Raw genomic sequence first — 144,179 nt, 5'->3', positions numbered from 1 at the left:
GAAGCTCAAACCTCTGATGAAGAGCTTCCGCAGCTGCTCAGGCTCTTTGGGAGACTCTGACTTAGACATGATGGCTGTGGGAGGGGAGATTTTAATGTTGCTTACTCGGCGGTGCCCAGGGGCAGAAAGGAGTAATATAACAAATGTATCTTATCTCTACTTTTAAATTTGATCATTTCTGGTATAGGACTCCTCTCCTTTACCCCTGTAGGATTTAATTCTGTATTTTCATTAACCACTTGGAACACAAGTACATAAATACATAATGAACAAGCACACAATTTAACAAATGTGTGAGGATCCTGGCAGTTTATGCTGAAGGCCTGAAGCAGGGATGAACCCAGAAGTGACTTCGTAGCCTATTCACCCTGGGAGAATGAAATTGGGACTTGCGTATGAGAAAGTTTGCATGCAAATTGAATTTTTACCCATTAACAGGAAATATAAATTGAATTTCTCTTAGAACCTGAGATGTGTGTTTCTCTTTTTGAGTGTTAGAATATATTTTTTCCCTTTTTTGGAAGCTTTCCTAAGAATTTTGAAAAGACTTGTAAGAAGGGATTTTGGTACCTACATTCACTGAAACCTATTTTTCTTATTTCTGTGCTGAGAATTTTATAGAAAATAATTCTCAGTTGGAAAAAAAATCACTAAAATATGTATTGTGAACATGATCATTTTTTAAAATCAGTTAGTGCCTCTCATAGCCTGTGTTTTTATGAGAATGTAGCCAGATGACTTATCTTGTGAGTTTCCCCAGAAACTAGCCTGTTTGTCAAAAAGTAGCAGGAGGGCAGGAATTAAATTTTTATTAGTGCTATTGTACAAGTTTATATGAGAAACATATACAAAATACATGTGTATTGATTTATTTTGCTTAAATTTAAAGCAAAATGTAAAAATGTTAAGGGAGATGCAGAATTTTAGTTTAGTGTTATAGTTCTCTTATTTGAATTTTTAATTGTATATTACAGAACTAGACATTTAAAATTAAAGAAATGATGGCATTTTATTCTACTGATACTGTTTAGATAAAATGGAGTTTTGATGGAAGAAATATTAATATCTGAGATATGTTTTGATAGTTAAAAGCTTTAGCTAAGCTTATGACTAATTTCAGGCTATTTAAAGGGTTCTATAATTCAAGTATGTATTTGTGATAATGATTTAGTATGAACATTTAGTATTATCAATTATACTTATATTATTAAAACTGCAAAACAGATAAAATGACTCAACTTGGAGGAATTAAAGACAACAATATATTTTTAGTTAAACTGTTAAACACATGATTTTTTTTTTTCTGGATAATTTCTTCTGACACCATTATTTTACTTGATGCCTATCTCTATTTCCATTTTCTGTGCTGTTTTCTTTGATCCAACAAATTTATGGAACACTCTTGCTTCAAATGGGATAAGTTAAGTCTATAGGGTAACCTTACAGAGTCAGAGAACTGAGAAGTTGAGTTCTAGAGAAATATAAGGATAAGCAAAACTGTGTGAGAGATGAAACTCTCCAGTGGTGCTCAAATAAAGCAGATGTACAATCAGCTGAACCTTGAATAAACTCTAAGGAGTTTATGTTCAGTGTTATTGAAATTAAACCTTAGATTATTGATTCTTACTGAAGCATTCAATATTTTATACATTTTTATTGAGAGTTTTCTCTGTGCTAGACACTGCATTATGCATTTGTAGGATTCAAAAACTAAAGCGTACATTGTTTCATAAAATTTTGTTAGTGATTAATCTAGTGGAGAATCCACAGTGGGGTACTACCTAGGACACATCACATGTATGATACATGATGGGGTTAGAGACACTATGAGTTAATAGTGATTGCATTGTAGTAATTACTGGATTACTGAGTTATAGATAATTTCTGAATCCAAAAGACATTTTATACTCATGTTTTTATTTTTTTTATTTTTTTAGTGATTTGCAGAAAATGTCTCTTCTTTAGGATTTTTGAAGTTGGGTACCAAGGTTAGTTGTTTTTATGTGTTCCCCACAGTGGCTAAAACTCTAAACAGATACTGGTCACCTGATTTTCCATAACATACAGAAAGTTCATGTGTAGAAAGAAAGGAAAATGAAATGGAGCTACAGAAAAATATAGAGATCACAAATAGATAGAAAACCCCTAAACCCAACAAATTCTGTAGCCCTAATTATAATTATCAAATTCCCAGTAAGTTTGCTCAACCAGACACTTTTTGCTCACCTCTCTTTCACATTTCATGAAGTACCCTCATGTCCCAACCATAAATCTCCCTTACTCCTACTTCCTTCCCCCCCTTTTTTTGTTTTGCATTAAGATTGATTTCAGTCATTTGCCATCAAAGTAGTACTTATCAATAGAGGACATAATATTTTTTTATACTAAAAAGAAATATTTTCTAAAAACAGAATGTCATAGTCTTATCCAGAGGAATCCTATCACTCAATTCCAATTTCTGCTCAGTTTTTGTATACATGTGCCATTTTTCTCAAAATAAAGATTCAAATAAATACATTATAACTGAAAAGATAGTGGAATGCATTCAAATAATTTAAACAAAATAGCCTCCTAAAAGAAAAGGCTTGATTCTTGCATGCTTCATTTATTTTTGTGATAGAAAAAAGTATAAGTGACAAAGACAAAAATCTTGAGAATTATCCTTTAAATGTGTCATAGGTTTTTAATTTCTCTTAGGGTGACTTGTGTATTTATTAATAATATAGTTATAATACTACTATGAATAATTATTTTGAGTCATTTTATTTTTACATTGTTATAATAGACTCCAAATCCCATTTGCTTCATGCTTTCGATTTTGATGGGAATATTAATATTTTACTTATTGTTTTGCTTTGCTTTTTTTCAGATTTATTTATTTATTTGATAGAGAGCAAAAGAGACTTCACATGAGCAGGGGGAGCTGTAGGGGGAGAGGGAGACAAGCAGACTCTGCATCAAGCCGGAGGTGGGGGAGTACACACAGGGCTTAATCTTACAACCAGGAGGTCATGATCTGAGCCAAAATTATCAGAGTCTTAACTGACTGAGCCACCCAGGTGCCTTTTTTTTCTTTTAATAAGAAAAAATCAAATTGTCCAGCCTAGAATCTTATGCCGTCTCACAGGATGCAATCACTTTCTCTGTCTCTTTCTCAGGAATAACCCAGTTCTCTTTTTGTGTGATGATAAATCATCTTCTGAAGATCTCATTGTCAGTTTCAAATGGCTTAACAAAATATTTCTTCCCAGTATATGCAATGATCTCATCAAGAGAAATTCTAATGAATAAAAAATATCCTTGCCCTATTAAAATATTTATCAGATGATAATATGCAAGAACCACTTTGAGTCTTGTGGGGTATTGTAGTCAATACCACTCAGGGTTACTGGTTACATGCTTTAGAATTCAACTCTAGCTGAAAGAAACAAAAAGTAGAATTATTTTAAAGGTATGAGAATGTGGATGGGTCACTAATAGGCTGGAGAAATCAGTTTTAAGTAGGGCTTCCTCTAGCACAAACTGTGGAAGTTAATAAATTAAGGAGTCAGTTAATGCATTTCACCCACTTTTGTGTATCAGCACTGCCAATGGGTGTAGCTGTCCTTGCTAAATATCTCTGAGTACTACACTTTACTCACTCTTTCCAAATGAGTCACTCAATCAGGAACCTAAGTTGTTGGCAGGAGAGGCTAGACTAACTATCAATGTCTTGTCTGGCAAAAAAAAAAAGGGGGGGGGGATAATATCCAAAGGGAATAATAGAAAATTCCCAAAACTTGTGAGAATATTAAAATGCCCTATGGGCAAGAAGTGACAAATTTTGGGCCCATATTTACTCCACAAATTAAAGACATGGATAGCTAGTGATAATAGAGAATAAAATATGAAGCAGGAAGAATCTTACGGTATTTTTGCTCAAGTATTTGTAATTAAGTTTGTTTAAAACCCATCTGATTTGTTTCAATTAAAGAGCACATTAAATCAATTTGAGATGCACTTTTATTCACAAAATGTACAGCAATTATAAATAGCAGTATTAGTATTCAGGAGTACGAAAGAAAATAGTTACATTGCACTGTTCAGGAATGCATAAACTATGAAACTACCTATTTTGATAATAGGAAAATATATAAAATGTACATATCTTTTGACGGAGCACTTCATTTTCAAGGCCTTATAATTAAATGAGTAGAGATTGCAGTATGCTTACTAATAAATGTGATCTCCTGATTGTCTTTTCTAATGCTTTCCTACCATGGTCACTCCTGACACTCTCCTGCAATCTTAAGTTATTCATAACCAGCCTGCCAGCAATTCATATTTCCTCATGCTCCAGAATTTGAACACAATGCATGATTCCCACTGCGGACTCCCCAGTAGAAGTCCATCATTTTTAGCCTTGAGCATTGAAGCAACCTCCTAACTAATCTCATTGCTTCTCTGTTTGTCCAGGTATTACTCTATCCTTAACTAGATAGCCAAAATAACACGTTATTTAGATCATGCTACTAGTTTGTATTTTTAAGAAATCCCCCAATGCATTATTATTTCTTTCCCAATAAAAGGTAATTGCTAACTATGACCCCCAACATTCAGCATGACCTGACCCTCTGCTACCTCCTGATGTCACCCTCAAATGGTTTTTCACGTCTACTTCAATGTAGCACTTTGGCTTCATCCCCTTGGTATGCTGCCACTTTGGGACTTTGTACTTGCTGTTCTCTCTTTCTGGAATGCTCTGCCAGATATTCTTGTGACTGGTTTCTGATTCATGTCTTCATCAAAATACTTTCTCAGAGAAATTTTTCCTGATCACTCTATTATTTCACACAGCAAACCCTGATAATCCGTATCTGCCTTTCTCAGTATTTAGCACAATACAAAACACTACATCTATACTATTCTGTTATTTGTGTTGGTTTTCACCAAGATTGCAAGTTCTATAAGGGTAAAGATTTTTGTTTATTTTTATCACTATTATATCCTAATAACAAAGCATAGGAATAGAAAATTGGAAAAAAATCTCTAAAAGATAGATAACTGATTAAATTGGTTTTGATATATAAATCATGAAGTCACTAACATTCTTTTGGAAAGTGGTTTACTAAATAATTTTGTGTTACGTTGGTTACACATTCTTTATAAAATGTTATTAAAGCATAAATAGTTTCATATATTAAACTGTTAGCAGTGATTATTTTTTGGAGATTGATTGATAAAGATTTTATTTTTTTATTCATGAGAGACATAGAGAGATAGGCAGAGACATAGGCAGAGGAAGAAGCAGGCTCCATGCAGGGAGCGCAACGTGGGACTCCACCCTGGACTCTGGAATCATGCCTTGAGCTAAAGGCAGACACTCAACCACTGAGCCACCCAGGTGTCCCTGGAGTCATATTTAAAGGCATTTTTTGTACTTTCCATAAACTAAAAAATGTACTACAATGAACCTTAATCTTAACTGAATCTAAAAAACAAACAAACATGATTTTCAAAGAAAGTTAATTTAAGGTTAGTATTTGATGAGAAAATGACCAAGACTTATACAAAATGGAATGATACCAATTCTCTCAATTTGTTAGCCTAGTTGAATTCCAAGAATGGTCAATAAGAAGACATCCACATCCGACTAATATTCGATAAAGGAGGAAAGACTATCCACTTATCTACTGGAAGAAAGACAGTCTCTTCAATGAATGGTGCTGGGAAAATTGGACATCCGCATGCAGAAGAATGAAACTAGACCAGTCTCTTTCACCATACACAAAAATACACTCAAAATGGATAAAAGATCTAAATGTGAGACAAGATTCCATCAAAATCCTAGAGGAGAACACAGGCAACACCCTTTTTGAACTTGGCCACAGTATCTTCTTGCAAGATACATCCATGAAAGCAAAAGAAACAAAATAAAAAATGAACTATTGGGACTTCATCAAGATAAGAAGCTTTTGCACAGCAAAGGATACAGTCAACAAAACTCAAAGACAACCTACAGAATGGGAGAAGATATTTGCAAATGACGTATCAGATAAAGGGCTAGTATCCAAAATCTACAAAGCACTTATTAAACTCAACAGCAAAGAAACAAACAATCCAATCATGAAATGGGCAAAAGACATGAAGAGAAATCTCACAGAGGAAGACATGGACATGGCCAACAAGCACATGAGAAAATGCTCCGCATCACTGGCCGTCAGGGAAATACAAATCAAAAGCACAATGAGATCCCACCTCACCCCAGTGAGAAAGGGGAAAATTAACAAGGCAGGAAGCCACAAATGTTGGAGAGGATGTGGAGAAAAGGGAACCCTCTTGCACTGTTGGTGGGAATGTGAACTGGTGCAGCCACTCTGGAAAACTGTGTGGAGGTTCCTCAAAGAACTAAAAATAGACCTGCCCTACGACCCAGCAATTGCACTGTTGGGGACTTACCCCAAAGATACAGATGCAGTGAAACACTGGGAAACCTGCACCTCGATGTTTCTAGCAGCAATGTCCACAATAGCCAAACTGTGGAAGGAGCCTCGGTGTCCATTGAAAGAAGAATGGATAAGGAAGATGTGGTTTATGTATACAATGGAATATTACTCAGCCATTAGAAATGACAAATACCCACCATTTGCTTCAACGTGGATGGGACTGGAGGGTATTATGCTGAGTGAAATGAATCAATCGGAGAAGGACAAACATTATATGGTCTCATTCATTTGGGGAATATAAATAATAGTGAAAGGGAATAGAAGGGAAGGGAGAAGAAACGTGTGGGAAATATCATAAAGGGAGACAGAACATAAAGACTCCTAACTCTGGGAAACCAACTAGGGGTGGGGGAAGGGGAGGAGAGTGGGGGGATGGGGTGACTGGGTGAAGGGCACTGAGGGGGGCACTTGACAGGATGAGCACTGAGTGTTATTCTATATGTTGGCAAATTGAACACCAATAAAAAATAAGTTTACTATTAAAAAATAAAGAAGACATCCACATCCAGATATATTTAAGGGACCAAAGATAAAGAAAGGATCTTTAGTTTTACATTTCCCTGATAACTAGTGATGTTGAGCATCTTTTCATGTCTGTTGGCCATTTGTCTTTCTTTTTTTGGAAAAAAAAAAATGTCTACTCAAATTGCTGCCCACTTTTTAATTAGATCATTTGGGTCTTTTAGTTTTGAATTGTATAAGTTATTTATATATTTCTAATATTAACCCCTTATTGGATATATCATTTACAAATATTTTTTCCCATTCAGTAGATTGGCTTTTTTTTATGATGGTTTCTTTTACTTATAAAAAAGCTTTTTATTTAGATGGAATCCCAATAGTTTATTTTTGCTTTTGTTTCCCTTGTCTGAGGAGACATATTTAAGAAATATTGCTATTATTGATGTCAGAGAAATTATTATCTGTATTTTCTTTTAGGATTTTTATGGCTTCAGATCTCACACTTAGGTCTTTAATCCATTTCGAGTTTATTTTTGTGTGTGGTGTTAGGAATTGGTCCAGTTTCATTCTTTTCCATGTAGCTGTCCAATTTTCCCAGTGCCATTTATTGAAGCAACTGTTTTCTCCTTGTATATTCTTGTCTCTATGGTGTAGCTTAATTGACCATATGAGCATGGATTTCTATCCAGGCTCTGTGTTCTGTTCCATTGATCTATGTCTATTTTTTTGTGCCACCACTATCCTGTTTTGATTAATAAGGCTTTGTAGTATATCTTGAAATCTGGAATTATGATACCTCCAGCTTTTTTTTATCTCTCAAAATTGCTTTGGCTTTGGGGTCTTTTGAGGTTCTTTATAAATGTTGGGGTTATTTCTTCTATTTCTGTGAAGATTGTGTTTATATTTTGATAGGGGTTGCATTGAATATGAAAATTGCAATCTCTGGATCTAATTTTAATTTTGATACAGATTAACAAACTGTTAGCAAAAAAAGATGTTCATGGGGAATTTGGGGGAAATTTTATACCCTGACTAGCTTTTCTGATGTTAGTAAGGAATTATTGTGGAATTAAGGAGTGTTATTAAAGAATTACTGTGATTTTTAAAAAGATTTTATTTATTTATTCATGGGAGACACAGAGAAAGAGGTAGGGACACAGGGGGAGAAGAAGGCTCCATGCAGGGAGCCCATTGTGGACTCTATCCTGGGGCTCCAGGATCACGCCCTGGACCAAAGGCAGATGCTCAACTGCTGAGCCACCCTGGTGTCCCTATTGTGAAATTTTTAGATGGCAAAGGTATTTTTAAAATATTTCTGAAGATTATTTAGCTTTTGACATGGATATAAAATATTTATGTGAAAATATTTGAGATTAACTGAAAAATAATCAGAAGATGAAAGGGACATGGATGAGGATAGCGGATTGGAAGTGGATAGAGATGACACAAGATGGCTAAATCAATAAATATCAAATCCAAGTGATAAGTGCATGTAGATGTTGCTTTTTTATACATTTTAAACTTTTTCTAATAAAATGGTTTCTTAAAAAATATTTTCTAGACAGGAGGGTCTTTAGAGCATCCTGGAAAAAAGGAAAAAAAAGAAAAAGAAAAAAGGGGGTAATAGATTACTTAGAGAAAAATGAAAGTAGACTGTTAAAACCTTAACAGTAACAATGGAAGCATAAACAACAAAATAATATATCCAATAACTGAATACTGATTGTACAGTTAATTAAAAAAGGGAAAATATTTCCAGATGTACAGTAGCTTATTACTTTTGTTCCAGCAAAGTATCTCTGTAGGAAATTGAAAACTGAATTTAAGAAGTAGAGAAAATTCATCCATGAAATCTGAGAAAAAAATCATGATCAAAGGAAACAGAAAGTGTTTGAAAAATCTAAACAATTAAAAAAATCTAAACAATTTAAAAGACTACTGACTAATACTAATAATTGTAGCATGAATAAATCAATATAAAATAAACGTATTAGAGAACAAAGTATGAATATTAAGAAATTAATCAGACAAAATAATCTAAAGTTCATTATATTGCTTCGGACTGAGAACACCTATCAAATAGCATTCACATTTTAAGTTTAATATGAGTGTTAAATTTTTAATTTACTAATGAATATAAGTAAGTGTGAAATTCCCAAAGAAAAAGGAATAAGGAGAAAGAAAATAGTGTAAGAAAAAACAGAGGATGCAATACAAACCAATTCAAGAAAGTGGTTAAAGACAGAATAAGAGAGAAAATCATAAAATAATGGAAATTAATCCATATTAATCATTTCAATATATGAGAAATATGTGATAAATGTAAATGATCTAAATTATCCAGTTCTAGAAAAATATTATCAGAGTTGAGTTTTTAAAATTCAGATTTGAGACTTGTTCAAAATAAGATAGTATAATCAGTGACAGGCTAATTATTACACTGAGAATAATCAGGAAAATAATTTAAAATATAAAAACCATTCATTTTTAAGGCATAAGGTATTTGCAAAAGGAATATGAGGAAGAGAAGGCATACATTTTCAATGATTGTAGAAACTCTTGGAGTTTAGCTGGTGGCTTTTAGTTGTTGTTTTTTTTTTTTTTTTTTTTTCATGGAGGTTTGTCTGAATCTTACCTTGGCCAAGAATTTAAAACGTTGATTTAGGTACAGGCAGAGGACTACTGCCAATAGGAAAAATAACCTAACAGAACTTTTGGTGGTCTCATGGAACTGCAGGGACAAATATGGATTCTTGAGAGTATTTGGACCCCAAATCCTGAACAACTAATGGGTCAAAGAAGATATCAAAAGAGAAATTCAAAATATATATTGAGACAAATAGTAAAACACATCAAAACTAATGGAAAACAACAAAAGCAGTTCTGAGTATCTATAACAGTAAATGTCTATGGAACAAAACAATACAAAACCCCAAAGATCTCCAATAGACAACCTTCCTTTATATATCAAAGAACTGAAAAATGAGAGCAGACTAAAACCAAAGGTAAAGCAGAAACCAATGAAATAGAGACTAAAAAGATAATAGATCAACAAAAACTAGGAGTTGGTTTTTGAAAAGATAAACAAAATTGACAAGTCTTTAGCTAGACTAAGAAAAAAAGAGAAAATTCAAATAAAATCAGAAACGAAAGAAGAAACTTTTCAACTTATACTACAGAAATCTCTTTAGAAGAAGAGAAGGAGAGGTTATTATGAACCATCATACACCAACAAATTAAATAACCTAGAAGAAAGGGACAAATTTTAGAAACATACAACCTACCAACACTGGACCATGAAGAAATAGAAAATGTGTATAGATCAAAAACAAATCAAGAGAATAAAGCAATACTAAAAAGTTTCCCAACAAAGAAAATCCAGGACCAGATGGTGAATTCTACTAAATTTTCTATTTTCTAATAAAAAAAAAAAGATTCTATTTATTTATTCATGAGAGACACAGAAAGAGACAGAGACAAAGGCAGAGGGAGAAGCAAGCTCCATGTAGGAAGCCCGATGTGGGACTCGATCCTGAGACTCTGGGATCACTCCTTGGAGCCAGAGGCAGATGCTCAACTGCTGAGCCACCCAGGTGTCCCTCTACTAAATCTTTTAAGAAGGAGTTAATGCTAATTCTCCTCAAACTCTTCCAAAGAATTGAGTAGGAAGGAACATTTCCAAACTTAATTTACAAAGCCAGCATTATTCTGACACCAAAGCCAGGTAAAGATATTACAAGAAAAGAAAACTGCAGGCCAACATCCCTGATGAGTATAGATGCAAAATCCCTCAGTCTGGTATGGGATTCTGGTGCTTCTAGAATCTTTGTTCTTTTCCAAATCCTAACCTTTGTTCTTAGTGGTCCCCAGGAGACCATGGCTTACCAAGTGCAGTCAGTGCCCCGAAGAGGGAAATTCCTGCAAGCTCATTAGACCTCCAGGGGACCACTAATTGCCTGCCCGGTCAGCTCCTAGATAGGAGCTAATTGGAAGCCTTTCTGGCAGCAGTTGTGAGATGTCGGATACACAGCCTACTTCCTTTCAGGGAGAAACCAGGAGCTGGGTGTTTTTCCTACTGGCCCTGTGCTGAGCCAGGGGGGATAGCCACTTGTGCATTCATATAAAATCACCTTTTTGTGCAGTGTATCCTGTGGGACCCAAAAATAAAGAGCTCCATCAGCTCCCAGAAGCTATTGATGTTGAGAGCTCTCCCCTGGGCGACAGTCTCCTTCTTACGAGAAGCTGGCGACTCTTTTATTATTGGAGTGAGCTGGAAGGAGAAGATGGCAGACAAAGTAACTATAAACCCATTCAGGCTCCTGGAGGATCCCAGTGAGCTCCCAGATGCAGACTTATTAGGAGCCTGACTCTCAGACAGCCTCTGGGAGAGCATAGAGTCAAACCCCATCCAAGGCAGACACTGGGAGCCTTGACATTTTGCTTGCTTCTTCTTCCCTGGTGCTGCTGGAGGATTCTGTTTAACACTGTCTCTGTTTACCATTATCTGCAGGAGACTTGCAAACACAAAGCCTGATCCGCTCCCAGAGCCAGGTGAACTGGTAACCAGTCCCTTGACTGGCAGCCATGAAAGGTAGGGTGCTAACTGTGCAGTCCAAATGCTTTGCTCTGTCAGAGGAACTTGGGGGTTGAGGTTTCCCTCTCAATTATAAGGCTCTGTACCCAAGGATGGGGTTTAAGGTAGAAGTGTGTCTCAGCTTTTCCAACCCATTTGAATGTGAGCACTTTTTCAGTCACGCCTTGTGTAGGAAACACTCAACTAGTTTTTGGATTTCTCTCAGGTGGAATTGATTCATGTGTAGCTGTTTACTCAGGGTGTCTGTGAGAAGAGGGGAAGTCAGGAGCTTCCTACTCCACCTTCCTGCTGATGTCTTCCTCATCATTTCTTTTTAAAAATGAGTTACAGGGGTGCCTGCGTGGCTCAGTGGGTTAGGCCTCTAACTCTTGATTTCAGCTCAGGTCATGATAACAGGATTGTGGGATCAATCCCTGTGTTGGGCTCTGTGCTCAGAGCAGGGTCTGCTTGTTCCCCTCCCTCTATACATAGGTTTTAATCGTTTTATCTTTGAAATATGTTATAAATTCAAAATACCTCATATGACATACTTTAAAGTTCAAAATGTATCAATAAAGCAAAAAACCCAAGTTTCATGATGTGGCACTAAAAAATAATATTTAAAGTTTTCTTTGTGATCTCAAAAGCATCTTGCTGTCTCCTTCAAATTCCCCTGCATTTTGGATTATTTACCTCTAAGTAATATATTCTGTTGGGTTTCAGAAACCACTTTTCAATTGCTTTTCTTTGTTTTTCAAGATTTATTTATTTGTTTGAGAGAGAGAGAGAATGAGAAGGGATGGGAGGCAGAGGAAGAAAGAAATCCAAGCCGACTCTACATTGAACACAGAGCCAAATGCCAGGCTCCATCTCACTAGCCTGAGATCACCACCTGAGCCAAAATCAAGAGCTGTCCCCTTAACCGTCTGTATCACCCAGGTGCCTCTGTTTGTGATTTGACACTGAATATTTGTATTACATACTTGTCATAGCTTGGGGATTTTGTTTTCAATTATTTTCTTTGACAGTTTTGCCAAAGAATTTTGCAACAAAAATCCACGTACATCACAATTGGTACACACAGGAAAATATCTCAGTATGTGTGTAACACCCGGGAGTACAATACTGTGCCATAAATGCAGGCATGTTCAGTTGTGCTGAAAAATGAAATCGTTTTCCAAAGTTATTGCATAAATTTAAACATTCAGCAGAAGTCTCTGAATTTTCCATTGCTCCACAACCTTTTCTGCTTTTGATATTGTCAAATCAATTGTGTGTGGTTTCTACCTAGTATCTGAATTTTCATTTCCAATAGTTTTCATGAGATTGAGGATGTTTTCATATATTTTTTGATGATACGCTTTTCCTTTTTTGTCAAAATCACCTCAAGATTTTTGTTTATGTTTTATATTGAACTGTTTATTCCTTTAAGTGATTTGCAGAGATTCTTCAAAGTTTTGGTATTTAAATCTTGTATTGATTATGTATATTGTTAATATATTGACCAGACTTTTTACTTGTCAAATCTCATTCTTAGTTTCTTAATTTTGCAGTTGCCTAATTTATCAGTTTTTTTCTTTGCCTAATTGCTTTTGGACCTTTAAAGCTTTTCATTTGCTGAACTAATAAATCTTGTCTTCTATATTTTATTCATAAGTTTTCAATTTTTGCCTTCTAAATATATCATTGTAATTCAATAAGAATTGATTATTATGTTATAATGAGTGTCCCATTTTTCTCCACGTGTAATAAATGGATCCAACACCATATACTTAATAATCCACTATTGCCCTGATAATCTGCAGTGCCGGCTGTATATGTACAAATTTTTCATATAAGTACTGATCTGATTCTGTGGATAGGTAAGTTGTCCATTCCTGCACCATTGTAATAGTATTTGTTTTACTATAATGTTATAAGTAGCTATGATATAAACTGGACAATCCTCTCATTTGGTTGTTCTGCTGGAGTATCTTGTATATGTTTGGTTTCTTTCTATTTTATATTAATTTTTGAATTATGCTTTAAGTTCCTTGAGAAGCTTGATTGTGATTAAAATTTGGAGAAAATAGCATTCGTATTCATTTTAATAATTTCCCATCCCACCATACCTACAGAAACATGCATAAACTCAAATTGGAGCCTATTAGGGTTCAATACTTAACACTCAGCTTCCATTACACATAAGCACTTTCATTTTGCTTATACATATTTTCATTTTTTGTCTTCTACCTAAAAAAATCTTTGGTTGAATTACAGGTGGTCATTACATTTTCCTCAAAAGACCTGGGGTCAAGCCCAGTTGTGCCCTCTAGAACCCTTGTCAAATTGCCTAACTAACCTGTTTCATAGCATCAAATTCTATTTAATGAAGATAAAACTTATGACACATGACTGTTTTTGAGTAACAAGATTATTGGTAAGTATATGAAATGGCATTACAAAAAATGGGCAACTTTACTTGCTGTTTGTTTTCCAACATCAGGGTACTTCAGAACATGTATACATATCTATATGCATTTTGAATTTGTGTTGACATAATTTGAAACAAGAAAAGAGCTATTTCCTTCCTTCTATATTAAAAGCAAGCATTATCTCATAGCATATGACTTAGTCATTTGCTAAATTAACGATGACACAATCAAAATAACGCAATGTGCTGGAAGGTTTTCCACACAATGGAACTTTCAAAGTGCAATGTGACCTACCACAGACAGTTAATGATAGCCCAAGCATTTATTAAAAACATCAATTTATTTGTTGCAGGTTGGTATTAGATATTCAACTAATGTATGTAATTATCAAGTATTTAATTATTTTTAAAGTGTATAATTATTAAGAGAATTATAAAAAAACTATGCATTTATTTTTTTAAAAATATATACAGTAGAATATACAATGCACATTTGAAGATACAGTTGAATATGAGGATTAAACAGTATTTTTCAAGTAAACCTAGTTTTTTTTTTCTTTTTTTCTTTTCTTTTTTTTAATTTTTTATTTATTCATGATAGACAGGGAGAGAGAGAGAGAGGAAGAGACACAGGCAGAGGGAGAAGCAGGCTCCATGCAGGGAGCCTGATGTGGGACTTGATCCCGGGACTCCAGAATAGTGCCTTGGGCCAAAGGCAGGCGCTAAACCACTGAGCTACCCAGGGATTCCCCTAGTTTTTTTTCTTAATCAAATTTTAGCCAGCAGAACAACATCCTAAGACATGGATATAGCCTTCCTGAATTCCCTTCAAACATAGAATTTGTGAAGCTAGGAAAAGCAATATAAATGGATATTATCTGCTCTACTAATCTAAATAGAATATCTTTTAAAAATTAGCCAGACTTTATAAAGTTGAAGTAAGTAGTGTAGAATGAAGATGTGATTCTGAACAGCCTGTGTATGTGATGAATATGTTGTTTTACTGATGTAAAACTTTGACAATTTATGTAAAATACTAGTATATACCATAAAACAGAGGTCAGCATTTAAGGGAAAGTAATTTTAGAGAGAAAATTCCAGATCTCAGCCTTCTGTACTAAGTTTTAACCCTCAAAATATATTGTCACCCTGCAGAATGTAAATAAACTTTATTTTAGTGCTAGGGGAATAGTTGCATGAGCCATGTGTTTCTTACTATATCAGATAGAATATTTATTTTCAATTCTGTATCAAATCTATATTTTTCATGTCAACATTCTTTTTAATATTATTCTTTACTGGAGTAACCGGATTAGTAGATCATTTAGTTTTGTCAATTCAATAAGCATCAACACAGGGAATATGAAATACTAAGAAATAACAGAAGTTGATTTTCATAAACAAAAAATGAATGCTTAGAAATTTGATGAAAGTACTGTGATATAATTATGAAGTGGTTGGGGGGGGAAGCTGCCAGTATAGTGCATTAAGTAAAATACACATAATTTAGTTAAAAGAACCATTTCATAATTACTTAAAAACTTTTTTTAAAGAATTGTGACATTTAAGCATTTTTTTTTTTAAATTTAAGTTGTTGCTGAATGTATCAGGTAGTCAGTATTTGTCTCTGTTCTCAAAACTGAGATGGTTTGCATCCATGCTTTTTTTTATGGAAACTCAAGATACCTCTTTAGACTGACAGCCAAGGAATATTAGTTCTTCTCTATTATTCTCTTGCATAATATAGTCTGCCTGAGAAAACAAGAAAAAAAAATCCTAGAAACTTATTTTTCTTCTTTTGAAACCAAGAGAAAGAGAGAATGCATGTACCTGTGCATGAAGGTGAGGGGCATAGGGAGAGAGAGAAAAATCTTAAGCAGTCTCCAGACCCAGCATGGAGCCCCACGGGAGGCTCGATTATCATTTTGAGATCAAGCCAAAATCAAGAGTTGGTTGCCTAACCTACTGAACTACCAGACACTCCTCCTAGAAACTTTTGAGAAGAGTCAGAGGTATGAAGGAAATAATTTCTGGTCTATGTTTTTTTCTCTACATCAAGAAAAACACACACACACACACACACACATATATATATATATATATATTTATATATGTATATATAAGCATATATATAAACATATGTATATATATAAACATATATATCTATATACTTAGATTCTGATAGCTATCAAACAACTATATCTTAAGACTACTTTAAACTACAATAATCTATAGCACATTTAAATTGCTTGCCACACATTTAATTTGTTCAGTATGCATTCAATAAATATTTCTAATAAACTTTCTACTATGTTGCTGACAATTATTCTTGGTAAAAGACACAATGTTAAAGAAAATAAACTAATTCCTACTCTACAGAGCTTATATTCTAGTGGAGATAAAAAAAAGGATAAAAATACAAAGAATTGCATACTTGATGGGTCAAATGGTGATGTGTACTCAGAAAAAAATAAAGGTGGGTAAGGACCCAGACTTGTGGCCAATAGAGATGGAGTGATTAGGAATGTCCTCTTTGAAATGGTGATATTTAAGTAGAGACCTGGAAAAAAAAAAAAAAAAAAAAGCTTTTAAGTACTCTTGCAAATATCTCCTACAATTAAGAGAAAAACAATGCTTATTTTTATGGCATTTTTTCCATAGTTCCTGGTATCTGGTATAAGGTAGTTGGTGCACTGTGAATTTATAGTAATTTTATGGTAATTACACATTTCTATAATTTATTGAGTGTTCGTTATGTGCGGACTGCACTAAAATGTAAATGATGTAATGTCATAACAGTGAAAGTCATTGCAATGAAGAAAGAAGCAAAAGCCAAAGAAGCATAGCCAAAGAAGCAAACTACTAACATATTTGCCAGGAGGTTAAGGATTTCAACATGTCATGGATTTCTGGACAATTCCACATTGGTATTATCTTTTTGTATCAAATCTCATTGCAAATGAGCAATACATTTTAAATTAAACATTGGTACCCTAATATCTTTCATCTCTTTTGAGATTATATATATATATATATATATATCATAACCTCTTCATTTGTAACAAAAATACTTATTTTTAAATAGCTACAAGCTTTAAAATTAGTAACAATAACAATAGAAAGAACATCTATAACCCAGATAACATTTTTTTTAAATTTGTAGGTGTATACTATATTTTCCTAAACTATTTGAAAGTTAATCTCAAATGTCACGGTCTTTTCCTCTAAATAATTCAACATTTATTTCCTAAGTACACTCCTTTTATAGCTATGATAAAATGATCTAACTTAGCACATTAAATCTTTACCCAGTAATATTATTTAATATATAACTCATTATTTCTTCAATTATCTCAAATTCATCCTTTTTTTTTTTTTTTGAAGTATCATTGATATAATATCCTGTTAGTTTCAGGGATGCATCATAGTGATTCCATATTTTTATTTTATTTATTTATTTATTTTTTAAAAATTTTTATTTATTTATGATAGTCACACACACAGAGAGAGAGAGAGAGAGGCAGAGACAGAGGCAGAGGGAGAAGCAGGCTCCATGCACCGGGAGCCCGACGTGGGATTCGATCCCGGGTCTCCAGGATCGCGCCCTGGGCCAAAGGCAGGCGCCAAACCGCTGCGCCACCCAGGGATCCCGATTCCATATTTTTATACATTATGAAATGACTCCCATGATCATTCTAGTTGACCTCTGTCACCATACAAAGTTGTCACAATATTATTGACTAATTCCCTATGTTTTTGTGGATACGTTACATCTCCATGACTTACTTATTGTAGAGCTGAAGCTTTTGCCTGATCCTGCCCCTATTTGAGAATAAAATATTAATTATTGATCATGTTTCTTGAGTCTTTCCTTCATTTGGAGGATTTATTTACTCATTGCCTTATGTTGTAACTTTTGAAGAATGTAGCCCAGATGTCTTACTTATTGTTATCTGATGTTTTCTTATGATTAGAGGAAGCAATTGTGTTTGGGAGGATATTACAGAACCAATATGTTCTTCTTAGGACTTTGCATCAGGGGATACAAGATAACAATTTATTGCATTTTTGTTTGTGTTGCAATAGATCACTTATGGCAATGACTACCAAGTTTCTTCAATGAAGCATTGCACTTTCCTTCCATACTTAGTTGTGACTTTATGGGGAGACATTCAGAATTATCTACTATCCTGTTTCACTGTCCATTGAAACTGTTTGCCTGAAAAATTATGATGGTAGAAAAGTGGTATCTTTGTGATTCTATTATTCCTTATTGGTTGGTATTCACCTGCAATGAATTGCCATTGTTCACTATTTATGTGATTATGTAGACCACTAGAAGATACACAAGCCTGGATTTTGTGTCTTCCTGGTAAGTGATTTCTCTTAATTCATCCAGTGTCACTCCATTCCACCAGTGGAGACGACAGCAGAGTTTAAATATGTCTGCTTTTGTCTGGATCTTTCTTTCTGAACAAAGCAAAGGAAGATTCTGGCCCAGGTACATCCTAGCCCAGCAATGATATTGACTGTACTTATTAACATAAAGCTATGTTTTATCCATCTTTTTGATGCTGTCTTAAGCATACTTTTAATTCCATTTATTAATGTATTCATTAAAATGGTTTGAATGTCTGTCATTTTTACACACTAGGTACTATGTTTATTATTTCAAAAATAGATTAAGATAAATTCTGAAACTTTAAAATAATGCAATTCTTTCATAAAAATGCATAATATGCCAAATCAGAAGACAAAACAAAATGACTACTCAGCACAGTGCAGTTTAATTCTCTTATATAGCAAACATAATGACCCCTTACTGATCTACTTCAGTCCTTAAGAAATTTGTGTAACTCTAGGTATCATTATGGCTCAAGTAAATCCCAGAATAGCTGTGATGTAAGAATGGCAGGAAAAGTGACTCATGGGGTAAACTTAGAGTGAATAAAAGCCACAGGAGTGTGAGCCTATGTATTTGTCAGGGGACATTATGTTTGTTATTTCATTAAGGGTAAACTCCCCAAAGAACACCACCAATTGCTCTAAGCCATCATACATACACACACACATGCATTTGTATGGACAAACAAACTCACACATAGATGCTATTGTTATGTGAAAGATCCATACGTATTGAAAGTGTGTCATTGAAAAATGTGTGTGTGTGTCTACCATTTTGCAGTCACAATTATATTTTAAGCATTAAATGTGAAGATAATAGGCCTTTCATACATACATGCTCAGCTCTGTGTATGTATGTGTGTGGCCATGAAAAGTGAGGCTGGGAAGTGATCAGGAACTTACCTGGTTTGTGACCACTTTTTGACTATGGTTTGGTCAAGTTACTTAAATTCTATGTGTTTCAGTTTCTGCATCTGGAATACATGCCACCCTATACAGTTGCTATATGCATGAGCATGGCGTACACTGCCTGGACCATAATAAGCCTGACCTGAGCATGGGCTGTTATCCTGTTAATATCAAATACTCTAGCATAGACATATTTCTTCTTTTTCTAAGTAGGTTTAAATTAAACTATGAAAATCTTGTTGTATAAGATATACCAAAATGAAAATAATATGACAATGCCAGAGAATCGTAAAACAAGATACTTCAGATATTGATAGTCAATCACTCTGCTTCCAGCTGAAAATGCACTTCAAATACCTCAGGTCATATTACTTACATTTATTTAAATGTGCATTGAAAACACCTTAATAAAAATATCACTGATTTTTAAATTATGAGGATGAATAATACCCTCCTTCCATTTTTACTGCTTCATTATTAGTTCTCTGATGTATCTTAAGTTTCCTTGAAGATCTATGAAGCCAAAGCAATTCACCTGCTTCGATCCTCTCACCGGAATGAAAAAATCAGGTACATGTAATAAAAAATCAAGAAACTGAGTTCTTGATTCTCAGACTAAACCTTAAATTTTTGTTTGACCGTGATTTCCCCAAACTTACCAAAATGGCGGGGGTGGGGGGACCTGCATAAGAAGTGTTCAATTTTCTTTCTTTCTTTCTTTCTTTCTTTCTTTCTTTCTTTCTTTCTTTCTTTCTTTCTTTCTTTCTTTCTTTTTCTTTCTTTCTTTCTTTCTTTCTTTCTTTCTTTCTTCTTTCTTTCTTTCTCTTTCTTTTTTTCTTTCTTTCTTTTTCTTTCTTTCTTTCTTTCTTTCTTTCTTTCTTTCTTCTTTCTTTCTTTCTTTCTTTCTTTCTTTCTTTCTTTCTTTCTTTCCTTTTTTTTTTCAGGCTCTTTTTTGAACTTTGTTAAGGAAGCTCTATAGTCCACACCAATCCTGACAACAAATCCCTGAAAGAAGGATGAGAAATAGGCTTGGCCTAAGCTCCCAAAATAAAGGGTTGCTTGTGCCAACACACATCAGCGAACAACTGCAATCTTAAGACAGGCTCTGGGGAAGGGCAGGCCTGAATGATCTGGAAATTCTCCAGGAATGATTCAAAGAATGCAAGAGAGGGCATAGCCAACTGCCCTAATAAAAGCGTAGTATGCAATTAAGGGAAATGAAGCAGGCACTGAATTAGAGACTGAGATTGTTTGTGATGAGTTTATAATCCATAAAAATGATTTAAAGGAAACATTTTAGTAAATATTCAAATTAAAATTAAAAGAACAAACACAATCAAGAGAAACAGAAATCCATGGTCAGCTTGAAACTGTGAAATTAAGTTCTGTCCTTTCCTTTTCCTTTTCCACTTCCATGGAAATTTTAATTTTACAAAAAACAAACAAAAAAAACAAACAAAAAAACAAAAAAAAAACCCCAACTTGGTTAGACACATAAAATGAGATTATATTGTACTCAATTTTCTTTAAAAAAAAGATTAAATCTCAGTCCAATGGGTATGCCTTTCAATAAACCATTAAATTCATTGTAATCTTGGTGAAGAACAGATATTTAAAATCCAGTCTGATTTATTAATAATAATGTCACAGATTTTAGAGTACATTTTTACAAACATTACTTAAATCTCAATGTCCTTGTGAGCGAAGGACTATTATGCAGATTTTATTTCTCCTTCTTTGTTATGGTTGATTTATTTTATTTTATTATTATTATTATTATTTTGTTATGGCTGATTTTAAAGAGGAAACAAACTTAAATACTTGGATACAATGTAGTATTAGTTTCAAGTGTAAAATTTAGTGATTCATCGCTTATATATTGGAAATTTAAATAAAAAACTTTAAAAAAGATGAATAAATAAATAAAATATTACTTGGAAATCGCAGTTACAGGGGTCATTTGAGATCATGTTGAGAATGTACTCATTTCATGAATGTTATAACTGCTATTCAGAGAGGTTACCTAGTTTGTCCAATATCAAACAGCACATGGTGGCAGAATTAGAATATTCTAAGAATCTGTATTTCTTTCTTTAATACCTGAGCTCTTTCCTCTAGGTTTCAGCTACACTGTCTTTTGAATAGAGCAACTATGATTTACCTGTAATGTGAACTGATGCATTTGCCATTATTTTTTAATTGATAATTGGTTCAGATCAATTATCCTACTCTGTTAATCAAAAATGTAAAATGGAGACTTCTTCATAATAAGAACATCTGTTTTTCTCTTCTGTCCCTTTACTTCTGTTAAGAGTGATTTATTTTATGTGACCAAAATAGTTTTTCAGTTACTATGGATATGTTTTTCAATTATTAGGTATTAATTGAAATGTTAACATCAGTGATTTTAATCACTTAATAGTTTCAGGACTTTCAGAAGCTTGTATAATAGATTAGGATATAAAATATTATTTTGGGAAAATTCATATCCTCTGAGGACTCAGAAAATAATTTATTTTTTTTATTACTAAGGTCTTTCCTATCTGCTTTAGCCTGCTGATTCAGAGCCCATTTCATAGTTCATTGGTATCACTAACATTGGGAAAAATGGAGAAAAAAAAAGGACCATATAAACTTCACAGGGGAAGAGGATAATTCACTTGTGGATATTTTGGGGAGTCAACATAACTAAGTTAGAACACTGCTTGTAACTGTGGTTATTATGAATAAGTTTCACTTTCCTGTAAACTAGTATTATAAGTATTCAGGTTTAGAAAGGTAGAGAACAGAAATAATTTGAATGCTTGTGTAGGGTGATGGAGTGAAGGAAGGCATAGATCTGATTTGGAGAGACATAAATCTGACTTTGGAGACCAACAATGAGAAAGTTACAAGTATAAATTGGGAGTGCCTGGCTGGCTCAGTCAGTAGAGTTTGAGACTCTTGTAAGTACATATCGAATGCCTTCTAATTTTCAGAAACTTCTCTATGTACTCCATATACATTGTCCTATTCAGTTTTATGAAAATTTCATGAAATTTATAATATGATCAAAGTGTGAAGATGATGGAAAGGTTGAGATCTCACAGCTATTTAATTACAAGTAACTTCTTGAGCTCATACTATTTCCACTAAACAATGTTATTTTCTAGACACATGTTGCTTGCTTATGTATTTGCCTAGGTTCAAGAATAGCATATCTTGATGTATAATTTGATATTCTGCTCATGTTAACTTCTTAAACTCCAATTCTTTGTAACTAATATATAAGGTTTTCCCATAAGCCTTGACAAAAAAAAAAAAAAAATCCAGGAGAAGTGGCTTGTCTTTTGCTTCTTATATTTTTCTTTTTTACCCACCTAATCTCAGATTTAGTGTCTTCCAGAAGTTACTCAAATGACATACAGCACTGAATAAAAGCATAGTTTATCATGAAGGCCTTCCTACCAACAAAGATGTTCATAAACTCCAGTCACCACTTTACTGTGATATTAGTCATTAATATCCCAGTTTAGAGGGAAAAATTCAATTATATGATGATTTGCTTATTCAACAAACATCAAGTACTCACTATATGCCATGAATTATACTACGCCTTATCGGTAGAGTGATGGACAAAACCACATCTGATCTCTGCTTCATGTATCTTAGGCGGGTGACACAGTTCTTGGTAAACGTCACAAACCTGGGACACCTGAGTGGCTAAGTGGTTAAGTGTCTGCCTTCACCTATAGTCCTGGGATTGAGTCCCTCATCGGGCACCCCAAAGAGCCTGCCTCTCTTTCTGCCTATGTCTCTGCCTCTCTCTCTGTGTCTCTCAGGAATAAATAAATAAAATCTTCAAAAAAATGTCACAAATATGTATAGATGACTATAATTTCCATTGTTTGACTAGTCTATTGACAACAAATGTTAAATATAGAGAATTGAACTACTCTCTAGAGGAAGGGCCAACAATTATTTATCCGCTGCTGGGCATAAGATCCCTTTCTTTTTTTGCATTTTTTATCAGTGATTCAGAGCAAAGGTATATTAGTTTTGCAAATATCCAATCCTATGACGTTATGAGAAAAATTCATTGTTAACACACAAGTATTCAAATTTGACAGAGTGTGATTTAGAAAATATACAATGCAATTTTGGAAACAAATGGAGTATTCATGATAAAAACTGAACCAAGACACAGAAAAGCTCTCACAATACTGAAGAACAAACTTGGATGACTGACACTACTCAATATCAAGACTTACTATAAAACTACGCAAATAAAAGATAAATGTGACGTTGGCAAAAGAATAGATAGATCAGTGGGACAGAATAGAGACTCAGAAATAGATCTACACAAATATAACCTACCAATCATAGGCAAATCAATGGAGAAGAAGTAGTCTATCCAGCATTTGCTACTAGTACAACTATACACTCATGGCTAAGCAAAAATAAAATGAATCTATACATAGACTTTAAATCTTTCACATAATTATGCTAAGTGACAGAAGTCAGAGAAAGACAAATAGCATATGCTTTCACTCATCTGTAGAATTTAAGAAACAAAACAGATGAACATAGGGGAAGGGGAAGAAAAAGGGAAGCAAACTGTAAGAGACTCTTAACTACAGAACAAACTGATGGTTGATGGAGGGAGATGAGAGGGAGATGGGATACATGGGTGATGGGTATTAAGTAGGGTACTTGTGATGAGCACTGGGTATTTCACGTAAGTGATGAATCACTAAATTCTACTCTTGAAACCAATATTATACTGTATGTTAGCTAAAATTGTAAAAAAATTGAATAAGAAGTTAACAGTTGAAATAAATTAAGTTTACTGTCAAAGGAAATTTCTTTTCACATAAATTAACACAGAATAAATCACAGACCTAATTGTAAAGTGCAAAACTATACAGTTTCTGGGATAATATGGGAGAAAATCTAGATTATCTTTGATTTGGTGATGCCTTTTTCAATAATACCAAAAGCATGATCCATGAACAACAACAAAAAAGATAAATTGGGCTTCACTGAAAATAAAATATTTTGCTCTGCAAAAGATAATATTAAGAGAACGGGAAGACAAGCCACATACTGGAAAAAGATATTTGGAAAAACATATATGCTAATGGACTTCTATCTAAATTCTACAAAGAACTCTTAAAACTCAACAATAAAAAAAAATACAAAATGAACAAAGATGAAAAGATACCTCATCTGGGAAGACATACAAATAAGCATAAGAAAAGATGCTCCTAAAAATGTTTCACATCATATTCCACTAGAGAATTGCATCTTAAACCAATGAGATACCATGTCACACCTAGCAGGATGGCCAAAAATCCAGAACACTGATCACACCAAATTCTGATAGGGATGCGGAGCAAGAGGAACTCCCATTTATTGCTGGTGGGGATGCAAAATGGTACAACTACTTTGGAAGACAGTCTGGGGCAGCCCCGGTGGCGCAGCAGTTTGGCGCTGCCTGCAGCCTGGGGTGTGATCCTGGAGACCTGGGATCGAGTCCCACATCGGGCTCCCTGCATTGAGCCTGCTTCTCCCTCTGCCTGTGTCTCTGCCTCTCTCTCTGTGTCTATGAATAAATAAATAAAGTCTTAAAAAAAAAAAAAGAAGACAGTCTGATAGTTTCTTAAATAGGCTTACCATCCAATCCAGCAATCACTCCTAGCTATTACCCTAATTATTTGAAAATTATATTCACACAAAAACCTGAACATGAATGTTTATAATAGCAACCAAGATACTCTTCGATGAATGAATGAATATACAAACTGTGGTATATCCTTACACTAAGGTATTATTTACACACACAATATGCATGACAGAGAGAGAAATCTCAAATTATGAAAAAGCATGGAGGAAACTTAAAAGCATACTGCTAAATGAAAGGTACCCTCTGAAAATATCATATATTATATGATTTCAACTAATAATACAGTAGAAAAGTGAAACTTTGAAGACAGAAAATAGATCATTAATTGCCAGGAGTTTGGATTAGGGGAACAGTGGGGAAGTTGTAACACAGGACATTTTCAGGTCAGTGAAACTATTCTGTGTGATACCATCAAGGTGGGTACATGACTTTATACATTTGTCAAAACTCAGAGAACTATAAAACACAAAGACTAAAGTCTAAAACAAACTATGGACTTTGATTAATAAATATCTATCAATATTAGTTCAGTTTTAACAAAAAATCCACACTAATGCAAGATATTAATTGAAGGTTTGGATCATAGGGGAGGAAGGGAGTATAAGGGAATGCTGTATATTCAATCATGTATTTTTTTTCTATAAACTAGAATTGCTTTTAAAAATAAATCTGTTAATTATTTAAAATAACCTCAGAAGAAATGGAAAATGAACTGAAATGGATAACTTCTGTCAAAAATAAATGAAAATTATGAGAGTAAAGAACAATAATATCTTGGGGTTCCTGGGTGGCTCAGTTGGTTAAGTGTCTGCCTTAAGTTCAGGTCATGATCCAGGGTCCTGGGATCCAGCCCTGCATCAGGATTCCTGCTCAGCTAGGAATCTGTTTCTCCTTCTTCCTTTCTCCACTCCCTTGTGCTTGCTCTCTCCCTTTCTCAAATCAATAAATAAAAAATCTTAAAAAAAAAAAAAAGAATAATATCTTAACCACCCTCTTTCACACTTTATTATAAATAAATGCAATTAGAAATAAGATTCCTATTTGACACTCAATCTTTTTGTAAAATTTTTGTATTTAAAATACATTTTGAATTGCAATCTATTTTACCAAGGCATATCCCAGGTCTACTATTAAACAAATATTAATTAAGGGTGTTATTTTCATTACGATCCATTTAGAAATAATCTTATAAGAATACCTTAGCAGGGACACCTGGATGGTTCAATAATTGAGTGTCTGCCTTTGGCTCAGGGTATGATCCTAGGGTACTGGGATCAAGTCTTGCATCAGGCACCCCATAGGGACCCTGCTTCTCCCTCTGCCTATGTCTCTGCCTCTCTCTCTGTGTCTCTCATGAATAAATGAATAAAATATATTTTTAAAGGGCACCTTGGCAAATATAAAACATTTTATTTTATTTTTTTTAAAGATTTATTTATTTATTTATTTATTTATTTATTTATTTATTTATTTATGATAGAGATAGAGAGAGAGAGGCAGAGACACAGGAGGAGGGAGAAGCAGGCTCCATGCAAGGAGTCCGACGTGGGACTCAATCCCGGGACTCCAGGATCGCGCCCTAGGCTAAAGTCAGGCACTAAACCACTGAGCCACCCAGGGATCCCCAAACATTTTATTTTTTAAAACTACTTCAAAAATACAAAATGTAGTATGGAATAATATAATATCTTAGGCGATTTTTATTCTCTTCCCAATTTTTAACTTGAGTGATTGGCACAGATGAAAACCTGAGTTTCTTTCCTCTTTAAACTGTCTTTCATATCCATTTTTTCCTCTTTCTCCATTCCTTATTTTATGTGTTGGTATGAGTGTGTGTTTATTTTATGCTTTGCATTTTGGAAGAGTTCTACAAAAACAACGAAAAGGAGATCCAGACGGGTTTTTTGCTGTACTTTTTACCTGGCTTCCCCCAGTTTTAACATCATGTATAACCATGGTATGTTTATCAAAATTCAGAAATTAGCACTGGCACAATACTATTAATTGAACTACAAATATTTTTCTCTTATCACTGTTTTTTTCCGCTAACTCCTTTTTCTGTTCCAGGAAACAATCTAGACACCATTGCCTTTTTTAGTCATGTTATCATATAATCTCTTTTCATCTGTCACAGTTTCTTAGTTTTTCCTTATTTTCAAATTTTGAGTTTTGAAGAGTATTAAGTATGTCTCTCAATTTATATTTTCTCATGGTTAGACTGAAGAAGTGAATTTTGGAAAAATACCGCAGAGGTAAAGTGTCTTCATTTCGTGATACAGTGGGTACACAATAGCAACATGAGTTTTCAGGCTGATATTCAACTTGGTTTAAATGCTGTCTTCCTGCCAGTTTAGTCCTCCATAAATTGTCCATCTTCCTTTCCATTCATTATTTTTTGTAAGCGTGTCACTATGTGAAAACCACACTCAGGAAGAGAGTATGCTTATATACTATTTGGAATTCCTGTATAAAGAAAATTCATTCCTTATCCCATTTATTTATTATTTATAAAATCATTTATTCTTAACAGTACGGACTCATGGATATTTATATTGTTCTTTGAGTTAGAATCCATTTCTATCAGTATTTATTTTCTTATTTAAAATATTCCAGCTCTTTCAGTTTGGCTCCTGTGTCCTTTACTTTTTTTTTTTTTTTTTTTAAGATTTTATTTATTTACTCATGAGAGACACAGAAAGAGAGAGGCAGAGACACAGGCAGAGTGAGCCGGACATGGGACTCGATCTGGGGTCTCCGGGATCACATCCTGGGCTGAAGGCAGCACTAAACCGCTGAGCCACCCGGACTGCCCGAGACTATTCCTTTTTTAAAACAGAAACTATATTTGAAGAGACATATAGGTTAGCATTTATGTCATTTTAGTGGAAGACAACAGTTCACCTGAGCATTCTATTAGCATCACACCATTCTGCCTACACCTTCAAGATACATTTACTGATTATTTATTTATAATAATAAATATATATATTCACTCTATATAATATATTAATTATATATAAATAATATAATATATAAATTATATATATATATATATATTCACTCTAGAGAGTTTAAGGAATGAGATCAGAGGTATAACAAGGTGCTGATGATGCAGACTTTGCAGACCTTTGCAAAGAACTTTAGCTTTTTTATTCCATAAGATGGGAAGCCTCTGCAGTGTGCTGAGCAGATTGTTAGATTCTTCGCTTTAGCATAGACTCTGATCACTCTAGCTGAGGTATTAAAATACCAGATTGGCCAGTGTTGGCACAGGAAGACTAGTTTAGAAAAGCAATACAATTCAGATTGATGCTTTGAAGGTAGCATAGGATGGTGACAAGACTGTTCTTGATTTCTGATGGATTAGAACTGAAGTGTGGGAAAAAGGGAGAAGTTATGATGATTCCAAGTTTGGAGTCCTGTACAACTAAGGTGATAAAATTGCACAACACGTGTGTGTGTGTGTTTATAAATACATGCACATGCAAATGCACACACAGACATATATATCCTTGTCTTCTATATTTTCAAAATATTAAATATTAAGTACAATGGTTGTCTAGAGTACGAAAATGATAACTGAACAATGTGTAAGTGGATCTCTTTTGCATAATGTTTCGTCAAATTTAAAAACCAATACATTATTTTATTATAAAAATAAATTTAGCCTCATAGAGATACATAGATTCATCTCTTTATGATTATTATTATTATTTTAAGGGAGCCCCACATCCAGTGGGGTTTGAACTCATGACCCCGTGATCAAGACCTGAGCCACGCACTCAAGAGTCTGTCGCTTAATGGACTGAGCCACTCAGGTGTCCCACATGCCTCTATAATTTTAATCATTTTCCTTTTCATGTCATCATTAAAACTAACATTTCAGAATATTTTCCTGTGATATCCCTTTACATCAGTTACAATATGTTTTGGGTATTTTTCAGTTGTTTCTTTACCAGATATACCAGTTATTCGAGTACTTGGGATTCTTTTCCACAAACCTCCTTTCTCAGGTTAACATTTTTCTTTGTTCTTCTTGAGATTATTTCAATCTGCCATAGTTTAGTGTTGTGGTAAATGTGGTGTTTAGCACTGACTTTCTATAGAAATTCAAAGGTTTTCCAGCAGTTTATAATATACAGAAATGTTGAAAGGAGATTTGCTTCTTTTTCCTCTAGTTATAAAATTGCTTTCTACATATTCTAATCTCATAGATGATTTGCCATCTCTCTATTCCCTGTACAAAGTGAAGAATTCATCCATTTGTATCATATATATAGCACATTTGTATATATAGTATACAATATTTGTATTGGATTATAATATGTACCATGTTTAACATTTATATTTACTTACATTTATTGTATATTATTTAATAATATTTACATTTGTTTATATCTATATTTGAAATATGCACAAGTCTTTATCTTGACAGCATTTATAAAAATTTTCTTATGTAATAATGCCCTAGGTGTTTTTAAATGTATCTCTAGGATAGCCCTAAACGATTTTAAACACATTTAAATGGGAACCTGTGAAAAATAATATGTGTGTTTGGAGATTAGTGTATACAGAATTCAGAGATAATAAAAATTCTTTCTACTCTTTCTCTCTCTCTCTCTCTCTTTTTTTTTTTTTTTTTTGCTTTGGAATTTCAGATACTAGTGACCATATTAAGAAGCAGAGATAAAAGGAGAAAGCAAGAAATAATTGGAAGGCTGGTAAAGTAATCCTCTTCGCTGCCACAATTTACAATAGCCTGTTATATATAGAAATAGATCAGTCATTGTTTTCAAGCCTGCTAAATAAAACTGAACTCTTGGAATGGCATGGCACTTGACCTTTCCCGGTTTCACCAGCAGTATTTAAACTGGTGCAAAGGCAATGCTCTTGCAAGTGTCTTCTGTTGACATGACAGATTCTCTTGCTGGTTCACACCATGTTCAGGAGGCACAAGTCCCTGGCTTCGGATCGCAGGAGAGAAGTATTTTCTCGAGGGGCTGCACGGTCCATGTTGAAGAATGACTTGAGAAACTTTCAGTGTTTGTCTCAACTTGTGCTCTCAGCGGGCCCTCTGAAATCAATTCCAGTAGTTAAACATTCAAAAACTGTGCACTTTGAGATTGAAATACTTGATGCTCAAACCAGAAAGCAGATATGCATTGTGGATAAGGTAAGTTCTATTTGCTCATTAAATTTTTCTTATCTGTCCCAAAGATTTTTACTTTTCGATTTAATGCTGACAAGTCTGTCTCAAAATATATTCCTTGCTTTGAATGTTAGGTTTATGCATGGTAGGATAGATAGTTTGTATATGATTTCAGGGGAAGATACTTACTGCATCTTTCATAGTTTAAATGGTAGCTAATAATTATTAGGTTCTGTTTTTCTTGCTAACAGTCACCATTGTCCAGGGGTAAAATTTCCTTTGCTCACCTTCTTAAGCCTACATCACAAAATTTCTCTAGGTTTTTCTCTCCATGCACTTCATTACTTATTCAAATTATCATAGTTTTATAGTGTTCCTAGAAAATAGCAAGCAAAAGGCATTAAATTTACTGAAGTAAATGCTATTTAGCATATATGGTAAAGTCTAATCATTTAAAATTTATTTAGAGTTAATTATCTGAAAAAGGAACATTTCACTTTTTACAAAGCCTTTACTTATTTCAAAGTTACAGTATTTAAGTTCCTAAAGTCTTGCTTAATACATTACACTTTTATTTTCATATCATAGACGTTTCTCTCAGGCATGATAGGCACTTCCTGGGTTAGAAAATTAACACATAAATAATAAATAAATAAATAAATAAACAAACAAACAAACACATTGTGGATATACATATGTGAATACAGTATTTCAAAATTATTCAGTTTTTAAGTTTGAAAAGTCACTAGTAATTTAATTTTTTGAGAAAGATTGATATTTTAAAGACGATGTATTTTCACTTATTTTGCTACAAAGACATTATAAAACAGTTTTTGCTGTTGTTCTTAAAATAAAATTCAACCACTGATTTCCTTTAACTATACTCTAGCTGTTTCCAGATAAAAGGGACAGAGACAAAATGTTTACTGCTTCTAATTGTAGATGATACATAATTTCTTACTTAATAATAATAATTCTAACACTGTACCAACCTATTAGTTGAGAAATATTAACAGATGGAAATAAAAGATAAAGAACTTTTACAAGTTCACACAGGACATAAGTGGAATGCAAGAGATTTAGAACTATTTCTGTGCAATTCTAAATCACATTCTTTTTCTGTTTCCACTAGTCATATATAAATGAGAAATATATAATACTAATAATAGAATTTTAACTTAATAATTTCATGCAGGTTATAACTTACTTCTATTTCATATCTTAATAAAGTTTTTTTTATTTTTTAAATATCATACAGGAATAAGACAAAAAAAATCATCCAGAATTTGCTGACACTTGCATTATCTCACTCTTAAAAATTCAAAACTTAGAAGAAAAATATAATTAAATTAAAGGAAATAAGGTACTGAATGGAGTGGATATTAAACTGATCAAGGATTTCCATACACCAAGATTCTAGACTGCGACTGGTTTTTGTGTCCTTTCTGATTTGATGCGAGATACAACTTAAAGTAATGAGAAATTGCTAACGGGCTGCTAATTATTTTCCCCCTACATTCAAATTTTTATATTGAGATTATCCTTGAAAGTAAAACATGGAGGTTTACATTTCCAGTTACTACTTAAGTTGCAAAAAAAAAAATTAAGCATGCAGAAAGCCAGCATTCTTTAGAGATAAGGATTTGGCTCAGGAATTTTGACTTAGAAATTTTGTTTACATTTGAATAGTCCTGGTTTAAAAAAAAAAAAAGAAGAATCCTGGTAATTGGATTTCCAGTGGCAAACCTTTGGGAAAACTCGCTAGGCCAACTAGGGGATTACTTCTGGATTCCACACTGGCCTTTATTGCACAATGAACACCATATGATGTACAACTTGCAACATAGGGGTGTTTGACTTGTCAGAAATGGATTTTGTTTTGCCTCATTTTAGTTTTGTCATTTGATTAATTATCTCAACAATGAAAGACATTTAAAAGAAAAAAAAAACTGAATTAATTTACATTTTTTTGTTCCATGACTCCTACAAGTTCGAATTTGTAAACATGAGAAAGATTGATTTTGTTTGTTGTTTGAGATACTGGTTTTCTTAGACAAAGTAACAGCTATATTGACAGTAAGGTCATGTGAAATGTCTTTCATTGTACTTGGCTCTACTCAGTATACTAAATAAGTGTTGCTTATGACTTAGTCCCTGTCTTTCAGTAAGTATTGTGCTATGAAGCAGTAAAAGTTAAAGGTCATGTACTTTGGAACTAAGTATATCTGGACCAAATCCCAGCTGCATCAATCATATTTATCAAGGCTCAGGCAAGTGAATGAATTGCTGATCAACAGGACCTTTATTTAGAAAATAGGTTAATAAAATCTATTTTGTAAGCTTAGAGTGAAGAGTAGGAATACTATGTGTAACCTGCTTAGCATAGTGCCTTGAACACAACAGGGACAAGGTATATATTTTTAGTTTTAATAATCATTTGGAGTAATAAAATTAATGTGCATAAATATTCAAGAGAAAATTAAGTGATGAGTTTTGTAATACCAGCACAGAGTTTAAATTTTATTTCTTGATAATTGTCCATTGACATGATTGTCATAATGCTTTGGTCATATATAAATACTCAAATACCTTGAGTGGAATGTACGTATTTTAGTAATAGTAGAAATTTAGTTTGCATCCAGATCCTATAACTTAAATTTCAAATGGACAAGATATCTACTGAAGATAGTCATGAAACAGAAACATTCATAGAATTCATGGGGTTAAAGAAGATATACTGAATCATGTTCTTTTATTTAGTATTACACACACACACACACACACACACACAGACACACACCTCAAAGAAACAAACCCAAACCTCTTGCCTTCACTACCTTCAGCTTCTGTCCCATTTCTCTAATAACTTTCATCCTGTTCATATTCCCTATCCACATTTCTCTCTTCTCATTCTATCCTAAACCTACTCCATTCGGGCATTTTCCTTTGTAAACTGTCGGAGTTTGAACTGGCCAAGATCACCAGGGAGGCAATGTTAGATTTCCTTGCTGAACCCAAAGGTCAATACTTTAGTGTATCAGCAACATTTGCCACTGATAAGCATGCCCTCCTCTTTAAAACACTTTTGTTATGTGAGTTTTGGAACAATAGATGCGTATTTTAAAAACTCACTTCATTGCTTCTCCCTTTCCTTTTGCTGCTGCTTCATCGTCTGACTTAACTGGGTGTGGACAGTCACTAACTCAGTTATCAGAACTTCTCCCCATCTTTATTCATTCACCTTATTGAGTCTGATAGCTTTAAATATTATCTATTGATGACTTATAAATATGTAACTACAGCTTCTCCTTTTCTCCTGAGCTGCAAATCCACTTGTCTAAATATGTATACATCTATGTATTTACTTACCTATGTGTCTATGTATCTATTTATATCCTACCCATCCATCTATCTTGATGTTTACTAGGCATCTCAAACCTACTATATCTAAAACCGAGCACTTGGTCTTACCCTCAAATTTTATCACAGAGTTTCCCAAGTCAATAAGTGGCAACTACATCCTTCAAATACCTCAAGCCAAACACTTAGAGGCGTCATAACTCATATCTTAATCTCACACCGCACATACAATCCATCTTCTCAGTGATATTTTCAAATATATCCAAACTGACATATTTTCACCACCTCTACTGCTAGCACTCTTAAATCTTTCCTCTACTTCTGTTCTTGGCATCCTCCATATATTCCTTATGTAGCCACCAGGACTAGCCTGCTAAACCGTGTCAGAGAATATCATTTCCTACATAAAGTTATTCAGTGTCTTCTTTAGTTCTGCTTAATTGTCACTTTTACTTTGGGGGCTTTTGCTAACTACTTTTTTAAGACTGTAAAATCTACCAATATTCTCTGTTACCCATTCCTGTTCTATTGCTTTACTACTACTAATTACCATCTAACATACTGTTTATTTTCCCTTTTACCTTTTGTTTATAATTTGGCCTATCTTTGGTGTGCCAGCTTCACAAAATCTGGGTTCTAGTGGTTTTTTTTTTTTCTTCCTATCTCTCCAACGTCCAGAACAGTAGTTGACACAATGAAAATGTCTAACAACAGCAACACCACCAAAAAAAGTGTTCCACCAATATGTACTGAATAAATGATACCTGTTCAAGAAATGTGGGATTTAACAATGCACTCATGGTTAGCAGTGATAGTTTTGAGATGAAGGAGGAGGATTTGAAAGTACTTTTTACTGTTCTCTAAATCACATTATTATTGAAATAAATAGAAATATATTCACAGAACAAGACATTTGATCAAATGGTTTCACTAAATGCCGGAATTCTTCCTAGGTTGCTCCCAGCCGAGATGTGTAGGATTTAACTCTGTATTAGTGTATAATTTACTGACAGTCATGTTCTGATTATAAAAAGTGAACAAGTTTTTCATAAGACAGACAATGCAGAGAGGGGTATTTATTTAACTAGGTTAGTTATATCCCATATGTGATTAAAATAATATGACTAATCAAGGGTGATAAGATGAAGAGCTGATTTAAAATGTAAATATCATTCTTGTTTTGATTGGAACATAAAACATGTATGGAAAGCAATTTTTAAAACTTTAACAATGAGTTATTTTCAGTTGCTCACTATCTTTGTCTCACTTCTATTTTGTAAAATGTCAGAAGCTTATCTAGTGATATATTGATGATTCAAGAGCACAGCAAGAACTCGAAAAGCTAGGATTGATAAATGTTTCCAATATCTTCCCATTCTTTTTTCTTTAATCTTTTCTCCAAGGAACTTGACCTCAAGAGCCCTCTCTCTCCTATTATTTTATTTGCTCTATGTCAAAACTCTAAAAAGCATTTTAAAGACTACTTAGAGGAATGCACTTGTGATGAGCACTGGGTGATGCATGGAATTGTTGAATCACTATATTGTATACCTGAAACTAATAAAACACTGTGTGTTAAAAAAAAAGGCTACTTATAAATAAAAGAAACCACTCAGTAATTCTCCAACCCTTCTAATGGTAAAATATCAGTTTTTAAAATAGGAGAGAGAATTATAAGGTAGTCAGACTGAATAAAAAATGTGCTTTTAATACTTGAGTTAAAAATTTTGAGAATTCTTAATTTCTAATATTGTCACTTTTAATATTTTACCTTGGGCGGCATGCAACTAAGCATATATATGCCTCAATTTGTTCATTTGTAAAATGAGAATGGCATCTGCCTTAAAACATCCTCATGAAAAAAAAAAAAAAACATCCTCACGGAAGTTTTCAGTATTTCATGTGTATACAATGACAGTATCTCATTTTTCTTCCATTCCTCTCCTTCTTCCCCCTCCTTCTCTTCTTTTTTCTTGTTCCCCTCTCCTTCTCTATCATTCACCTTTTTCTACCATCCCTGTCCCCTTTCTCCTTCCTTCTACTTCAGTCCTCTTCCTCCTATTTCTCATTGTGAGCATGATATAATTGAAGCTTATGAGCTTTGAATTCACATAGAAAGAATTTTAATATGAATCTGATTGCTTTTACTTTCTCTTTAGACGTAATCCAGTATCTCTGCACTTTATTATCATTTTCTGTAAAAAAAAGATTAGAGTATTATTACTCATTCATTTATAAAGGAAGAACAGTGGCACAGAGACTTAAAATGAAGGACTTATTGTATCTTAGAATCAAGCTTTGAACTGATCAATATATGTCCTGGTCTTTGCTCTTTACTATACACTACCACTTGACACATACTAATAGCTTCCATTAGTCCAAATTCTCACGTTCTCTTTAATTTCATAATTGGGACAGGGCATCCAACTTCTGATACAAACAATGTGTTTCAGAACAGAGATGCTATTTCCTTTTTTATTGCATCTTCCATCACCATCTTCTTTTCTTTTTTTTCTCTTTTTTTCAACATTTCAAGCTTTTATTTAAATTTATTTAGTTAACACATAGTGTAATATTAGTTTCAGGAGTAGAATTTGTGATTCATCACTTACACATAACACCCAGAGCTTATTACAAGTGCCTTCCGTAATATCCATCACCCATTTAGCCCATCCCTCATCAATCTCCTCTCCAGCAATCCTCAGTTTGTTCTCTACAGTTAAGAGTCTCATTTGCGGTTTGCCTCCCTCTTTTTTTTTTTTATTTTTTTCTTTCCCCTATGTTCATCTGTTTTATTAAAGGGGCTATTTTGAAGGATATCTACCTCCCTTCCATTTGATATAAAAAAGTTCCAAAACATTTTTTCTATTTTTTATATACAGACATAAGAGAGCATATTCAAACCTAGAAATTAAAAATATCTTTGAAGTATTTTTAATAATAAATTAAGCAACAAATTTGTTCAAAATGTTTATATCATTAAAAATTATAAAATTGAGATGAGCAATTCCTCCCCCAAAGGGGTAATTAATAATCATTTTTATGAGCCTAGAGGAGCCTCAATGCCCACTCCTTTTTTTGGATATACTTGGGAATTCCATAATACAGCATGCAATTCTAATTTCAAAAGAATCAGTGTACTTTGGTCTTAATATATTTTAGTATCATCTGCCCTGACTTAGATTTCCCTCAGCAAAATTGGACTTACTATATTTAACAAATAGATAATGCCATGGGGGGCAATGTGATGCAGTAGTTTATGCATAGAAGTCAGGCATTTGTGTCTGAATTTGAGCTTTGCAAATTATTAATGATTTATCATCTTAACATGTTACTTAACTACTCAGATTTTTGCTTTTCCAGGTAGGGTAAATATCAAATCAAAGTACACTAAATATCTATCTTTCAGGAGTAGACTTTTTATGTTAGTGTAAATGTGAAAAATATAGCACCGTGTCCGCCACATGATGGTTTTCTGTAAATGAATGCTGTATTTTAGATAGTGGCAGTATATCAGTAATATTATTATTCCACTGATGTGGAAAAATAATTAATACTTTTCTTTTTTTAATTTTTATTTTATTTTATTTTTTTTTTGTTTTTAATTAATACTTTTCTGTCAGATTTTAGTCATTTTTAATGACAGTCCTTATGGTTCCTTTCTGAAAAGGTTAAGAAGCATTAGAATTTGAAAGTATGGTCACCATCTTTGTATTATCAGTTTCTGGCATCCTATATCCAACTCTCATACTCCAGGTGATATGCACTGGGTACTTATACCATGATATACCATGAATGATACCAATGGCTATATAAGCATTGCACATCAACATATAGTAGAGAAAAATGAGTATACTCTAGAAAACTATTCATGAATAACATTTACAAAACAAGTATAAACTATTATGTGTATTCTATTAAATTATGTCTGGAGTCACCTGAACAAATACCATCTTTTAGTAGAAATTTCCATGAGGAAATGCCTATGGCCCATTGCCTTGAATTAAATAGAATGTTGCTAACAAATTCAAATCTACAAACGTAATAATAATATAAAAATGTTCACATCATTTAAATATATTAAAAACTATAAAATGAAGGAAGGTTTAACAAAGTTTTCACACTGTATTAAAAGTATTGAAGTTAATTTTTTCTTCTTTCTGTATGTGTGTATTACCCATATTTGGGGAGTAAGTAAAAAAAAACAGTTTAATCAAATATAAATCATTGGGCACATCTTTAGGACACACTTGAACCTTAAAGTAATAAGCACATACCCATATATTTCTAACAATCTTTATTGGACAACACAGATTATGTAACAAAACAAAATAATTATGTAATAAATATACTGTAGTTTCTATCAAATGTGGTTACAATCTACATGGGTTAGACAAGATGTATATAACTGAGTACAACAAAATATAATGTGGTATTATAGGTCAAAGGAATATGATATTCCATTGCCATTTTATTTCAGTTAGGTTTAATTTAACAGGGATTTTGCTGTTTGAACTTGTGATGAATCAAGGCAATCTTCTTTTCATAAACCTATTATGAATCTGTCAAATGAACACATGTTAAGTGAAACGCAGGGTGCCAGATGGTGAGCCAAGGTTCTACAACAGACCACAAGAGAAATGAAGATAGAGAAGTTTATTAATAATTCACAGGTTCTGGAGGAAGTATCCAGCAGGCTTCAGAGAGCTCCAGTGGGAGGTGAGAGAAGACGGGGTACAGATATAGATAGACAGGACCTGGGGCACATGCCTTTATTAGGGTTTGTGATTGGAGCACTAGGGGATCCTGCATTAAGGCTCAGTTAGTCAATCCAAACCAAAAGAGGAGGTTTTGGTAAGCCCCAAGGAAGTCTTATCCTAGGGGCACATAAAGAAAAGTTGTCGGCAAACAGGGGAGATTGTTGGTCCCAAGGGCTGTTGAAAAAGTCATATCGGAATGTACATTTACTTGTGACTCTGACGGCTGCTATCTTGGGCATGTTCTTGTCAGAGGTCTCGTGTCAGGTGGAGGTCACTGCAGGCTGCTTGGTCAAACAAAACAGATGCCAAAGCAGCAATAGCTTAGTCCAGCTAAACTCTTGACAAAATCTGATGAGCAGAGTGTAGAAGTTATCAGGAAGTTCATGATGGAGGAATTCTTAGTTCTTTCATGATCTAACAGTTCAAACAAAAGAGGATTAAAGCCTGCACTTACATACATATTTCAGGGACATAGTTTTGTTTTGGTATTTTTATGTTTTCTTTGATTCTTGTTTTTAAAGAAATTAAAAGAAATTATATTTTAGGCGTGTACCTTGTCCAGATTAGCATTATACTGCTACTTTTGGGTAGCCTGATAAAGAACTATCAAAATCATTACTGAACATGTTGCTGTGACCCTAACATTACTTAAATGCAACACACTTTTTTTTAATTGTTCCTTTTATAGACCTTTAGTGCTCGCAATGTTCTAGTAACAGCTTTCTTTCCTGTACTATAACTCATAACATTAGTATTTAACCAATGGGGAGTAATTTAAGGCTATATTAAGAAATAAACATTCCTTTTTTTTTTTTTATCTCAAGGCTTCAGGGCAAGAGGTCTGAAGGTACAGGATCGCAGAAAGTGGAAACTAATGTTGATATCATTTAAACCTTTTAATAGCCTCACAATACATGTCTGTGCTTCTTAACAACATAGACTATAGCAGTGACAAAATTTATATTTTTGTTAGAATTTGTGTAATGATAGAATCTAAGTTCCATGCGGTCCCAATTTATACATAAATGTGAGTGATCTTAGATTTATGTATGCTTACATTGCATTTTACCATTTGCTGTGAAAGCTGTGGTATTTGCATGGCTACATGATAAGATCTCCAAGGTCTGGAGCCAATAATTGTTTAAAGGTGATAGTATCCTTAAAAGTTTGTTCAATTGATCAAGTTCCTACAAGAATATCTCACAAGGGCAGAATCCTAGAACATCACCTTTCTCTTCCCTTCCTCCCTCCTTCCTTATTTCCTTCCTTCTTGTTTTTCTTTCTTCTTTTCACATACATTGGAGAATACCGATCTTCCACTGTAACAGACCCTGGGAACACCAGCATGAAAATCAAACCAAACCCCCCCAAATATGTTCTGTCCTCTTCAGACATTCTCTGTATTTTGATGGATAATCACACGTAAATAGTCCAACAGAAGATTATATGCCATGAGTCAAAATAGAGGCATGAGCAAGATGCTGAGTCCAAGTGGATGATTTTCTTTTTTACTGCAGAAATTGAGAGAGGCTTTAGAAACCTCCTCCAGTTATAAACAGTCCCAGCACACTGACGGATCATCCAGAGGATATCTCTTAACAGTAAAGGGCAATATCCTAAAGTAGAAATTATCTCCTCTAAATGCTTTATATCCTCAGCTTTTCAGGCTTTAACTGAAGGCAGAGATACCTCTGGAGAATTTAGGAAGCAAGGCCAAGATGAATTCTCTACCCACTTAAGAGTTTCAAATGTGCAAACTTTTTGGGCTCTGTAACATTAGTATGTTATATTTTATTAGTGGATTTTTAAACTGACAGTCATCAAATAATTTTCAATCCCTGTTGATCTACTGGGATTCAACTAAGTAACCCGAGCCCACCAGTCTGTCACCACATGAAGCCTATGAATGTCACACTCATTTATTTTCCTATGAGAAGTTAGTTCTCTTTTTAGAGAGATGTATTGTGAACTGCCTACTACCTCAACAAATTGGATATTTTATTTGAGAATTGATCTTACTCTTAAGAATGCTGTACCTCTGCCTTCTTATAAACTCATCATTTTAATATCATTTTGTGAAAAGCGTGTATTAATTATCATTTGTCTTTTTTTTCTTATTGCAGTTTAAATTTCCTTATTACACATTTTCACTGCCTCCAAAATAAACGTTTAATATTACTTCACATTTAGGCATTTCTGACTTTTCAATTATTGGTTATTTGATTTCTTAAAAATAAAAATGTAATATAATTGTAATTTATTTTAGCAAAACATTTGTTGAATGGCTGCATAACTGAGTCCTTCATTTGTCAATACTGGTCTGTGTGCCATTGAATATGTATTTATTATCTATTTCTCATTACCTTCATTTAATAAGATCCATTCATAATCTGAATTTAATTTAATAAGGACTTTAATAGAGAATCTTGAGACATTCAGAAGATATGCTACTTCGCCTCACAGGAAAATTTCAAAGAGCTTTCGCACTAAAATTCCTGAGAAACTACTTTTGCCGTAAGAGATATTTTGTGTGGAATCCTTTTAACTCAACGTTATAAGAAGAACATAAACAGCAAGAACAACCACAAACCCTGAGCTGTTGATTGCTAAAATAAAATCTGCTTCATTTCAAATAGGAAGGAAAAAAAATTCAATGTTCTTTTCTGTAACTATAAAAAAATAGATTCAGAAAAGTACTGAATTGCTTTAACTTTTAATCAGCGTTTCTGGCATCCCATACCTATAATGTCTCCTTTTTAAAAATAATTTTTAAAAAAAATTCAGTTTAGGGATCCCAGGGTGGCGCAGCGGTTTGGCGCCTGCCTTTGGCCCAGGGCGCGATCCTGGAGACCCGGGATTGAATCCCACATCGGGCTCCCGGTGCATGGAGCCTGCTTCTCCCTCTGCCTGTGTCTCTGCCTCTCTCTCTCTCTCTCTCTCTGTGACTATCATAAATAAATAAAAATTAAAAAAATAAAAGACTTTAAAAAATTCAGTTTAGTTAACATATACTGTATTAGTTTCAGGGGAACATAATGTCTTCTTAGACTAACTTTGCTAATAATAGAATTCTTCTAACTTAAATTAATGGTCCATATATCTCATGATTTAAATATGTAAGTACAATTTCAATAAAATACTTAATTTTCAAGCTATTTCTTCTTGGGGATCTACTGTCATATAAGAGAAAAAAATCTGGATTTTCAGCTTAGCTTTACTTCTGTACACAATAACACCATATCCTCTCTGCCAGATTATATCTCTTCTCAATACTCATGTCATCCAACGCCACATCCATCCTAAAAGAAGGGACTAACCTCTGGAGTACTATAATACATAATGCATGTGTGATGGAATGTGTTGTTTTTTTTTTTTTTTTCAGATGGGCCCCTGTTCTTGGCTCATGATTATTCATTTGGGAGTGTTGAAGACACCAACACTCAGCAAGTGATTACAAGATAATCAACATATCTCCATCAGTGGAGAATCCATGGAGCTAATTCTTTAATGAACTGAAAACTTAGTTTATCAATCTGCTTTAACTCTCTAGAATTTCTCCCTGTCTGTACTACATTCAATCAGTAAACCCTTTTATTCTATACACAGTATGTCTCCTCACTGAACTTTACCATCCTATTTCAAACCCTTATCACTTCTAATGTAAAGATTGGTCTACGTGGGTCTTCACTAACCACCCACTGTGTATGTAGCAAAATAGTAAATATACTATACTTCAGGTCAGCTGTATTTATAGTTCATACATGTTCCACAGTATCACCAAGTATCAATAGAAATTGGAATTTGTTATTATAGTTGAAATCATTTATTATTGAATTATCATTTTAATTGTTACTGAGAGTCTGTTTATCTTACAGGAGCCAGATTGATTCTTTTAAAACTTGAGTTATATCATGTCACTGCTCTGATGATAACCCTCCAACAAGTACATATACAACTCAGAAGAAAATCCAAATTACTCTCCCATATTCTAGAAGGTTACTCATTACATACCGCCCTTGTCTCTTTGGTCATGTATTTGACCATGCTGTGGTTACTCACTCTGCTCCAGTCATATGGGCCTGCTTGCTATTTTTCAAGTACTCTGGATGTGATGATCCGTCAGGGTCTCTGTCCTTGATTTACCTCTATCTGGAAGAATCTTCTTCAAGCAGATACATACCTGGCTTTCTATCTAGGCTTTTGCTCATATATCTTTTACTTTCAGAATCATATTTCTTCTTCCCATCATTCTGATCTCTTATCTCCTTTATGTTTTCTTCTTAGAACTTATCATACTCAGATATATTACATATGCATTTCTTTATTCTCTGTCTCGTTTCTTAAATATTAGATATAATTGAATATTAGTTCAATGTGTGCCATTGTGTCATAGTTAGAAAGTGCTTTCAGGTATAGGACTGAAAGTGTATATAACCCAGTTCTGCTTCTTACTGGCTATGTGACAGCACACAGATCTCAAAATCTAAGTGCATCAGTCTCTGCTCTGTTAACTGGGGAAAATAGTACCTAACTCTTGATTGTTACAAGTTCACATGAATAACTGTTTAGAAAAGTACCTGGTACACATAAGACACTATGTAAGTGCTGATTGTTATTTTAAAATAGAATGAGAGAGAGAGAGACAGAGAGGCAGAGACACAGGCAGAGGGAGAAGCAGGCTCCATGCAGGGAACCCAACGTGGGACTCGATCCTGGGTCCCCAGGATCAAGCCCTGGGCAGAAGGTGGTGCTAAACTGCTGAGCCACCCAGGCTGCCCTCAGTTAATATTCTTGAATGAAACAAAACAAACCCCACACATATGTACCATATCATATTTGTTGTCAGTTTGAATCCTTTATTGCATTTTGTATTTTATCTTAATGAAAGATAAATTTGTATACTCGATAATGATTGATTTTTTAATTAACAATAATAAATATCTAAAATATAATTCTTGGAATAAATACTAATGAATAGTAAGACACAACATTGAACAGTTTCTCAAGTGTGTGTGTGTGTGTGTGTGTGTGTGTGTGTGTTTTTAACCATATTAGTCAATTTACTGGTTGTGTAACTTCAGGAAGACATTCATATTTCATGACCATAATTTCTTCATCTTTTAACAAGTCTCACTGTCATTTACCTCATAAGGTTGCTTATGATGATCAAGTGCCTATCTGGATAGGCCATAAAGCAGTACTTACAATGATAAATAATATATTTTCCTCCATCTTCTACCTTCACCTTTTCCACCCCCTCCACTATATGGTGCACCATGGTGAAGAATAAGTTTTGAACCTGGCTATTTGCATTCAAAGTCCATTCTTGTTGCTCGTTAGCTGTGTCATCCAGATAAATTACTTAATCACTCTGAGGCAGTTTCCTTGTATGTAAAATGAAGATAATAATGTTATATCTAAAGTCATAAAGATGGTGTGTGAATTAAATTACTTAATAAAGGGAAAGGTCTTGGAATTGTGCCAGACTCATCAAGCATTCAGTGATGTACTTATGAGTGCTAGCAGTATTCTTAATGGTCTTCAATGCTATTTCTCCATTATATATTAATTTAAAACAAAAATGAGATAAGTAATTTAATTACAACATAATACTAGATAGCAAACACTTCAGTGATGAAACCTAGTAATCTATATCAAAATAATGGATGATAGAAGAGCAAATAGTATATATCACACATTTGAAAGTGATCAAAGTTCTAGGTTTCAATAACATTCAGATTCTTTAAAGTCCATAGTAGCTGTTTAGGACAGTTAATGTCCAGAAGAGAAGTGATAGAACTCCTTACCTGGATCATGCTTTTTATCCCAGTTTCCTGGTGCATATAATGGTAACATTTTGTTTACACTTAAAATTGTCTTCATTGGAATTATAGAGTACATGGTCGCCTTTTCTACATTTAAGCCTGTGAGAAAAGTGCACTCTAGAAGCCTATGTCCTGCTAAACTACTTTTGTAAGAAATTGATAAAAGTGGGCAGCCCGGGTGGCTCAGTGGTTTAGCACCGTCTTCAGCCCAGGGTGTGACCCTGGAGACCCGGGATCGAGTCCCACGTCGGGCTCCCTGTGTGGAGACTGCTTCTCCCTCTGCCTGTGTCTCTGTGCCTCTCTCTCTGTGTCTCTCATGAATAAATAAATAAAATATTAAAAAAAGAAATTGATAAAAGTTATTGTTAAAGAAATTCTAGCTGTACAACAATGGGGAAAATGATGCTGTTATGCCTCATAGTTGCCACTTTTGTACCATGAGGAACAGTGGCTAAGAGCCTGTTATATTCAGTGAAAACAATTTTTTGATTATTTGCAGTCATGATTTTATGGACACTATACCCAGCATGATAGGTTTATGATAGAGGCAATTTTATAATTGATGTAAAAAAATAGTAGATCTTTATGGAATTACCGAATCACTATATTGAAGCTAATGTAGCACTGTATGTTAATATAGTTAATATAGCACTGTAAGTTGACTACCTGGAATTAGAATAAAAAACAACAAGAAGGAAATAATAAAAAATAAACTGGAGAAAACAAATAGTTGATTTTATATTTATTTAACATTTGATGATCTGACTATTCTTATTTCTGTCATATACCTAAGAAACTAATGTCTTGGTCAAGGATAGAAATCATACACCTTATGTGAAGGAGGGAAACTGAATTATTTTTCATATCCTATCCCCTCCCCACACACGCTAACGGACCCAGTATTTTCCAAAACTAATGTTTGAAATACATAATATGTAACCTATCTATATATCTATATCTATCCATCAAGAGGATAGATACATAGATGAGGACATGGTGTGTGTATTTTGAAATGTAAGGTATAGAAAACCAAGTATTTGATGATCAGAAGGATAAACTCTGGTAAACATTAGTGCTGTTTATTAACAATTTTTGGTGGATTCTCACACAGAAAATTGGTAAAATTGAACTTGCCTACTTCTTCAAAGTAAATTGTTTTGTGCTGTGAAATGAGGGTGAGAAGCAGGCATTTATTTCCTGAGGGAAGCTTTCAGAACCTAATCTTTTTTTTTTTTTTTTTCCAGAACCTAATCTAATTTCACCTCCTTTTCTTTTTTAACTTCTGCCTTGGAAATAAGCAGTGTTCCATATGATGTCTGCTTCATCAGTGTAGATCCTAGAGTGAGGAAAATGCACAGTAGATCCATCAGCTAGTCTGTGATATACATGTAGTATGTGTGAAAAATAAGCATGTGTTTTTTTGAATCATTTTTTGTGGTGCAACCTATTTTGAGAAGTACACTCAATGAAACATGAATCAAAATGATTAAATCATTTTAGAGAGATAATTTGAAAATAAAAATCATTTCATGATTTTGTCAGTTCATTATTAAAGATCCTTCTATCATTAGAAAAACTTACAACAAAGAGAAAGGGAGAGAGAAGTTTTATATATAATTGTCATTTTTATTTTCTTCCACTTAAAGCTGTAATTCAGGACTACATCAAAGTTAAAAAAAAAAAAATATCTGCTTAGCAAAGGAAATCATCCACAAGTGAAAAAACAACTTCTAGAATGGGAGAAAATATATGCAAACCAGATATCTAATAAGAGGTTTATTTAAAGAATATAAAAGTAACTCATACCACTCAAAGCAAAAGAACAAATAACTCAATTTAAAAATGAGCAAAGGAGTTAAAACAGTATTTTTTTTTTCAAAGAAAACATACACGTGGTCAATGGACATGAAAAAATGCTCATTGTCACTAATTATCAGGGAAATGCAAATTAAAACCACAATGAGATATCACCTTGGAACTGTTATGATCGCTATTTTTAAAAAGACAACAGATATCAGGTGTTGGCAGGATGTGGAGTAAAAAGAACCTTGTACACTGCTGGTCAGAGTGTAAATCCGTACAGCCATTGTGAAGACAGTATGGAGGTTCCTCAAGGAATTAAAAATAGAATTATCATAGGGCAGCCCTGATGGCCCAGTGGCTTGGCACCGCCTTCAGTCTGGGGTATGATCCTGGGGACCTGAGATTGAGTCCCATGTCGGGCTCCCTGCATGGAGCCTGCTTCTCCCTCTGCCTGTGTCTCTGCCTCTCTCTCTCTCAGTCTCTTTCTCTCTCTCTGTGTCTGTCATGAATAAATAAAAAAAATTATTTAAAAAAATAGAATGATCATAAAAACAAGAGGGATGTCTGGGTGGCTCCGTCAGTTAAGCGCCTTACTCTTGATTTCAGCTCAGGTCATGATCTCAGGGTTCTGAGACTGAGCCCCACCTCAGACTAGGTGGGTGAAGACTCCTTAAGATCCCCTCTCTCTCCCTCTTCGTCTGTCCCTCCCCACCTACTGTTGTGCTCTATCTCTCTCTCAAAAAAATTTAAATAAATAAATAAACAAATAAACAAATAAATAAATAATAGAACTATCATATATGATCATTCATCCAGTTTTAAGATATATATCCAAAAGAAGTAAACTCATCATCTCAAAGAGATAGCTGTACTGCCATGTTTAGTGCAGCATTGTTTACAGAAGCCAAAGTATGGAAACTGTCTAAGTGTCTATCAACAGTTAAATAAAGGTGTTGGTTGTATGTTTGCATAATGTGAAATACTAATCAGCAGCCAGGAAAAAAGGAGATTTTGTGATTTACAGTAATGTATAAAGCTGGAGGGCATTATGCTAAATTAAATAACTCAGAGTGGGAAAGACAGATACTACATGATATCACTTATATATGGAATTAAAAAAAATGAACTCCTAGAAACAGTAGAAAAGTGGTTGTCAGGGGCTAGGGGATGGGGGAAATAAGGAGAGGTTGGTAAAATGATACAAAATTTCAGGTATAAGATGAATAAAATCAGAGAATCTACTGTATAACCTGATGACTTTAGGTAATAACACTATTGTATGATTGGAATTCGCTGGGAGAGTAGAACTTCAATGTCCTCACCATAAACAAACGAACAAAAAAGTGAGATGATAGATGGGTTAATTAACTCAATGGGGAGAAATGCTTTAACCTTGTAAATCTGTTTATATCAAATCCTCACACGGCACATTTTAAGTATCTTAACATTTAATTTGTCAATTATACCTCAGTAAAGCTGAAAAATATATAATAAAAATATTTTAGTGATGGTCTGAAGATTTCTTATTAGTAAAATAATATTTCATTATTCAAAGAACTCTTTATCCATTCTGAGTAAAATATATGCAGTATATGCAAGCCCATATTCTATTTGGTATTGTAAAACCTCCAAATGGAAATTCTTAAAGGAATATATATATATATATATATATATATATATACACACATATATATATATTTATTTTCCTGAATTAATCAATCTTAAAATATGATTGTCCAGGCTACTACTCTTCCTTGGGTCTCAAAAACTAGGAGCAAAAAGCTCATGCCAGTTAACAAAACTGCACTAGATGTTTTGTATATGTGCGTGTATTTTTGCGCCTCTCTATCCATTTCTATTCAATTCATCTTTTATTCTGTTTTTCTGTGTCTTTACTGTTGGACACATTTCTTTTCTAACCAAAGTTTACTGACAATTTTTTGGTTTGTGCATTGCAATTACTGTCAAATGAATTTCAAAGAGTTTGTTGTTTTTCCTTATCCCTTAATTTTCATTTCTTTAAGCAGGATAAGCAGTATTCTGTAGACATCTGTTCATTTCAAGGAGTTTCTGAGAAAGTAGCTAAAAATTTAGTTCTAAAAAGTAGCAATAGTACAAAGAGTTCTTTTGTGAAATTTTGCAGTATCTTCATAGGGGACAAATTCAAGCAAATCCTAGATTTCACTTGAATGTGAAAAGCTTTTTCTAAGTCTATTGATTTAAATAATTGGATACAGTAATAATGACCCCAAACTGAATGATGATCAGTTGAAATTAGGAGTACATTTTTTATTCAACTAACAAACACCATTTACCTTTTCTATTTAACATTTTAAGATTAATTTCTTCTAATGAGAAAGAAACATTAATGAAGAGAATTTCAAGATTTCAGATGTTAGAATACTTATGTCTCCCATCTGCACAATTAATTGTGATTTATATGAGTGAATACATTATTGTGATGATAGTTTGTCCTTTTTAAGAGGTATTAAAACTGGCTAAAAAGTAGACATTATTATGAATAAACTTCCTGATGAAGCTACAGAGACATCTATTTTAGTAATCAGAAAGTCTTACATACTCTGTTAATTATCATCTTTGTGCTCTAAGTACAACTGAAGAACTGGAGGAGTTGATCAAGCATAGTCTTGTGACTAATTGAGCAATGCCATCTGAATCATTTAAGAGTTAATTATCTTTTTTTCTTCTGTATTTAACAAAAATGGCTCCAGATAGGGCAGTTCTCAAAGATTTATTCAAAATCAGCACTTTCCTAACATGTGAAAGTCAAATATAATATTTAAAAGGTAAATTAAAAACTTTGTTAAGAGCTTGGCAATAACAACCCATTTCCAATGTAGGTTTCTTTCAGGAGAATATAATTTTAGTTCTGAAAGTTTGTAAATTCAGAGAAAAAATGCATATATCAAATTAGAAGATTTTCATTAAAAATATCCTAGTAAAGCACATACCTTTTCCACAAAAATCTACCTGGGAAAGACTTTTCATGCCAGATTTTAAAACTTGTTTTCACATGACTTTGCAGTCACAGATCTATTTTTTATTTCAACAGAAGTGACTTTAACATTATGACATGCTATTTGGTACACTAGATGTTGAAGTGCAGACTACAATGACTCCAGGTCGTTGTCCTCAAGGACTTTATAGACAGTTGGTACAACCACTATGTAAACACAATATAATGCATTCATCAAGTGATAGCTAAGCAACAGCAAACTCTGAGGAGTTATTGATTATGAAAATTATCTGTTTTCCCAAATTAGATGGCCCTTGAATGAGTGGTAAATAGTTGATACTCTAGAAAATTGTATGTGGATTTTAGGTGTCCTTATCAGAGGAAGCAACATATAAAATTGTTTTGTGACACAGTAACATTAAGATAAAACAATAAACAATGTTAAAACAAAGCACCATGCTTTAAAAAAATGCAATTCAAATATAAAAGTTAAATTATCAATACTAAAATGAAATATATGTTTAAGTATTTAAATATATATTGCCTTCTCTAAAAAGTGTTTTACAAATGTTTTCTAACATCTTCCAAACAAGAGCAATGTTATAAAATATTTGAGATTTTCATACCAATTCTTTAAGCTCCTTTTGTTATTTACTGCACTACTCACATGGGAATTGATATCATCATTCAGTGCTTAAGTCTTAGAACTTTCTTACTTAGTAAACTATATCCATAGAAGAAATCAGAAAAAAAATATGAATAGTGAAGCATATCCTATTATAGATCTACTAATCAGAGTGGAATATGGTAAAATAAATGCATTCATTGTTATACTTTTAATATTTAATTAAATATTTAATATAATAATGTTAATACGAACTGCTTGGGGTATTATTATGTGCCGTCCAGAACACACTTTTATTTTTCACTTCACTCTCCCAAAATAGCTATAAGATTTTAGTGTATCAACACAATAAATCATGAACATAATATTCTATATGTGTTTAGAGAAAATAAATATATTTGTATGGGAATGAATATGTCCTTTTCTATAGATTTTGAAGTATTGTCAGTTTTTTCATAAGCCAATGAAAGGCAACACAGTGGGGAAAAATTTCAGTTTGCAAGTTTGATATGATCAAAGGCAGAAAGTTTTAAAAAAATGTGATGGTTTGAAGTATTTAAATAAAACTCTTTAAATAAAACTCTTATCCTCATACGTCTTGCAATTCTAATGAAACCATGTATCGAACATGAATGAATAGTAATAATAAAATATCCAATTATTTATTTAATACATCTAACTTGAATTTTGATTGACCTATAGCATTTTTGGATGACAGTTTTAATAACATAATTAAGGAGAAGTTGGATAGGCTATTTTTTTCTGATGATATTTTGAAGTAAATATTACCCTCTTTTGTTTGCCCATGTAAATCAATTTCATATACTGAAGCTCCTCTACTATAAACTCTTTTACCTTCTGTTTATCTTGTATATTTAGTCATATTTTAATTGATAGTCTCATCATTGAATATAATGGGAAAAGAACATTCAAAAATATATTTTAGAGATGAACATTTAGATAAACTCATATAACACCATTACTGCTACAAACAAAAATGAAATTTTAAAGAAAAGATATTGATGCAATACTTCAAGGTTGTCAAAGCAGTAATGATTAAATAGACAAAACACAGTGGCTAAATCACAATAATTTTATACTTTTTAAAACTATATTTTCTTTTTAGATATATAGCAAACAAATACTTTTTAAAATAATTCTCTCTATATGTTTTCTTTTCTTTCTTAGGTGGTGCAAACATCTACTATTCATGATGTTAAACAAAAATTCCATAAAGCATGTAAGTTTTATATATAATTTAGAATTTATGTTATAGTTTTCTCAAACTGATTCATTTTTTTCTGTAAGAATAAGTTCAATATAATGAGGGAAAGAGTGTATGGAAATCGTATTTTTACAAGAAACTCAGAAATAATATGGTATACCCCTCTTGACTGTGAATATTTTCATATCTAACTCTCTCACCCAAAATAATCTTAGTTTCTTCACAAAATTATTTTCTCCTTCATTTTTGGACATTTTTATTATAATAGGAAACGTTTTATTTATGAGGAATTAATTGGTACAAAGTATTCCTAAGTAAGCAAAATACTAAGCAAAAGTTTTACTCCATGTATTTATACTAGTCAAATTTCTTTCACAGGAATTCTTTACATAGTAAATTAAAACTGTACTATTTAATTTTATTAATAGCTAAATTTATCTCATTAAAAGGTTTCATTATTACTAACTTACAAATATTTATATGAGGTCTGTTTAAATTAGATTTTTATTTTTACAACTTTCCAATAAAGTTTATTCATAACTTAAACATGGTGAAAATGTTTATAATTACTATAATAACATTTTTTGTAGACTTTAATTTTAAAGCAGTTTTACATTGATAGGAAAACTAAGCAGAAAGTACACAGAGTTTTTACATTCTGCCCTCACACATGCACAGAATCTTTCACCAACATTTGACATCATAGTACACTTGTTACAGTCCATGAACCTATATTGATGAATCATTATTTTTCAGGATCCCTAGTTTACTTTAGAGTTCATTCTTGGTGTTGTTATAATGTATGGTTTTTGCTAGTTAGAGTTTTCAATCTCTTGTATTTAGTTGAACAATATTTTTTCTGAAAAATCTTCTCACAATTTAGTGTATCAAACTGTTTAAAAATACCTTAAAATAGGTAGAGTTTCTAATGGTATATACAATACGGGGTAGAATTATTTAAAATATGCTTAACCTGTTAAAAATTCTTCAAAAGGTAAGTTCTAATATTTCCCACAAAGACATGTAGGTTTGGATATGCAGAAATGAATCAGAAAGGGATTATGGTAAGGAAAAAGAGAACAAAACAAGCATAGAGATCTGTCATGAAATTTGTTCTCTAAGTTCTGGCATGAAAATAAAATTCCCTGCATATTTATGCCAGTCTTTCTAAGTTACGGAAAATTTTTTCAAGCGCAAAATTTGTGCCTCATCACATTACCTATGTGATAACCACGTTATCCTGATTATTTACATAAGTATTTCCAGTATATTTGCATACTAATGCATTTGTTTTGAGTTATTCCTATCTTTGCATAAAATATGGATCTCAAACTAATAATTGAGTTGTCATCTTTGGAAAGGCTTGGTTTAAACTTATGTAATGAGGTGGTTTCAGAAAGTGTAGATTGTAGTAATAAGTGAGAAGACATATGAAAACAATATTTTAACTAGAGAGTAGAAAGTTGAAAGAAAATGATTGTCTTTAAATTAATAATGACAACATAATAAATATATGATTTTTATTATTGTCTGGAAATGAAGAAAAGAATCAAAGGCTAATGCATGTATAGAAAAAATGTGTAATTATCTTGATGTGTAAGTTTATGACTGCTTTTATGATGGTTTGTAATATATAGAGACATACATAACAAGAAATCTTAAAATTTTTAGAGCCAGAAGTTCTGTATTTATGTAGTCTAGAGTCTATTCTAGTAATAAGTGAAATTAAGAAGCTTACAGAAAATATTAGAAGTGCCCAGTTTCTGAACTGGATAATTAAAAGTACAACTGGGGCACCTGGGTGGCTCAGTTGGTTGAACATTGGACTGTTGGTTTCTGCTCAGGTCATGATCTCAGGGTTGTAGAATTCAGCCCCAATTTGGGTTCCTTGCTTAATGTGGATCTTGAGTTTCTCTCTCTCCCTCTCCTTCTGCCCCTTATGCTCTATAGACAAACAAACAAATAAATAAAATCCTTTAAAAATATTTTACAATAATATGATTAGTTTTAAAAGCTATATCAAGACTTAAGGATTTCTTTTTTTTTAGACTTAATAATTTCTTGATGATTATCATTTTATTCGTTTTCCTAAGCACAGTTCTAATCTTTAACAACTTTATGTAAGTTATGACATTTGCACTTTTTAAAAATCAGTGCTAATATCCCATTACTTATAAAATAATATTCAGGTATTTCTGTAATTATTATACCACATTTTATGTGCCTAACACAAAAAAATGCTCAACATCACTAATTATGAAGGAAATGAAAATTAATACAATAAGAAATCACCTCACGTCTTTCAGAATGGCTATTCTCAAAAAGACAAGAAATAAAAAATGCTGATGAGGATGTGGGGAAAAGGGAATCCTTGTGCACTGTTGGTAGGAACGTAAATTGGTTCAGCCACTGTGGAAAACAGCATGGAAGATCTGTAAATTATAAAAATAGAACTACCATATGATCCAACAATTCCTCTTGTGGGTAATTAATCAAATGAAATAAAAACACTAATTCAGAAAGATAAATGCACCCCTATGTTCATCAGAGCATTTTTAAAAATTTTTTATTGGAGTTCAACTTGCCAACATCTAGCATAACACCCAGTGCTCATCCCGTCAAGTGCCACCCTCAGTTCCCGTCACCCAGTCACCCCATCCCCCCGCCCAACTCCCCTTCCCCTACCCTTTGTTCGTTTCCCAGAGTTAGGTGTTTCTCATGTTCTGTCACCTTCACTGATATTTCCCACTCATTTCTCTCTCTTTTCTGCTTTATTCCCTTTCACTAATTTTATATTCCCAAAGGAATGAGACCATATAATGTTTGTGCTTCTCCGATTGACTTACTTCACTCAGCATAATACCCTCCAGTTCCATCCACATTGAAGCAAATGGTGGGTATTTGTCATTTCTAATGGCTGAGGAATATTCCATTGTATACATAGACCACATCTGCTTTATCCATCATCTTTCGATGAACACCGAGGCTCCTTTCACAATCTGGCTATTGTGGACATTGCTGCTATAAGCATAGGGGTGCAGGTGTCCTGCCGTTTCACTGCATCTGTATTTTGAGGTAAATCCCCAACAGTGCAATTGCTGGGTCGTAGGGCAGATCTATTTTTAACTCTTTGAGGAACCTCCACACAGTTTTCCAGAGTGGCTGCACCAGTTCACATTCCCACCAACAGTGCAAGAGGGTTCCCTTTTCTCCACATCCTCTCCAACATTTGTGGTTTCCTGCCTTGTTAATTTTCCCCATTCTCACTGGTGTGAGGTGGGATCTCATTGTGGTTTTGATTTGTATTTCGCTGATGGCAAGTGATGGGGAAGATTTTCTCATGTGCTTGTTGGCCATGTCCATGTCTTCCTCCGTGAAATTTCTGTTCGTGTCTTTTGCCCATTTCATGATTGGATTGTTTGTTTCTTTGGTGTTGAGTTGAATAAGTTCTTTATAGATCTTGGAAACTAGCCCTTTATCTGATAGGTCATTTGCAAATATCTTCTCCCATTCTGTAGGTTGTCTTTTAGTTCTGTTCACTGTTTCTTTTGCTGTGCGGAAGCTTTTATCTTGATTAAGTCCCAGTAATTCATTTTTGCTTTTGTTTCCCTTGCCTTCGTGGATGTATCTTGCAAGAAGTTGCTGTGGCTGAGTTCAAAAAGGGTGTTGCCTGTGTTCTTCTCTAGGATTTTGATGGAATCTTGTCTCACATTTAGATCTTTCATCCATTTTGAGTTTATCTTTGTGTATGGTGAAAGAGAGTGGTCCAGTTTCATTCTTCTGCATGTGGATGTCCAATTTTCCCAGCACCATTTATTGAAGAGACTGTCCTTTTGCCAGGGGGTAGTCTTTCCTGCTTTGCTGAATATTAGTTGACCATAGAGTTGAGGTGCCACTTCTGGGTTCTCTATTTTGTTCCATTGATCTATGTGTCTGTTTTTGTGCCAGTACCATATTGTCTTGATGATCACAGCTGTGTAGGACAGCTGATTTATGAGCATTAATTTTGTATCCTGCCACACTGCCAAATTGCTGGATGAGTTCTAGCAATCTTGGGATGGAGTCTTTTGGGTTTTCTACATACAGTATCATGTCATCTGCAAAGACGGAGAGTTTGACTTCTTCTTTGCCAATTTGGATGCCTTTTATTTCTTCTTGTTGCCTGATTGCTGAGGTTAGGAATTCTAGTACTATATTGAATAGCAGTGGTGAGAGTGGACATCCCTGTCGTGCTCCTGATCTTAAGGGAAAGGCTCCCAATGTTTCCCCATTGAGAATGATATTTGTTGTGGGCTCTTTGTAGATGGCTTTTAAGATGCTGAGGAATGTTCCCTCTATCCCTACACTCTGAAAAGTTGTGATCAGGAATGGATGCTGCATTTTGTCAAATGTGTTCTTTGCATCTATTGAGAGGATCATAAGTTTCTGGTTTTTTCTCTTGTTGATATGATCTATCACATTGATTGCTTTATAAGTGTTGAACCAGCCTTGCATCCTGGGGATAAATCCTACTTGGTTATGGTGAATAATCTACTTAATGTACTCTTGGATCCTTTGGCTAGTATCTTCTTGAGAATTTTTGCATCTGTGTTCATCAGAGATATTGGTCTATAATTCTCCTTTTTGGTGAGGTCTTTGTCTAGTTTTGGAATTAAGGTGATGCTGGCCTCATAGAACGAGTTTGGAAGTATTCCATCCCTTTCTATCTTTTGGAACAGCTTTAGTAGAATAGGTATTGTTTTTTTCTTTAAACAGTTGATAGAATTCCCCTGAGAAACCATCTGGCCCTGGACTTTTGTGTCTTGGGAGGTTTTGGATGATGGCTTCAATTTCCTCCTTGGTTATTGGCCTGTTCAAGTTTTCACCTTCTTTCTGTTCCAATTTTGGTAGTTTGTGGTTTTCCAGAAATGTGTCCATTTCTTCTAGTTGCTTAATTTATTGGCATATAGCTGCTCATATTATGTTTTTAAAATCGTTTGTATTTCCTTGGTATTGGTTGTGATCTCTCCTTTTTCATTCGTGATTTTATTAATTTGAGTCTTTTCTCTCTTTTTTTGTTTTTTTTTTTACTAAGGCTGGCTAATGGTTTATCTATCTTATTCTTTCAAATATCCAAATCCTGTTTTTATTTTTTAATATGTTCTACAGTTCTTCTGGTCTCTATTTCATTAGTTCTGCTCGAATCTTCATTAACTCTCTTCTGCTGCTGTTTTATTTGCTGTTCTTTCTCTAGTTCCTTTAGGTGCAAGGTTAGCTTGTGTATATGAGTTTTTTTTTCCAGTTTTTGAGGGATGCTTGTATTGTGATGTATTTCTCTCTCAGGACTGCTTTTGCTGTATCCCGAAGATTTTGAACTGTTGTATCTTTATTTTCATTAGTTTCCATGATTTTTTTTTAATTCTTCTCTAATTTCCTGGTTGACCCTTTCATATTTCAGCAGGATGCTCTTTAACCTCCACATGTTTGAGTTTCTTCCAAATTTCTTCCTCTGATTGAGTTCTACTTTCAAAGCATTGTGGTCTGAAAATATGCAGGGGACAATCCCAATCTTTTGGTATCAGTTGAAACCTGATTGTGACCCAGTATGTGGTCTATTCTGGAGAAAGTTCCATGTGGCCTTGAGAAGAATGTATATTCAGGCGCAATAGGATGGAAAGTTCTGTATATATCTTTGAAATCCATCTGGTCCAGTGTATCATTTAAAGCCCTTGTTTCTCTGGAGATGTTGTGCTTAGAAATCTGTCATTCGCAGAAAGTGCCATGTTGAAGTCTCCCTGTATTAGTGTATTATTATCTAAGTATGTCTTTACTTTGGTTATTAATTGATATACTTGGCAACTCCCACAGTAGGGGCATAAATATTGATAATTGTTAGGTCTTCTTGTTGGATAGATCCTTTAAGTATGATATAGTCTCCCTCTTCATCTCTTACACAGTCTTTGGGATAAACTGTAATTTATCTGATATGAGGATTGCTACCCCAGCTTTCTTTTAAGGACCGTTTGATTGCCAGAGGGTAGGGGGAGTAGGGAGATGAAGAAAATAGGTGAAAGAGATTAAGCGTAGGCCTCCGTTTATGAAATAAACACATGAGGATATGGTGTAAAGCATAGGAAATACAGTCAATGATATAAAAATGTTGTATTGTGACACATGGTAAATTTACATATAGTGGTGATATTTCATAATATATATAGGTACTGAGTCACTATGTTGCACACCTGAAAATAATATATTATGTGTCAATTATACTTCAATAAAAAAGAAGTATAATATCAAGGCAATTCAAATTCATTATACATTATTTCAAAAACTTACTGATCTTCAAGCTTTTCAAAGCACAAAAACATGTTTTGCTGTATCAAGTTACAGATAATTACCAGTAAGTCAATTAAATTGGAGATTATGTTGAATGTATCTATCAAATAATAAAGACAAGCAAAAATTATTGTTAACACTAATTATTTTACAATGTTAAAATGAAACAAAATAAAGTTATGTGTTGATTACCTTAAAAATTTATATTTAGCATATTTAAAACCCAATAATATTGAATTCTTTATTGAATTTCATAAATATACTCAAATAATAATAATCATATATATAACTATACTTGTTAGATTTTTACAAACTTACTTCTTTATTTTCTGAGACAGAATAAATTTTTTATTAGGACACTTCTGACACTGTTTATTTTCAGGCCCTGCAGTTATAATAAGAATTGTTAATCCTGTAAAGAAAGAAACAAAGTCATCAGAGGACTGGATTTACTGGGGGAGAGTTCTCTTTATATGTCTTTTATCTCTATTCTTTGTTCTCTTAGGTGTTGTGATTGATCTTGATTTCTGGTCTCCCTATTTTCCTGACTTTGCGTCAGCTTTGCATTTTTCATAGTTCCATTTTAAAGCTTATTTACTGTGATTTTTCTGGCCCTGTAAAATAGTTTTCTTATCCTTTTCCAGGGTTTATAATTTTTTAGTTCTGCTCTGTTATGAATCATCTTTTAGATTGTGCTGGTGATACCATGACACTCAGACTGGTGAAGAAATGGAATGGAAAGGAAATCACAATTAAAATATTAGCTGTTAAGATAAGAGGGAAAGAACAATGGTTTCATGAAAAAGATTCTAATAAAACTTTATATATATATATATATGCACACACATATACTTTCGTCTCTTTTTCTTCTCATTTAATGGACCAAGATTTTCTGAAATGCTTCAGCTGCAATACTCCCCTGATCTTTCCAGACCTCCACACACATCTTTATTCACACTTGTGATGACCGCTCCTGTTTGTATCCTAAAGCCTCTCTTAGAGAGTCTCAGTGACCATCCTGCTCACATCTCTATAGGTCATGCTCTATATACTCCCATTTTCTCACAAAGGTTGTGCAGAAGAAGGAAATCTTGTTGTTAAAGCTGAGCCAAAAAATTAAGACTCATACGAGTCCAGGTGACACTCTGACTAAAACTATGTGAATGAGTTCTAAGAGTTCAAGGAATTAAAAAGAAAAAAAAAAGAAACCCTCCATGTTCAACAACTCTTATATATTTAAGCTGAGTAGCATTATTTCACACTACTCAATTCAACAACTATTCCATGATTTATTTAAAATTTAATTTATTTCCATCTTTGGGTACTATATGACTTTATTAGAATAGTTCCTAATAGTTTTAGAACATAATAGAACTTATAAAAAGCCACAGCCAACTGTATATACTAATTTAAATTTGTAATGTTCTATTCTATTTTGTGGATTTAATCATTCAACAATCAAAATGTTTGCCAGAATAACAAGTAAATTACAGTGGAAAAATTTTGCCTGAATGTTATTTTGTTATGCTTTATCATACCCAAATATATTTAAGTTCCTATAGTCTAGATCTCCTTAGAAACTGGATAAAATAGAAGATATATTTATAAAAAGAATTGAAATATTTTTTTAAAGGAAAGCTCAGTGGATATATTCTTTCAAAACTGTGCTGTTATTTAGGAAACTGTGCTGTTATAGGAAAGAAGCCAGGGAATCTAAAGCTGAGATTAGACAATACTATTGCTGTTTAAAGTTGTATAAAGGTAGGATTTCATCTAAATAGTTTTTAAAAAAAAAAACACCTTTTCTTCAAATCCTTAAAAAATATTACTGGTTTTGTAGCTAAAGGTGATTTGCAACCACAACAAGATAAGGTACTCTGAATGCTATTAAAATGTCATGTGTAATCTCTAAAAATAAATAAGCCATCAACCCCTTATTGTGGATGATAACTTCTGTGATTATTTGGTGGAGGTAAAGACCATAATTATAATTAAAATGGTTGAGAGAAAAACTCTCTGAAGATCTGATATACAAGGGGGAAACCATTTTAGACTTCTTTCCAAGTTAACAGGAGTGTATATAAACTTCATTTAAACCAAAAGGCTGATTAATGGCCTACCAAGCGTACATTGCAAATGAGTAGCCTAAAGGAAACCATCTTGCCCTTAAGATATCAATGCTCCCACTCCCTGCGTTCCATGCCACTAAAATATGTGATTTCTGCCTATATGCTAATCTATAAGCTTTTACAAAAAGTACAAAGTATATAAAACTGCAAATACTCTTCATTCTCCAGAGCATTTTCTTCCATATGAAAACCATGTTTCCAGGCAGCTATCTTAACTTAGGCTCATATAAAACTCTTTTTTTTAAAAAAAATTGAGTTATTTATAATATGTATATATATATACATATATTATCTTTTTAAAATTTTTACTTGAATTCTGATTAGTGATCATATTATGCAATATTGACTTCAGGAGTGGAATTCAGTGATTCATCACCTACATACTAAACCCAGTGCTCATTAAAAGTGCCCTCCTTAAGGGTTCCTGGGTTGCTCAGAGAGTTAAGCATCTGTCTTTGGCTCAGTCTATGATCCCAGGGTCCTGGGGTCCCACATTGGGCTCCCTGCTCAGGGGGAAGTTTGCTTCTCCCTCTCTTTCTCCATCTCCCTCTGCACCTCCCTCCTCCCCCTTGCTCATGCTCTCTCTCTCTCTCTCTCTCTCTCAAATAAATTTTTTTAAAAAGTGCTCTCCTTAATACTCATCACTCATCTAGCCCATCCATTAATCCTCAGTTTGTTCTGTATCATTTAGTCTCTTATGGTTTGTTTCTTCTCTCTATATTCTTCTATTTTGCTTCTTAAATTCCACGTATGAGTGAAATAATAATGGTATTTGTCTTTCTCTGACTGACTTAGTTCACTTGGCATATTACACCTTAGCTCTATCCATATTATTGCAAATGGAAATATTTAATTCTTTTTTTAGGGCTGAGTAATATTCCTTTGTGGGGGCTGTGTGTATGTGTGTGCATCACATCTTCTCTAGCCCACTCTGTGGATATTTGGGCTCTTTCCATAGTTTGGCTATTGTTGATAATGATGCTATAAACATCAGTGTGCATGTACCTCTACAAATTGGTATTTTGTGTCCATTAAGTAATTACCTAGAAGTGCAATAGCTGGGTCAAAGGGTAGTTCTTTTTTTAATTTTTTGAGGAAACTCCATACTGTTTTCCAGAGTGTCTACACCAGTTTGCATTCCCACCAACAGGGTACGAGCATTCACATTTCTCCAAATCCTCACCAAAACCTGTTGTTTCTTGTGTAAATTTTAGTCATTCTGACAAGTGTGAGATGGTATCTCATCATGGTTTTGATTTGTATTTCCCTGATGATTAGCGATGTTGAGCATCTTTTCATGTGTCTGTTAGGCATCTGGATGTCTTCTTTGGAAAAATGTCTATTCATATCTTCTGCCCATTTCCTAACTGGATTATTATTTTTTGGGGTGTTGAGTTTGGTGAACTGTAGATTTTGGATACTAATCCTTTATCAGATTATCATAGGCAAATATCTTCTCCCATTCTATATGTTGCCTTTTAGTTCTGTTGATTGTTTTGTCTGTTGTGCAGAGCTTTTTTATTTTGATGAAGTCTCAGTGGTTCACTTTTGCTTTCATTTGTCTTTCCTCCAGAGATGTATCTAGTAAGAAGTTGCTCCAGCTGAGGTCATAGGGGCTGCTGCCTGTGTTTTCCTCTAGGATTTTGATGGTTTCCTTTCTCACATTTAGGTCTTTAGTCAGTTTTTAATTTATTTTTGTGTATGTTACAAGAAAGTGGTCCAGTTTCATTCTTCTACATGTGGCTGTCCAGCTTTCCCAACACCATTTGTTAAAGAGACTGGCTTTTTTCCCATTGGGTATTCTTTCCTGATTTGTTGAAGATAGTTGAACCATATAGGTGGGTATATTTCTGGGTTCTCTATTCTGTTCCATTGACTATGTGTCTGTGGTTGTGCCAGTACCACACTGTCTTGATGATAAAATTTTTTTTTTCTTAAGATTTTATTTATTTATTCATGAGAAACACAGAGAAAGAGAGAGAGGCAGAGACACAGGCAGAGGTATAAGTAGGCTCCATGGAGGGAGCCTGATGTGGGACTTGATCTTGGGACTCCAGGATCACACCCTGGACCAAAAGCAGATGCTAAACTACGGAGCCACCCAAAGATCCCCTATGATGATCACAGCTTTGTAATATAACTTGAAGTCCAGAACTGTGATGCCTCCAGCTTTGCTTTGCTTTTTCAGGATTGCTTTGACTATTCAGGGTCTTTTGTGGTTCCATACAAATTTTAGGATTGTTTGTTCCAGCTCTGTGAAAATTACTGTTGTTATTTTGAAGGGGATTCCTTTACTGTGTAGATTGCTTTGGGTAGTATAGGCATTTTAACAATATTTGTTTTTCTAATCCATGAGCATGGAATGTTTTTCCATTTCTTTTTGTCCTCTTCAATTACTTTCATAAGTGTTCTATAGTTTTCAGAGTAGAGATCTTTTGCCCCTTTTGTTAGGTTTATTCATAAGTATCTTATGGACTTTGGTTCAATTCGAAATGGAATCAATTCCTTTCTTTCTTTCTTTTTTCTTCATTACTAGTGTATAGAAATGCAAAAGATTTCTGTACATTGATTTTATATCCTGTGACTTTGCTGAATTCATGTGTTAGTTCTAGCAGTTTTTTGGTGGAGTCTTTCAGGTATTCTGTATAGAATATCATGTCCTCTACAAATAGTAAAAGTTTGACTTCTTCCTTGCTGATTTGGATGCTTCTTTCTTTTTGTTGTCTGAATGGTGAAGCTAAGACTTCTAGTACTGTGGTAAATATAATGGTGAGAGTAGACAGCCGTGTCATGTTCCTGACAAGGGGAAACTTTCTCAGTTTTGAGGATGATATTAGCTGTGGGTCTTTCATAGATGCGCTTTATGATATTGACATATGTTCCAACTCTCTCTACTTTGTTGAGGGTCTTTACCAAGAATGGATGCTGTATTTTGTCAAATGCATTTTCTGCATCTACTTATAGGATCATATGGTTCTTAGCCTTTCTTTTATTAATGTAGTGTATCCTGTTGATTGATTTGCAATTATGGAACCACCCCTGCAGCCCAGGAATAAGCCCCGCTTAATTATGGTGAATAATTCTTTTAATGTACTGTTGAATTTGATTTGTTAATATCTTATTGAGAATTTTTGCATCCACGTTCATCAGGGTCATTGGCCTATAATTCTCCTTCTTAGTGTGGTCTTTGTCTAGTTTTGGAATCAAGGTAATGCTGGCCTCATAGAAGGAGTTTGGATATTTCCCTTCCAATTCTATTTTTTAGAACAGTGTGAGAAGAATAGGTATAGTCCCTTCTGTAAATGTCTTGTAGAATTTTCCTTGGGAACCCGTCTAGCCCAGGACTTTTGTTTGTTGAGAGATTTTTGATTATTTATTCCATTTCTTTTTTGGTTATGAGTCTCTTCAGATTTTCTATTTCTTCCTGTTATAGTTTGAGTAGTTTGTATGTTTCTAGTAATTTGTCTGTCTCTTTCAGATTGCCCAGTTTATTGGCATATAAATTTCATAATATCCTCATAATTGTTTGTGTTTCTGTGGTGTTGGTTATGCTCTTTCCTCTTCCATTTGTGACTTATTTATTTGAGTACTTTCTCTTTTCTTTTTGATAAGCCAGGCTAGTGGTTTATCAGCTTTATTAATTCTTTTGAAGAATCAGCTCTTATTTTGTTGATCTGTTCTACTAATATGTTTGTGTCTATATCATTTATTTCCACTCTATTTTTTTAACCCTCTTATGTTTAGAGACCCTAAAAGGTTTGTTCATTTTGCAGTGACAAGACCACATTTTAAAGGTAGATGAGAGATAAAATCCAATGGATATTTGAAGAATATTGAATGATATTCAATTTTTAAAAAATATTGTATTTATTTTTTCATGAGTAACACAGAGAGAGAGGGAGAGACATAAGCAGAGGAAGAAGTTTGCTCCCTAAGTGGGAGCCCCATTAGGAACTTGGTCCCAGGAACCCAGGATCACACTCTGAGCCAGATGCTCACATTGCTGAGCCACCCAGGCATCTCAAATTCAATCTTTATGTAGTAACAAATCACATAACATTTACTAAATATTTTTAAGCTTATATCAAAACTTATATTTCCAAAGCTTATACCAAAGCTTGTACTTAACTGACAAGATTAATCACATGAGATTTTGATTAATATGAGCATTTGTACTATACACTTGAATAGTTTCTTTCTAGATAGTTCATCATAAATATTTTGGATCCTTATTGGAGACTAAAGTTAAATTTTTTTTTTAGAAAATTTTAAGTAGTAAATGCTTTTGATTGTTTTTAGATCATATTTATTTTTAAATTATCAAAATAAATTTGTATGCTGCAATGTTTTGATTTATACTAAGAAATATACATTTGGTTTTCATCCGTTTCTGGCACAAAGCTCCTAAAACCCTGAGAATATCTTAAGTAATGAAAACAATAAAGGTGTTTTTTGTAATGTTCATGAGGTAAATTGCAGACTACACCTAGGAATAGGGGGTTGTTGCCAGGAGGTTTGGAACTTCTGATCTCACCTCCAGGCCTATGGGGAGGGGAATGGATCTAAAGTTTGAATCAGTTGTCAATGGCCAAGAGGACTGGATTCCAAGAGCTTCTGGAGGACATGTGGAGAATCAGGGAATGCAGTTTCCCCATCCCCTCTGTATGCATCTCTTCCCTGACTATTCCTCAGTTATCCTTTCATAATAAACTGGTTATCTTCTAAGTGAAATATTTTTCTGAATTCTGTTAGCAGTTCTAGCAAATTAATGATACCTGAGGAGAGGTTTGTGGGAAACTTTGTTTTATGACAGTCAGAAGCAGAGGTGACAACCTGAACTTGCAACAGGTTTCTGAAGGAATGAAAAGGCAGTCTTATAGGACTGAACTCTTAACCTGTGGTATCTGTTGGTACCTCCAGGTAGATAGTGTCAGAATTTAGTTAAATTGTAGGACACCATGGTGGTATCCCAAGCCCACACTCCTTCCCTCCAGCACAAGTTGGAATTGGGTACAAAACTCAACATAGAATCTTACAGCCTAAAAAAAAAAAAAATCAGAAATATTATCACCATGAAATTAGAATGGTATTCCAAGGAACTTTTCTACTCATCAATTTTGTATGGACTAGTAACATATATGTCAAAATTGATAACCAATTATGTTTAAGAACACTGGAGGAGGGGTACCTGGATGAATCACTTGGTTAAGCATCTGTCTTCTGCTTAAGTCATGATCCCAGAGTCCTGGGTTCGAGCCCTACATCAGGCTCCCTGATCAGCGAGGAGTCTGCTTCTCCCTCTCCTTCTGCCCATCTCCCTCTGCTAGTGCTCTGTCTCTTGATTTTTCTCTCTCAAATAAATAAATAAAATCTTAAAAAAAGAATAAAAATGAAAAGGGAAATTAGATTGTCTTTTAGTTTTGTTGACTGTATCCTTTGCTGTGCAAAAGCTTCTTATCTTGATGAAGTCCCAATAGTTCATTTTTGCTTTTGTTTCTTTTGCCTTTGTGGATGTATCTTGCAAGAAGTTACTGTGGCCAAGTTCAAAAAGGGTGTTGCCTGTGTTCTCCTCTAGGATTTTGATGGAATCTTGTCTCACATTTAGATCTCTCATCCATTTTGAGTTTATCTTTGTGTCTGGTGAAAGAGAGTGGTCCAGTTTCATTCTTCTGCATGTGGATGTCCAATTTTCCCAGCACCATTTATTGAAGAGACTGTCTTTCTTCCAATGGATAGTCTTTCCTCCTTTATCGAATATTAGATGACCGTACATTTCAGGGTCCACTTCTGGGTTCTCTATTCTGTTCCATTGATCTATGTGTCTGTTTTTGTGCCAGTACCACACTGTCTTGATGACCACGGCTTTGTAGTACAACCTGAAATCTGGCATTGTGTTGCCCCCAGCTAAGGTTTTCTTTTTTAAAATTCCCCTGGCTATTCGGGGTCTTTTCTGATTCCACACAAATCTTAAAATAATTTGTTCTAACTCTCTGAAGAAAGTCCATGGTATTTTGATAGGGATTGCATTAAACGTATAAATTGCCCTGGGTAACATTGACATTTTTACAATATTAATTCTGCCAATCCATGAGCATGGAATATTTTTCCATCTCTTTGTGTCTTCCTCAATTTCTTTCAGAAGTGTTCTATAGTTTTTAGGGTATAGATCTTTTACCTCTTTGGTTAGGTTTATTCCTAGGTATCTTATGCTTTTGGGTGCAATTGTAAATGGGATTGACTCCTTAATTTCTCTTTCTTCAGTCTCATTGTTAGTGTATAGAAATGCCATTGATTTCTGGGCATTGATTTTGTATCCTGCCACGCTACCAAATTGCTGTATGAGTTCTAGCAATCTTGGGGTGGAGGCTTTTGGGTTTTCTATGTAGAGTATCATGTCATACTCTACATAGAAAACCCAAAAGCCTCCACCCCAAGATTGCTAGAACTCATACAGCAATTTGGTAGCGTGGCAGGATACAAAAGACAACCTACAGAATGGGAGAAGATATTTGCAAATGACATATCAGATAAAGGGCTAGTTTCCAAAATCTATAAAGAACTTATTAAACTCAACACCAAAGAAACAAACAATCCAATCATGAAATGGGCAAAAGACATGAAGAGAAATCTCACAGAGGAAGACATGGACATGGCCAACAAGCACATGAGAAAATGCTCTGCATCACTTGCCATCAGGGAAATACAAATCAAAACCACAATGAGATACCACCTCACACCAGTGAGAATGGGGAAAATTAACAAGGCAGGAAACAACAAATGTTGGAGAGGATGCGGAGAAAAGGGAACCCTCTTACACTGTTGGTGGGAATGTGAACTGGTGCAGCCACTCTGGAAAACTGTGTGGAGGTTCCTCAAAGAGTTAAAAATAGACCTGCCCTACGACCCAGCAATTGCACTGTTGGGGATTTACCCCAAAGATTCAGATGCAATGAAACGTCGGGACACCTGCACCCCGATGTTTCTATCAGCAATGGCCACAATAGCCAAACTGTGGAAGGAGCCTCGGTGTCCATCGAAAGATGATGGATAAAGAAGCTGTGGTTTATGTATACAATGGAATATTACTCAGCAATTAGAAACGACAAATACCCACCATTTGCTTCAACGTGGATGGAACTCGAGGGTATTATGCTGAGTGAAATAAGTCAATCGGAGAGGGACAAACAGTGTATGTTCTCATTCATTTGGGGAATATGAATAATGGTGAAAGGGAATATAAAGGAAGGGAGAAGAAATGTTGGGAAATATCAGGAAGGGAGACAGAACATAAAGACTCCTAACTCGGGGAAACGAACTAGGGGTGGTGGAAGGGGAGGAGGGCGGGTGTTGGAGGGGAATGGGTGACGGGCACTGAGGTGGACACTTAATGGGATGAGCACTGGGTGTTTTTCTGTATGTTGGTAAATTGAACACCAATAAAAATTAATTTAAAAAAAAATAAATAAAATAAAATCTCAAACAGAAAAAAAAAAATAAAAAAATGAAAAGGGAAATTAGAGGAAACCCTGAGGGCAAGGAATATGATAAGAGAAGCTCTTTCCTTGTGACATTTATCTTTTGTTCTCTCTTCTTTCCTCAAATCTAGGTGTCTCTAATTATTAGTATCCTTGTGCTTTTCAAACATTCCTCAAAAACATAACTCTCTTAGCTTTCATTAGTGTCTGTAGGCTGCAGAAATCTATTTTTATTGGAAAATCCATTTCCAAAATCTATAAGATTTTTCTCCCCGTAACTGACTCTTGATACTTATAACCCCTATTTCTCCTTCAAATGAATTTCTTTTTTTTTATTTTCATTTTCTGCTAATGATTATAACATCGTTTTTTACTTATTTCTTGGATATCTGAATCATTTTAAAAAATTGTTTATTAAGTTTAAATTGGCTCTTAGGCAGAGTATCACTGTTCCTTCTCCCTATGTTTGTTCATGTCTTTTTGTATTAATTGTAAAAATCTGTCTATCTTTAAAAATTCACTAAATTATCAAGACATAAATGCCTTTTTGTTCTCTATGAGAATCTCTGATTTTTCTTAATTATATTATCATTTTTTAAATAGAAAGATTATAGCTGACATCAAAGTTGAGTAGTTACTATCAAATATTGTGCCTAACAAAAATATCTTTTCATATCCTACTCTAGTTACCTTACATTAACATTCATAATAAGGAAAATAAATATAGCTAACTTTTATTAAAGTTACTCTTCGTTATGAATATCCTAAGAAATTTCTGTGCATAAAATATTTAAAAAATAACTTTTTGATCATTTAGTAGTATTTTAATTTCCATTTTTATAGATAAAATTATTTGAAAAAGATTAGATAACTTTCCCAGAGTCACATAGTTAATAAGAGGCAGAGTTGGAATTTAAACTCAGGAAATATGACTCTGTAACCTGTACTTGAACCACTAACCTCCATTGCCTCTGTATTACTGAATCATATTTTTAATTATTTTTAAGGCAGAAATTCACATAATACTTGTGTATTTTACTTCAGAAATGCTGTCAGTAGTCCTCATTTGCAAATAGAGAACCAACTTGAAAGTTAGCTTTAGAAATTATGTAATGAATAATATTGTTATAAGTCTAAGCATAGTTCACTATTAGTTATGAAAATTAAAATCCCTATCTAATACCACATGGCACCATGTAAGATTGACTGTTAAATTAAAAGCAACAGTTAATATGAATAAGAGGAATTAACACAAATATGGTTTGAGATTGCCAATGGAATTTTCTCCTGTGAGACTGATCTAAGAATTAATAATATATGAACTGAAGTAAAAAGTGAAGGATAATCAATTGAAGTATAATTTGTGCAGTCATTCTGTCATAAAAGAAGTTTCTGAAAGAAGAAACAAGTCATTTTACTCATGATCTATGTGTTATTTATTAGTTAGCAACACTATACAAACTTTCAGTGATGTTCATATTCTATTGGACTACTTGTCTTCAAGTTTCCAGAAAGAGCCTGGGGTAGGCGGAGGGTGAGAAGAGAGGGAGAGAAAGGAACAATGAAATTAGCAGACCAATTGCAGTTTCAGCCACATGAAGGGATAAATAATTTATTGTGACAGTTGAAATGTATACAATTCTTTGCCAAAAGGCCAGGGGGATATAAACAATGCTAAACTTTGAAAGGTTCAAGGAGAATAATTCAAAACAAAGATATCACAGGAGAAGGATTTATGACATATAGTGTAGAATAATGAGTATTCTCTAGGCAATCTGAAAGGAGCCTCTTGGACAAGGCTGTAGAATTCCCTGATTTCCATGGAAGTGCTAGAAAAATGATAAATGTAACCAAGGGAAGAAGTGGCAGGATGTTTTTCTTAAAAAAGCTCTCCAACCCTAACTCTAGATGTAAACATTCTTTCTTTAATAGTTTCTTCAGCAACAAAAATTATGAGCCTTCTAAGTAATTTAGATAAAGATATGGAATTATTTGGCAGGTTATTCAGCCTTGGGTCAATAGCTGAGGTTACGTTTTGTGAAATCTATGGGAATTGACTCTTTCCCTTCTAGAAATATCATCACGATGGTCCAGCAAGACCCTTCACTAGTAGGCAGAAATCTCACCAAATTTTTCATATTACATGTAGATTTCAAGATTGAGATAAGTTAATAAATCCTGTTAATATTGATGTTCTGGTCATTGAAGAAATTTTAATGAATGTACCAGTTGACACATTAAAAAATAGATTTTATGGGTCTCTCTGAGCTAGAAGTAACAAAAGAGATTTATTATTTAACAGCAACCTTGATGAGCCTTATGCAAATTATTTCAAGAAAAGAATGAATTTTTATGAATCATATTTAGCCCACTTAAAATTTAACAAGATTTTCAAAATACCTCTGTATTTAACATATTGTATACATTTATTTTTATTTTTACTTTTTTAAGATTCTATTTATTTAGTCATGAGAGACAGAGAATGAGAGGCAGAGACATAAGCAGAGGGAGAAGCAGGCTCCCTTTGGGGAGCACAATGAGGGACTCAATCCCAGGACCCCAGGATCACGACCTGAGCCACAAGCAGATGTTCAACCACAAAGCCACCCAGGTATCCCTCTATACAACATTTTAACATTTTTTTCCACATATTGTTATTTTTTCTTCAGTAAAGAAAGAATCATTACAATTTGGAGCCAAACAATATTTGGTAATTTAAAAAAATTGTTTCACAGAATATGTGTCCACATGATTGTCTTGCAAAATAATACTTTAATATTTTTGTATTTTCAATCTTTTTAAGAAAAAAAAATTTGCTACTTGAGTAGCAAAACTTATTTTATTTTTTTTGCAAAACTTATTTAATTCAACTTAATTCAATAATACTGATGAATTAAATTATCAGGTATTAGGCAGTACTAAAGATGCATATTCATAGTCTAACCATCAAGAGTTTTTAGCATACAGAAACACATGTACATACACACAACCATCATGCATACACACAAATTGAATGACCTTCCATAACTGCTTAATTAGTTTAAAATAATTAATTTTTTACATTAATATTAGTAAATGTCACTCTGTATGACCACAGATGCTCTCTTGATTCTTAAAATGAATTGAATGTTCTTTTTCTTGGGTATATTTCAAAATAGTCAACATCTTATATATGTCAATGAAAATAAATGTCAAATCTAAAAAGGAAAAAAATAATGCTGAAAGACAATTGCTTCTCTAATCTTGAAATTTTAGAGGGATTGATGATTTAATTTGCTCTTAAGGTGGCAAGTTGAGACTTTTGAAAAAAAAAAGAGAACTAAAGAATGTATCACCCACTCATGATATTAAAAGCTGCAAACATTTTGTAATAATAATATTTTGAAAAGAAACTACATATCAAATGTATTCTATAATACTATGCATGCATGATGTAATCACAAAGTATAATGATATATTGTTAAAACATGGTTCCTTACAGTACCTCATTAATGTTTTCTATTATGAAATTCAGCTAATGATATATAGAATAATATGATTTTGTTTTCTCTGTCTTCTTAACTGACTAAAAGGCCCTTGCTATAAGGATCTCTCTTAACTTTCTTTTTTAAGCCAATATTTTCTTTGTGGCTTCAGTTCAAATCATAGTACAAAATACTGGGGTATATTAATGTACCAGGTATTGCAAATAGATCACTTCTCACTGTGTATACTTTAAAATACTGGTCAAATTTACATTACTGTATAATTAATATCATCAGAAATTCATATATAAGTCTTAAAAATTCCATTTACCTATGTGATGTATTATTGTTTGCAGAATCTAAGAAGACCAAATTGTTAGGAAGGGATGTCCATTTTGCCAGGCTTCATGGAATACAACTGCCATAACTAGAACAATTCTTAAAGTGCATGTGGTATCATCCTGTCTGTAAATTGTTTTGTCTTTCATTATGGCACATTTAAGCCTGTGTGTTGCTGTGGAAAGTCAGAGCTGTTTTTATTTATCCTTAATGACATGCTGATATTCCCCAAGCCTGATATTATGAAATAATTGTATTTTATAATTTCCAAACATCAAAATAGTTGGGATAGCAATATTTGAACTTGAACATTATACATTCACCAAATATTAGAAGAGATAGTCTATCTTTTGCAGATGATTGATTTCCAATTTATATTTGAATATGTGTCTGTGTGAGGAAATTTATTTATTTTTTTAAAGATTTTATTCATTTATTCATGAAAGACAGAGAGAGAGACAGAGACAGAGACACAGGCAAAGAGAGAAGCTGAGTCCATGCAGGGAGCCCAAAGCGGGACTTGATCCTGTGACTCCAGGATCATGCCCTGGGCAGAAGGCAGATGTTCAACCCCTGAGCCATCCAGACATCCTTGTGTGAGGAAGTTTAAACTCCAAAGGAATCAGATACCTTGGCAGTGAAATATCTGAACTGGTTATTATACTGTATAAACGAATGTTCTCAAATATACAAAACCAGAAACACAGGGCACTAAAGCCACTGGTATGAAGTCAAAGGTCATCTTACAAACTTTAATGAACAAGCAAATGTTCTTTTAGTTTCTTTTTCTTTTCTTTGTTTTTAATTTTGTTTTGCTGCTGTTTTTGGTTAAATTTCAATCATTAGGATTATGGATATAATGTTTGATGGGTAAAATAAAAAAGCAAAGAATCCTAAGACATAGTAGTAGCTGCATTAGTCCTCTCTTTTTGAGATTTTATTCCTTAAGGAAATTTTCAGAAAGTCATGGAATGCATCACAATGAAATTCTATGTAAACAATCCAAAATCAAGCACATGAGCTTTTAAAATGCTTTATTAATTGTAGCTCATTATTACAAGAAAATGTCTAAAATAGATTATTCTTTATATTTTGCCATCTATCCAGTTAGGTAAAAATATCTTTCATTTGTCATATTCCAAAAAATAGATCGTATTTGATGTTAATTGGATTGAATTACAAATCTTTTGAAAATTTAATTTCATTGTTAAATTCAGATGTGCTAAAGTGTATCACAATATTTTTTGTAATCCCAGAAGATATTAGTGTGTAAATGTCTCATTTTCTTTTCTTTTTTTTCTTAGATTTTATTTATTTGAGTGAATATGTGTGTGAGAGAGAGAAAGAGAGAGAGAATGAATGGGTGAGAGGAAGAAGGAGAGGCAGGCTCCTCATGATTCCCTGGGATCATAATCTGAGCAGAAGATAGATGCTTACCTGACTGGGCCACCCAGGCACCCCACAAATATCTCATTTTCATATATGATTTTTTTGTTTGATTTGCATGTACTTTGTTGGCAGAGCATCAGATTCAATAAATGAGATTATTTTGCAAGACAACAATAGCTTTGCCCTACAATAAAATAATGAATAGACATATAGATATATTATTGTGTAAATATATCTTAATCTACATCACTGGAGATATATTATACTTTTGCTTGGATGGGTGATACATATTTTCTGGATACACATTCTAATTATTCTATAATAAAGGAATATGCTTATCTACTCAACAATATTTGTTGAATGCTGAAAATATTTATTGAACATTTAACATGTACCATGCCTCAAAATATTGACCAGAATAATTCATACTTGTGAACTTCCTTAGGTGTATTTGTAAAAATAATAACAGAAAAAAGTGCTATTATAAAAAATAAGCTCATTTGAAATCCTAATGAATATTGCCAAATTTTCTCTCCTAGTTTACAGACTTAAAAGAGTACTTCAGAATCTTTCTTCCCTTTCCTCAATGGCACTGGATATTAATAAGTTCATAAGCTTTGATAATTGATGTATGAGAAAAAAATCATTTATTGAATCACTGGTGAATTAATTTTTTTCTTGTTTGATATGAAATTATCTGTTCATAGTCTTCACCCATATCTTTGTCTACTTGGATGTTTTTGGTGTCTTAATAAAATAGGAGATCTTTATCAATTAGCATATAGGACATAAACACTTTTCCCCATTTTTGCTAGAAAAAAAAATCATTTTTACAGATTCAAATTCATTATTTATTTTATTTTTCCTGTTTTGAATAGCCTATTCAGAAATATTATTTTCATCCTCTAATCTTTAGAGATATCGATTACTCTCACACTTGTAAGTTATAGTTTTATTATTCACATAACTTTTTTTTTTTAAATTTTTCTTTTAATTTTTATTTATTTATGATAGTCACAGAGAGAGGGAGAGAGAGGCAGAGACACAGGCAGAGGGAGAAGCAGGCTCCATGCACCGGGAGCCTGATGTGGGATTCGATCCCGGGTCTCCAGGATCGCGCCCTGGGCCAAAGACAAGCGCCAAACCGCTGCGCCACCCAGGGATCCCTATTCACATAACTTTTTAAAAAGGATCCATAATTTGGGCAGCCCCAGTAGCTCAGTGGTTTAGTGCCGCCTTCAGTCCAAGGCGTGATCCTGGAGACCTGGGATGGCCCTGTTCCTCCCTCTGCCTGTATCTCTGCCTCTCTGTGTGTCTCTCATGAATAAATAAATAATTAAAAAAAAAAAAACTATTCATAATTTATCCTGGAATAAGGGATAGAGTACTGAATTCTCACCATTTTAATTATATTTTATTGTTATGATTTTAAATTCTAATCATATTATTATTCATGAATTTATATAACTATTTTATGTCTTTCAGATTTATTTTTATTATGTGCTTCAGTTTTTAACAAAACAGTATCTAAATGCTAGGGTATTATTTCTACATTATTTATTTGGTATCATTATTTCTCCTTATTTCATTGATAATTTTGATTAGATAACTTCTTGATACCTCTTTCATATATTGTTTAGAGTCTATAAGCTTGAATTACTTTGTCAGGGATGTGATATTTTTGCATGTATTATAATCTAAACATTTCTATAATACTGTTTTATTTCATTTTCCAGTAATTACCAGATATGATCCTGCATAGCACTCTCATCTTTCCACCAGTTACTTTAGTGCGTACTAATTCTTTCTTAAAATGAGTTAGAGTAAAATATTCTTAGACTAAATCTACATTGACAAAGCTTTTAGTTACAGTATCATCTTAATGATAATAGGGTGGTAGTACGTGCTAATGCACTATGTGCATTTTAGTATGGAGACCTCAGGTGTGTGTGTGTGTGTGTGTGTGTGTGTGTGTATGTGTGTGTGATTATATGCCAAGGAATTGTCATAAACTATATATGTAGTTAAAATATTTACCGTTTCTACTATAGAGCTGAGAAAGCGTAGAGATGATCTAAAGTTTGTTTTTAAAAAATTATCAAATGCATCTATATGAAGAAAGCAGTCTTTCTGGCTAACATTCTTTAGTATAGAAAAACATTTTCAGAAACTCCAAACAATACATATATATATTGAAATTTTTTATTTTTATTAGCATATCAAAACTCATTATAGATTTATGTTAACAATAGATTATCTAAATTCCCTTTTATAGCATCTTCTGAGTCTAAAATCTTAATGTCAGGGATCCCTGGGTGGCGCAGCGGTTTGGCGCCTGCCTTTGGCCCAGGGCGCGATCCTGGAGATCCGGGATCGAATCCCACATCAGGCTCCCGGTGCATGGAGCCTGCTTCTCCCTCCGCCTGTGTCTCTGCCTCTCTCTCTCCCTCTCTCTCTCTCTGTGATTATCATAAATAAATAAAATTAAAAAAAAAATAAAATAAAATCTTAATGTCAGTAATTATCAAGATGTACCTAAATAATGTGAAAAAAAAAACACAAAGATTTACTGTAGGAAGAATATTTTAGATATTTTTATAGTATCATTTTGAGGTTGACCAAATGTTTAGCAAGTGAAATCTATATATTTTGTTACAATCCACAGTACATGTTTTATCTACTTTACTTTCAAATTTAAGTCATAAAGTTTTCTCTCACATAAAATCTCTACCTACTACAAGATTCATGTCATTCTAGTATATTACTATGTATTCTTTGTTTTGTACTTACCTACCCAAACTTTTTGTACTACCCAAGCTTTATTTTCTTTGAAGGATCTAACAAATTCTGCCAATTAGATTTCCCCTTCATTTTAAGCCCTGGCATTACTTTGAAAATTACATTTAAAATAATAATAGTCTAATATGCTAATGTCAAAACTATTTGCTTTTCTTGGAATTTTCACTTCCACTCTGCTTTAGCTACTTACCACTTATCCACAGCATGTGATTTGACATTGATTATAATTGAATTTTAATATTTGAACCCAAACAAACAACTTGTCCATCTACCATTCTAAACATCTCACTCTTTTGTCCTGGGGCTCCTAGTTTTTGGAACTCAGAGAGATATAGTCTGTAGAACATTACTTTTCTTCTGATTATCATCTAGCTTAAATTTTATTTTATACTTTATCTAAACTGAGCTACTATTGGTTGATTCATATCAATCTCTAGCTTAAAACTATTTTGTACATTGTCTAAACTGCTCTCTTATAAATTCATTCATAATCAGATTTTTAGCTCTACTGGTCAATTCTCTCTCCAAATCCTTAGAAGATTTACTCCATTAAGTCTTATTTTTTTCTATATCTTGAAAAGCTTCCTAAAAAATATTTCATCAAAAATTTCCCAGTTTACAAACTACTTAGAGCAATACTGTCACTCTTCCTTTCTTCATCACTCAGCACTCACTTCAAAATACTTTCCTTTGCCAGCATGCCAAAGACCTTTATCTTTTTCTTTTTTTTAAGAGATTGATTGATTGATTGATTCATTCATTCATTCATTCATTCATGAAAGACACAGAGAGAGAAACAGAGACATAGGCAGAGGTAGAAGCAGGATCCATGCAGGGAACCCATGTGGGACTCGATTCCAGGACCCCAGGATCATGACCTGAGCCAAAGGCAGACGTTCAACCACTGAGCTTCCCAAGCATCCCACCAAAGACCTTTCTAGGGTCACTGGCCATTTCCCTTTTGTTAGGAAAATGGATCATTTTTGGTCATGTGTAACCTGAACTCTCAATTGCATTTGACTTGGTATGCCACTCTGACTCCTTTTGTTCGTTTGACTCTTATTCTGTCCACTTGATTCTAAGAATTTCTTTGTCGTCTCTCTGACCGTTCATTCTCAGACTTTTTGAGGACTTCTCATCATTCTTTCATTTCTTTCTTAAAGATATTTATTTATTTATTCATGAAAATGAATAATTCTCACAGACACAGACAGAGGAAGAAGCATGCTCCAAGCAGGGAGCCTGACGTGGGATTCGATCCTGGGTTTCCAGGAACGGGCCCTGGGCCGAAGGTGGCTCTAGACCGCTGAGCCACGTGGGCTGCCCCATTCTTTCATTTCTTAAAAGCTAGTATTTCCAAGGTTCTACCTTCAACATTCTTCCATTTAATTCTACATTTTCTCCTTTTTTTGTACTCTAAACAGTTCCCATGGTTTAGAAATTAACACTAATGAATGAATGAAATTAAAACTCTTTCCCAGAACTTTCAGTTGCATGATAAACCACCAAAATAGCATATCAGTATATTGTACCTTTTTCAGACACTTAAGCAGATTCATTAGAGTTTTGACACACAAAGCTGAGGGAATAGATTCAGTCTGGAAACATTCAAGGTTTTTTCTCATATTCCAAGAACTGGTGAAAACTAAACTAAAGTAGTTCTTCGGACAATATATAACGAAATGCAGTTCATACTGAATTATTTTGCAGTGTAAAATTGCCATAAAAATACCCAGGGTTTATTACACAGGAGATTTTAAATTTGTCAATTGTTTATCTGCCCCTGCTGAAAACTGTTTTTGAATTTCTCAGCATTTGTCACAATCTAATAATGAGAAACCATATTCATCCTAGGCATTCTGTTTATATTTGAAGCTACTGGGTTTGGAAAATGGCAAGTTAATGTAAACTTGCCTAGCCTTGAAATAAATGAAATATCTCAATGATAAGAGCAACTAAGTGTGCATGTGCTTAAGTGTGTGTGACTGTGTAGAAATCCTTGGATTGGGTGTTGAAATATGGTTTTCTGAAAAGTGTCTCTAATTATTAAATAATTGACTGCTACTAAGGATAAATGCCAATTCTGTACCATTGGAATATCTGAAATCTGCACATTATCTACTCATAGCCACAGTTCATGTAGATACTAATTTTTCATGTAGATATTAATAATAGTATTTTGGAGACACTGTCTCACACATTGGTTGGCTCTAGTATCTTATCTCTACTTATCCTTCCAACATCAAGTTCAAGTTCCTCATGGTATATAAGACCATCATATTTTTTTCATACTTTATATGTATTTGTGTGTTCCTTGGTAGCAGCAAAGAAAAATCTATTTAGTAGATAATATGAAAGGTAGGGTGGGGAACGTTCTCTTGGTATTGTTCCTAGATAACAACTGTATTTTGACTATGACTATGACATTATTCTTACTTGATTATTTACTTGCTATATTTATTTCTGTGACAATAATCAGTTCATATATGACTGATAAATAGGAGGATAATATTAGCCTAATGTGGAATTTTGAATTGCTCATATGCATTTTTTTCTAAGCATAGTATCATTTTGAGGGATCAAGGAACGATAGTTAAATGCAGAGTACGTAACATGAACACATCACTTTGCAGATGAATAGATACTATATCACAATATCTATTTCTTACCAGGCTCAATTGCCCATGTGCTCTGTCTTACAAGTGTGGATTGTCTATTTCTTCCTTATCATTGTTCTTCTGCTGTTACAAATATTATTTACACACTATTCCATCAACTTCTCTTTTATAAAAGAAGGTAAAGCCTCATATTTTCTGCTATGTATTTATATTTATTTTTCATTTAAACACCATTTCAATTGTTTTGGTATTTTTATCATAAATTATTTCTGGTTTCTCTTAGTGATCACAATACAGGGTTGTACAGATTTTAAATATTATGCCCTTAACTACTTTTCATAACCCATTATTTTCACAGTATGGTTTTGTAGAAGACATGTTTCAAGAATGTATGTATCATTTGTTAGAAAATCTTGTATCTACACAAATGATTTAAAGGTTTTCTGTTGCTTTGTTTTAAAAATTAAAGTTAATCACACCTTTAAATTAGTTCTTAGTAGTTTTGAGTACTTTGCAAATATCATCTCACTTAATACTCACAACATCCCTAATAGTTAGATACCTTTGTTATATTTATTTATTTTTTTAGTTTAGTTTAGTTTAGTTTAGTTTAGTTTTTTTTTTTTTTTTTTTTGCTTAACAGATGAGAAAAATAAGATTCATAGAGGTAACTTGCCTAAAATAAGACAGTTAGTAGTAGTAACTGGGAAACAATACTGGGGTCAGATAGCATCAGGGAGATTCTCTCTGTATAGGAATCATCCAGAAACTCAGATATAGATACAGAGAACTAAACAGTTGAGTAAAACTGCTTAGTGTTTGCCAAGTAGTGGGACAGAAGGAAACTAGTTAAAAGTAGTTAATCATTGATTAAGGAGTGTCATTGCAGCTATAGACTTTGGAATTGAGCCTAGAGACAATGAACATGTGGGAAAAATAATGATATATTATGATAATTGTTGGAAAATACTTGAAGAATCAATGAATATTTTAGTTAGAAATAGCAGTTAAGTAGGAAGGAGAGATGGCTATGATGAGAAAGTAAGATGTTTGAAATTTATGTTTAGGAGTAGTGAGCATAAGACTCTGGGAAATAATGAGAGAGTAGATAGAAAATCTTTGGATTTGAGTAGATCGAGAAACTAAAAGACAGGAAATTAGTGTGTTTTTTTTAAGATTTTATTTGAGAGAGGGAGAGAGAGAGAGAGAGAGAGTGTCAGAGAGCACAAGAAGGGGGAATGGCAGAGGGAGAGGGAAAAGGAAGCTTCCGTTTGAGCAGAGAGCCTCTCTTGGGGCCTCAATCTCAGGACCCTGGGATCATGACTTAAGCTGAAGGCAGAAGCTTAACTGACTGAGCCACCCAGGAGCCCCAGAAATTAATGTTATATCAAAATCACTGACAATGATAAGGGAGTAGTGGTGGAGAGTATGTTCTATGTTAAAGGTTTTAAGTGGAAGGTCCAGTCTACCATAGATGGCAACAAGAAGAAATAAAATTAGATAGTAAAATTTGATGATATGAAATCCACAAGGAAAATGGAAGACAATGTTTTGGAAGCAGCATTTAATAGCAAGGATTCCTAACACATTTTCATGCCAACCATTGGAAGGGTTTAGTGTGAAGAATAAATATGTAGTTGAAAAATATGCAGAGAAGTTTTCTATTGAGGGAAGAAGATCATTCAATTGAGTGGAAATTCATCATTTAGAAGTTTTTGCTGTTGATAGACTATGAGTGTCCTCAAGTGCATTTGGGGAGTATTAGAAGGCATAGAGAGGTGTGTGATCAGGTCTGATTAGTGGTTGTGCAAAGCAAATTTGGGAGAAATGTCATTGTGCTGATAGATACTGTGGGAGACTTGACAGCTAATGGTGTCCAATATAAATGGGAATATGGGAGTGATGATCAATCCTGGTAATTTCTTAGAAGTATGGTGGATAATTTGGTGAACAAACTAGGTATAAATTTAAGCCAGTGAAGAATAAAGAAAGTCTGCTTATACTCTGTGTGCTCTTTTCTCACATTTTTCTTACTTTATACTTTGTATTTACTGTGAAATTGGCTTGTTTCTTTATGCCTCTTGCTTTCATGCTCTTTTATAATTCTGAATATTTTTTATGCAGCTTTTAAGTTTTCCATTTTTAGAACCATGTCTGCTTTCCTGCAGAAGCCTTGCTTTGTGATTGCTGATTATACAGTGTGATAGCACTCTGTCTTTCTTATTTGAGCACTTCATAATAGCAAATTCTTTAGCAGATGCATCTTCTTTTCAAGGTCAGCAAAATTATATACACGGTTGATGCTGGTTTTAGTGTTAATCTTGTTGTTGTTGGGATGAGATAGGAAACGGTTCTTTTATTTTTCAGATACATAAACACTATCATACAGATCATATCTCACTGGGTTCCTTGATTCTATTTTAGCTTGATCACTTAATTATGTAGGTGGCATTTATAAGACTGCAAATAAATGGTTTACAAGGAAGAGAATGGTCCATTTAGTTCTAGTGAAGTACTGTTCTGAATGAATCGTTTGTTACAGATAAAACTGATTCAACAATATTAAATCAGTGGCCAGCATTTTAGTACATAAGGAGTTTTGCGTAATATATTTGATATTTATTTATTTTAAAAAGGGAAGCAATTCATATGTCTGCCCTTTTGTTCAGGCTTGCTTACAGGATTCTAGTGTTTGGAAAGACTATAGCATTACTAATTAATAAAACAATATAACCAAAATGATAAAGCAAAGTGCATAGGACATTCTGTCCTGACATCATGTTTCCGATTCAGCATTCCATTACTTGGTTGATACCTCTTCTACGTTGATTTTATTTTGTATATATGAGAACTTTGCAATCAGAGCACATCTTTTGTCTGAGAGGAAAAGGGAGAGTTGTATACTTTGGATATATATGTAGAAGATATTTGGGAAAAGTTTGACTTAATAGAAATATGAAATTTTACTAATAAACCGTTCAAAATTTTATAAAAATAAGTCTTTTGAGGTGGATGGGTATCTCAACTGGCTAAGCATCTGACTCTTGATTTTGGCTCAGGCCATGATCTCAGGGTCATGAGATTGGGTCCCACATCAGGTTCTGCGCTGGGTGTGGAGGCTTCTTAAGTTCCTATCTATCCTTCTGCCTCTCCCTCTCCTTTGCTAAAAAATAAATAAATAAGAAAAAATATTTTCATCAAAATCTGAGACTGATCAATGTTTCTACATTCTTCTTAAATAATCCAAGGTATTTAGAATGCTTTAAGTCCAAATAGTGCTTTCCATTTATATGTTATTGTTATCCAGTATTTTGTTTTGTATATGCATATACATTACTGTTATCTATTGTTATCTATATTATTTTATATAAATGAGTTTTATATATATATATATATATATATATATATATATATACTCTGCTATTTTACATAGAAATATCCACATATATGCCAGTTCCTTTGCTCAATATTGTTTAATTAACCTTATCTCTTAGTCTTAGAATTAGTTTATCTTTCTAAAAGCCAATTATTTAGATGTTCATCTACTAACAGACAGAAAGGGTCTACTGAATGTGAGATTTCTCACTCTAGTAATGTCTTTATGTTTTCTTTAAAGATATTCCATTTAGAAGTTATTTGACCAATATCTTTTATTGCTGCCATTTAAAAATATACTTTCAGTTTAATTGCCATCCATGAAAATTTGAAAAATATGAAAACATTTAAAGATAATCAAAGACTCTAAATGAAGTTTTCTGTCTCTAGAGATTACTTACTTTTGCTTCTTTGGGCAAGAGAGCCAGACTGTGGAGATTACAGATCACTTGAATCCAAACAGGGATTGAGATGATTCAAAATTCAGCTTCATTTCCTGTCGGAACTGGCTTATTTCTGATTTGCCCTTATTTTATAATATCAATTAAGATATTGGGCTTTTACAAGGGCTTATACTTCTCAACTGGGCATAAAACCTGTTTTTCTGTTCCCAAAAGCTTGTGAAACTGTGAAAAGACCTGCTCAGCTATTTCTTCCAATACAAGAAAATATCCCTAGGTGATTGTGGCTCCTGTTGCTGGACTCAGCTTTCTGGGCTTCCCCTCCTGCCAGAGCTTGGATTAATAATTCTTCCATTTTTTTAAATTACTCTGTGGAGATTTTGAGAAAATATTTTGTCATACTTTTCTAGTTGTCCTCAATTGGATGTATGGGGAAGAATATATAGTTTAACATTGTAATTAATACATATTTTTTGTTATGTTTGGATATGCCTAGTGTATTGTTCAGTTTTAGCCACTATTTTTCTTTTAATCCACTTTTCATATTAATCCTTTCATGTTTCTACTTTCTTGGTGATATCCTCTGGTCCATCTTCCAACTAACTAATTCTCTCTTTTGCCTGGTCTAATTGTCTACACTATCATTCCATAATTTTTTTTTATTACTAAAGATGAGTTGCTAATCAATTTGATTTCTATAAATTTTATTTGGTATTTCATTAGATAAGCCTCTGTCTATATAAGCCAAGATAAATTATTCAAATATAAATATATAATGTTATATATTATATACTGTAATACTTACATACACATATAATTTACTTTTTCTTTCAATGGGTTATTAGAAATAACAGTCGATATGCTTTATTTTATAATACTATGTTTTCTTAGAGTACTGACTGACTTGGTTGGCATAGCATGTGACTCTTGATCTCAGGGTTGTGAATTCAAGCCCCACATTGAGCACAGAGATTACCTAAAAAAAATGCTACCTTTTTTTGAGGCTTATTATCTAAAGGTTTTTTTTTTTTTTTTTGACAGGTATCATTGTTAATTTTCAGAACATTTAGGATCAATTTCCTATCTTGTATATATCAGTTATTTAGAAAATAAGGCTTCATTGTTTCTAACTCTCTGGAACTGTCATCTCCAAGATTAGCCTTGATTGCTACATTTGCATTTAGTGGCAAGTCACAGTGAACAGGCCAGACAAATTTGCTAATTTTCTTCTACATCCATTTCTGGAACCTTGAGGAATAAAACTGAGCCATGTGGAAGCTTATAGAATTTCATTTTTCTTCCACTAAACACTTAAACAGAGCCAATTCTATATAGCATACTTCTTGGGACTATATTGTTTCCATTTATTTTTATATTATCTCACAACACCAGCCACAAAGAACCCAGGATGTAAACAACAAAAACTGATCACTTTATTTATTCACAGAAGTCTTGAGGTTCACTATGGAGGTTCCATCATATTATTAACTTTCTTTAATCCTTAACTTCTGTCAGAACTTATTCTTTCTAGTGGGATTGGTGAAATCAAGAAAAGGTAGGAGTAAGGAGCAAGCGTTACCTATAGTCATAGTGAGGGCATAAGTGTTCTAGGTCATGAAGGATACTTACTATTTCTGAAATATTCCTCCAGTAGTTTTTTCTTTTTTCTAAATTTCTCTTATTTCAGCAATAATATGAACATAGATTTCAATTAAATATTTAATATCGGGGATCCCTGGGTGGCGCAGCGGTTTGGCGCCTGCCTTTGGCCCAGGGTGCGATCCTGGAGACCCGGGATCGAATCCCACATCAGGCTCCCGGTGCATGGGGCCTGCTTCTCCCTCCGCCTGTGTCTCTGCCTCTCTCTCTCTCTCTCTGTGACTATCATAAATTAAAAAAAAAAAAAAAAAAAAATATTTAATATCATCTGTAATCAAGACCTATCAATAATCATTTTTAACATCTTACAAACTATGTCATGCTCTATATTTTCACCTACACAAAGATAGAGTGGATGCCACTAGAAGATCAAGAATACATTTCACATATCTATAACCAATTTTTAGAATTGTAACTCTGGAAATATAAGTAGTTTATTTTTATAATGTTTACCAAAATTCAATAGGAGGAATTCTGATCATAATAAAATGGCAACTAATGTTTTCTTATATTAAAAAAAAAACAGGGCAGGCATCTGGCACATGTATTTGACTGAATATGGCTGATGATATATTTTAGCTGATTTATTATTTTTTAAAGATTTTATTTATTTATTCATGAGAGACACAGAGAGAGAGAGGCAGAGGTGTAGGCAGAGGGAGAACCAAGCTCCACAAAGGGAGCTCAGTGTGGGACTCAATCCCAGGACCACGGGATCACATCTGGAGCCAAAGGCAGATGCTCAACTGCTGAGCCACCCAGGCATCCTTATTTTAGATGATTTATATACAATATAACTTTTATTATTGTTCTTCTTCCTTAATAATGCAAATTAAAAAATATTTTTGAAGAAGTAAAATAATTAAATCCTTTGAATCTGTTTAGTCTTATGGGATTTAAGTCAATCACTAGTTCCATTTTTATGTGAAAGCTCTACACAAATAGAAACTAATTTAAGAAAATGAAATATACATCTTTTAGATTCGTGATTTCAAAACATTTTGACTGTGATTCAGAGTAAGAAATGGTTATTGGTTTTATAAATATACACTATATTTATGCAACTTAAACTATTGAATGAAGTTCAAGAAACAGTACTTAATCTATCTAGAATTTATTCCAATATATTACATACAGTGTCATGATGATCCATCTCTACTTATTCCACTTTATTCTATTGTATTTCTTTATGTAATGCTAAGAATAATTCTGTTTTTCAATTTACTAATGGGTCACAGCCAATAGTTTGGAAAATACTACCTTTTTAAAATAAATATATTTGAATTACATACCAAACTACATATTTATTGAACAACGTATATTACTCATTTAGAATGTTATCCCTTAGTGATATAAACACTTGTAATTAGCCTGGAAAGAACTGTAAGTCATGCTTGGAATATGAAAAAGTTACACAAATCAAGTTCAGTGTTTTGATAATTTTGGAGTCTGGCAGATACACTAGATCTCCTATGTAGTCATATTTCATCCATAAGACACTTGTCTAACTTCAGTGTATTCCATAATATAAATAACCTTTTACACTATTTATTCATGCTAACAAAGTCTTTATAAAGCATATATTCTTTATCTTTTTCTGCCATTTTTTGAACCTATTCTAACTCCCCACAACAAGCACAGAACATTTCAGCAAATCTATTCTTTGCTCTTTGAGAAGGTGACTGAAACTAATTTTAAGGCTTTATATAGGAACTTAACAACTGTTTTTTCACTAAGACACAGTGTTAAAGGGTCACAACCTATAAATGTCAAGTTTATTTCATAAGTAGTTTCATAGTTTATCCATGTTGAGAGAATTGGAAGGACATAGATTGCCCAAAAAGTGAGAGCTTCTAATTTCTCTGCTGTATCATTGTAGATTCAATCAGTATTCAATCACTAGTTTATGGACAGCTCTATGGGCTTAAAATGATAGTTTTTCATTTCCCTCATAGGAGGCCTCAAAAAGTGCTTTTGCAAACAGTATCTCATGTGGATATTATTAAAATGGACAGAAATTGGCAGCTTTTATGTACTCCCATCATAGGTGCTCAATGACTATCTATTCAATATGAATGGATTCTCATTATGTTTGTGTTTTCTCCAATACCCATATTTGAAATGCCTGGGTGGCTTAGTCTGGTAAGTGTCTCCCTGGGTGGCTCAGTTGGTTAAGCATTGCCTTCAGCTCAGATCATGATCCCAGGGTCTTGAAATCAGCCCCACTTTGGTCTCCCTGCTGGAGGTGAGGGGGAGGCATCTGCTTCTCCCTCTCCTCCCTATTCTTATTCATTGTCTCTATCTCTGTCTCTCTCTCAAATAAATAAATGAAGGTTTTAAAAGAAATTAAAAACATATAGAAGCCTCTATTGTATGCATGTGCATAATATTCCTCTTTGGCCGTGGATTTTCACTATGAGTAATAAAAGTAATTATTTTAAAATATATTTCAGCAATTATTGTTAATATGCATTCCAGAACCATGAATGGCTATATAAATAATAATAATTTTATTAGTAAATACAAAGACAAAACAAAAAAGTGTCTTTACCAGCATATTTTATAATTAAAAAAAAAATCAAATGTCAAAGTTAATTTTGTGCCTGCACATTTGTCATGTTATTACTGAATTTTGTTTAAATATAATCCTAAATAGTTTTAAACTTATGATTATAGTTTTTGACTTATGAGCTATTTATCCATGATAATGTTCATGTATAAGTTATCTTTTTTGCAATAAATTTAGGGAGAATTTATTACAGTACTCTAGTTATGACATATTATCATCATTCTTATTAATGTTTTAAAAAGTAATGTTTTGAAAACATAAGAGCAATATAGAATGTTCCTTTGACAATGCTCTTCTTTTAATTTATTATAAATCAAGTTAATCGGCTTAGTGTTGGATATCAAGGTTAAGAATTAAATTTTCAGTAGAAACTTTAAAATAATAACATAGATTTCATTTTAAGAGAAAATAATTATATTCTGGTAATTTTGAGCTGATTATTTTTATGGCTGTGTATGATAAATGTATTTTGATTTCCTCATCCAGGTAGAATTCTTTAGTAAACTATGTATTTATTCCTAATGGTAGCATAAGGAGATACTAAAGTGGTAGTCTGTTATGATCAATATGCTCATAATTATTAAAAGTCAGTAACTCATATTATTCTAATAGTGTGCTTTACTTGGGATAAAGAAAATAACCCACTTTCATTGCTAATATTTAAAAAATGAGATCAAAGTTCTTCAGTTTTAAATGAAGGTGTTTAAGCATTGTACTGAAGAATAACTTACAGAAAGTGCACAAGTCCAAGTCCTATATCATATACCCTGGTACTTGTCTACAGGTTGAACACATCGATGTAGCCAGTTCTCAGACTGAAAAAACAGAAAATTGCCACCCCTAAAGCTCTCATCATAACTATCCATCACTGCTCATCAGCACACTGCCAAGAGTAACCACTATCTCCATTTATGACACTAGATAACTACTTTATGAACTTCCTATGATTGAATTTGTCTTCCAATAGAAAGTATTAGTTTTCTTATTGGAGGGGAGGTGGATATCTAGTAATATCTTCTGCCTATTTTTAATTGGATTATTCATTTATTTTAAATTTTATATAAATTCCATTTAGTTAACATACATTGCAATATTAGTTTCCGGTGTACAAGTGAGTGATTCAGTGTTTATATACAACACCTGGTGTTCATGACTAGTGCATTCCTTAACCCCCATCACCTATTTAACCCATCCATCCATCCACCACCCCTGTGATAACCATCAGTTTGTTCTCTGTAGTTAAGAGTCCGTTTCTTGATTTACCTTTCTCTGTTTTTACCCTATGGTCATTTGTTTTGTTTCTTAAACTCCACACAGGAGTGAAATGATACGGTATTTGTCTTTCTCTGATTAATTATTTCACTCAATGTGATACTCTCTGCCTCCATCCACACCACTGCAAATGGCAAAGTTTCATTCTTTTTTTATGGCTGAATAATATTCCATTATGCATATATACTACTTCTTTATTTATTCATCAGTTAATGGACACTTGAGCTGTCTCCATAATTTAGCTGTTCTAGATAATGCTGCTATAAACAATGCATGTATCCCTTTGAATTAGTATTTTTGTATTATCTGGGTAAATATCTAGTAGTGCAATTGCTGGATCATATGGTTAAAGACCTAAATGTGAGATTTAAAACCTTAAAAATCTTAGAAGAGAACACAGGCAGTAGCCTCCTTGACATTAGCTATAGTAACTTCTTACTAGATATCCCTCCTGAGGCAAGGGAAATAAAAACAAAAATGAACTATTGGGACTACATCAAGATAGGAAGCTTCTGCACAGGAAGGGAAACTAAAAGGCAAGCTTTAGAATGGAAGAAGATATTTGCAAATGATACTTTCTGATAAAGGGTTAGTATCCAAAAGATATAAAGAACTTATACCACTAACACCCAAAAAGTTAAAAATTCATTTAAGAAATAGGCAAAAGACATGAAAGATATTTTTTCCAAAGAAGACATCCAGATGTCCCACTAACATAAAAAGATACTCAACATCACTCACCATCAAGGAAATACAAATCAAAACTATAATGATATCACCCTGCACCAGTCAGAATGGCTAAAATTAACAAGACAAGAAACAACAGATGTTGGAGAGGATGTGGAGAAAGGGGGAACCCTCTTGCACTGTTGGGAGTGCAAACTGCTGCAGCCACTCTGGAAAATAGTATGGAAGCACCTCAAAAGTTTTAAATTAGAATTACCCTGTCAACTGCACTACCAGATAGCTACTGAAAGAAACGAGTAAACTTTAAAAGGTGTATTACACTTGTGTTGTCATTTAAATGCTATTATTTTTCATGGAATAGGTCCAAACTGGTATCCTTCCCGAGTTGGCCTGCAGCTAGAACAAGGTAAGAATCAAATTTCACTGATCTATTTATATAATTAGGAATCCCTTTTCTGTCATCACTTTATTTATTTATCACTTACTAAATAACAGGCGTTGCAATAAGTGTTCTAAATCAATTATGTCAATTGATTCTCCCTATAAGCTAGTTCTTCACTTTTATGCATGAGGAATTTCAGTCCCAAGGAGTTAAGTTTCACACATCTACTGTCATGTGCATTGGAGGCAGGATCTGAACTAACATTTTTCTGTTTCTAAAAGGTTTATTGCTTTATTCTAGCATTCCACTACCTTCTAATATGTTCTCAGGGATAATTCTCAGCAATTTCTTTCTTTTCTTTTTTCTTTCTTTCTTTTTCCTTCCTTCCTTGGTCCTGCTTGCTTGCTTTTTCTTTTTCGTTTCTTTTTTTTTTTCTTTTCAGTTTAAAGCAGAATAAATGAGCTAAATAGGAGCAGAAATGAATGTATTTTAGGGAGAATATCATATCCAATATTAAGCCTTAAGTTTTTCAAACTGTCAAATCCTATTCTCCATTCAGAAAATGTATAAATAACCTCATCAAGCAGCATGGCTTTAAGTATTAATGACTTTCAGATATCTACAGACACAGCTACCCAACTGCCTATTTGACAGCTTCTACTTCAATGTCTAATAAATATCAAAAAAACTTAAATATTAATTACCACCCCCAAATCCTGCTTCTTCCCCAGTCTTCTCTTCCAGTTAATGAACTACAATGCATGCAAGTGCCCAGGCCAAAAACTAGAAGCTGTCTTTATTTCACTGAAATATTCTCTTCTCAAGTTGAACCAACTCTATGTTCAAAACATATTTGACAGGCATCTGGGTGGCTCAGTCGGTTAAGTGTCTGCCTTCGGCTTAGGTCATAATCCCAGCATCCTGGGATCCAGCCTGATGTTGGGCTCCCTGTTCAGCAAGGAGTCTCTTTCTCATTCTTTCTCTTCCTCTGCCCTTCTCCCCCCACTCATATCTCTCTCTCTGTCTCAGATAAATAAAATAAAATAAATATTTGAAACTGATGAATTTTAAACATTTCTACCAGTGCCACCTCAATCTAAATAATCCCTTGCTTGATAAATTTTGAGTTCTTCCTAAGTAATCTTGCTTCCCTTCCTCCCAGTTTCCACACAGTATCATAAATACCTTTTTATTTATTTATTTTTCATAAAGATCTTTTTAAATGTAGATCATGTCACTCTGCGGATGCTTGCAAATTTATTCACCCTAAATAATTTATCATATAATAAAAGAATTTAGAAAGGATTGACATCAGTGTCTACTAATACCCCAAATTATACTTTAAAAATACCTTGTATCATATTTGATTATGATATTATCTAAATATTACATTTTGTTAGAACACTACAGGATAGTAGCTAGTGGTAGTCTGCACTTTGTTTAGGTAGAGGTCGGAAATCACTGTACATTTGAAAAATTGCTAGATATTTTATAAAATGGGTTTGTTAACATTTCATTTCACTTTAAATATTTATTATACATTGCAATTTCTATGTATTTATCCTTAGCATTCAGAATTTTTCACATTAAAAATTGTTTGTTAAAAATCACTCTGTCTTGGGATGCCTGGGTGGCTCAACAGTTACGTGTCTGCCTTTGGCCCAGGGCGTGATCCCGAGGTTCCAGGAATGAGTCCCACATTGGGCTTCCTGCATGAAGCCTGCTTCTCCCTCTGCCTATGTCTCTGCCTCTCTCTCTCTCTATGTCTTAAATCAATCAATCAAACTTTAAAAAAATTCACTATGTCTTGAAATTGTATTCAAATACTTTTCCTTATTATTTAGGTGGGCCTTTTTTGAAGGACTACATAACTGTTCAAAGCATTGCAGCTTCCTCCATTGTCACTCTCTATTTTACAGACCTAGGTCGACAAGTCAGTTGGATTACAGTAAGTATCAATTTGAAGTGCAATATACATGTCCCACATTTTTATAGGAATAGTTTGTTGACAGGGCAATTTTTATCAAGTACATTTATAATGAAACAAAATATACTGAATGGCATTTTAAATTTTCCATTCTTGCTAGGAAGAACAGTGGCCAAAACTTCACACAAGTATTAGAGCAATGGAAATATACAAATGGAAGAATGAGGATAAATCCTTTTTTTAAAATGTCAATCTAAAGATCTTATTTCTACTTAACCTATGCTTTGTTAGTCAAATGGTATTTCATCAGCTTTTCCTTCTAGGAACCTGGGAATATGAAGACTCTTGAAATTGGAAAAAAAAGGAGATAGAATATTTAATAAAAATATTCTAAGGCAAAGGGAGAGGATTTTGGAAAATCAGAATGAAGTACTGAGACTTCTTTGCATTAGGTGGTTGTGGCATACTTTTGGCTCTTGAAGAAGGAGCTTTCAAAGTGATGGCAACTGAATCCAACGGCATTAGAAGTAGGAAGACTACTCATGTAGACTCATGTCTCTCTACATTAAGAGACGTGGAGGACTAACAAGACTAACAAGGACTAACAAGGACACTAGTTCACAAGCATTAAACTATTATAAACTATAAGTAATGGAATAGATAGATGGTTTAGCTTTAGTAGTAAGAGGAAAAACTAGGTGATATTTAGTGACAGGCAGTTAAAGTGTTAATTTGATAAATAATTTTGACACTGATATACAAAGAATAGTGCAATCATTCTATTCAATTATTTTATTTATATTTTTTAGAATTTTAAAGTTTTTCTGATAACATTCTAGTTCATATCTGTGATGTGATTGCACTTTTAATATTTTCTATGTTAAGATAGTTTTCCTTTTTGTCATCATTAACAATCAGCATTATCATCCACAGTGTTTTAAGTTTTCCCTGTAAGCATTCAATTTTTAAAATCATTGCAAACACAGGGCAATTTATTGATTATTAGGTAATTTTCAAATAACAGCAATTAAAGTTTGCATTTATTAAAATATTGTCAAATCTTTTAATTTTCTGATGATTTCTTCTTTAATATACATTACCTTCTTTATTTAGATTATTATTTATATTTTAGTGTTATTGTTTCAAAGTTCCTTGGTTGAGATTTTGAGTACTAATTTGTTACACAAAAAAACTGAGTTCAGAATATTCTGAATCCTTGTGAAATATAATATTTATAAAACAACCTATTAATGCATGCATTATGTAAGGAAAAGGCTTAATACTTATATATGATATCAACAGACCTTTACTACCAAAGATTTTAGACAAGCAGATTCTGATCTTCAAAGGTTAAAATATTCACAGGCTTTGTCCACATTTATGATGAAAGGGGAATTCTGTCTACAGAAGTTTTGTCAGGATGAGTGGCATTAATGGTGAATTCATTAGAAATTCCAGCTGCATCACTTGGATAAGCACTGAGCAGAGAAAGTGCTAAGGTGGAATTCTAGGACAATTGTAGAGAAAATTATAGCTTATTTGAAAGGAAAGTCATTTAGGTGACAAAGAGAACTCTGGAAATAGGATGAATATTTTTAAGTCAACCCTATGTTTCGCACAATCTTTTGCTCCAAATGAGTCAGTCCTATTAACTCCTAAAAATACACACATTACATTGCAATGACACCCACTTTATATCTACTAAATTATACAATAAAAGCAATATTTACCACACATTCTTGTACATTTATAAAATATTAAAATGTGCTTCTAAATGTGCTAAAATGTGCTTGATAATAAAAGCATATCACAAGGTTGGGTTTTTTTATTTTTGTTTTTTGATGTTTTTAGAGACAAACACTTCAGCAAGGTCTAAATTAAGATTTTAATAATATTTTTCATCAAATAAGATTGTGCTGTCAAAGAATATTGAGAAAATCTTTGCCTCCTTGAATAGAATAGAGGGTTAGTTATTTAGATCCTATTAACTAAAGATCCAATTCACGTTTCACCATTTTTTATGTTCACTCCTGTGCATGCCTATAGTTTTATGCAATTTATCCCTTGTAAAGATTCAAGTATATACCACTACAATCAGATATAGAATATTCCATTCCCACAAAGGAACTGTCTCATATTATCCTTCTATATTTACACGCTCTTTTCTCTATTCTGGGGCAACCACCAATCTGTTCTTCATTTCTATATTTTTTTATGTGTGGCAAATCCTGTAAATAGAATTTGACAGGTTTTTTGTTTTTTGTTTTGTTTAGTTTTTTGAGATTGATGTTTAATTTTCTAAGTACAGTGCCTTTAGGATTCATCCTGGTTGTTGCATGTATCAATAGCCAGTTCCTTGTATTGGTGAGTAGTATTTGGTTGTACAATCGTAGCAGTTTATCCATTCACCCACTGACAGACATTTGGGTTGCTTTCAGTATTTTACTACTACAAATAAAGCTGTTATCGATCCGCGTGTAGGTATTTGTACGAACATAGTTTTTATCTATTTTGTACACACTGTCAAGTTTTAAGAGTAACTTTTATACTCTAGATAAAGTCTTTTGTATGATAAGTTCTTTGCAAATATTTCCTCTCAGTTTTTACTTGTCTTTTCATTCTCTTAATGAGATGGGTTTGTTTGTTTCTTGCAAAAGGTTTTCAATTTCAATGCAGTATAAGTTGCCAATGTTTTGAGGATTTTGTCTTTGCTGTCTTATGTAAGAACCTTTTCCTTGCTCTAGATCTGGGAGTTTTCTCTTATGTTTTCTTCTAATAGTTTAATTTTTTTTATGTTTTACAATTTAATCATAGTCTATTTTTAATGTAAAGAAGTATCTAATTTTATCCCTAAGCTTAATATTTTATTTCAATTTGTTCCCCATGTCCTATAATCCTTTTGTTCTGTTTTATTTTCCTTGCTCCATTTGGAATTAATTGCCATATTTTCTTTTCTTTTTTTTTTCATATTTTATTTTCTATTAGCCTCTTGGTTATTTTAGCTATATCTTCTTTTTAACCAACTCTACTGATTAATCAAGAGATTATAATGTGCATCTTTAAAATATCAAACACTAATAGAAATTGTTTAATTTAGGTTTACTGAGGTGAAGATACTTCATAGATAATTGAATGATTTTATGATATTTAATCTCTTCCTAATCTGTTGTGGTATATTTTAATTTTCTAGGTACTTTTAGGTAAAAATCTGCTATTATTATTTTATATGGCCAATATTTATTTAGATTTATCATTTTCACTACAATTTAATTATTCCTTCTAATCCTGAGCTTATATCTGTGATCATTATCATTCTTCCTAGAGAACATATCTTCACTGATTTATTCTAGTTCTGCCATTGATTGATTTTCTCAACTCAGTTCATCTAAAATGTATTTATTTAACCATTTTTGGAGAATTTTTTGAGGAAAAAATTCCATATTGGCAGTTATATTTGTCTTCACTTCACAGAAATTCATTATTTGATTTTTGACTCCCATGTTTCTGCTGAAAAGTCCACTACAATGTGTCTTTTCTCTGGCTCATATTAAATTTGTCTTTTGTTTGGTTATCACTGTCTGACTATGATGCACACAGTTACAATTATGTTTCTATTTATCCTGCTTTTGGTTTATAGTGTTATCTGAGTCTACTGTTCAGCTTAAATATTTAATTTGAAACATTATCATAATCTCTTTCACATTTTGTTTTCCATTATTTTCTTTGCATTCTCCTCCTGGGACCATATTACATTTCCATATTTTTCTAGTCTGATGTTTCACATATCTGCTGAAATTCTCAACCTTGTTTTTTATTTCTTTGAATATATAAAAGATTATTTTTTAAATGTATGTGTCTGATAATTCTGACATGTGGTTCTTCAGTTTATCTGTTTTGAATGTCTGCTGTTTCCTTTGGATTTGATTATAATGTCTTTACTCCTTTATACCTTTATACCTTTATATTTCTGACCTAGTGCAGGAAAATATATATAAACAACTTGTAAGGTTCTTCAGTTTATCTGTTTTGAATGTCTGCTGTTTCCTTTGGATTTGATTATAATGTCTTTACTCCTTTATACCTTTATACCTTTATATTTCTGACCTAGTGCAGGAAAATATATATAAACAACTTGTAAGGATAACTTGAAGCTTAAGATGATGTCTTAAGCTCTTTTCAAACTGATTTATCATCCTGCAGATGGACTAATGGCATTATTTGGTCCAGATCATCTTAATCCAGTTGATGGCAAATGCTTTCAGGCTGACTTTTATTACCTGTAGAAGCAGATTTACTTGTGCTTTATCAGGGCTCTTAGAGGGTAACTCTCCTAGGTCTTAACCCAAGTTCTGGAGATTTTAGAAGGATATCTCTGTCTTTGAAAGATGATAACCAACAATTTTTGTCCCTCCATTCTCAGGTGCCCTCAAAAGATTTAGTCTTCCCAGGTTGCTATCAGACTTCAAATCCTAGAGTCGATCACTGTTCTAGAGTCCTGTTTAAAAACTCCTGATCTTCTAACTCTCAATGACTCAGTAGCTCTTTGAACCCTGAAAAACATTTTGATCAATTTTTCTTGCTGATCTCATTACAATGGTTTGAATAAACTAAATGTAATTCTCCATTATGCATTATTCATATAAAGGTTAAATTATAAAACGAAACCTTTTTTTAGTATTATATTGACTTTAATATTTCTTATTCAGTACAAAGTGATATTACTGTTGGGAAATGCTTTCATAATTTTTAGCTTTCCTATCATTAGAAGATTAAGGATGACACTACTTTATTTTGTCAGTAATTTTCAACAACTGTGAATATGCAATTTATTTTGTTTTCAACTATTAATTGCAATTTCAAAAAAGAAATAAAGTCAAACACCATCCTAATAATAATAATAATAGGACTGAAAAAAGTTTTCTTTTTTTCAAGAGAGGATGAAATGCATTAAGCACAGTGTAAGTATAAAGATTCTTTTTTTTTAAATTTTTATTTATTTATGATAGTCACAGAGAGAGAGAGAGAGAGAGACAGAGACACAGGCAGATGGAGAAGCAGGCTCCATGCACCGGGAGCCCGACGACGTGGGATTCGATCCCGGGACTCCAGGATCACGCCCTGGGCCAAAGGCAGGCGCCAAACCGCTGCGCCACCCAGGGATCCCCAAGTATAAAGATTCTAAACAGTTCACAATTGCAGCTGTGTATTTCAGTTTATATATCTAAAACATCTTATTGTCTTCTTCCTTTTTTGATTTAGACATATTCCAAGTTGAACACTCCACAGAAGTTCCAAAAAAAAAAAAAATCGCAATTATCTAGGATACCTAGTATCAGTGAATTTTACAATTATAGCAGCACAGTAGTTTAGTACAGTGAAAATTCTATAAAGAAAAGCATGAAAATAATTTCATATTGAACATAAGTTGAAATTTGAAAGTAGTGTGTATGTCTTCAAAATTAGAAGAAAGTATATTGGCTTATTTTGAATATATAATTTCTTCTAAAATTTGGTTTAAAATGGACTTCCTAGTCTTTGTAAAATCATTTGATTTGCCAGGGCTTAAAACTAGAATATTTGTTTATTTGGCTTTGTTTTTTGATTTGTTCTTTTTAGAAGCAGAAGAAAAATTCCTTTCTTAGAAGTGTGTTTTATTAATATTTGCCTATCTGGCCCTCATTTTTATTTATTCTAAAATTATTTTCTGATTACTTCCTATATTTAATAAAACATCTTTTTTCTTTTTTTCTATTTGTACCCAAATAGACTTTTTTTTGAAAGATGCATTATGTAAAATTTATTTCTTATAATTCTCTACTGCTTTAAGGTCAAGATATAGCCTTCATACCCTGGGACTGTTTAAACCCCATGTTTCAGCATGAACAATATTTGTGATAAAATATTGGGCTTCCTTGAACATATTACTGTAAGCCAGTATGTTCTCCTGATTTATTTTTAGTGTATGATGGAGATAAGACTGTAGTTTAATTTCCTGATTCAAAGAAACTTCATATTTATGATAGCATTTTTATTAACTTAATAAAGAGTGACATGTGGTCAAGGTTAACTATTGTTCATAACATTTTTCATTACTGATATATTACTAGAGGATTTGCTCAAAATTATTGCTTAGATCAGATGGCATTGAAATAAATATTTTAATTTTGTTTTTTTTAATTTTTATTTATTTATGATAGTCACAGAGAGAGAGAGAGAGAGAGGCAGAGACACAGGCAGAGGGAGAAGCAGGCTCCATGCACTGGGAGCCCGATGTGGGATTCGATCCCGGGTCTCCAGGATCGCGCCCTGGGCCAAAGGCAGGCGCCAAACCGCTGCGCCACCCAGGGATCCCTGAAATAAATATTTTAAACTTTGTGTTGTAATAAAAAATTATTCTAATTATTCTTGAGTATTAACTAAACTCTATTATCAGACATTCAAAAGTGGTAAACATTTTTTTTCTTTACATCTGAATAATCAGGCATGCTGTATGCCATCACTTAATATAATTTATCACTAGAAAGGTTGCTTTATACTGACTTTATCATATGTTGCATATCTTTCTTGGCTAATGGGATGATCAATACTGTTAAATGGGAAAAATATACTCTAAGAAACCTACGTATGTAAATTTTTATGCTGTGCGTATATATACACACATATATAGTAATATAAAACATGCACATATATCATATATTCTAATTATGTAGTCATACAAAGTTCTCATGAGAAATAAGTACATAATTCCTTTTTTTAAAAAAGATTTTTAAAAAATTTATTTGACAGAGAGCATGAGCAGGGGAGCAGGACAGAGAGAGAGAGGGAGAAGCAGTCTCCCCATTGAGCAGGGAACTGGACTTTGTGCTGCTCCCAGGATACTGAGATCATGACCTGAGCTGAAGGAAGATGCTTAACCAACGAAGCCACCAGGGACCCCGAGAAATAAAAACATAATTTCTAATCAATGTGCACACCTGTATATTTGAGTAAAACGTGCAGCGTTGAGTTTTCCTTCTTAGAAAATGATGAAAATTGGCAAAGACAAAACAAAGCAGAAATGGCAGTTGAATTTATCATTGTCATGTCTCTGTATCTTTTCTCTTTGAGCACTCAGAGGTAAATTATTTTTCCTTTCTCTGTGTGAATTCCAGAGTGACTTTAACCTGGTTTTAGCATCAAAACAAAACTAAATAATGGACAGTCATAAGATTTAGAAAAGTATCAGAAAGCCAGTCAGCCAGTGAATTTTTATACAATCAAACAGCCTATTTTCCAATATTTCCAAATCTTATGATTATCTCTCTATAGATCAGATATCTCTCTCCATGTATATGGTTGACTCTCAGCTCCAAAATTCAGAAGGCAATCCTTTTAAGTACCTACTCAGACTCAGAATTAAAGTCTAAAGTTTGCAGAATAGAGAACTAAATTATTTCAACTTGAATCAGTGTCAAATCAATCAAATTCATGCTAAGTAAAAAAAAAAAAAAAAAGTCACTGCAGCCAATTCCATTCAGTGATAGGGATAGTTCACATAGAAGATGGAGTGTGTATGGGGCTGGGCAGACACAAAGAAATGACTCAATCGGAGAAGGACAAACATTATATGTTCTCATTCATTTGGGGAATATAAATAATAGTGAAAGGGAATAGAAGGGAAGGGAGAAGAAATGGGTAGGAAATATCAGAAAGGGAGACAGAACATAAAGACTCCTAACTCTGGGAAACGAACTAGGGTGGTGGAAGGGGAGGAGGGCGGGGGATGGGGGTGAATGGGTGGCAGGCACTGAGAGGGGCACTTGATGGGATGAGCACTGGGTGTTATTCTGTATGTTGGCAAATTGAACACCAATAAAAAATAAATTTATTATTAAAAAATAATCATAAAAAAGAAATATGTTTATCACAGTTTGGTTAGTTAAATAAAAACTCCTATGTACTATTTATGAAGAAATCGTTACATTAAATTCAATATTTATTTTTATATATACCATTTACAATGATCTTTTCCTTAGGTCTAGGCTAGTTCTTCCAAAGAAGACTTCTTATGAATTATATTAGCACCCAGTATAATGCATTTTAAAGAATAGTTAAAGCTACATGCCCATTTTGCCAGTTAATGCTGTAGGCAAAGTCTGTAGACGTGCTTATTACTTCTACGTATAAATCTTAAAAATATCTATAAAAATGCATTTTTAATTTAAATCCTTCTTATTTTCAGATATTTTTGGCTGAATATACAGGACCTCTGCTGATTTATCTCCTCTTTTATTTGAGGATCCCATACATATATGACATGAAAGAGAGTTCTAGAAGATTACGCCACCCAGTGGTACAGTAAGTAATACATATAGTACCTATAGATTAAGGAGGAGATAAACTAGTACACAGATATTATTTTAAAGTTTGTTTATAAACCCAATTAAGATATATTACATTTAATAATATACATTTTAAGTAGCTTTAAATAATGTATACACACCAACTTGCAAATTTAGATACCAGGAACTATTGAGTATATCTTAAAGTTGAAACAATAGAAGTTCATAATGATCATAGTAAATCTGGAAATTCAGAAATGTCAGAAGAAGCTTAAAATTAAAAAAATAAAGTTTAGAGGTCATATATAGGGCTCAAATATAATACTAAATAAAATATAATAAAATATGTACTTCTCCAAAAATGTGGGCATCATTTATAGGAAAGAAACACCTAATAAACAGGGTTTTATAATTCCCTTTAGCAAGTCGAAATCCAAAAGAAATGTTACTTTAAAGTAGAAAGTAAAAGTACAGAAAAAGATGAGGGAAATTATCAAAGCAGAATATATAGCATACTGTGAAAATAATCTCTCTCTCTCTGTTTTTCTCTCTCTCAGTTTACCAAATTGAACAGAAAGAGAGGGGCACCTGAGTGGCTCACTCAGTTCAGTGTCTGCCTTCGCTCAGGGCATGATCCCAGGGTCCTGAGATTGAGCCCTGCTTCCTGCTCCCTGCTCAGCTGGGAGCCTGCTTCTACCTCTGCCCCTCCTGCTTGTGCTCTTTCTTGATATCTCTCTCTCACGCTCTCTCTCTCTTTCTGTCTTTCAAATAAATAAAGTATTTTTAAAAAAAATAAAGAGAAAGAGAATAACTATTACTCAGGATGCTACACTGAGATGTAGTGCTAGAGATTTGTTAAAAAACAAAAAAGAGAGGGAACGTGATTTAATGACTAAACTCTAAGTGAATTAAGAATCAAAATTTAGGTCATAGGGATACTAGAAGATAGAGAATGATTTGATTCCTGACTTTCTCATCTCAAATCGAGCTTTCCTTATCCTTCATTGCTGTACCACAACCACACTGACCTTCCTTTTCCCTGAGACCTACCACGTTCCCTTTAACACGAAGGCATTTAAACCTGCTATCCTTCTTCCTCCATCCCAAATACCACTTTCTTGCCTCTTATTTTAACTTCGAATAGAATCTCAGTATTTCTTACTCAGGGTAACCATTCCTATTCCTTCGAATACAAATATGCCACTGGAATGTTCTTGCTTTATACAGTTTATTACTTTAAAAATACAGGTTCACATCATCACTTGTTCGTATCTTTCCCTCTATAAAGTTCTATGCACTTTGATCTCCAGTTTATCTTCACTGCTTAACATTACCTGATTTACTGGAAATACTCAATAAACATGTTTTCAATGATTAGATAGATGAACCAATTACAAATGTCTTTATTTTACATTCAGCACTTTTAGAGTATAAGAGAGGAACCCAACCAGGATGGGAGTTCTGACATGGCTTTTTTAAGAAAGTGGCATTTGATCTATTTCTTTGTTTGCTGGAGGGATCAATCAGATTTCAGCTAGCAAATTTAAAGAATCTTCATTTGGAAATTATTTGTGGTACAAAGAAATGTGGTGGTTTGCAGGAGCAAAAAGAAACCTAGTAGAGTGGAAGAAGCACAGAGAGGCAAGGGGAAATTGTCTCTTAAGGATAATGGGCAAGTTGGTCAGAGCCTATTAGAACATTGCCATCTTTTTTCTCTCTAGGAAGGGAATAAAGGGCTGATCAATTTTTTAATAAAGGCTGGAGTTGGAGGGTTCATATAGGCAGTGTAATTGTATTCATATTTTAGATCAACATATAACATATCCTAGATATATAACACAGCATGAAAAAAGAGCACCTTTTTTTCCCTAGTGGCATGCTAAGGGAATTGACTAACAGCTGGTTACTTATTCTTAAATACAAACACAAGCATGTTTTATAACATCACAGTGATAAAAGTTTGTACCACGTTGTTCCAAAATAGCAAGAATGTTAAGTCTGTATGAAATCATTTCAGAGCAGATATACAAAAACACACAAACACACAAACTACTTGTAAAATTTAAGTGTCTAGCAGAGACCTATAAAATAATCACACAGCTCCTAAGGCAACTCAATTTTAGGATGGATGATTACCATTTCCCAAGGTTAAGAAGATCAAGTGCCCAATGCCATGTCCAGTAGCCACATAATCTAATGTTAATTCTCCAAAATGACTGAATCATTTCACAGAATCAAAGTATTTTTTCTGCTTGGCTCAGATTTATATGTGACTCAACTACCACAAAATTATTTGACTGTCTTAGAAACCTGCGCACAGGAGAACTAAGGCAGTATTTCCTACAGTACTTCCATCCCTATCAAGTAGTGAAAAGAGGGTCCACAGCTTGGTGAAACCAGATGTTCTTTATTCAATCAACAATAGTTAAATTAGAAGACATGTACTTGAAAGTGTCAAGGTCTCTCCCACCATGGGGTCAAGTGAACTCCTTACACTGAGGTTGATGCCACACCTCCATAAGAAATTCTGACTGCCATCATGAGGGGTGGAAAAGCAGTGTTTGAAACCTCTTCTACACACAACATGGACAGTTTGACTGTCTTCCATGAATGCAAGAAGATACATTGGTTTGCATGCTTATATTCTGGTTTAGGTCCCTCATATCATTAACCCCATACTTTCAAGCCATCCCTCTTCTCTCATACTCTAGCTCAATTAACACCACAGTCCGTGTTGCTTTCACTGAGTTGTTCCCAATTCCTGGAATTTTTTGCATGGGCAAAGTCCATTATTAGCAAAATCTCTTATATCTTCGACATTTTACTTGAATATTGTCTTCATATTCTTCCACAATAGAAACCTGGCATATCTCTATAAAATTGAGACTGTTTTCTTTTTTTTTTTTATTTTAAAGATTTTATTTATTTATTTGTGTGTGTGTGAGAGAGAGAAAGAGAGAGAAAGAAAGAGAGGGAGAGAGAGAATATGAGCTGGAGAGATGTGGGACAATGGGAGAGGGAGAAGCAGACTCTCTGCTGAGCAGGGAGGCCATGAGGCTCAATCCCAGGACTCTGAGACCATGACCTGAGCTGAAGGCAAATGCTTAACTGATTGAACCAACCAGGTACCCCAAGACTGCGTTTTCTTTCACATTCCTCCTGTCCTGAAACTTATGTAATAAGTAATATTTTTGAATATTATGATTGGAAAAAAGAATTGGCCCAAACCTATTTATAGATGTTCAATCAGTTTAGCACTGCACAGAGGAAGAGTTGATATTTGAAAAGAAGTCAACCATAATTAAATAGAAATATTGTGGAATGGAATCAGACATGGAAAGTATGTGCAGAGTGACATATATCCAAATAGTAAGTACAGCTGTATGTGCTATGCTGGTAAAATAAAACATTACAATAATAAGCTAACTAATTTAATCACAGCATGAAATAAAATTTTTCATTTAGAGTTCTAGTATGTAGCTGGGTATAACCTCACTTTATACTTTCTTACAAAGTGGAAAATTTTACACTCAAATATTTTTGTAAATACTCCTACAAAGAACCAACAAGGTAGGAGAGATATTCATTTCCCTTATTGATCTTTTAAGCCTACAAGACTTAAACCTTTTCCTAAATCAGAACCTTTCCCTTTGCTTGTCTTACGGTCTAGAAAGCTCTCTCTCTCGAGATATTCACACTTGGTCCTCTCATTTCTCACAGAATTTGCCTATTGTGTATTGATATACACACGTCTCTCCCCTAAAATGTGCACAGTTATATTTTTATGAATTAATGAATAATAATAAATTCCCTAATGACATAGGCAGGTTATCTTTTGTTTTCCCTAAAGTCACTGTTATTATTAACCAGAAATCATTAATTCATTCTGTTAAAATAAACTCCCCGTAGAGACTCAGTGTTTGATTTTACATAGAGTAAATGATGCACTGATTTTTAAGTTCAAACTCTATTGATTTAAGTGTGCAATTTTTATCCATATTGATTTTCTTGCATAACAACCACATTTTTTTAAATTTTATATTTTTAAAAAAATCAGTACAGATTTTAATGGAAATATATTTCACGTATAAGCAAGAAAACATATTCCTGTAAATCACATCTGACATTTGCTTTTAAAACAATAGTTTTATAAAAAGCAACAAGAGGTGGTATTTAGAAAAACAGAAACAAAAACAAACATGCAAAGAGACAAAAAAAAATTACAATTCATTTGGTAGGTAAAAACCAAACATAAAACAAACTAAACAAAACAAAAGCTGCATTGACTCCATGAAAAATGAAATTCAAACTTTTTAAATGTATGGTTCTTGCTAAAGGGCAACCAGACAATGAAAACATTATTCTGAATACTATAAAATGTCAGATGAATTCTAAGTAGATTTGGGTTATTTTTAAAACTTGTAAATTTTCCCCTCTGGCAACTATCAGTTTTCTGTATTTATAGGTCTGATTCTGCTTTTTGGTGTGTTTATTCAGCTGTTTTTTTTTTTTTTTCTTTTCTTTTTTTTTTTTAGATTCCACATGAGTGAAATCATATGGTATTCGTCTTTCTCAATCTGACTTATTTCACTTAGCATCATACCTTCTAGGTCCATCCACATTGTCTCCAATGGCAGAGGGGAGAGGAGTGGGGAAGTCAGGCAAAGTGGGGGTAAGGGATTAGGAGACACAGGTTTCCAGCTATGGTATAAATACATCAAAAGAGTAAAAGGCACAGCATAAAGAATATAGTCAATGATATTTTAATAACATTGTGTGATGATAGATGACAGGTGCACTTATAGAGAGCACAGCATAATGTAAAACCTGTTAAATCACCATGTTGTACACATGAAATTGACATAACATTGTATATCAGCTATACTAAGAAAAAAACAAAACAAAAAGAAAGTTTGTACATTTTCTGCTTTATTCTTGAGACATTTTGATATGAGTAAAATTATAATTATTATATATTCCTGGGGTAGATGTGAGCATATAGATTATGACTGGTATTATAAACTACTCTGAGTATCATCAGAAGTAGATTTATAGAGATTGTTGTGACCATACTGTTAGTGTGAAATAAATTTAGAAAATTTCTAGGGTAAAAATATTAAAAGAAACATTAGTGTTTTGATTATTGGAAACATTTCCTAATAAATTATAATGTAGTAAACTAACAAAAAATGTCTTATGCATAAGGCAAGCCAGACCTATGGAAGAGAACTTAATATGTTTATGTTTTATTTTCTTTCTAGCTTGGCTTGCTTCTGTCATTGTATACACTATATCCGATATCTTTTGGAAACCTTATTTGTTCATAAAGTTTCTGCAGGACATACACCTTTGAAAAATTTGATAAAGGTGGGGACTGATATGTTTTGTAATTTTAATTATCACTCAGAAATATTTTGTGTATTGGGTCATCCATAAAATGATACAATCTTGTTTATTTCCCTCATGCTTAGATTTTTCTGTTCAACCACGTCAGTATATCTTAAACATCCGCTCCTGAAATGCCATGTCCTGAGTGACCTATTTCACTGGAGCTGCTCTGAACCAATAATCCTACATAAAAGAGTTGCCGTGTCCTTTTGTTAGAGCAGCATATGTTCAGGCGCCTTTAATTTTGGAAATATTTAGCATTGAATTCAGATTCTTTAAGTGCCTCTTGAGGAAGAGGGATGTCATATATGAACCCTCCTGTAAAAATACATCTGTGTGATTACAATGATGAAACTATACCCTGCACTTATGACAGTTGTCAGTGTGATGACAGTGTCTTTGCTCTTCCAAAAATGGTGAATGCAGGGAGTTAATAACCATCTCATCAAATAGCTGTCAAGAAAATGGGAAGTTTTATGAAATACTGAAATGGAAATGCACATCGGATAACATGCTGCAATTCAATTTTCCAATTCTAATTCCAGTTACTTTTAATTTCCAATTTAAAATTTACTTTCAATATGAAATATTTCCTTTTTAAAAAGAATGTCCTTTTTTGGCAAATATCTGTTTTGTAAAAAATTCAACAAGCCTTTATATTGTTGTCATTGTAATAAAACAATAAACTCCCAAACCTCAAAAATCACTTAGACTAGCTTCTATTCTGGCAGAAGGTATTAAAATTTATCATTTCAGTACAAGATTAGTATTATAGCCTAGGACTTTAGAAACTAGGACGTTCCCCTTTATAATCTATCAAGATATGTTTTACTAATGATTAAATAATTCATTATTTTATTCATTTACAGTTGAAAAATTAATATTAAGATATTTTATGTAATGCATTATTATTTTATTACTTCATTCATTTTGATTACTGAATAGACAACCACTCTTGAAAAATATTTCTAAAATATATTGCTACATTTGCCTTATACTCTAAGTACCCATTTATATTAATAAGGGTTGAGCAAAGTAATGCCTTTCCTTAGAGATATCAAATGGGTACTTGTAAAATGGTACTTTATTGGGTGAGGAAGCATTTCATTTATCTTGCTTAAAACATAACATTTTTCATGCAAAAAAAAAAAAAACCTGCAGTGTGACATAAGTATATGGGAAAATTTCAAATGATATGATGGATTTTATATATATTCCCTAACTTTTATTATGCTTTATTTGTAGGGCTGTGCCTTTTATTGGGGATTTACTTCTTGGATTGCATACTATATTAATCATCCACGGTATACACCACCATGTATGTAGAATTTCTTTCTAATTAAACACATCCTAAATTGCCAGCATCTAAGCCGTCTTCTAAACTACACAGAAGGGGCACCTGGGTGGCTCAGTGGTTGAGCATCTGCCTTGGGCTCATGTCTTGATCCCATGGTCCTGGGATAGAGCCTGCATAGGGCTCTGGTGCTACAAGGGTTGAGGTTTCACATTTAATTGACAGTTATTTTTTGTGATCTATTTCTGGTGCTTATAAAGTTTGAAATAATTGGAAATAAATGGAGGAGTCAAGCTTTATTTTATTTTTATTTTATTTTTTTAAGATTTTATTTGTTTATCAATGAGACACACACACACACACACACACACACACAGAGGCAGAGACATAAGGCAGAGGGAGAAGCAGGCTCCCTGCAGGAAGCCTGATGTGGGCCTTGACCCCAGGACCCCAGGACCATACCCTGAGCTGAAGGCAGAGGCCGAACCACTGAGCCACCCAGGCATTCCAAGCTTTATTTCAGATTTTATAAAATAAGTTAAACCATCTTAACATCTTTGCTTGAAGTACCAACAACAGAATCTTTGGTAAAATCAGCAAATCTAGTTGAGCACGCTATAAGTAAATCATTCCAATGTTCAAAACTTGAATTCTTCTAAATACTAACAATTGACTATGAATATTGAGGAGGAAAATTTTCTAAATCATATAACTCTCATTTTTAAAAAAATATTTTATCAGAAGATGATATATACACTATATCCGATATCCTACTAATTTTCAAACATTAGCCGATAGATATTTTTGCCCCGCAGTATGTTTAAGAGCCTCTGAAAGATGTCACATTCTAGGTATCTGATACAAAATAATAGAAGCTGATTGTTATTAACATATGCAAAATATTTATTGAAAACTTAATGTTTGTCAATAATTGTAAATTTCCTATTTCTTTTGTAATGAGAAACATTATTATATAAATGCTAATATTCCTGATTATAGATTAAGAAAATGAGGCCCTGAAACTCTAATTTTACTCTACTCAAGACTCTTAAATGCATAAATTATAAGTTGGACTCAAATTCTGTGAAAACATATATTGCATTACAATACTGATTCCAACTGGAAAGTGAATAAATATCATGTATAGTCCTCAACAGATTTGGCTGCATAAAATTAATGGCATCTGTACATTTACACACATTGACTTAAATAAAAAACAACATATTATGTATTTCCACCACATATACCATTAAGGAGGTAATTTTTAATACTTCTTGAAAATATTTAAAAGTAAATAGGAAAACATTATCATAATTGAAAACTACCCAATGGTAGGAATATTCCATTAACTGCAAAATGGAATGCATATGTTCAGAAAACTCAATATATAAATGTTGGTATCAACATCAATCAAGGAAAAATAACCCATTTGGTTTTTTTTTCTGCCAAATGTGAAATATTAAAAAATTATAAAAAAATATAAAAAGTTTTAATGATGGCTGAAATTTTTTCTAGAAAGTTTTTTCTATCTGTAATTTTGCATTTTGGAAATAAATATTAAAATATTTTAAAATTATACTCTTTGTCCCTTTACCTGTTTTATCACATCATATTTATTCTCATTTAAAAAATGAAAATGAAGTATATCTTCACTGCCCTCCTATATGAAATGTTTTGCACCCCCCTCTTGTCTGTGTTAATATCTATTCATTTTCTAAATTAGACTTCCACAATGTTCTTAGAGAGTCCTCTATGATATCCCTGATTAAATCTTTCATTTTAGCTCTTACATTAAATACTATATAGATCTTTCTTTGTAACACTTATCAGGGTTGCAACTTCCATTTGTTATTTTGTGATTGTTATTTGTTTCCTTGCCAGACCATAATTTGCATTAAGATAAGAGTTGCTTTGGGCTTAGTTTATAAATGATTTACCACAAGCACACAGTATAGTGCGTCTCATATAAAGTCCTAACAACTATTGTTGAATGGACTAAGTTTTGTCTAGAAGTAGACACAAATAAAAAAATATTTCGATTTAGCTAGAGAACAATGTTTAATTATGGGAAAGTATGCTTAATAAATAATGGCAAATGTAATATTAAGGAATAAGTGATTATAAAATTGTTTTATCAGATATTGTAAAGAATGTATAACAAATATGTATCCTTCTAAGGGAAAATCTGAATTTTAAATGATTTGCCACAGATAATGGGATTTTAATGCATTTTCCTTTACATTTTTATCTATTTCACAAATTTTCTCCATTAATGTATTTTATTTCATGATTAAATATATGCACTTTATGAAAACAAAACTTCCAACACTTCCACATATTTTATATACAGAAATATATATGTATGTATATATATCCATGCATAGATACTTATATAACTTTTGAATAAATTATACTTTTAAATTGCTAGCCAATGGAAATAGAACTTCCATAAAAGACAGGAAGAAAGATGTTTGAGGTAGTATTATTTACACATAAACTTAAAGTACCACTAATTTTGCAGTAATTAGATAATACTTAATGTTTTTAGAGCTAGCCACATTAAACATTATAGTGCAGATGCTGCTGTATCCTTTATAATGAGCTTTTAATAATATTAGAAAAACCTTTAAATATACTTATAAAATATGCAAACTTTAAGATGAGGTGTTATGTTTTCTTGCAAATATGTTTACTACATAAATATAATTTATATGTATACACATAAACAGAAAAAAGAAATGCAACTATTAATATAGATGATGAGCTTATCAGAAATTTTCATTTGTGGTCCTGTAGTATATTCCACTTCTCTACCATGAGAAAGGTGACTTTAGGACACTTTCATTACTCTATATGATTTGGGAACTTATATAACCTATATTCTTCTTTATTTCAAGATGAGGACATTAATACTTACCTCATATATTTGTTTTTAGATAAAAAATATAAAACACTTATAATATAAAATACATTCAAATGATAACGCTTAAAATATAAATATAAAATATTTATAAAAATAAAACATCAATGCAAAATATAAAAATTGTTATTAGCATGTTTATTTTTGTTGTTCAACATTAAAAAGCAAGCATATTATTGGGTGCCATCATACATTTTGATATGTGCTTTTACAGTGACAAATGAGAGATAAAAATCAGCTTTCAAAGAATTTAATGATACAAATTAAAAGTAGATTTCTTTTGTATTCTAAATATAATTAGGTGATTAGAAAAAAAGTACTTGTTGAAAGCAAAAATATTTTCATCCCTTTAGATTGCAAAGTGTGTTATTCCAAAAGGCCAATTACATACACCACAGACTCTGGATTAGAGGATAGCAATATCCAATAAACGTTGCCTGAACTATGTTTATAGTGTGGTTTTCCAAAATATGAATGTCTGCATGATATCTTCTTTCCTACTTTCTAGCATTTGGTAACCGCCAAGTCACAGTATCTGCTATCAATTTTTTGGTATGTATTATTTATATTATTTGTTTTTCATGCTCTCATTGTAGTGCTATTAAGAATGCAAAACAAATTATATTTGAGGATTTCACATGTAGAAAATATCATCTATTTTTATATTATATAGTTAATGGTATTAAGTGCAGTAAGTCAAGCAATTACCTCGAATTAAGGCATTAGCTCTCTAAATTTTTCTTTTTAGCTCTCCAGATCTTTTTTTTTCTTTTTTTAAGATTTTATTTATTTATGAGAGACACAGAGAGAGAGAGAGACAGGCAGAAGGAGAAGCAGGCTCCATGCAGAGAGACTGATGTGGGACTCAATCCCGGGGCTCTGGGATCACACCCAGAGCTAAAGGCAGACGCTCAACCGCTGAGCCACCCAGGCATCTCAGCTCTCCAGATCTTTTAGTAAAAATGTCTACTCATCTATAAAGGATGATTAGAATAATTTTAAATATAGTAGAATTTGAAAAAATCATACTTAGTAATACTTCTATTGTCTATACACTTGCAGAAGCCTAAAAGCGAGTTTCAGGAGTCTAACAGATGAGCATCAAATCACTTTGGCATAATTGTTAATTTAAGTAATTCTGAATGAAAACAAAGTCTACTTTTTAGAATAAAGCACAGGGCTTTTCTAAGTGTTCACAATCCAGTTATTTAGATTATTCTATTTATCTTTACATATACATTGTTTGAATTAGGTACACATCAATCTGATTACAACAGATTATTATTTCTGAAATGTATTATTTCATTCAACACATTTTGCTTTATACACCATATTCTTCCACCAAATTACCCATGCTTTTATTCTTTGTTCATGTTCTTCTTCATTCCTAACCTTGATAGATTAATCCCATAATTCCTGTTCCTGATGTATTGATTAAATTTCCTTGATTCATATATAAGTCTATGCCATTTGTGAAATTGGTATTGAATAAATTATATCCCACCATTTCATACAAGGCACAAATCACACACACTTTGTTAAAAACTCTCATGCGAACCAATGTGTGTATTTTAGTTAATAATTTCGTTAAAAACATCCTCTTCTTGTTGACTGTGGTTTTGTCCATAGTAGAAACTATCACCACCTTTTAATTTTCCACGTGTATATTATTCATACATAGCAAGACTTCAGTTTATTTGTTTTGATGCCTTTATTGCTAACTTACATTGTACCAAGTCTAATGATCTCTGAATATTAACTACTCAGTAAATTTGAGCAACTGGAAGAATTAATTAGTGATAAAATAATAGCCACGTGCTTGGTCTTCATTTTGATACATTTTTAGATGTTCATATCTGTTATTTCGATTTTCTCCTCCTTAAAATGTTAGCCACTATACATTTTTGCAACTTGTTTTCTGTTAGTTCTAATATTTATACATCTCCCATTTTATATAGCACTCTTGATTCCTTTCCTTTTCTCAAATGTGGTATAGCAATGAATCTATTAAAGAAAAGAAAAAGAAAAGAAAAAGAAAAGAAAAATTTAGGGAAAGTTAAAGGTTTTTATTTTTTTTTAAGATAGGTTTATTTATTTATTTGAGAGAGAGAAAGAGAGAAGAGTCCAGGAAGCAGAGAGAAAGGGAGAGAGAGTCTTAAGCAGACTCTGCCCTGAGCACAGAACCTGACATGGATCGCGATCTTACACTCCCCCAGATCACAACCTGAGCTGAAACCCAGAGTTGAACACTTAACTGTGCCACCCAGCCACTCCAGGAAAAGTTACAGCTTTTTAAAACATTTGTCATAGCAGTCATAATATTTTTAAGTGAAAAATAAAGAGGCATAATTGGAAATGGGCAAAATTCTAATAATTTGTAATATACATTTTTCCCCAAAGACTTTTAAAAGACATTGCCTCCTAAATAAGCTATTCATGCTTATTCTTCACAAATTATTTTATTAATGAATGCTTTTATATATATTTCACACGGGAAAAAATAAGGAGTAGGAGAAATAGTCAAGTCATAAAATTTTATCACAGTTGTTGTCTTATAAGGGCCAAGGTGTCAGAATAAACAAATAGTGATAAACAGTAGCATTGACTACATCCAATACAGACAGTAGGTAAGTGTGATAACTTTAATTCCACACTTCTAAGCACATAACAAACTTTGACTCATTCAATCGTAGATTTAAATTAAGATAAAAGGAACAACCTGTGTTTTTATTTATAGATAGTATTGAGGATATGAAGAAAACCTATGTAAAAGTCAAAATTTTGGATGTAATTGTATTCTATTGCAAATAGAAATTCAGAAAAGAGACAAAAAGGCCACTACGAGTCTCATAAAATTATAAATAGTGATGACAAATTAAAAACTCCCTCTAGCCATGAATTTCTTGATAATGTTCAATGTAGGCAAAACACATTTAATTTTCATAAACAAAGTTTGATATTAACATATAAGTTTTAAGAAATTGATTCCAATACAGGATATAACAACAGATGAGTTGTTTGAATTTGCACATATATCACTTATTGAAGATGCCAACTATATTATTGTGAGCATACATTATATATTTCAAGGTTATTTTTTTCCATTCATAATAACTTGAATATCTAAAGGTGTGCCTTTCATATTTATCACAAAAAAAATGTATATGCAAATGGTTTGGAAAGAACAGCACCTATTTTTAAGTCAAGTGCATTTAAAATTACTTTATATTAAGATTATCAGCATATAATATAATCAATTATTATGTAGAAGGAACAGAGGGGAAATTCATAGCCCAAACTTGTATGATATAAAGTTTAACCAGAAAATGCCTATCTTAATTTTATTTTTCTACTAATGTTTGCAAAACTTCCTGTTCTTCATTTCTTGATATATATATACCCCCTTAACATGGGAAAAATGCATTATTCATTTCAAGTTGATTTTGCTTTTCTGCTATTGTGTAGACCCAGAATATCACCTTGTTAGGATATAATATATTAGAATTTGTGAAATGCAGTCATAGTTAATTCTTAATTACTCATGTGTGAATCATCCATTTTGTAGACTAACCATTTACAAATTATAATTTTCTCTTCTGCTCCCTCTTCTTTTTTTTTTCTATTGCTATTCTGAGTTTTCTAACATACTAAGCAAAATCTATTTTAAGCAAAATAATGCACTTTAAAATGCATACTTAATGTATTCCAAAGTGAAGTATAATTTCTTGTGGAAAATCTTTGATTTTGGTGAATTTTGTCATGTTTATACTATATTCTGAGAAGTATTTCATCACCTGTTCTTGTCTTACTTTCAACAAGACTTTGTTTCCTCAAATATGTTCTGATATCACAAAATCTACAAGAGGAAAAAAATCAAGCAAGTAGAATCAAGTATAGGTGAATTTTTAAAAACATCAGAATACCTTTCCCCACAACTTTTAGATCTTTGGTTGTTTTGTTTTTTTTTTTTTTTCTCCTAGAAATTGTGGAGATATACTATAATCCAGTCTCTGTATATTTCTATGATCTCTATTCTCTGAAACCAAATCCACCCACAAAGAAACAAAAGCACTATTGCAAAACAAAGTAGAATCTATGATTTTAAATATTTTGCTATTGTATAAATAACAATCTATTTTCTTTATCCATTTTTCCTCTCAGTTTATGTATTACTCTCCAGAAGCAGTTTATGGCTTGTCAGTTCTTTGTACATTGAGCATTTCACCATATAATGAATTTTTCCCTGATTTTTTACTGTCTTCAACAATGTAGGAAATAAATAATAATGTAGAAGACATGGTTTGTAAAGTACTGAAAATCACTCCTCTCCCTGGTTTTGCCTCTGTGTCTTCAGTCTCACTATTAGTTACACTCATTTAGATTTTTTTTATTAAAATGCAAATATTCTTGGAGAAGTAATAAATTACTTTCTTATCAAAAAGTCACACCTTCTCCTGTAACACTGAACAGGGAAGAACCTTGGGCACAGAACAGTAATTTTTGATTAGAGAAGAGGATGCTGGGAACAATATATCACAGCTTTTAACAAGGGTGGAGGAGAGTGAGGCCGTACTATAGAAACTGCAGTAAGGCCAGGAAACTGCTCAAATGTTGAGTATTTATGGAAGGAGATAAATGAGGAAAGAAAAGTGTGCCAAAGGTAAGTGCTTTCATTGTCAGGCAGCATGCTCAGGTTTAGTTGTCACATTTTTTTCTGATCTTTTGCCTACTGTTGATAGAAGCCAATAAAATGACTGACAGTACTTTTTACTGAAGATTTAAAACACAATTCAGGACTCCACATTTTCTCATCATTCTCCAATTTGATTTCCTCTCAAATCCCTTCAAGTATATATATTTTTCCCCTTCAAGTATCTAAGGTAAATAATAACATAATTAGGAATCAACTATTATACAAAACTTTGGTTGGAGTATTGCTTCTTCAATATTGTGTAGAAAACTCATTTTAATATTAATAATGTAAAATTAATGCAAGTTTATTTTATTATAATTTTATAACTATTTTTCATTTAAAACTGACTTATTCGTAAAAATAGTAATAATATAAATTAAAATCAGCAGCTACTATAATGATAAAAATATTGTTAAAATATAAAGTATTAAAGATAATATAAAAATAATTTCTGAAAAAAATCATAGTGTGTGTTGTTATTTTTTATTTGTTATTATTATTATTTGTTGTTGTTGTTGTTTTTAATAGGCACACCCAACTGGCTTGTTTTATCATATGTGTGCTTTTAGCAATAATTTACTTCAGAGTCAGTATTTATGAAGTATTTTTATTTTTCAAGTTTTACTGAATGGTGTTATTTTTATTTTTTTATTTTATTTTTATTTTTTTATTTTTATTTTTTTAATTTATGATAGTCACAGAGAGAGAGAGAGAGAGGCAGAGACATAGGCAGAGGGAGAAGCAGGCTCCATGCACCGGGAGCCTGATGTGGGATTCGATCCCGGGTCTCCAGGATCGCGCCCTGGGCCAAAGGCAGGCGCCAAACCGCTGCGCCACCCAGGGATCCCTGGTGTTATTTTTAGACCATTTCCTGGTACTAAATGTGTGCATTCTTGCATTATATGATATTTCATGAAAGCTCAATGGATTAAAAATAAATAAATAAAATATCCATAGAATTTGGTAATGAGATGGGCTACAGAAATAAACAGTTTTTAAACATTAAATCAATTTCAAGATCAAATACTTTGAGTTAATTTATCGACTGAAAATATCTTCTCCTATAGCAAGTATAGCAGGTTTTATACAATAAAATTTTAATTTCATGCAACACAAAAATTCATAAAATAACTATTAAAACTTATTTTCATACCCTACAATCATATAAATGCAATAGCTGAACTTTTATTTAGAACCCTACGGTTATTCATTTTCAAAAGTGACCAGTATTGTTTAGAGCAAAGATAATACAATAGAACAAATTAGTCATAATAAATGGTGCTGGAGCAACTAGATATCTACATACAAAAAGAAAAAAAAATGAATCTAGACACAGAACTTCTACACTTCACAAAAATTAACTCAAAATGGATCACAGACCTAAGTGCAAAGTGCAAAACTGTAAAACTCTTAGATGATGACATAAAAGAAAATCTAGGTACCACAATAAAACAATAAGGAATGATCCATGGAGGATGTAATTGATAAGCTCATTAAAAACACATTAAAGACTTCTGCTCCACAAAGAACAATGTCAAGAGAATGAGAAGAAAACAAAGACTAGGAAAAATATTTGCAAAAAACACATCTGATAAAAGATGATTATCAGAAATATACAATGTCCGGGATCCCTGGGTGGCGCAGCGGTTTGGCGCCTGCCTTTGGCCCAGGGCGCGATCCTGGAGACCCGGGATCGAATCCCACGTCGGGCTCCCGGTGCATGGAGCCTGCTTCTCCCTCTGCCTGTGTCTCTGCCTCTCTCTCTATCTCTCTGTGACTATCATAAATAAATAAAAAAAGAAATTAAAAAAAAAAAAGAAATATACAATGTCCTTAAAATGCAAGAATAAGAAAACAAACAACTCAATTCAAAAATACGAAAAAGATTTTAACTGACACCTTATCAAAGAAGATACACAAATATCAAATAAGCTTATGAAAAGATGATCCAAATCATATGCTATCATGGAAATGCAAATTAAAAGACACAGCACTACAAACCTATTAGAATGGCCTAGAATCCAGAACACTGACAACACCAAATGAAGATAAGGATGTGGAACAAGAGCAAGAACTCTCATTCATTGCTGTGGGGATCCAAAATGATCCAGTCATTTTGGGAAACAGTTTGGCAGTTTCTTACAAACCTAAATATACTTCAACTATCCAGCAATTGTGCTCCTGGATATTTACCCAAAGGAATTAGAAACTTATGTCTACACAGAACCCTACAAAGGATGTTTGCAACAGTTTTATTCATAATTGCCAAAACTGGGCAGCCCCGATGGCCCAGCGGTTTGGTGCGGCCTTCAGCCCAGGGCCGGGATCGAGTCCCATGTCAGGCTCCCTGCTTGGGGCCTGCTTCTCCCTCTGCCTGTGTCTCTGCCTCTGTCTGTCTGTCTCTCTCTGTGCCTCTCATGAATAAATAAATAAAATCTTAAAAAAAATAAAAAATAATTGCCAAAACTTGGAAGCAATTAAGATGTCTCAAAGTAGCTGAATGGATAAACTGATACATCCAGATAATGGAATACTATTCCATGCTCAAGGGTAATGAGTTATCAAGCCATGAGAAGACACCAGGAAAACTGGAAAGAATATTATTCAGTAAAAGAAGCCCTTTCATACTGAATACTGTTTGATTCCAAATAGATGAATTTCTGGGAAATGCAAAACTGGAAACAGTAATGAGATTGGTGGTTGGCAAGGGTTGGGGAGAGAGGAAGAGAAGAGGATGGTGGAAATACTCTGTATGCTACTATAATGATGGATATGTGCTGTTATACATTTGTCCAAGCTCAGAATGCACAATGCCAAGAGTGAACTGTAATGTAGATTGTGGACTTTGGGTGATTATAATGTGTCAATGTAGGTTTATCAGTTGTGACCAACATACCATGCTGGTGGGGGACATGGATAATGGGAGAAGTTATGCATGTGCAGGAGCACAGGGGTATATAAAAAAATCCCTGTACCTTCCCCTTGATTTTGCTGGCAACTTTAAACTGCTTAAAAAATAAAGTCTTATGAATAAAAGTATTGGTTACTATATTTTTTTTCTGATAAACCTATAATGAATATACTGTACATATATATTCTGGAACATAATGCATGTTATCTTTTTATTGAAATGTCTATAAATGGGTTTCCTAATTTGGGAATTAGAATAAATTTTTATAATGTTATCATAGTGATATGTTATCATAAGTCCAATATAAAACTTATGATGCTAAAAGAGTGTAATATCAGCCTATATTATTAAATAGCATGTCTATGCAAATATGTTTTATCCTTTAGAGACTAACTTCTCAAGATTATAATAGTTGATACAGATCACGATGAAATTTTCCATAATTATATAGTGATTGAAGATTTTTCCTATTCTTGATATATTACATAAAAATAAATAAACATGACATTATAATAATTATCATTAGAAATAGAGAAAATTAAAATAGCTGAAATTCAAAACAAATCTGATTATTAGTGTTAGAAACATTTTATCAGATTCAATTTTTAATTATATTAATAAAATGACCATTACATTGCTCAAATTATAAACTTATGTCAAATTATAAATAATGATTAATGCTAACATGTATAAAACTTTAGGGAAAATAGATATATACAGAAATAATATAGATAATTTTCATTTGGATGTCTACAAATTCTGTACTTGAGTGTTTAGATTTTATTCCATAGACACATTGTCTTCACTTATATAAGTAGAGAACATTTGCTTGCTGAAGCTTACAAGAAAGAACCATACAGAAATTATATAAAAATGGATCTCTACAAGTTGGGCATCTCTTACACATCTGCATGTTTAATATATAAGATGATTTAACATTTAAGTAATGTAAAAATCAAACCTTAATGATAACTTTCTCAAACTTTATTTATGAAGTTGTTGTGTTAACATGTAATATGCTAAATGAAGATTTCTAATTTAAAGAAGAATCAACCCAGTAGAAATGTGTAAGTCATGCTGGGAAATGTTCCAGGGTTTCACACTGAATGTGCTTCTGAAATTTTATTCAACGAGAGAACCATATATTGAGTTTTATGGCACTGACTGAATTTTCTAATCTTACTCAGCTCTGACAGAAGAGGAAATTATATCAACCACTTTTATCTAGGTCAATTAACCTATACTGGACACATTCATTCTTCAGAGTTTTAGAGCCAGTGCTTAATGTGAGCATTGAAAATAGATCCTTAAAATCCATTACAGATTTGCTAAGTTGATGATAAACTGAGTATTTCTAAGGATATAGTATAGATATAGCTGATTTTTACTCTCCACTCCTACAATGCATATAGATAGGCATTTCAACTGTAGGTGGAAAGATGGAAAAGTTGGATTATTTCCCACCTTTTTTATCCCATTCTCTCATATTTCTTATTTCAGTACATTATGTGGTTTATTTGGGGGTTGGAGGGAAGGGGCACCTAATGATAAATTATGGGATATAGCTAGTGGTCTTAATAAAGCTTAAGTGCTCTTTTTCATGGCCTATATGTAGTTGTGTTGTGAAAAGTAGTTGTTCAGATATAGTTGTGTTGTGGAAAGTAGGAAGGAGAAAATATTTTGATGGTTGAATGAATTTAAAATCTTGATAATCATAAAGTGATTATGTTTTACCAGAAGAAAACCCATAATTTCTAACATCTAATTTGTTCACAAAGATTTGGTACGTTAATTTGCTTATTAATAAGTATTTTTATCATATGTCCCATTTGGTATTTGGCACTGTGAGTGATGAAAAATAAGTATGACATGCCATTTGCCTGAAAGATGAGCAATATATGTGAAGACCAAACAAATATAACAAATTATTAATTTGGTAATTATGTGTTTTGTAGTGCTACCATTGTGTGAGATAGAAATTTAGAGAAGTGAGATTAATCAGTGTAGGAAAATTCTCTGAAGAAGTTTTTAATTAATGACATTGGTAACTAAAATTATCACAGTTTTATTGGGTAATTCATATGTCAGACACTTGATTTCATTTAATCATCTTAAAATAACCATCATAAGACAGGAAGTAATATTAGCATTTAGGGGAAGAAATGGACTTTCATATGTCTTAGTCATGTAATCTCTAGAAAGTAAGGTAAAAGATGAGGCATTTGAGCATAGATTCATCCAACAATGGCTCATAGTCTTAACCACATTCACCTAGAAATAAGTTCAACTCTAAAATTATTATCTGAAAATGTAAAATTCAGCTTTTATTCCTAGCGACAACTTGAGAAACTAGGAACCTCTTCTACAGTTACAAAACTATTATATCTGAAGAAATCCATAGAGAAATTGTTGAAAAGAACAAAATCAGGTATATTTGAAGAGATTATTAGCATTAAAGATACTGAGATAAAAACATGCTCAATTTATGGGATATTTTATAGTGAAAATTTGGATGACTTTAAACCAAATGGTTTTGGATACCAATCTGTTATTAACAACATAGTATTTAAATGTTGAATACATACTTCGTGTTAATCAGATAAAACATATAATGGGGTGCCTGCGTGGGTCAGTCAGTTAAGCCTCTGCCTTTAGCTCAGGTCATGATCCTGGAGTCCTGGGATGGAGCCCCACTGTGGGCTCCCTGCTCAGCTGAGCATCTGCTTCTCCCTCTCCATCCATCCCTCCCCTCTCTCACCCTGCTCATGTTCTCTCTCTCTTTTTCTAATAAATAAATAAAATCTCTTTAAGAAATCAGGTAAAGCATATAGGTAACAAAGGAAGGGGTACTAACTTGTGAGGTTCCATGTTGCAATTTGGGAACAATTTTAACCTCATTCCCAGAGATGTTAGACTAGAGTTTCTTAGGGGGTCACAGTGGCCTATTCACTAGGATGGCTAGGGCAGTGTACATGATCAAGGGGTCAGATGACAGACAATCAGCAAGTGTCTTTGCAGGACAGTACTGCTTACAATAAGTTTTCTAAACTGAGTTGAAACTGGGGCGGGGGTTGCGGGGAATCATGCTATCATCCTTGCAGTGGTAGGGTTGCTACTGTGCTAATAAATTTAGGATGTGTAAACCTGTGCCAAGCTTATCTTCTCTGACATGACTTGTCTCTTCATGGAGTGGAAACTTACCTACTAACCAAGTACAAAGCATATAATCAGCACAACCTGATTTTTAACAAGGGAATTTGAACTTAGTTATCAAAACGGATCAATAGGGGCACCTGGGTGTCTCAGTCAGTCAAGTATGTGCCTTCAGCTCAGGTCACATCTCAGGGTTCTGGGATGAAGCCCAGCATTGAGCTCCCTGCTCAGCGGGGGGTCTGCTTCTCCCTCTCCCTTTGTCCCTCCTCCCATCTCCTACTCTCTCTCTTGCTTTGCTCTCTCTCCCACAAATACATAAAGTCTTCAAAAAAAAAAAAAAAGAAAAAAGGATCAATAATACCTTCAAAGTTTCTAACTCAGGGTGATCCATTAGGTTAATTCAATATGTCTACAACAGCTTCTTCATTGTTGTGATACAAGCTACCTTCTCCTTACAATTAGCGTGATAATATATCTCTTGGAACTTGAGATTAATATCTTACATGGATGTTGGTAAATCTATAGAATATAATTTTTAAAGAGGAATATGTTGATCACACTGAAAAGTTTAAAATGTTTTACAGATTTGTGAAGCTGGAAATCATTTCATCAATGTGATCTTGGCTCATCCCAATCATACAGGTTAGTCTCTTTTTCTCTTCTCTAAACAATGTTAATTATTGTTATTATTTATTTATTTTTTTAATGTTAGTTATTTTTAAAAAAGACTTTAGCAAACATTTGTAAAAGCAATATTTGGAAACTTTTAAGACAATATTCCCCAATTCTAGCCCCTGTATGACTGTTTAAAATATTTGAACTAAATCATATTTTCTAATAATGGTTTCTCTAAAATAAAATGCACATGCCCCCCTAAATCAAATGACAATCTCACTTAAATATGTGAAAAACAGATGATTAAGAAGTAAGGGAGTATAAAATCCAGTGATAAATTTCAATTTCTTAGCTTGACTCCCAATCTTAATCTAATTTGCATAATAATTTATGTAATCCCACTGTATTTCAAGTGACTTAAACTTTTTCTAATAAAAGCGATCGTTGGCAAATTCAAAGTTTAGAAACAGTAATGCCTAGGAGGACACTTAAAATTTAGCTGTTAGCTAAATTGATGACTATATAAAAATGATAATAGATAGATAGATAATAGATGATAGATGATAGATGATAGATAACATGATTTGAAAATATTTGTACCTTGCTAAAAAATTAAGAGAATAATGACAGTGCTATTGTGGTTTATTGTCTGCTTTTACATTAAAGTAGAGTGGCTGAGGGGTGCCTGGGTTGTTCAGTCAGTCAAGGGTCTGCCTTCATCTCAGTTCACGATCCCAGGGCCCTGGGATCGAGCCACATGTTGGGCTCCAGCTCCTGGGGAGTTTACTTCTCCCTCTCTTCCCTGCTCATGCTCTGTCTTGCTAGCTCTTTCTCTCTCTCTCATATAAATAAGTAAGTAAGTAAGTAAGTAAATAAATAAATAAATAAATAAATAAAATCTTTATTAAAAAATAGAGTGATTGTATGTCATTTTTATCAGATCCAAATTTATAGATTTACTGAGTTCTCTTTGGATGTATTTGAAACCTGACTGTAAAACTTTTAGTGTAGAAACACAATACAACTCTGTAAAAATACTAATATTGCCAAAGTTATGAATACCACTAATTTTAGTCTTGACTATGTACCTCTGTGTCATCGTGCTCGTTTCTTCATGTACTTGGATTATGGTATCATGATTTGAAAATGAAAATTTTAAATCATGTTTCTGAAGTCAGACAGGCCTTTGGATTGTTCATGAAAAGACGACTTTTTTTCTTTAGTGTTTATTCCATCCTTTAACTTGCTTATATGTTGCTCTTGAGAAATCGGATGCCAATCTAATCTTCTCTTCTTTATTAATTGACTTGGTCTTTTAATCTTGAGACTCAAAGACTTTTTCTTTATCACTAAGTCTATTAATTATGTGGGGTATGTCTTAGACTTCATAATTTCAGGTCAATTTTCCAGAAACATGATGTAATCTGCCAGTAGGTTGATTCATGTCTTTTTTTTTTTTTTTTTTTTACCTCCAGAAAGTTTTCTTATGGTTTAAAATTTGTTTTCTTGCATTGTTGACTGCAAGGGGTTAAGGGGTTTAAGGGGTTAAATTATATATATATATATATATATATATATATTACATATATATATTACATCTTTATGTCTTATATATCTATTACTTTCTATTTTTAGCTTTTTATTTGTTTTTGGCTGTTTTTCTTCATCTTAATATCCCCTATTCTATTAAACATTCCATAGGCAAATTGAAATGTCTATATTACTGAGATGACTTTTTTCCTTTTACTACAATTTTTTTCTTGAGTATAATCACTTTTCATCTATTTTTTCTCCCTGTTTTGGCCAAATCTATTCTGAGTTTTGGAATTCTTAATGGTTATGTTCTCTGTATCTGTAAATGCTTCTGTGTAGGCAGATTCTGTTAAAATTTTTCAATTATCTTTTAGGGGGTATTTTTATCAGCATGGAAAAAAATAGCTTTCTATTTTTCTTACATGGAAGGCTTATATGAATGCCAATCAACTTATGTTCATTTTTAAGTGTATCGGTTGTCCTAAAAGAGAAATAATAAATATTTTTATGGATGGGGTGCTTGAAGTGGAGTCTCTAAAGTGTGTTCTGGAAGGAAAGAGGGTTGTTTTATTGTGTCTTTTGGTTCTTTAAACACTGTTTTTTTCTAAATGCCACAATTCCAAAGAAATGTTTCCTTCTTTTCCTTCTCCCTTAAGCCTCCAAGCAATGTATTCCTCATGAGCTGCTCTCCGATACTTTTATGGAAGTAGTGCTTCCTAAGATGAAAACCTTCTAGTCTCACTACTTACAAACCATTTCATCTCATTTCAGTTCTTCATATTCAGTGTTCTGATCTGTCAGGTATCAGACCTTTTCTCAGTAGATCTACTTTTCCTTATCATGAATTTTAGATTTCTATACATACAGTGCATTCTTTTTTTCTTACATAAACTCCTTTTTAAACTATCAGTTCCTTTGTTGGCTTTTAAAAAGTTTCTGCTGTTCCTGGTTTCAAATCCCCATTATGTGTTAATTGATCCTTGTAGTAACATCTGTTTCTTAGATGTGCTTTAGTCATAAATTATGTATAGGGGGACCATTTAATATTTATTATTTAAATAAGGTGTTACAAAACATGTTCCCCAGGAGACACAGTTTGATATAGAATAAGTTAAAAAGAAGTTTATTACAAAATACGGAAAAGAAGGAGGGGAGGAGAATTTTGCTAAGTAGGAAATTAGACTGTGATGCTGTCTCACGAGTGACCTTGGTTAATTCTGCAGGGGTATCTGAAGCTAGGATAACTTACCTGAGTTGTCTTGTGTTGGACTGACTAGAAATAAGGTTACTTGAGTGTAGATCTCTCTGGGAAATGTGAATGACCGAGTATAAAACAGCTGTCTTTAGTCAAGGCCATCCTCTTGGAGGGTCTGGAGTTGAAAACTTCCTGCTACCAGTAGTCCCATCAGTTATGGACGAAGTCCGTCATACTTGATGGGGATCTTGACATCATATCTCAGCACGCATCAGTCTCTTCCTTAGGTTTCACAGATCCACTTCTTTGTAAACTTTCTGGTAATAACTCCATCTGGTTGCCAGAGTGCCTCTCTTTCTGGGGGAAATGTAAAAGAGACATGCTAGTGGGAAAGTAGTACACAGCCTTTACCACTGTACATGGTCTCAGTATAACAACGGATGTGCACTAATTTTCTCCTCCACAAACTGTTAGATTCTTTTTACCCTCAACATGCACATTTAATGTCTCAGGGATTACCTATTGTCATAACCTATATTCTTATTTTTCTTAAGAAAGGGAATGTGGAGGGGCAGAGGGAGAGGGAGAGTGAATCTTAAGCAGGCTCCATATGCAAAGTGGAGCCCAGTGTGGGGCTTGGTCTCACAACACTGAGATCATGACCTAAGCCGAAATCAAAAGATGCTTCAGAAATTGAGCCAGCTACCCAAGATCCCCTACCTTGATCCTCATGGGGGTAAAATTTTCCTGGATACTTGTTTTGGCATTGCAGAGTCTTCCTTCCTGAGGTCCCAGTTTGTTCTCCCACCAATGAGTTTAGTGTCTTACAGCTGGTTAAAATCCAAAAACTGGGAAAGGAATGTTATATTGTCAGCTGCCCCAAATCTCTGGACTGTCCATCTCTTAATTTATTTCTAAATTCAGAAATAACACTGTTGGGTAAACATAAGCTAGCTTTTTGGAACATTGTGTTACTTTTAACCAGCCGTAAATTTTGTAGATCGAGCCTCTTCTGATTTTACTACTCATTCTGGCTTATGACAACTAAGTGCTATAGCTAGAAATGCCTTTGATTTGGGAGAAGGGGAAGGAAGGATACTTAAATCCCAATCGCTACTAGTCCATCCTAGTTCTAAAATGACAGCCCTTATACTCAGCCTGGAACTGCAGAGAGACAAAACTAATCTTAGTGCTGGTGGTGCCCCTTTCACTAATACATCCTTATAGCTTTGGAAAATGGTATATCCTGTAAATTATGTGGAACATGGGAAAGAACATGGGGATATGGAACATGAGAAAAACTTTTCTTCCATGGAAAAGAGCCTTCCCTTTTCAGCCTTCTATAGACTATCTAATCTAGGATCCCCACTTTTCTAAGCCATTTGACATCTTTCCCCCCTGCCTGCCATGGGGAATTCTAACATTTCTTCCTCACTTCCTGTGCTCATCTTCTAGGTGCATGTTAGTGTGTCTGTACCATTTTAGCAGAGCATTAACTCCTATATCCCAGAAGACTGCTCCAACATAAACCTATTCTTGTCCAATTTTATATTTTTCCTTTCTTATCAAGCATTCTCTGAATCCAATCACATGTATATTCTCCCATGATTTGCTAGCTGGGTTCCGTAGGTCCATTGGGGAATAATCCTTTTTCTCCCTTACCAGATCCAGAACAACCTCAGGTAGATTATATGGTTCTGTAAGCCTACCCTATAGCATAGAAGTTAAGAGAAGACATAGAGAAGATCCTAGAACAGAATTTCTTGCAACATAGTGGCATATGTATTGCCTTTAAGCAAGAGGTTGTGCTAGCTTTTAATAGAACGATGCCTTCATCAGGCTCATGGTTCATGGGAATCTATACCAAGATTTTGTGAATACCAACCTTGACTTAGCAGACCTAGTTTGGATTGGAGTTTTGTTTTGTTTTGTTTTTTTGTTTTTTTTTTTCTTTGGAGCATGACTACTATTGCAAGTAAGTCTTTGGACTGGTGTTCAGCTTTTTCTGTGTTTCTCCCATTCTAAGAGATTAGAGCTTCTGTGATGAGGCCCTCTGCTGCAGTTGGATTTTATTTTATTTATTTATTTTTTTTAGTTTTTATTTTATTTTATTTATTGAATAAATGACATGAATGAATGACATGAATGACACGCAGAGAGACAGAGAGAGGCAGAGACATGGGCAGAGGGAGAAGCAGGCTCCATGCACCGGGAGCCCGACGTGGGATTCGATCCCGGGTCTCCAGGATCACACCCTGGGCCAAAGGCAGGCGCCAAACCGCTGCACCACCCAGGGATCCCCTACAGTTGGATTTTAATTGCCAACTGTCAATTTCAGTTTTTAGCTACCTTGAGTACCGATAGCAGTCACCACTTAATTCCATTGGACCAAATAAAGCATTCCTTTCCACCAGTATAGAATATCAGCACACCACTGGTAAAAAGGCTTTATATTTGCACAGCTACTCTTGTACCAGCAGCTATCTGTTTGGGATCTACCGTCAATGATGGGAGTACTCATTGCAGGCTTTTCAGTTGGTCATTCAACTTTAAAATGCCATTCCATTACCTGCTTTTTGGGCCATTCCTGGTGGCAGCTACTGTCAGTTCAGTTTTCTAGGATGCAGATGCTAAGGTGGATATTAGCATTCAGGAGGTCTGTTAGAGAGTGATTTTATGAATGGGGAAAAACTAAGTCATGTTTGGAGAGAAAATTGAGAGTCATATAGTTTCAAGGGCAGTCTCAGGTGAACCTATGGGGCATTCTAAAGCTGGGATGATCAATCAATGTTATTCTGAGTTGAGTCATCAATTTACCATATTGATCAAATATTTGATTAAAGCTACACCAAAGAATGAATGTGACCTTGGGCACAAGGTTGCTCCCTTCTGCCAGACAATCTTCATAGGGGATGCTGAGAATTGAAAGTTTTCTGCCAGCAGCTATCCCTGAAGCTGTAGAATAATCTCTTCTACCTAAAGAAGAATCTGGGTGGTGCACTATTGCAATGTAAAAAATCTTCTTTTATGTAATAGAAGCTCTATTATATATAGTAACTAGAGATTGAGAAAGCATTTCATCGCAATGTAAGTATTAAATTAGTAACATCCAGGCTTACATCTTAAAATTAACAGAGGAAATAGATACACAAGACAATGTCTATATACATTTTCAGTGTCCCGAGACATATTGGTTACTAAATCTATAAACTACATCTGGAAGAAGCATTTGTGGATCCTTGAACATTCCACTAACACTAGAGGCTGAACAGTCATAAACTAGATTTAACCCAGATTATCTTGCGTGCATCTTCCACCTCTGAAATTCAGATTCTATAACATGGATAGTAGGTTCCTCAATCACTTTTCTTTTGATGAATATATGGATATTACACAAAGGCATTTGCATGTATGTTATCAAGACTATCTGAAATATTAAATGGCATCTGTATTTATCCTTATCTTGAAATGAACAGTACATGAAATCTGCACAGTACCTAATATTTTTTTTTACTTTGATATTTTAGCAATAGTTACAATTCTGAAAGCAGCATACTGACATTTCATTATGACTTTAGAATTATAACTAAAAGAGATTAGCTGATGTGTTATCTGATTAAACTTGCTATGGAGAATAAACAGTGATTTTATAACTCATATTTACTTTTACAAATGTCACTGCTCAAAGTTCAACTTGAAATCATGATAAATTTGTTATCTAAAATATTTCTTGAAAGAAATTGAAAGGTAAAAAATCACAAAAATCAAGTGACAATATGCTAAGTATAATGAAAACTGTAAATAACAATCCTGCTTGCTGAGCAGAAATAATTTATGTGGTATTTCTGAATATTAACTATGCTGATACTCACTGTAATCCTCTTATGAGAGATTTTCACACTTTCTTAATATAAATGACATCCTTGTAAAATTCCCTTTGGATTTTCGCTAATTAAATAGAAAGGGAGGTTTGAAGTATTTAATAATCTCAACCAAAAACATCTTATTTGAAACTAAAAGAGAAAAGGCATGCAATTGTTAAGGCACATTTACTGATTTGAGTATGCAATTCAGCTGCAAATATTATGCAAAATAATATTTACATATTAAATTTTAAAGAACTGATTATCATGGTATATTCTGTAATTTTATAGCAATATAGCTGTAGACATAAAAAATGAGAGGTATTCTGAGTCAAAAGGTCATAACATTTGAAACTGGGATTTTTCTGAGTAATTTGGGAAATATGTTTCTATAAATACATGATGACATTTTATGTAGTATAAGTTGTTCTAGAGAATTTAGAATTATATTTATACATATATGATTAAATTTGCTTTATGTAGCATCACTGATACTTTACTCTTCTTTCTAAAAGGAATTAATGCCTGTTTTCCAAGTCCAAATTATAACCCCTTCACATGGATGTTTTTCCTGGTTTCATGTCCTAACTACACCTATGAGGTATGCTATTTATGCATATAAATAATTACACTTTATTATATGATATACTAAATGCATGTTTATGTATTTACATATATTATAGTTTAATATATATAATTATATACAGGTTTTATCTGTAGATTTGGCACAGAGTTATAAATTATGATATATATTTCAATTCAAGTTATAGGCATAGGAAATTGGAACATTCAACCACAATTTTCCTTGCAAAAATGAATATTTTTACATATATTTATTTTTAAAGAAAACTTTACAATCTCCATATCAAATATCTTGAGATGTTTCAGAATTCTGTTTTTTTTATCATTACAGTTTTTGGAACAATATGCTCCATTTTGTTTTATGAATATGATGCTGTTTGTGGGATTGTTTATGACTATCCTATTTTAAAACAAAATTATTATTTGGGAGAAATTTATTTCTACCTATAGTTGTCTTACTGTCTTTTAAGCTTTCATATTACCTTTGTAATATCACAAATGGTATTTATTAATTTATTCTTTAACCTAACAGATTGGATCATGGATTAGTTTCACAGTCATGACACAAACACTGCCAGGTAAGACCTAGGTTATTTCATATTTAAGTAAATGCACCTTTAGGAAAAGTGGTTTCTGAGAACAAGTTTTTATAGCGGTAAAGTCTGGCATTTTTGCAAAAGGATTTTATGCTTCTATTTTTATTTTTTATTTTGGATATTTTTGGCAGTTTTAAAATATAATGAAACAAAAATCTCTAGGTAATCATGGCTTAATCCAACCTAGAAAAAGTAGCCCAAACATATTAAACAGCAATAATTTATTAATAAAAATAAGGGTAATAATGCACTTCACTTGAAACTCTGTTATGCATAAATGCAGACGTGTATTGCTGTGTCCTTCAAGTGCTCATAATGTCTCTGAAGGGAAGACTAGGAGCATAAGTGTGTAATCTTAAATGCTGGGCATTTTAACACACATAAGAGAGTTAAATTGCAATCAGCTGCATGTATTGGAAAAGATATGTGTTACAACCATTACAATCATCTCATCCATTATTTGTTCCACTGTATAAAATTTTAAAATCATAATTAATGTGGTTTGCCATATGTCTGTGTAGATGTATATTATATACATACAGAAAACTATTAATGAAAAATTCAGAGATAAAAATTCTTTATTTGGAAATACTTTGTAGCAGTGGGATATAAAAAAATGTGAATTTATTTTGATCTCTGCTATGTACTTTCTATGTTTATTCAACCATGCAATGAAAATGGTTGAATATATATTATGCTAGGCAATGAATATAAGTAAAGAAAATTGATTCAGAAGTATGCAACAATTGAGAAATATTTTAAGAGCTAAATATGATAGTTTTTTAAATGTAACTTGCTATATGCATCATAGAAATAAGAAAGGATACTTATTTCTTTTTTCTTCTAGTTGGGGTTTTTACACTTCTGATGAGTATCCAGATGTCTCTGTGGGCACAAAAGAAACATAAGGTTTATCTGAAGAAATTCAATTCTTATATGCATAGGAAGTCAGCAATGATTCCATTCATACTGTAGGAAAAATGTGTAGAAAAACAGTCTATAAACCCACTAAGTAAGACTTAGTCAATGGTTGACTATAATGTAACAGAATTTCAAAAATAACAGTACTTTTTACTGAGTAAAAATTAATATTAGAATTTAGATAAATTTAGAATAATAAACCTAAGGCAAATAAAAAGTAGAAACTATATGTATAATTCATAAAAAATAAAATCCAATATATTTTTAAAGGATTGGTACTTGAACAAGATTTTCTTACTTTATTAAATATTTCATACTATTTGCTTAAGACAAGTAAAATACCTGAATTCCCAAGTAAAAAATTGTGACATTTAAGTCACTTAAATTGCATACATTTTAATAGTAATTTATTACTTACTTTATTGTTCAACATTGAGAAGTATATTTCAATTTTTTGTGAAAATTCTACCTATATTAAAAGTGAAACATGTAATCTTGTGTCATATTTATTTATTCATACGTACATTGTATGTTGCAATTACAAAATTAAAAGAATTAAAAATATTTTCTAGACATTATTCATAATTTGAATATATACTGCATATTAACATATATTTATATTTACATATAAATCATGTATTTATATAAATATATATTGAAATATGTATATTTCAAATTGATTATATGTGATGATACAATATATTGGAGATTTTTGGGGATTAAGAGTGGAAATATTTTTTGCTTTACTTTACATATTTTAATTCCTTTGTCCTCTCAAAGCTTGTTTGCATATGTGTGTGTATGTGAAAACGCATATATATTTTGACAAAGAGATATCATGAAAGTCTGATATCATGAAAGTCAAGAACACATTAAACATTTAAAAGAAATTCTGGAGACGCCTGGAATGGCTCCGCGGCTGAATGTCTGCCTTTGGCCCAGGGGGTGGTCCTGGAATCCCAGGATTGAGGTCCACATCAGGCCCCCCGCATGAGGCCTGCTTCTCCCTCTGACTGTGTCTCTGCCTCTCTCTCTCTCTCTCTCTCTCTGTCTCTCATGAATAAATAAATAAAATCTTAAGAAAAGAAAGAAATTCCGGGGTGTCCGAGTGACTCAGTCCGTTAAATGTCTGCCTTTGGCTCAGGTCATGATCCCAGAGTCCTGAGATAGAGGCCTGCATCAGGCTCTGAGCTTCATCAGGAGCCTGCTTCTCCCTGCTTCTGCCTCCTCTCTCTCTCTCTCTCTCTCTCTCTCTCTCTCTCTCTCTCTGTCGCTCATGAATAAATAAATAAAATCTTAAAAAAAATAAATTCTGAATTTCTTAATTTTAAAATTGGGATTCTTTAGATTGGTTTATTTCTAGAGTCTTTCCAATTTCTACATATAGATCAAAATAGCCTCATTAAAGCTGTTAGATTATATACATATATGATAAAATATCCTTGGTAAATGTAGGCACGTATGCATTCTGTGGATATTTATCATAATATATGTGGCAAATTATTCAAGAAATAACAAAAGCAATTTTTAAAAAACTTTTCTGTCATTCCCAAACGTACAAGCATTACATTATCTCAAAGGAAGAGACTTTAACCCCCTAATATCTATTCAGCAAAGTAGCATAGAATCATGCAAAAGTCTTCAAAGGAGGTACTAATGCATTAAACCACATACACCTAATACATCTATGTTAATTAACCACCTGTGATAATTATTATTGTTGAAAAACAAAGAATAGTTTATGTTTTCTTGATTAGATCCTAACTGGGGCCAATCCAGGAAGTTTGCACATTCTTACAGGACTAGAAACTCTTTGATGGAGCAAGGATGGGATACATATAGAACAGATACTTTTCTTCCCATGGTGCTGTCTTCCCTCATACTTGTCTCATACCAATAATTTCTTTATAGTTGGGAGTCACACCTTGGTTAATGGGTTATGAACTGCTTCTTGAAAATAATTTCTTTCTCATTTTTATTTCCTGGAGGAATTATTACCTCAAAAGATAAGACCTGATAAACTTACACCATTTTGTTATCAACATTAATGCTGCAAGTATAGCCAATAATCACACTATCAGATGTTTACTCAAAGAATGCAAGAACACTAATTCAAAGCGATACGTGCATCCCTATGTTCACAGCAACATTATTAAAAATAGCCAAGATTTGGAAGCAGCCCAAGTGTCCATCAATTGATGAATGGAGAAAATGCATAAAGAATATAGGTATAGGTACACACACACACACACACACACACACACACACGCAAGGGCATACTATTCAGCCATAAATAAGAATGCAAATTACATTTGCTATGACATGGAAAGAGCTGAAGAGTATAATGCTAAGTGAAAAGAGTCAGTCAGAGAAAGACAAATACCATAGTATTTCATTCCTATTTGGAATTTAAGAAACAAAGCAAACAAGCAAAGGGAAAGACAACAATCTGATGATTACAGGGGCCGGGGTGGGTTAAACATGTGATGGGGATAAGGAGTGCACTTGTCATGGTGAGTATATGGAACTGTTGAATTACTGTATAGTACTCCTGAAACTAACACTCTATGTTAACTGGAATTAAATAAAGATTTAAATAAAATGAAACAAAACAAAATATTTGGGCTTTTTATTATCCTAGGATTTCAAAGCAGGCCATAGAATTTGTCCTTAACGGACAAGAATAATAATTATTCTATGTAAATCAGTACTCAGCAGTCACATTGTTGTTCCTAAAGTCTTTTCAAAGGTAAGTGGATATGATGCCTCAGCAAACAGGATACTCGACAAATAAGATATTTAAACAGATAAGTTTACTTGAAGAAAAACTGAAAAGAAAAAACGTTCTGTAGGGACACAATGACTGTGTCTTTTATTACTATATTTGGCAAATGGAAACATGTAAAATCAGTATTTCTTCTCCATTAACTGACATAGCAATACAGAACTGCCTACCAGCCCTTCATGATTAATAAAAACAACATAAAAATAGAATGCTGTTATATTTTCATGAACTTTCCAAAGTAATACATAAATTCTCCAAATGTTTTCTACTTTCTGATTTAAAACATCTAAAGACATTATTAAGGCTTCTTTATTTTTTTTATTTTTTATTTTTTTATTCACTGGGCTGTATGGATAAAGCTAAAAAGGAATGAACATTATCTTAAACTGTAAATACCTGTTCAAAAATTATGGAACTGAGAATCTGATTCACATGATCAATCTTCTCTCAGGCCATTTCTCTATTGTAATATCTTCTAATGCATTTGCTCTTCATTTCTATCACTTTTGTAGAACATACCATTTATGAAAACAAAACAAAAACCCCTAAAGTCTAAAAACCAAACATATACCATTAATGGTTATAGATCTTTTTTTTCTGAGAAATATATAGATCTATAAATTCATGTCCAATGGTATCTTCATAGATTGAGTTATTTATTGACTTGATGTTTTATAAATCCTTTCCACACATCTAGACATGAATCAGTTTAAGGGGTCTTTAGAAGGCTGAAACTATGCAAAGTAAAAAGACTAGGTTGGGAAATGAATCTCACATGTGTCCCTTCATCAACTGTGTCTTCACTGTGTCTTTACTAGTAAAGTCCCCAGGCCCAACAAAGGCTAGAAATAAACTTAGGTAGGAGTGCAAAAATATAATCACAGATTTCAGCCTCTATCCAAATTGTTTAATTCAACAAGTATTATGATCCCTGCAAAGCTATAGTTTTTAAAAACTTCCATTTGAAGTTTTTAAGAATGCTAGCCAATAAAATTTCAATTTAATGAGTGTAATTAATCATATGAGAGTAAATAAATTAACATCAGAATCTTCTGACCAATACTGGGTTTGTATTACATGTAATATTAAAAAAATATAGTTCATTTACTCTGATAATTATTCTAATAACTACTTTTAAAATAATTTTCTGGAATAAATACTTTCTCTAATCCCAAATAAAATTTGCAAACAGTATTTTTAAAATACCACATCTTCATCTTTCACACATTCCTTATAAAAAGTAGCTAGCGAAGGAAAATAATCGAAAGAAAAACAACAAAAGTTAAGTCAGCTGCTATGCCACCCCAAATTATCACAGCATACTGCCTCTGCTCTCCACCCCTTCATCATGTCTACCTGCTATTTTATAGGTGTTTTTGGTTTGTTTGCATGTGTTTTGTTTTGTTTTTTTTAATGTTTTGGCTAATTTTGAATAAAAATAGACCTGTAGTACATTTTGTCTTTTAGTAAGTTTTGTGGAAACAAAAGTTATTCTCTGACTCACACAGACACACACAGGCACACGCACAGAGCAATTTTAAGCACTGTCATTTCTTAAAAGAAAAAATATATTGTCTCAATTTTTTTGTCTTGATTAATTTTTAAATAAATGAAGCATATTCTAATTTTTTAATGTGTTTGTTTGATCTTCTCTGTAGAAATGTTATGTCTAGAATAATCAAATCATAAAATTCAACATTATAGTTGAATATTTTGTATATTAACCTTTAATCTTCAGTAATTAAACAGATTTTCAAGATATTTTTAAGTTCAATTTTAAGTAACTGGCATTCAGTCCATGTTAAGTTTCAGCAGCTGATCTATTTCATTATTTTGTAGCTGATCTATTTCAATTACATTTGCTCTCATAAGATAAAATAAAATGACCTGTGAATCCATAATAAGGGTTCTTTCTACTTTAATTTTAATAAAAAAGAAAAGAAAACCTTTATGTTGCTCTTGGATATTAAAGGTGATTATAGCAAATGTTACTTTATAAGCACAATTAAAGGCATTTATGCAGCTTTTGCATAATGATAATAATTAAAAACCGTTTATTTTAAAGGCTGCTTAAAAGTTAATTTTCACCCAGGTGCATATTGAAGCCTATAATTAGCCTTCCTTCAGAGGAGGTTTGGTTGAGGAAATGCATAAAAGCATTTCTAGAGGCAGAAGTTTCCTGCTAAAATGAGATTTTGGATTTTAACTTTAGCTTGATGATGGTGCTTAAAATATGTGAGAAAAAAATCCTCAGAAATATTTTAAAAAATGAATCTATAATCATCCCAGGTTGATTTCATTGAGAAGATATATAGAAGACATATTTACATACAATTTGTTTGAGAAATGATGTCCTATAAGATTGGTGCCTGGAAAATTTTATTATTTACAACAAATATAAGAAATGTTCAAAGCAATCATGAAACATAATTTCCTATGTATCTTGTCATTCTACTGCCTTGGAAATCAATGTTATTTCTATGATAAATTCTTACCTACAATTCATTCTTGCTCTAATTATTTCCTACTTACTGACCATTCACTGGATGGTTTATTTTCCAAAATCTCTCTCATACTTTCTGACAGAACCTCCAAGTAGAGGCAATCATTACACTTTATCTATTGGCTAATTCCAAAGAGAATACAATCAGATACATAATGCCATTAAGGATTTTTTAAAATACAAGTACTGTTACTTTAAGAAGTTTATAGAAATAAAAAATAAGTCACTTAGGAATTATTGTGAAATATCAGACACTGGCTGAAGTTTGTTTACCTGTTTAGACATGAGGTTTCCTATCTATAAAATGAGATGTTTGCAGTAAGTAACCTGTAATATCTTTTCCTAATATTCTTGTAGAAAATTGTCCATTCAAATCATTGTCAATTCTTATTGTTCTCAAAAATCATGTATCATAAAATCCTGTTTGAATTAAATGACCGATGTTTACTTTTTATATAACATAATTTCTACTAATTTGTTAAATTTATTTATTAGTATATGCTATCCAAAAAACCAGGTCTGAGCTTTCCTGAACAAGTTAAATAAGATTTCTTCTTTCTTGGATCATTCTATTTGAGGTACAATATTAGAATATAACAATTCAGTGAGTGACAAACCAATTTTAGACTGTGATCGATATTATAAGGAAATGAATTATGTGCTATGAGAAAGTAAAATAATACGAGGGGTAAGATGAAGCAGATGGTGTGAACAAGAATTTACTTTGTAAGGGGATGGATGACCTTTTAGCAGACATTCAGAGTACTTAGCAAGGTGAAGGATTGTGGAGAGAATATATTAGACAACTGCAATTGACATACATAAGGCACTGAGACAGGAAAGACTTGGTATGCTTGAAGATCAGTAAGCCATCCAGTATAAATGGAATGTATTTAGTAAAAGAATGAATTATGCACACAGTGTTTGGAGAAATACTGAAGACATGTGTTGCATGGCCCATAGAGCAGTCTAAATGTTAAATTACTTGTTGTATGATTCTAAAAAATTCAATTCTGCTATAGAATATAAGAATACGTGTAAGAAGAGACACATAAAGAAATTGCGTCAAGGTAATTTCCAAGAGAATAATATTTAGATTTTTTAAAAAGATTTTATTTATTTGAGAGAGAGAGAAGGGGTATGAGTCTGAGCAGGGAGAAGAAAAAGAGGGAGGGAGAAGGTGGGGAAAGAATCTCGAGCAGACTCTGCACTGAGCATGTAGCCTGACACAGGGCTCCATCGCATGATCCTGAGATCATGACTTGAACCAAAACCAAGAGTGAGAAGTTTAACCAACTGAGCAACCCAAGTATCCCAATATTTAGATTTTATTCTAATTGAAAGAAAAAAATCCAGGGCAATAAATAATATAAGGTAATGTTATGGGCTGGTTCCTACATTTTTTTCTCTAGTGTCATTTCCAAATATATTTCCTCATATTTTATATGTTCAAATAATCCCTAATCTACTTAACATCTATTGAACTCTTCAGGTGATTTTATATGCCTAAGTTTCTACATATATAATTTCTTTTATAATATGAACTCTTTTAAATTAAATATTTTTTAACTTCCTGTTGGAATATATATATATATATATATATATATATATATATATATATATATACCAAATAGTATACATTATTCTAAGCATAAATACATTTTTCAAACTAAGTATACTTAGAGTGTTGCAGAAACATAACATTACCAGCAGCCTGGAAGACCCCTACCCACTGCCCACTTCATGCTACCTTGTTTCTAATCATTATCTTCCTTAAAAGTAAAACTTGTGACTTCTGAGAGCACAAGTTAAATTTGCAGGTTTTGTGACCTGCAAAAAACTCTTGTGTGTGTGTTTTTTTTTAATTCAAATCCTACAAGGATAATAAATGTTGTTGTATGTATTTTTGCCTATTTTTCTTCTAATTATGTGTGTGATACCTTATCCCTTTTGATATTTTTTTTTCATCAGTTTTAATTTTCATGGGCATTTGGGCAAATTCAAGCTTTAGGTTATCACAAATAGTGCAGCTATGAACATATTTGTACTTTTTTGAGTAAACATCTATACACAGGCCTATTGAGAATATATCTAACAGCTGAATTGCTATGAAATGGGTATGCTTATTTTCCAGCTTTAATAAAGACTATCATGCAGTCAGTTCTTCCAACACTTGGTATTTTAATTTTGCATTTGGTTGGGGATGTACTGATATATCACAGTGTATTTAATTTGCATTTTTCTGATGTCTAATGAAGTTAAGACCTTTTCACATGCTTAGTAGTCATTTGGGTGTCCTCTCTTGGGAACCATTTATCTTTTACTCAAAAAGCTATTGAGTTTTCTATTCTATTGATATGTAGAAAAATCTTCAGTATTTAAGCGGTGAGTTCGTTGTTTTATATCCATCTACTTACTCTCTATTGTCTCTTTCATTTATTTCTTTAAGGATCTATGAACCTAACAAATATGTTCTCTTGTTCTGTGAGTTGCTTTTCTAGTCCCTCAATGCATATTTTAATAGTAATGTTAACATTAAATATAATATAATATAGTTAACATTAATATAGTAAAGTTAACATTAATATAACATTAATATAGTCATTTTTTGTATAGTTCTTGCTCTTTGTGTCTTTTTCAAAGTCTCTTTGCCCCCTCCAAGGTCACAAACATGCTCAACTATGTTTTCTGCTAAAAATCTTAATATTTTATCTTCCACAGTTGATCTCCAATATATTTGGAACTGATGTTTTTTGTGTTCAGAGTAAGATGGAGGCCATAATTTTTATTGTGTAGATAGGTAATGTCTTAATACTATTCATAAAGAAAAAAATTGTCCATTGCCTTATACCTTTCTAAATTAAGTGACTCTATATGTAAGTCTATTTTAGAGGTTCACAATTTTATGTCATTGGTCAGACTTATGCTATTTTTGTTTGGCTTTGGGTTTAACCTTGCACTAATCTTACCTTGTCTTCATTTAATCATCTTTCCCAGTGATGTTTGTCCTAACTCTTCACTTTTCTTCTTCTTCATCTTTTTTTTTTTTTAAAGATTTAATTTATTCATGAGAGACACCGGGGAGGTGGGGAGAGAGGCAGAGAGGCAGAGACACAGGCAGAGGGAGAAGCAGGCTCCATGCAGGAAGCCCATCGTGGGACTCCATCCTGGGACTGGATCCAGGGACTCGATCCTGGGACTCAATCCTGGGACTCAATCCTGAGATTCCATGATCTCAGCCCGGGCTGAAGGCAGGTGCTAAAACCGCTGAGCCACCCAGGGATCCCCCACTTTTCTTCTTCTTAAAGACTATTTTGGTCATTTGTGGGCCATTACATTTTTAATTGAATTTTAGAATCACTTTGTAAATTAAAAAATCTCTTGAGATTTAAATGGGAATTTTGTTGAATCTATAGATTAATTCAAGGAAAATTGATCTTTGCAATACTGGGTTTTATAATTCACAATTTCTCAATTTATTTAGATGGTCTTTATGCTCTATCAATAAAATTGTTTCCATGTAGAGATCTTTACATTTTTCATTCGATTTACCTTAACAGGGTTCCCTGGGTGGCTCAGCGGTTTGGCCCCTGCCTTCAGCCCAGGGCCTGATCCTGGAGACCCGGAATCGAGTCCGTGTTGGGCTCCCTGCATGGAGCCTGCTTCTCCCTCTGCTTATGTCTCTGCCTCTCTCTCTCTCATAAATAAATAGATCTTAAAAAATATTTATCTTAAATATTTTTATCACTATTGTAAATTCTATCTTATCTTTTTAATCTTCCACTTATTTTTTAAAATACTACCTTTCAGAATTTGCTGCATCATCATTATTATTGTTAATCTGCATTATTTCTTATGCTTTTCTGGAGATACTTTGGATTGTCAAGGCATATAACATGCAAATGTTTACATTATTTTTTCTAATAATTATATACACACAAATATGTATACATGCATATTCTCAGTACAATATTGTATAAAATGATAGATAATTTTCATTTTTACTTCAGAGAAACATTTCCAATGTTTTATCAGTCATTAAAAAGTTTCTATAAGTATTCCTTATCAGATTTTTTTTAATTTTTATTTATTTATTTATTTATGATAGTCACACACACACAGAGAGAGAGGCAGAGACACAGGCAGAGGGAGAAGCAGGCTCCATGCACCGGGAGCCCGACGTGGGATTCGATCCCAGGTCTCCAGGATCGCGCCCTGGGCCAAAGGCAGGCGCCAAACCGCTGCGCCACCCAGGGATCCCTCCTTATCAGACTAGAATTTTTTTATATCTAGTTTGTTAAATGTTTGTGATTATTGAGGGGGAAGAATTTCTTCTAATATTCAATGTCCTTCTAGCTGGATGAAGAATCAAACTGACATGAGACATATTAACAGGAGAAAATCAAATTTAATAGCATACAAATGGGGAATCCACACAGGCATGGAAATCCAAAGACAGGCAACATGATACTTGTATACACCCAGGAGAAGGGTAGGGGACCAGAGGATACAAAGGGGAGAAAGATCATTGTCAAGAAGGTGAAAGGAGTTGTTTGGAAAACAAAGGTTGCCCTATTATGTAGATAAGTTTCTAAGTAAAGAGGGATCTCTGTTAATAGCTGTCTTCCTGGGTGGCTCAGTGGTTTAGCGCCCCTTCAGCCCAGGGCCTGATCTTGGAGTCCCTAGATCAAGTCCCACATCGGGCTCCCTGCATGGAGCTTGCCTCTCCCTCTGCTTGTGTCTCTGCCCTCTCTGTGTGTCTCTCATGAATAAATAAATAAAACTTAAAAAGAATAGCTGTCTTCCTGGCAATTAAGGGGCAGGTAAATAGCTCTTCTTGAATCTGCTGGGGTTTGGTTGCTTTAAAATCAAATAATGTTCATGTCAAAGTGGTCCATCTTGGGGTTACCTGCACTTGGCCCCTAAGCCATGGGAGTATTGAGTTTTCTCAAAGGATTTCTTCATCTATTGTAATGATCACATTATTTTTCTTCTATTTTCTTTAGTTTTTTCTTTTTTCTTTTTTTTGCAATTCTTTTTTTTTTAGCTTCCTCAGAATAGAGTTCAAATAATTTTCAACATTTTAAATTTTATAATAAATGTTCCACTAACCACAGCTTTTGATGTGTCATTGAAGCTTTGATATGTCATGCATTTATTGAGGAGGAAACTGGAGGCTAACTGAGGACAAAGCACAAATCCACACCCAGCAACCCCCATCCCCATTCCAGGATGGGATATATGTAACATTCCTCCAGGAAGTTCCCAACGGTCTTTTTTTTTTTTTTTTTACTTAAATTCAATTTTCCAACGTAGAGTATAACACCCATTGCTCATCCCATCAAGTGTCCTCCTTGGTGCCCATCACCTAGTTACCACATCCCCCACCCACCCTTCTTCCATCCTTTGATTCCAAGAGTTGGAGTCTCTCATGATTTGTCTTCCTAATTTTTCCCATTCAGTTCCCTTCCTTTCCCTTATAATCTCTTTCACTATTTCTTATATTCCATGCATGAGTGAAATCGTATGATGATTGTCCTTCTCCAATTGACGTACTTCACTCAGCATAATACCTTCCAGTTCCATCCATGTTGAAGCAAATGGCGGGTACTCAGTCTTTCTGATCGCTGAGTAATATTCCATTGTATATATAGACCACATCTTCTTTATCCATTCCTCTATCAAAGGACTTCATGGCTCCCTCCACGGTTTGGCTATTGTGGACATTGCTGCTACAAACATTGGGGTGCTTTCATTACATCAGTATATCTGGGGTAAATCCCCAGTAGTGCAATTAGTGGGTCATAGGGAAGTTCTATTTTTAACTTCTTGAGGAACTTCCACACAGTTTTCCAGAGTGGCTGCACCAGTTCACATTCCCACCAACAGTGTAAGAGGGTTCCCCTTTCTCCACATCCTCTCCAACATTTGTTGTTTCCTTTTTGTTAATTTTAGTCATTCTCAATGGTATGAGGTGGTAATTCATTGTGGTTTTGATTTGCATTTCCCTGATGTCAAGTGATGTGGAGCATTTTTTCATGTGCTTGTTGGCCATGTGTATAAGGTCTTTTTTTGGTAAATTTTCAGTTCATATCTTCTTAATGTTAATGCTTGCTAGAGGGAAAAACAGCTTGTCCATGGCAAGACCACCAGTGTCCTGTGAGTCTTCTTTAACCTATTGATATGGGAGAGCTTTGTTCTCATCTCACGGAGTAAAAGAATGAATATTGTGGACAGCAGAAAGTGAGTAAAGCAATAGAACTTTATTAAGCAAAGATATAGAGAAAGCTCTCAGAAGTGAGAGGGGTCCCAACAGGGTTGCCACTTAAGATTTGTGGGGTTGGTGTTTTATTTGAAGTCAACCAAGGAACCTAAATCTTTTAACATTATCTATTGATATCATCATTGAGTAAGAACTAGTGATAATATCTTTAATGCCTTACTTCTTTTTTAGGTTCTGGTTATTCTTTTTTGGTCACAGATGCCTGTCATAAAAAAGACATCCTCCCTGCCCACACCTAAGGCAGGGTGGTCTGGCTTGTTCCCTTATTTCTGGTTTCCTTATACCTCAGTATTTTGGGGACTTTTGTGAGCCTGCTTCCGTGGCTCCCTACCTAGCCCTGAGTAGCCCCATTTGTCCCTAATTCACCATGAAAAAACTTTTGAAACCTCCCTTTTATTTACCTCACCCAATTTCCAAGTGTATAATCACCCACCCCTCACAACCCTAGGGCAGAAACTCTTCTTGCCCATGGATCTTGCCCCTATGCATTAATAAAACCAACATTTTGCACCAAAGATGTCTCCAGAATTATTTCTTGGTCACGGACTCTGGACCTCATTCCACCAAACCACACCTATATTCCAAAATTACATTATTTATTATTTTACATTTTAGTAAAAATACATTCTAATTTATGTTTTTCTTATTTGACTCATGAATTATTTGAGAGTAAGCTTTTAGTCTCTAAGAATCTGGGGTTCTTTTCCAGATGTTTTGTTTGATCTAGCTTAATTCCATGTGATCAGAAAATATACTCTAAATGATTCTTTTACACTTTTCATTTTTGAAATTTTTTGAGACTTTGTTATACACACAGCATATGGTCTAATTTGGTAAATTCTTGTACACTTGAAAAAGTGTGAATATTGCAGTTTATGAACATTTTATATAAGCTACTAGACTTTTATGAATTTTAGTTCTATGCATATTTAAAACTCCATAATATATTATTAATATATATTATAAGCAATTAACATTGGCTTATTTGCATGTGTGAAAATTTGTATGTATTCCTGAAAAAAAATCAAATTTATTAGGAAATGCTATTGCTCTTATGATACATTCAAACATTTGCAAAGCCATCTTCTACAAGTTCAAAATTTAAGCATTTTAAAACATGGGTCTATTTTGGTAAATATTTATGAGGCTCACTTTCTTTACCTATTCAATATCACAGTAATTTATGCTTTACACAAAGACGGAGGTAAAATAGGAAAACATGTCTTAATTTTTTGGTATCTAGATAAAATTATAATCCTAATCTCTATTGGTTTTCCCAATAAAAATGAGAGAGAACACAAAGGCCATTTTTTTTTTTTAAAGATTCTATTTGTTTATTCATGAGAGACAGAAAGAGAGAGAGAGAGAGGTAGAGACACAGGCAGAGAAGCAGGCTCCATGCAGGGAGCCCAATGTGGGACTTGATCCTAGGACTCCAGGATCATGCTCTGGGCCAAAGGCAGGCGCTAAACCACTGAGCCAACCAGGGATCCCCCACCGAACCCATTTTGCCTTCTTTAGAGTATGATGAAAAGTAACACAGTGTGGTAAGACAATTCAGTTAGAACAAAATAATTGATGAAGTAGAAGAATTTCTGAAGTATACATAGAATTAAAAAATGATTTTTAGAAGAGAAAATTTACTAAGATTTGCATTAACTATTCCAAATGATAAAACAGTAGAACAAAAGGCTTTTCCTAAATAACAACATGAACTTCAAAGTAAAGAATCAAATCAACATGAGTAAAGGGATAAAATTTGACCAAATAAAACTGACAAGATTGTTTTTCTCTTCATCGACAACAAAGTAGGCTTATGATTGAGTTTGTTATTTATATGTGTGAAGTGCTTGATCTTGTGTTTAGGTTTCTTTTTTTCTTTTAACGAGAGAATTGATAAATTTGTAATTCTTACAGGAAAGAGGATTAAAAATCCTAATCCATCCCTAAAGTCTCTGAAAGATTACAGCTCAAAACTATGAAGGAGCATGAACCTATTTAATATTAATTCATATAAATAATTTGATTATTAAAATTAAAATATATATGTATGTATTTTAGTTTGCTATTGTTTTATTCCAATGAGTCTAGGATATAAGTCACAAAACATACTAAATTCTACAAGATAGTTTACAACTGAAAATTAAAAATTAGCTTTTAATATCATTTTTGAGCTCAATTGGGAATTCAGGCATTCAGTGATCTTTAGGCCACTGAGCCTATATGCAGTGGCTGTTAATTAATTACACAACATTCTACTGAGCCAGGGACTTCCTAAAACATTCTCCATATTCTGCAAAGATCAATTTGTCTAGTATGTGGACTCATTAATTAAAAAAATACCCAACATTTTAGCATATAAAAATAAGTTGATATATGTGTATGTGTACTCATGTGTGTAATAGGTGCATGTTTTGTTCATGTTTGTAACTGATTTAGGGCTCCAAACTCAGAAAGAATAGGTATTTTACTCTAAGAAACAATGAATTTCTTTATCTCTAAATTTTCTTATTTTTTTAATTTGGAATTAGCATCTTTGAAAAAATATTATAACTACACATATATAATACTTAGAATTCATAAATATTATATAGATATAATCATCAATGAGTTTTATTAATAAAAACATTCATGCTATAAAATTGAGACTATCTAAAATATTAAGTGTAAACTATATAAAACAAGAAATTTTCAAAGCACACCTAATTTTAATGATTTTTATCCAGGCTGAATGCTGTAAACTGAATATACTCCCTCAAAATTCCTATGTAGAAGTTCTAGCTCCCAATGTGGTATTATGATGTGAAAGCAATAATGTGGAGTTTTACTTGCATCAGGTAGAGAACTAGATAACCTCTATCTTCTTAACATCTCTTTTCCTGATCCAACAGGTCCCTCTTACTTCTCTGATTATTTATTCAATTATGGTTATAAAAAGTACCCTTACATTTATGATTTATTTACATTAATTATATGAATGGAAATTCATGTAATTTCTTCTTTGTATTTTAAGAGAATCCACTCTTAAAGCACTTACAACTAAATTCACATGTGGATTTAGGGTTAACTTAAATGTAAGTAAAAATAATAATCTGTCTTCTAGTAGTACCAGCCTTTTAGCCAACTGAACAGAACAAAATGGGGCCAAATATTAATATTCAAAATGTGTCTAAGCCTACTTTCCCCATCAGTACAATTAAGTGTGTGTATGGATACACACATGCACACGTTTATCCCCCAAATGAACAAAATCCTAAAGCTATGAAATCATCTTCAACAATAAATTGAACCGACAACTTCTCTATGAAACTTTCCAAAACCTGACCTCTATTTCTCTTCTCTTCTGGCAGATTGTAGTTGTTGTTTCTTATGGGTTTCCAAATATACTTATTCTCTATTAAACTTAAATATGCTTTATCAGTTTATATACTATATGTCATATTATATGGACTTACTTTCTGGCCTTAATAGATAGTATATTCTATAAGTTTCTTGAAGGCAAGAATGAAGACTTAATCATCTTTATATCTGCAGTGATGAACAATAATTCAAGAACACTACTGGGGTTCAATCTGCAGATTACATAATCCATAAGAGTTCACTGTTAGGGGCCCTTCTTTCTTTTTTTCTTTATCTTTTTTTTCCAAATGGGAATATTGAATCTAGAGTTAGAATCTAGAGCTAATGTTAAATGAATTTCTATTTTATTTTTTTAGCTACTACTACATGGGGAAAAGTCCAGTTTTAAAAGACTAGTAATTGGATTGTCATTCAATAAGTATTTAGAGAAAATAGTCACTTCCATCTACTTGAACTCAATTCACGTAAGAACATTAAATCTGATCATGTGCAACAGGCTAATAGGAAATGCTGAGCAAAGCAAGCATTTTTATTTTCTGAGGACTATAAAAACACATGTGAGAAAAAATCTTAAAATTTTGACACTGCTAGAATGAGTAATGTTCACATTGATTCTATACTATTATTTGTGAATAATGAATTATAAAACATTATACCTTTTGTCATCATCTTGAATGATGACAAGCAGTTTGCCCCTAAGAAGAACAGAGGATTTAATTTTTCAGAAATATTTCAAAAATGGAAATAAAATTTTATTTCACAGAGCACTGAAATATAATGTTGACATATAAAATTTATAGATCATGTATAACATGGGAAAATACAGCAGCAAAAATAGATGATATAGTCACTTATGGGATTCATTGATATATTAAATAAATTATTGGGCAGGAGATATACTAAGTAGGTTGTTAAAATGTACCAAAATACTAGTAAATGTGAGGCTGAATTCAAAGGAAAGGCAGCATTAAATAAAAGTTAAACTTCAATATATTTGCCAATTCAACATTTAGCTTCAAAAAGTAGTGATACAGAATTGAAAAATTATATGAAAATGTGGATATTTATATATTTTCAGTATTAACATATTTCATTTTTAGAACTTTAGTTGAGTTGTGTTTTTTCCCTGATTCTTTCTGACTCTTCCATTACATGAAAGTGTTGGTTGATTATTTTTTCCTAAGGGATGATGGTGGAAATGTAAAGATAGAATTGACAAATAGCTTTGTTGGCAAAATGAGCACATTAGAACTAATTAGTTCTCCCTCTAGCTCACTGAATTATGTGGCTTCTCTGAAGGACAGAAACACTTTTAAAAATCAAGAGAATATTTTTAAGAAATAAATGAAAATATGTTTAGTCTTACAAATTATCAAAGAAGTGCATTTGAATAGGAGTGCCATTTAATGTCAACTTAATTTAAAAATATGATAAAAAATCTGAATGTGAACATCCAAGAAGCTCAATGAATTCCATGTGGGATAACTTCAAAGAGACTTATACCAAGACACATTATAATCAAGATGTAGAAAGACAAGGAGAGAATCTTTAAAGCAGCACAAGAGAAGTGTCTCATTGTATACAAAAGATGATGCTTTAGGGGCACCTGGGTTGCTCAATTGGTTAAGCATCTTACTGTTGCTCAGGTTATGATCCCAGGGTCTTGGTATCTAGCCACATTGGGCTTCCTAGTTCTTCCTTGCCTCTCCTCTTGTTTGTGTTTTCTCTCTTTCTTTCTCAAATAAAATAAAATAAAATAAAATAAAAATAACAATAAAAATCGATGATATTATCAGTAGAGCTCATCAGCAACTAGGCAAACCAG

The 144,179-nt window shown here is 33.1% G+C and overlaps 1 protein-coding gene across 1 annotated transcript; it reads left to right on the top strand.

The window, feature by feature from the left end:
- The first annotated feature begins 29,730 nt into the window (after nucleotides 1–29,730).
- On the top strand, nucleotides 29,731–128,326 carry TECRL (trans-2,3-enoyl-CoA reductase like). Its single transcript, XM_041726082.1, has 12 exons — nucleotides 29,731–30,084; nucleotides 50,599–50,650; nucleotides 87,491–87,535; nucleotides 89,356–89,459; nucleotides 97,660–97,775; nucleotides 103,021–103,126; nucleotides 104,393–104,465; nucleotides 107,870–107,913; nucleotides 118,703–118,760; nucleotides 125,840–125,925; nucleotides 126,439–126,484; nucleotides 127,350–128,326. Exons 1-12 carry the CDS (start codon nucleotides 29,851–29,853, stop codon nucleotides 127,475–127,477), a joined length of 1,092 nt encoding a protein of 363 aa, XP_041582016.1. The 5' UTR covers nucleotides 29,731–29,850; the 3' UTR covers nucleotides 127,478–128,326.
- Nucleotides 128,327–144,179: the final 15,853 nt, after the last annotated feature.

The sequence above is a fragment of the Vulpes lagopus genome, chromosome 12 (assembly GCF_018345385.1).
Source record: "Vulpes lagopus strain Blue_001 chromosome 12, ASM1834538v1, whole genome shotgun sequence".
Classification (NCBI taxonomy): domain Eukaryota; kingdom Metazoa; phylum Chordata; class Mammalia; order Carnivora; family Canidae; genus Vulpes; species Vulpes lagopus.
This window is presented reverse-complemented; position numbering and strand designations above follow the sequence as displayed.

Bases quoted from the DNA above. Each gene is read 5' to 3' on its own strand.
- TECRL (XM_041726082.1), top strand. From the start codon at position 29,851: ATGTTCAGGAGGCACAAGTCCCTGGCTTCGGATCGCAGGAGAGAAGTA. The intron at 97,776-103,020 runs GTAAGTAATACA...TTTTCTTTCTAG, and splicing joins TTACGCCACCCAGTGGTACA to CTTGGCTTGCTTCTGTCATT. The intron at 104,466-107,869 runs GTATGTAGAATT...CCTACTTTCTAG, and splicing joins TCCACGGTATACACCACCAT to CATTTGGTAACCGCCAAGTC.